The sequence below is a fragment of the Equus quagga genome, unplaced genomic scaffold (genome assembly GCF_021613505.1).
Source record: "Equus quagga isolate Etosha38 unplaced genomic scaffold, UCLA_HA_Equagga_1.0 73442_RagTag, whole genome shotgun sequence".
In the NCBI taxonomy this organism is placed as follows: domain Eukaryota; kingdom Metazoa; phylum Chordata; class Mammalia; order Perissodactyla; family Equidae; genus Equus; species Equus quagga.
In genome coordinates, this window is record NW_025802777.1 from 2,829,527 (window position 1) to 2,973,705 (window position 144,179).

The 144,179-nt window shown below is 46.0% G+C and overlaps 1 protein-coding gene and 1 long non-coding RNA gene across 2 annotated transcripts; one reads left to right on the top strand and one right to left on the bottom strand.

Moving 5' to 3' along the window:
* Window positions 1–8,584: 8,584 nt before the first annotated feature.
* Window positions 8,585–97,033, bottom strand: LOC124234270 (beta-secretase 2-like). Its single transcript, XM_046651519.1, has 9 exons — window positions 96,230–97,033; window positions 61,017–61,105; window positions 51,574–51,790; window positions 47,561–47,689; window positions 46,263–46,397; window positions 43,951–44,052; window positions 39,225–39,374; window positions 33,065–33,233; window positions 8,585–15,532 (listed from the first exon to the last, which is right to left on the bottom strand). Exons 1-9 carry the CDS (start codon window positions 97,016–97,018, stop codon window positions 15,279–15,281), a joined length of 2,034 nt encoding a protein of 677 aa, XP_046507475.1. The 5' UTR covers window positions 97,019–97,033; the 3' UTR covers window positions 8,585–15,278.
* A 14,592-nt stretch (window positions 97,034–111,625) lies between these two features.
* Window positions 111,626–117,176, top strand: LOC124234364 (uncharacterized). Its single transcript, XR_006887290.1, has 3 exons — window positions 111,626–112,529; window positions 115,838–116,012; window positions 116,893–117,176. It is a non-coding gene; the product is annotated as an uncharacterized LOC124234364 (long non-coding RNA).
* Window positions 117,177–144,179: the final 27,003 nt, after the last annotated feature.

Consider the following 144,179-nt stretch of genomic DNA (forward strand, 5'->3'; position numbering starts at 1 on the left):
GGGCTTGCTGTTGGGTGGGGCCAGTCCCTAGGGTAGGGTGCCTGCTCTGGCTGATTAAATTGGTGCTCTAGTGGGTGGGGCAAACCCATTGGCTAAGAGGCCAGGGGAGGAACTCCAATGGCATCTGCCAGTGTCTGTGTCAGCATCCCCGCACTAGGTCAAAGTAATGGCTGCCACTGTCTCAGTCCCTGGGGAGGTCTCACCTCTCACTGAGATGCACCCAGAGTGTATCCAGTGAGTCTCTTTTCACCAAAGGACTGTGTACCTTTCTTTCTGGTGATTTTAGCTTGTTTTCTGAGATGAGTGAATTTGTACATGGGCCCTTAAGAGCAGGCTTTTTTTACCCTCTTATGTCTGATAGCTTTTCTGGGACAATTCCCTGGTTTTGTTAACAGCCATGAAAGCCAGGTATTATGACACTCATCTCGGTTGTGCTGAGTCCAAAAGCTGCTTATTGCGGTAATGCTCCCCGACTCAGAGCCTCTCCTTCAGAGAAGGCTTTGTACTTTAAGGTTGTGCCTGGCTGGCTATGAAGCTATGTGCTAGAAGGTGGCTTTTCCCTCTCCAGAAAGGATTTCTGCCTTGTCTACCTCTGTCAGCACTGTCCCTTGTTGTCGGGGTTCCTTTTTATCTAGGTTTCAGTTCTCTCTCAGGGGTAATTATTCCAAGAGTAGTTGTAAATTTGTTGTGTCTGTGGGAGGAGGTGAGTTCAGAGTCCACCTCCACTGCACCTGCACACCTTCTCTCTAAAATTGCTCCTCTCACTGCATTGACAGTTTATATTACTTTTTCTCTTAATATAATATAATCATTTCCTGACCTTGAAATTGTTAAGATTTGGAATGGTTGCGAGTATTCCACCCTATAGACGTGTGACAATCACTCTTTTTCTTTACTGTTGGACATTTAGATTGCTTCCATTCTTTTCCACCGTGAATAACACAGCAATGAATATGTTTGCGACAAATCTTGATTTGAGTTTTAACAAAAAGTTAAAAAAATTTAGATAGCCAGACTAAAATATTCCCATAATAAAAACCAAACAAAAAAAAAACCCTTAAAATGATATGAAAATATATACAATCAAAACTGAAGGCCAGACTTTCAGAATGAACATGGCCATATAAGTCAGTGACTTTCTCCTTTTTCTCTTTGAAATCATAGAAGAGAAACAAGAAAAATGAAACCAAAAAGCAAACTACAAACGAAAAAAGCGAACTAAACTACAGTTTCGTACAAACTACTAAAAACCTTGCATTTTTAGTGAAATGAGGAGAGAGAACGGCAGACTACAAGTCTGTGCAGAAGCTTCCAAAAGCAGCTGAGGTCAGGCAGAGGTCATGGGGAAGAAATGAAGAGACAAAGGATGGCAAGTGAGTTAGGGTTCAGCAGCATCCAGTCTCAGAAGGCACTGGAAAACATTCATTTCCCTGAATGAGTGGCTCCCCCTGCAGTGTAAAAGGCTTATTCCTTCTTTTCAGCAACAGGAAAGGAGAGTGAACAGGGCTGATGGCACTCCTCGGAGAAGCTGTGAAACTATGTACACACAAGTTTCAAATTTCCAGAAAACAGTCTGCTTATGTGGCAGCAGAGAAAGATGTAATATGAGAACTGTGAAACCTGGGAGGCAAGGTGAAACCTACGTTCTCGGTCCCACTGCAACCTCCTGGAAATAGCTGGTCCACAATTTCCGGTGAGTGAACGAATGATTTAAAAAAGGAACTCAAGCAGAATGGATGACCAGATGTTACAAGAAAAAAATGTGGAAAAGAGCGGCAAAACTTAGCATCTAATGAAGAGCACTGACCAGAAAAAAGATCTTCAGAGAGCAGATGAAAAGTGTAAGCATGCATTTTGTGACAATTTAAAAAAAAAGAACGCATTGAAGTAATTCCTTCAACGAAGGAGGCTCAAAAAGAAGAAATGCAACAATTGGGGAAAGGCAGCAAAAGAACAGGAGGAGACGAAACTCAAGCTGACCGAACTCAAGAAAGACATAAATATACTAGAAGAAAATACGTTTGTGTTTCCTTACACACTTGGAGTTGAAATGGCTGTTCTAATGCTGAAGTGCAGAACACCTGTTAGAAAACACTTAGTAAATTTGAATGTGTGTATACACCTTTCTCAAAGGCAAAAAGAGACAAAAAAAAAAAAAAAACCAACAACAAAAAACCCCAACACAAGCTAAGTCAAAAGACAGGAAAAACCGGAAAAAAATATTTGCAACTGATAATCTCCCTTGTTTTTTTTTTTTAAATTCAGCCATCGCACATGGTGCTTTCTATGTGGCAGGCATTATACTGAGCTCATTGCAAAGATTAGCTCAGTTAATTTGTGCACCAACTCTGAGATGCAGTGTTGTTAGTAACCCCATTTCACAGTTGGGAAAGTGGAGCAGGAAGGGTTAAGTAATTTGCCAGGATGACACAGCTAGTATGAAGCTAATATGTAGGCACCTCCGCATATAAAGTCTATAATCTGTATACCAATATTTACATGAGTCTCTTGAAACTGACCAACAGCCCAGTAGAAAAATGGATAAAAGATCTGAAGAGTTCATAGAAAAAAAACTGTAGTTGGCTCTTAAATAAATGAAAAGATGTCCAAAGTCTTTCATGATAAAAGATATGCAAATTAGAACTACACTGAAATATCATTTTCACCTATCAGCTTTGCAAAAATCCCCCAATTTTCTTAGGCTTGTTTTTTAAAATTGAGGTATAATCGATATATAACAATATATTAATTTCAGACGTACAATATACTGATTGGATATTTGTATAGATTGTGAAATGATCACCACAATATGTGTAGTTAACATCCGTCACCGTGCAGTTACAAATTTTTTTTTTCTTGTGATGAGAACTTTTAAGATCTCTCTTAGCAGCTTTCAAATATGCAATACAGTATTATCAACTGCAGTCAGTCGCCATGCTGTACATTACAAAAGTTCTTGATGAGAGACAGGGAACCAGGCACATTCATATATTACTTGTAGGAGTGTAAATTGGAATAATTCCTTTTTTTTTTTAAGGTATACTTTCTGACGAGAAGGATTGGCCCTGAGCTAATGTCTGTTGCCAATCTCCCTCTTGTTTTTTTTTTTTTCTCCCCAAAGCCCCAGGACATAGTTGTATATACTAGTTGTAGGTTATTCCAGTTCTTCTATGTGGGATGCTGCCACAGTGTGGCTTGACTAGTGGTGTGTAGGTCCATGCCCAGGATCTGAACCCGTGAACCCCCGACCGCTGAAGTGGAGCACATGAACTTAACCACTTGGCCACAGGGCCGGCCCCCTGGAATAGTTCTTGTAAAAGGCAATTTGACAGGGCTTGTGAGGATTGTAAATGTAGGTGTCCTTTGACCCAGCAATTCCCCTACTGGAAATGAATCCTCCACGTGGACTTGCCCACACAGTGATGTTTGTATAAGCTTACTCATTGCAACAACCTTTTAAAGACAAATGGGAAGGCTACATGGCAAACTCCTAGCAGATTCCCTTGGCAGAGGTTAGGGGTGGTGGGGAAGGGGTTGAAACGAGGCAGATGAGGCGTCAGGAGTGGGAAGGAGATTTTTCACCAAAGATTGTTTTGACTTTTGAACCTTGCGAACGTATAACCTATCAAAAGTTAAATGAAAAAAGGCTTAAACGTAAATAAGGCATAAAAAAGAAACAACAGAAATAAAAGACAAATATTAGGAAGAAGATAAAGTTATCATCATTTGCAGATGATATAATTTTCTTCTCGGCAAACCTCAGAAAATCAAAGCAGGAAAAAAACTTGTTTGAAACAATAAGTTTACTAATGTGGTCAATTACAGGATGAAAACATCAAAGTAGGTACATTCAGATACATAAGCAATAACCAATTTTAAAATGTCATAAAAAAGTCCCATTTATGACAACACAAAATCCGCAGTCCTTGGGGATTAACTCATCAAGAAATAGGCATTCACCTCCCACATGAAGTGAACTCTTCTGAGGGATGTGATAAATGACCTAATAAAGACACAACTATGCCATTCGATTGAATTCAAAGGCTTAGTTTTGTAACAATGTAAATTCTCCCGAATTTCATCTACAAATTTAGCATGACTTCTAAACAAATCTCAAGAGGACAATGTTAGAAACACCATCCAATATTTCTAAAGGATATCCAGGAGAATAAATACATGCTAATCGTACATCAGAGGACTAACCAGGGGGAATTGCCTCCCTATATATTAAAATCACATGAATAAGTGACAGTAACTGAGACAGTGGACTCGAAGCAGACGCACACATGGGTCAGAAGAGTCCTGAAGGGGCCCCCAGGAAATGCAGGGATTTACAAACACTCAGGGTAGCGTTTACTCAACCAACAGGATCTAGCCTATTGGCTGAGCGTGTAGCAAACATCACATGAATACATTGTTTAGAAATATGGAAGTAGCAGGGAAACAGGACTGGGAGGGGGCTGCCTCTGCTCAGCGGGACCTCAAGGTGGGTAGAGGTGAGGCAGCAGCCTGCCCTGTTTTTTTGTGATAAGCTTTTTGAGATAATTTGAATTTTTAATAATGATATCAATGTATTACTTGAATTAAAAAAATTAATTCAAAAATCCCTAAACCATCCCTTTCCTCCTTGACTCCCACTTCTTGGGGTAACACGTTAGGCTGAGTTTCATGGACTCACCAGACTCTTATTTTTTGTACTCTCACATTCATATCAACATATTTCTCTTTAAAAATGGATGTAATATTGGCATATTATGCAGCAAGTGCTTTTCTCACTCTATATATTTCCTGGTTTGTCCACATTTCTGTTTCTTGAGGATAGATTCCCAAAAGAAGGATTAATTCAGAGGTGACCTGGGTATTTTCGGGGATCTCCGGCATGATGTTTCCGAAGCATACTTCCCATTGGCAACCTAAGACACTGCTCACCTGTTAGGTAGCTATTCATCGTTAAGAACTTTGTTCATTTGGGGCTGGCCCCGTGGCCGAGTGGTTAAGTTCGCGCGCTCCACTGCAGGCAGCCCAGTGTTTCGTTGGTTCGTAATCCTGGGCGGGGACATAGCACTGCTCATCAAACCACGCTGAGGCGGCATCCCACATGCCACAACTAGAAGGACCCACAACAAAGAATATACAACTATGTAACGGGGGGCTTTGGGGAGAAAAAGGAAAAAAAAATTTAAAAAAAAAGAACTTTGTTCATTTGACTTTTAACCATAGTCATGCATCACATGGTGACGTTTCCATCAACGACGGACCACACAGACGACAGTGGTCCTATAAGATTAGCGCCGCGGAGCCCAGGTGTGTAGTAAGCCGCAACATCTGGGTTTGTGTAAGTGCACTCTATGATGTTCATGTAACCGAAACTTCAGTTTCTGAACCCGGCGCCAATCCAAACAGCAAGAACAGAGTCTTGGGTGAAAAGGAAAAACAGCTTGACTTTCTTTGCCAGGCAGTGAAAGCAAAGCAACGGGCTAGTGCCTTAAGAATTGCTAGCTCCCCATTAAAAAGCGGGTAGGGGTTTTGTGTAGGGGAGGGGGGAGCATGAGGCCGTTCTGGTGGGCTCCTCCCCACCAGCCTGTTCGGCCTTGAAGCCTGAATTTCTTTTTGCTTGACTATCTAGACTTTTCTGATCAGGTTTCATCTTCAGTCTGTGTTTGGCCTTGTGAGGCTGAATCTTGATGTCTGGATCTTGACTTCCTGGGAAAGACAGCTCACTCATATACTAAGGAGGGACAGAAAGACCTGGTTAGTTTTATTTATTTATTTTTTTGAGGAAGATTAGCCCTGAGCTAACATCTGCTGCCAATCCTCCTTTTTTTTGCTGAGGAAGACTGGCCCTGAGCTAACATCCGTGCCCGTCTTCCTCTACTTTATCTGTGGGACGCCTTCCAAAGCATGGTGTGCCAAGCAGTGCCATATCCGCACCCGGGATCCGAACCGGCGAACCCCAGGCCACCAAAGCGGAACACGCGAACTTAACTGCTGCACCACTGGGACGGCCCCAAGACCTGGTTAGTTTTAAACAGCAGTTGATGATGCTGAATATGCACAGCTGTAGTTAGCAAAGCTTATCTCAAAGTTTTTTTTCTCTTCTTCTAGCCCAGGGAAGATTTTTTTTAACCTCTTCCTCCTGGGTTTCATTCATCCAACAATGAAATCGCCTGATGATGTTTCTCAGAATGTATCCATTTGATAGTCCCACTTCTGGCAGCTTTTGTTCACTGCCTTTGCCTGTTTTTCTATGGGGCTCTCATGTTCTTCTTTGGTGTTTTAAGGGTACCTGGGGTTTGTTTTAATGAGGTATGGTAAGACATGCAGAAGCAGAGATGACTGTTATGAAGGAAGACCATTAGAAACAGGATGGACGCATGGACATGCCACGCAGGGTGGAACGGGGAGCATCAAGGTCGGCCAGGAGGCAGAGAGAGGAGGGGGAGAAAATGAGCCTTTATTTTGGTTTCCCAGGAAGGAACAGGTGAGGCAGGGTAGATAGGTTTAGGATGGGCTAGACTGAGTAATTTCAGCAGGCTCTGGGGCACAGGCGCTGTCTGTAATCACCTGGTATCTCACCCTGGGGTGATTAGTGGCCCAGGGTGTGACAGCCGATAAAGGATGAGTTTGAGGGTGGGCTCCAAACTGGTTGGTTTGCCTTTGAAAGGCACGCATCTAGGTGTGTTGGCTCCCAGGTGAGCTGCTTGCTGTCTCTAGGAATCGGCTAACCCGGGAGTCCAGTCTCTCCAGGGTCAGCCAGGTCCCAGATGTCAAAGCGTCAGCATACAAAAAATAAAAGACGTGGTTAACACATTTGGCTTATTTGTATGAGATTTTTATATGTGAAGAACAGAGGGCCTTTTGGTTTTATTTATTTTTTTTACCATGCTGACACACTTAAGACCTTGGCCTGTGGGGTCTCATCCTGTGGGGTGAGATCTCCCTTGCCCCGTACTCCTCAACTTCTCTGAATCTGTCCTCTCTGTGCCCCATGCCGTCCACCCCAGGGTTTAAGAATATTATTAGTAACAATGTGTACCAGATAGGGCTGATCTGAGGATGAAATGTCATAAAGCATCTAATATGCATGTCCAGAATTTGCCGTTCAATAAATGTTAGCTTCAGTCCTTATATGTGTTAAAAATGTTTTCCCTTGTAGCATTTTGACTTTAGCAGACATCATGTCCAATTTTTAAAAGCATAATTTTCCCTTCAATTTCCAGTTTTTAACCTTATCAAGACAGTAGCAGAATGGTTGAGATTGTGGGTCTGGTCATCAGACAAGCTGGCTTTTTGAATCTGGACTCTGCCACGGACAGGAAGAACCTGGAGACATTACAGCCCCTCTCTGTGACTCAGTTTCCTTCCCTGTGCAGCAGCCAAGGGGCTGGAGATGTGTATTTGGGGATTGTCGCTAAGATTTATGACACATCTGGGCACCCTATTTTGCAGATTCTATTTTGGAGAAGAATGGAGGAGCAGACATCCTTGGATAGTTGCTGGGGTATAGTTTAGCTACATACACATGCTTGATGAAAGTAGCCCGTGAAAGCGAGCAGAATGAAAAAAATAAAACCACAAACGTCATACCGCAAAGTTTCACAACAGCACCACCTAGTGACAAGCACACAAAATCACACCTGCAGTGCCATCCACCGCTTAGGATGGCAACATGGGATAAACCAGCACAGAAAACAAAAGTGCAATGAAATCAAATTCTCTCCTTCGTTATTAGAAAGCAAACATCCTATTCTGTTTCTCCAGTAACTCATGCTTCACTTCCTAATGGTTTGACATTCTCTCCCCGCCCCTTTCTTTTTGTCTGGGTATCGTCAAGCAAGAAGTGTCTAGTCCTTGAAAGAAGCATATTTTTCAAGGATTGGTGTAACAGCCAGATCACGGCTCACAGACGAGGTCTGCCTCCATTAATTAAGTACCGTTACTCCTTTGCGAGAGTTGGTACACACCCCTCTCTAGACTGACCCACTCAGCTGGATCCTTAATGCCCAAATGATACAGCACACTTCTGGAAGGTGTGGCTCTGCATCCCACCTGGGCGAGAGCGTGGTGTAGAGAAAGAGCTCGGCTTTTGCAGGTGGACAGAGCTGGGTCCACCCCCAGGATAAACACTTTCCTGACTGTGTTTTCCTCGGCACGTGAGTTGGAGCTGGCTTCTGAGTTGGAGCTGGCTTCTCATCTGCAGAATGGGGAGAACACCATGTCCTTGAGGGGTGACTGTGGCAGGGGGACGGCCAGCCATTCCCAGGCGGGCATATTTGGTCCCCAAGACTAGGCTGAGCACCCTAATCCTTACCACCACTTACGTGCGCTCATTGTTGTCTTTTGTGTAGGCGGTTTCTCTCCACTCCGGGGATGACTGTCGCATCTAAAGGACTTTATTCCTCTCCCATTTTCAGCATACTTTACATCTTAACCATTGGGCCTGGACCCTCCCTCCGTTCAGTTTTACCTTTGATGCTTTACGGGACTCTGTGTGAAAGCAGAGGAGGTTAGCAGACCGGGACACGCCGCCAACAGCAATTTCAGGAGTGTGACTTGCACTAAGAATTAAAAAATTCCAAACCCAGCAAGTTGGAAGTATTATTTATTCAAACAAACCAAACTCTTTTATTTCCTTTTCAATGGTATACATCTTAAATTGTTGGTACATACAAGTATAAAAATAGGATTATTTTAGAAAACTCCAGTTTTGAAGTGCACAACGATTCGGACATTGGTCAGTAGCCGCAGGGCCACTTCTAAGATGGAACGAATACTTCTTTGCTCCAACTCCTGGTCCTATCACACCTTTAATTTAAGTCGATATACTAAAAATAGAGGGAAATTCCAAAAGGGAAATATAAAATAACCTTAAGCATTTTCAGAAATACAAGTTACACTGAAGAATTGTGTATTAAAGGACATTAATCTGAGATGTACACATAAATACATTTCGTAAAGCACTACTTTTAGCATCCATTTTAGCAGACAAGGCTTGTAGCTCTTTGGCCCAAAAAGAAACGCCACTAGTGCAGCAGAAAAGTCACCCTTTTTAAGAAAAAATGAGTGCCTCCTTTAAGTGACTGAACATAGAGATTTTAAACTTTAAGTATATTTAACTGTGCGAATTAACAGAAATGGTAGGAAATGCATCATTTTAGATGACAAACATTCAGCTTTTATTAGCACATGACAAATCTCATTCATTCTCTTTCCTCTCCTCGTACTAAGTAATGCCAACACTAAGTACAATTCCAAAACTCACAGCTAAGAATGTAAAATAGTACATCCACAATTCGGAAAATGAGAGAAAGCAATTCCAGGTTGTTACCACCAGCAACAGAGAACATAAAACTGGATAAAAAGCTGGAGTCAAGGGAGTTTATTTTGGGTGATTTTTGTTATAGATCAGTAGGTCCTTAATTAGCTTTGTTCACATTTTCTTTATCTCAAAAAGATAATCTTTGAACGTTTTCTTAATTTTCATTCAGGAGTGTTAACTGCAAAAATGGGAAATTTTACCTCAATAGGTAACGAGACAAGCTGAAATCTTAGTTATATCAGGTCTTTTTCAACAACCTCTACATGTAGCACTTAGAGGAAAAAATAAGCCCTGCCTTTTGGTCACACCTGCCTTCTCACAATATTCTGATCCATGCGTGCATCGTGAGTACAAACACATATGTTCCAACCTAAATTAAGGAAATTCTGTAGAAAAACATCATTGCTACAGGACGCGAGGTTTCAAAGAGGCTCAAGGTTTCAAGTCTCCTTTTAGTAACATCATTAAGATGGCAGCTGTGCTCAACTTATTTGAAATCTATTTTATAAACCTATAATCTGTATATAATTATAAATCTATATTGGTAAAATATTCTACTCCGATGGATATGTGTGGGGTATACCTGTGTGCTACGTACAATTTAGACTTTTCCCATTGGGTCCGGTAGAGGTCATTCTCCATCTGTAAAGGGAACTGCCTACTTCTCATGACTGCCGGGTAGGCGGGGGCAAACCCCGGCCCGTGGATATCTAGAGGTGAGACAGATCGTCCACCATCACACCCTCTCCTGTAACCTGAGATGCTAACTGGTACCCAAAGGCTGTATGGGACACGTGGAGGCCCTTGACCATCAAACATCAAGTGCCCTGGAGTCACTGTCACTGTGGGCTGGATCCGAATTTATCAGGAACCTTGATGTGCCTCTTGACTCAGCCTTGAGCTACCGGGCGCTCGCTCTTTAAGAGCAAGTGTGCTATAAAATTACACAGTACAGTGCAGTTTAGAAACACCAGACATCTATGTGCAGTATCTGATTATAAAAACCTCAGCGAAGGTTCAGGGGTAGGGGAGAAAACACTGTATGGATTGGTTGAAGCTGTGTGTCCTCAAGTAACTAATGTGCCCAGAGGTTTTGCAGACACACTGACGTCACTATGAGGCCTGGCTCTGCTCTCACTTCCCCATTCCACAAATATGACTAATGACAGGCTGTGTCAGGCTGTCCTCACCCGCCCCCCGGAGGACATTCTCAGCAACCCAGGGCGCTTGCCCAAGGCTGAGAGCCATGGGTGGCCTTCACTGGAGTCTCCTGGGGAGACTAATGAAGTGCTCTGACTGAACTGGACCAGGGTGAGCTCCGGGATGTCACGGGCCTGCAAGGGATGCTGGTTGCCCGTGAGCCACACTGATGCACAGGGGCTCAGAGGCTGACAGCAGTGACATGAAGGAGCCTCCTGCTTCCTCTCCAGCTGTTCTTTCTGGAAGTATCTCTGACAGAAGGTATTCTCAGAGGAGTGTGGTTGGGAACCTGTAGGACTCTGAATCACGGCCGGCCTGGCAGGGTTGCATAGAAATGGCTGCGTCGGACTTGCTCTGGCTTTCAATGAGACAGTCAGGGCAGCGGCTGCCAGGAGCCCTTCCCAGATGCTCAGATCCCAAGCTTTGCCAGCTCCCCTTTGGCCCCAGCCTCTTGACCCTGCCCTATGAACTTCCTAGCGCACAACCTTGAACCTGCAGCCTGAGGACCGTGTCCGTCTTGGGAGTTTGGGTACCATAACTTTTAGTAGAACACAGGTGATCTAAAAATGGCTGCAAAAAAGTTTCTCTTTCACAAATTATAAATCCTGAGGGGTCCCTTTGGATAATTCCTAAAAAGAAAGCTGTGCCAAAAACGTGGGTGAAATGAGCTGCCTGTGACACCCTGGGGTGTTCTCAGCTCCTCTAGATCTTTGCTTTCATCTGCTGGTCAAGGGTTATGACTTCTTACCCGACCTTCTTTCCCAGATGCTAGAATTTTCCAGGTCCCAAACATCCTCTACTCTCTATTCCTTGAATGAACCAATCTTCACTTGGCTTGGTCAACACAAAGTGGAAGGGGCCACAGTTTTTCACTTTGTCCGTGCTGACATCTGACACACAACTCCAGCTCTAACATTCTTGAAGTTTGGGGTTTGTGGCTGTGTAAGATAAACCACATCTCCAATTGATTTAGCAACTTTAAGGTTAAAAGAAATCTCAGGATTCCTGCAGTTAAAGCTACTTTTCCAAAGGAGCACATTCTGCTTATTTTGTCAGCATACTTTTGCTTATATTTTTATTTCCCTTCCCCAGTTTCAAATGTATTTTTCCAGCTTGCTATTTAATTGGTAAACTGCCAGAGGTTCAAATCCGAAATCCTTAAAACCCACTAGAAATGTACACAATAACTTCTGTGGTGTGGAGTTTTCTTGGCACTAAAAAATCTCGTCCCTCTCTTGGAGAAACCTGTAATTTTACATTTTAGGGTGTTTAGTTGTTTTCCCCCAAAAAGAAAAATTCTTAGTAGCAAGCTTTTCCTCTGAACAGTTCTGTAATCAATTCTAATAAGTCTGTGCAAGAGAAAACGCACTGGGATTCCACCCAATTATTTGGTCTCCACTAAAAAGGAAAAAGTCCGTGAAACTCAATTATTGTTGTTTATGGAACAGGATGTTTGGCAGTGACTCTTCCAAAAGACATCAAGTGGCACCAGGCCAGGGCTTAGAACTGAACCATGCTGGGCAAATCCACCACGTGGGGATGCGGTAAGAGGAATTGAACAAATTTTCATTCACATAGAGAACCTATTAAATAGTGAAATAATCCTTCGTCACCTCTTAAATGAGTTCATGGAATCTCCAAATCACAGCTGCTCTGCAAATTCTATTACCTGACGCTCTGCAGAGCTGTGAATGCTGCATTGCTGGGAATGACTTCCGTCATTTCAAACCAGAATGGACCCCACATTTATCTCCCACCAAAACCTCTGCATTTCACAATGAATCAGGTAAAACATCCTTCCAAACACTTGGGAGTGGACTGTGTTTAGGGAAACATTCCCCGCTGTCACACGCAAGGAAATCTGTTTCTTTAATGCCAAGTACTTGTTTTTGATTCTAAGAAATACAAAATAGTGTACGGTAAATGCCAGGTGATCTGACACCAGTCACGTGTGGTTCTTTTAAATTCCGGAGGAAAAAAAATAGAATCAATCCTCATCTCATTTCCTTGCTATTTTCCATAAACAGTTTCAGTTGCTGAAGACAGGATTTCATTTCAGGCTTCTGAACAGCTTATCAAGACTATAAAGCCTCACCCTATTTAAAAAAAGTATTGTTCATGTAGAAGCATCTATTTCCCATCAGAGAGTTGACAAGGTTTTGACAACAACCTAATGCTAGGTTGAACCTTTCAGGAAAGGACCATCTTCCAGCATTTTCCACAGTGTGTTACAAGGTAAAAATGATACCCTCAAATGGTTGCTACTTCCTTTCCTGTTCAAAGCCAGCCTTCTTGAAGCTTTTCCAAGCTAAGTATCAATTTACATAACTCGAGGAGGTGGGTGTCACTAACAGGGTTTTGACTCAAAGTCCAATTTTCTGCAGCAAGGCACGCCAGGAAAATGTCTCACATTCAATTGTCTATTTCATCCGTGTTGCTAAGTTATGCTTTTGTAATTTAAGTATTTCCATTAAAATGTCACATCCAATGACATCTGAGATGAAAAGGTAGCGAAATTTGATATGAAATACAGAGCATTATAGCAAACTTCATTCAAATACCCTAGCTTGAAATCTGACTTGGTATTATCACGTATTCTGGGAACAGTGCCTGCTAATCTACTTCAATAGAAATGTTCCCCAGCTCAGAAACCTAACACGAGAAAATGGAACAGAAGACGCCTGTGTGAAGAAACACGGAGCAAAACTAAGCGGGTCATCCCAGCCATTCTATCCTTTCATTTCAGGGCTTCAGATTTTTCATAGCAAGGGGAAGACACAGTCCAGGGGCATTGCCTTCACTTCTATGCAAAGTGGCCCACAAAACAGGAACCAATGAAAAAGCCAACTGGGCAAGCAGAGAATTGGACTTCCAGAGACTTCTAACTCTGAAATGTATTTTGAGACCAGAAATGATGATGAGCATCTGACAACAGAATCCCCTTCTACCATCCCATTCCAAGATGGCATTGTGCCCGCCATGCTTGAACTATATCTTGAAGAACACAGAAGACTCACGCTCTTTCTAAGATGCAACTTAAACCTTCTCCACAAGAATCTCACAGATTCTTCTGGCTGTGGAGTCTGCGAGGACACTGTGACATGTATAAGTGGCCCCACGTCTCTTTGGCACTGTCAAATATTTCTAAATATGGAGGTGACCTGGGGAGCCAGTGAGGAGAGAGGGCTGAAACATGCACATGTAGCCTATTTTGAACACAACGCTCCAGCTGGAGGAGATGCTCCATAGTCAGCCCTTCCAGTGCAATTTTATTATGTGCCCAACTCATTCCAATAGCAATGCAGAGTGAACATTGAACATGGCACACGAACGAGAGAGAAGGAATATTACCTTTGAACTCTTCTCCTAATTACATCAGATCATATAAAGCTGACTACATTGAGTTAAAGGCTTCCACTTTTCTTTGGCAAAGGCCTAAATAAATGACAGCGAGTGGAAATTTCCTCAAATAAGGATACCACTGCACATCCAACTCGTCACCCAAGATTGAACACACCAAAGGGAAGAAGGATGTGAGTCAACCGCTCAACGGATTTGTTTAAGCTGACTCAGATGAATGTGCTTGAGTCTAGGGGATTCTGCAAACAGAAACACATAGTTTCAAAGCACAGGAGGAATTGGGTGTTCCCTTCACGTCCTTTGCAGGTCTTGGATCTTCCTTCCCCGCGACGTGCTCAGAAGTACGGGCATTTAGCCATTTCCCTATTTCCCCAAAGGGTAATAATCAACTTACCTTCAGAGAGTTGGAAGAGAAACAACTAAGCTAGGGAAAAAGAATTTGTGTTTCTCATTAAAACACTGTTTGTTCATTTTAAGTAAGAGTAAGCATGGCGATAGTGACCAGCTTGGTGACAGACCTTCTCCAGGTTGATGTGAGCTCAGCACCTGTTACATCTCACCTGTTGGAATGAGGGTTCTTTTAGGTGAGGTCAGCAGCTGGGACCAGGCTGCCTGCACTCCCACCCAGGCACAGGACCCTAGGCAAAGTCTCAACAGAGGTAGTTTTTCACTTTTACACCAACAATACTATGCAAAGCAGTGAGTACAAAAGAGTAGGTTTCCTTCCTACTCTATCACGATGGACGGAAGGTCTTCCATCTTCAGAAGAGGCTGGTGAAGGCTGCTGGGTGACGATCTTCTCCTTGAGGATTCAGCTCCCAATCAGAGCACAGAGACCCAGAAAAGGGGCCTGCTGCTCTGTTTCCGACTCAGAAGGGGGCAGGATGGTTATATCATCAGGCCCCAGGCTGCTTCTCCTGCCATCATATTGCAAGCCTTCTTGTATCACTCTGACCTGGGTTGAGGCTTAGTGCAAAATACTCTTAAGTGAAATAGAAAAAGCTTCCCATTAGCTAAGAGGAGTTATAAACTATATGCACTCACTTCTCCAGAGATGGGAGGGAGAGAACTAGCCAAGGCTTGCTTTTTTTTTTTTTGGTGGTCTACCTAGACAGTTTGGTATAATCAGTCACATAAAGGCTGCAGCCCAATTCACTCTGTTTTGGTTTAGAAGGAGGTGTTTTTTATTATCATTTTTCTTGGAAGTAGGAGAGAAGGAGGAAGCTTTAAAATCAAGAATCAAAATACAGTGAGTCTCGAAGGCATCTGGGAGCAGAACAGAGATTTAAGACTAATGGACATAGGAAGAAACCTTGCCTTAGAACCCCTGCTTACTGCACTTGAAATTTATTTCTCTTAATAGTTGAGTTCAAGGTTGCCCGAGTTCAGGCTTTGCTCTTCATTTCCAGCGATGCCGGACGAGAGAGGACTCATCATTGACAACCTCAGGATCGCGGGGGCCATGCCGACACCGGAACGGAACTAGCAGCAGGATGATTAAGATAAGAAGGATGATTCCGCACACGCTCATAAGAGTATAGGAGACAATCCACAAAATGGGCTCATTCAAAGGCAGGGCAGGGACACAGTTGCTGGCTACATCGTCTGTGGAGAAAGGCCCAGAAATTTCAGACACCGGAGCACCTGCAATTTCTGAGGAGACAGAAGGGGGAAAATCCACAGCTATGAAATGAGCAGTCCATCTCTAACATATGACAAAAGAGATAACCCCTTGCTTTATCAAACCACAGTCACATCGGCACTCAGGTTCCAGGGGCTCAGGCATCTGAGCACGCACTGAGCAAAGTCTTGGTGGCTGCGTGCCTTCAGAGGGTCCAGTCCCTTGAATCTGGAACGACAGCATGTTTCAAGGTCTACAGGTGCTGAACCTATGTGATGGAGAGCGATGTGCATAAGGGCATACACAGAAGCATCAGGTGCTCCGTGGAGGGCTAGCAATGGCTGGAGCGCTATGCAGGTCAGAGAGTACCGGTCAGTGCCCGGTAGGGACATCTGCGTTGCTTGTGCTTCCTCAGTGGAGACCAGCAAGGAAGCGTAAGTAGGAAAAGCAGTAGCATCTGAAGCAGAAAGCTCAACTGAACCTGTCTGAATCATGGGGATGTCCCCTGGTGGTTTCTATAACAGTGTCTCTTAATGGGTTCCAAGACCACCTGGGTCAGACTGGGCCAGGACACCCTTCCATGCCCTAAACTTGTCCCATGTCACATCTACAGTGTATAGAGGACCCAGAATCAAGAGTGGTAAAGGGGTGCACCACCAAATCCATGACATCACTGGCAAGAAAGACAAACAGAGCTAAAACTCATGGGTGACTTTTGCTAGCAGACTCTGGGATAACACTTTCACTGGGAAGGACGTCTTAGATGATTTCTTACAGCAGGTTTGGGGATTATCAGTATCTCCTTTACCGACTCTCCACTTATCTGCTCCTTTCAGGGCTACAGATTTGTTTGACACCTTAAGCTTTACTTGGAAAAATAAATAGGCCTTGTTACCCATTTCACTCATAATTAAGAAATGAGTATTTAGGCACTAGAAAGCAACATTCTAAGCATTTAATTTTTCTGTAACTAAAGTCTCAAGATTCTAAGGCCTGCCAAGTAAGATCATTTTTTATTGAGGAAAGAAAAAGTCAAACTAACAATGGAATAATGCCCTTAAAAATGAGGGACAAAACAAACTTGACTAATACATTTTCTTGCTAAGGTGGATTCTGTTCATGTGGATTCACGGCTTTTACTAAGTGTACTGGAAGAGAAAAGGAATGAACAAGAGCCTGCAAATACCTAAGAACAGAGATGCTAGCCTGTGGTTAATCTAGACCCCCAAGTGTCTACAGCTGTGGTCAGCAAAGGACATCCCACAGACCAAATCCGGCTTGCCAGCTCTCTCTCTTTGAAAATCGAGTTTTGTTGGAACATAGTACATCCATTTATTTACATATTGGCTAAGGTCACTTTTTTCTTCTTCTTCTTCTCCCCAAAGCCCCTGAGTACATAGTTGTATATTCTAGTTGTAGGTCCTTCTGGCTGTGGTATGTGGGACGCCGCCTCAACATGGCCTGATGAGCGGTGCCATGTCCACACCCAGGACCTGAACCAGCGAAACCCTGGACCACTGAAGTGGAGCGCGTGAACCCAACCACTCAGCCATGAGGCTAGACCCATCGGCTGTGGTTACTTTCATCCTATAACAGCGGTGGAGCAATTGTGACAAGACCACTTGGCCCACAGACCTTCAGAATCTACTACCTGGCCCTTTATGGAAAAAGTTTGCCAACCCCCAGCCTATAGCATGAAAATGAAACATTTAACAAATATTTTAAATAACTAAAAACAACCCTACTCTTCTTGTTACAAAGGCAATACATATATATGGTAGAAAACTTGAAAATATGAGTAAATAAAAATAAGGAAATAACATTCATAAATTCACCACTCAAAAATAATTAATATTCATATTTTAGAGTATAATCTTTTTCTATGCATCAACTTTTGAACAAAGATGGGCCCATGTCTACATGCTGTTTTGTAAATTATATTTTCACTTTACATGTCATAAAAATCTCTCCGTATCACTTAATTTTCAACCATGCTATTTTTTATGACTACACAAAAACCATATTCCAGATGTATCAAATTTGTTGACCAATGCTTCTTTGTGACCATTTACGTGGTTTTCAATATTTCTACCATCATAAACACTCACGTATGAAACATCTTAGACATAAGTCTTTGCTCATTTTCTTAATTTCTTCAGAGTGAGTTACTGAAAGTAAAATTATGGGTTAAGATGTGCTCACTTTTATGCATCCAGATATACGCTGGCAAAATGTCGCCAAGAAAGACAGAGCCAGTACACATGCCCACCACCATGGTATGGGAGTGTCCACTTCCCATTCTTACCACACTGCCAAGCAGAAAGAGGAATGATGGTCTTCAATCCAAGATCATAATGTTCACAAGGTTTTTTTTTTTTTTATTACTAGTTGGGGAAATCATTTAAAAAACACACTTTTTGGCCATTTATATTTCTGTTATAATTTCTATCTTTTTCTCATCAATTTGTAAGAATCCTTTATATGGTAAAAGCTTTATGCTACAAATGTCTTTCCACAGTAGGCCATTTGTGTATTTTTACGTATTTACTTTATAATAGAGAAGCTTTAACAAATACAATTATGAGAGTGAAATACACTTAGTGGAAACCATGCTTAGCTCAACACCCTGACACAGGAAAGCATATAGAAATTGAAAGTCCCTTGAAACCACGTCTGCTTCCAGACAAGATGGAGTAAGAAGGACCAGATTTACCTTCCTACCTGAAACAACAAAAAACATTGGATGTAATATATGAAAAAAAAGGGCTCTCAAGATGTTGGAATTTGGGTGAGGAGAGAGAGCCAATCCTGAGGGGGGAGGGCAGCTGCAGCGGGCCCCACAGTTGCCCCAGCTCACCACCTTGAGAAAGTGGCTGGGTTGTGGCACAGAGGAGGGCACACAGGCAGAGGCTGGCAGAGTTAGACTTTGCAGGGAGAGTGATGGAGAGCTCCACATCTCTCTAGAGAGCCTCCCTTTTTTTTTTCTTTTTTGAGGAAGATTAGCCCCGAGCAAACTACTGCCAGTCCTCCTCTTTTTTGCTGGGGAAGACTGGCCCTGAGCTCACATCCGTGCCCGTCTTCCTCTACTTTATACATGGGACGCCTACCACAGCATGGCTTTTGCCAAGTGGTGCCATGTCCGCACCCGGGATCTGAACTGCCGAATCCCGGGCCACTGAGAAGTAGAATGTGCGAACTTAACCCCTGGACCACCAGGCCACCCCAGAGAGGGCCTCCCTTGAGCCTTCAGCTGAGTGCTCACCAAAAAATGAGTGAAAGCCCCTGGAAGAACCACTTGAAAGGATTAAAAGGAATAGCGCTTGGGGCTCACAGACAGGGCTGAGAATAGCGCCTGTTACCAATTGTTCCCTGTTTACTCTCTTTTCCAGAGTGAAAAAAATCCCAAATCCCATCCACAGGGCATCAATTAGATACTAAGGGTCTTTCTCTGTAACGGGAAGAATTAACCTTGGCCTAAGCACTGCTCTGATCCCATCCAATGAAGCTTAAACGAAAGACAAGAAAGGACCAGACTCTTTCCACGTACCTTAACTATAACCCAGAACAGACGTCAAGAATATCTGTAAGAACACAAAAGTACTCAGCACTCAACAAGGTAAAATTTGCAACGTCTGGCATCCAATAAAAAATTACCAAGTACGCAAAGAAGCAGGAAAGCAACTTATAATGAGGGGAAAGAACAATCAACTGAGCTTAGCAAGAAATGACAGATGATAGAATTAGTAGAGGAAACTAAGACAGCTATTATGACTGCCTTCCACCCCAGATGCTAGAAGAAATATTAGACACGTTAAATAGAGACAAACAAGCCACAAAAAAGACCCAAGTCAAACTTCTAGAGATAAAACTTGCAACATGTGAGTTGAAAATAGGCTGTTGGGTATTAATAGCAGATTATATAATGGCAGAGAAAAAGACTAGTGAACTTAAAAACATAACAATAGAAATTATCCAAAATAAAATGCAGAGAGAGGAAAGTACAAAAAAGAGAGAGAGAGAACGTCAATAAACAACGGGACCACTTGTAATCAGAGCACCCAAATGAGGGGAGGGGAGGGGAGACAGAAAAAGTATTTCAAGAAATAATAACCAAAAATTTTCCGAATCTGATGGAAACCATAAGCCCACAGATCCGAGAGGCTCAAAGAACTCCAAGCATAAAAAACACAAAATAGACTACCCCAGTGTATTGCTGAAAACCAGTGATAAAGAGAAAACCTTGAAAGAAAAAAGAAATATTATGTACAAAGGAACAAAGAAAAGGATTACAGAAGATTTCATGTCAGAAATAATGCAAGCTGTAAGACAACGGAGCAACATCTTTAAAGTACTAGGAGGGGGAAACCCTGTCAACCTAGAATTCTATACCAAAATATCTTTCCAAAAATGGAGACAAAATAAAGATGTTTTCAGAGACACATAGCTGAAAGAATTCATCACAAGTGGATACACACACACATACACACACACAGTGGAATATTATTCAGCCTTAAAAAAAAAAAGGAAATTTTATCATCTGCAACAACATGGAAGGCCCTGGAGGGCATTACGCTAAGTGTAATAAGCTACATACAGAAAGACAACTACTGCATTATCTCATTTATACGTGGAATCTAAAAAAGTCAAACTCATAGTAGCAGAGAGCAGGATGGTGGTTGCCAGGGGCTGGGAGAGGGGGACAGAGGCAGATGTTAGTCAAAGGATACAAAGTTTCAGTTATGCAAGACGAGTAAATTCTAGAGATCTAGCACACAGCACGGTGGCTACAGTTAACAACATTGAACTGCGTACTTGCAATTCACTGAAAGGGTAGATCTCAAGTGTTCTCACCACCACGAGAAGAAAAGAAAGAAAATGATAACTACATGAGGTGATGGGTATGTTAATTAGCTTGACTGTGGTGATCATTTTACAGTGTATACATATACCAAAACATCGAGTTATATCCCTTAAATACACATAACTTTTATTTGCCAAATATACCTCAATAAAGCTGAAAATGGAAAAAACCATCACAGCAGCTCTGCCCTATACAATACACTAAAGGAAATCCTTCAAGCAGAAGAAAAATGGTATCAGATAGAAATTTGGATCTACACAAAGGAACGACAAACATCAGAAACGGTAACTACGTAGGCAATTATAACATCTTCACTTTTAATTTAAAATATTTCAGAAGATAATTGACTGAATAACGCAAAAATAATAACAATGTTCTGGGTGGTGTATAACATGTGCATAAGTAAAATGCATGACCACAATAGCACAAAGGACAGAAGAGAAGAAATGGAGTGCCCTCTTGTGGGTTCTTATTCTATACGAAGTAGTAGGCTGTGATAAATTAAAGGTGTGTACTAGAAACCCTAAGGCAACGGCTAAAATGACACAACAGAGAGTTACAGCTAATAAACTAGAAGGAGACAAAAGACATAAAAATACTCCATCCAAAAGAAGGCAGAAAAAGAGGAAAAAGGGAAAAAAGAACAGATGACACAGAGAAAACAAAGAGCAACATGATGGACTTAAACGCAACCGTATCAATCATCACATTAAATAAAAATAGTCTAAATCGGAAGTTGGAAAACTTTTTCTGCAAAGGATCAGATAGGAAATACATTAGGCTTTTTTGGGGCACAGATGATTTCCGTCACAGATTCTTTTTGAATTTTTTTTTTTACATAATCCTTTAAAAATGTAGTTCACTGGCCATACAAAAACAGGCTCCACACCAGATTTGGCCCACAGGCTGCTGTTCATTGAACTCCATTCTAAATATACCAATTAAAAAGCAGAGATCGTCAAATTAGATAAAAAGCAAGACCTCACTCTATGCTGCCTACAAGAAACCCACTTCAAATGTAAATACTCGAACATGTTAAAGTCAAAGGATGGAAAAAGATGTATCAAGCTAACACTAATCAAAAGAAACCCAGAGTGGCTATACTGATACAGAGTAGATTCAGAACAAAGCGTACAGCCAGGAATAAAGATGGGGATTTCATAATGATACAATGTTCAATTCATAAATAGGACACAACAATACTAAACATTCATGCACCTAATAAAAATCTCAAAATACAGGAAACAAGAATGATGAAACTGCAAGGAGAAATGGACAAATCTATAAACAGAGTGAGAGATTTCAACATCCCTTTCTCGATAATAGTCAGAGCCACTAGACAGAAAATAAGTGAGGATACAGACTATCTGAACAATGCCACCAACCAACTTGACCTAATTGACAATTATAGACTACGCCACCCACACAGCAGCATCTACATTGTTTTCAAGAGCATATTTATCAATATAGACTATAGTCTGGGGCATAAAACAAGTTTCAATAAATTTAAAAGGATTCAGTTTATACTAACTATGGTTTCTGACCACAGTGGAGTTAAATTAGAATAACAAAGATATCTGAAAAATCCCTAAATATTTGGAAACTAAATAATACACTTCTCAAACTATAAAACTTCTAGAAGAAAACACAGGAGGAAATCTTTGTGTCCTTGGGTTAGGCAAAAATATCTTAGCTACAACATCAAACAGATCAATCTATAAAGGAAAAAAATTTGATAAATTTTATTTTATCAAAATTAAGAAATTCTCCTCTTTGAAAGAATATATCAAGAGATTGAAGACTGGGAGAAAATATTCGCAAGTCACATTTCTGATAAAGGATTTGTACTCTGAATATAAAGAACTCTGAAAACTCAATAGTAAGAAATCAAACAATTCAATACAAAAATGGGTAAGAAAATTTGAAAATACACTTTACCAAAGAAGATATGTAAGTGGCAAATTAGCACATGAAAAGATGCTGAAATTATCAGTCATTATTAGGGAAAAGCAAATTAAAACCACAATGAGATACCACTTAACACCTATTAAAATTAAAAGGACTGACCATATCAAATGTTGGTGAGGATGTCGAGGTGAAATAACTCTCATACACCGCTGGTGGGAATCTTAAAAAATATAGCCCACCTTGAAAACAATTTGGCAGTTTCTTAGGAAGTGAGACATAACCCTATTATGTGACTGAGCCATTCCACTCCTTTCTATTCACCCAGGAGAAATGAAAATATATGTCCAAGGACTTCTGCACAATGTTCACAGCAGCTTTATTTATAACAGCCAAAAAACCTGGAAACAACGCAAAAGTTCAATAGGTGAATGGGGGTAAACAAATTGTGGTATATCTATACAATTGAGCATTGCTCAGCAATAAAAATGAACTATTGATACATGAAACAACGTGGATAAAGCTGAAAATAAGTATGTTGAGCGAAAGAAGTCAGACAAAAAGGAATGTATGCTGATTCCATTTTTATGAAATTCTAAAAAGCGAAAACTAATCTAGAGTGACAGAAGGCAGAGCAGTGGTTACCTGGGGGTGGGGTGTGGTCAGCAAGGGCTGGGGGGCAGGCAGAACGAAACAGGGCAAGGAAACTTTGCGGCTCGATGGCAATGTTCATCAGCTTGTTTGGGGTGATGGTTTCAAGGGTGCGTACATATGCGAAAACTTATCAAGCTGTACCCTATAACACGAACTTTTCACTTTAGACCCATTTTATCTCAATAAAGCCGTTAAAAAACTCAAAAGTACAAGATAGTCAAAAACGTAGTTAAAGAATAACATGTGATATGATCACATTTAGGTTAAAAAAGAAAAACGAAACCAACCTCAGCTATGCTAGGTGCATGGGGATTGATTTTAGTATTGTTCTACAATGCCCAAGATTATACACATTTTTTCATGTATTACGTCTATATATACGCACAATAAAAATATAAAAAAACCCAACAAAATAAAATTTTCTTCAACGTACATGTATTACTTTTATAATCAAAAAAGTTGTATACTTTTTTTTAAGTTTTTGAAAAATAGCACCAATTGAAGATTGTCAGACATAATGCATAATGCAGGAAACAACTGCATTCTCACATTTGCTAACCAGCTCCTCAACGTTAAAGGAAAGTTGATTTAAAATTACTTCTGGAGGATATTTTCTAGAAATGCCATTCACCGGACATTTATTACATATACCACTAATTCCACGGTCATAGAACAGATTTTCATTTTTTATGTTGGATTTATTTATGAGAGGTCATACTAGGCAGTGATGAAGAGCACAGACCCCAGGGCCAGACCCTTGGGGTTTAGATCCTAGCTCCCATTTATGAGCTGTGTCATCTTGGCCAAGTTACTTCTTTGCCCCTCAGTTTCCTTATCTGTAAAACGGGTATAATAATAGCATCTACAAGTCACCAGCTCATATGGATAACCAAGTTAAGAGAAGTTAAGCACTTAGCATGGTGCCTGCAAGGAGGTCAGTGCTTCCTAAGTGTCAGCTGTCAACATACTGTTATTTTAAATTCTTTCATCCATGCCTTGGGTTAAAATTTTAATTACACATTTTCTCTGCCCCCCAGAGAGTCCAGACCCAGTTGATAATGAATACCTGAGGAAGAGATATCAATTCACCAACTATAAATATTATAATGGAGGCCGGCCCGGTGGTGTAGTGGTTAAGTTCTTGCACTCTGCTTTGGCAGCCTGGGGTTTGCAGGTTCAGATCCCAGGTGTGGACCTAGCACCACTGGTCAAGCCATGCTGTGGCAGCATCCCACATATAAAATAGAGGAAGATGGGCACAGGTGTTAGGGAGGGAAGGAGGGAGGGAGGGAGGGAGGGAGGAAGATTATAACGATAGGGTCTTTTTGGCCATAGCTTACAACATAAAGTGCACTGTCCCTTCAGATGAGTTAGTAGGCACTGAGATGCTTTCTGAGTAGACATGGTTTACTTGGAAGAGTGTTCTGGAGTTACAGGACAGGTTTTCTGGACCCAGAGCCATTTTGCTCTGCATACACATGAAAGCCACTTAATATCTGGGACCTCAGCGTTCTCTTCTTTAAAATGAGGAAGGACGGCTGCCTGATCTATGTCTTTGGGGGCCCCTGCCTTTGGCATCTTTTGACTGTATTCTAAGTAGATGGCAGAGCATATCTCTGAAACCCTGTTCTTAACAGCTAACTTTCCTATTTTAAACACGAACATGCACCAGATGATCCACTTTCAGACTGCAGCACGGAAAATTCAGTGAAGTGACTGCCACAATCCATGATATGCCTCAAGTTGTATAAGCTGAAATCTATACAGCTCTTGGGTGCTAAATGTCTCAATCTATAAAAAGAGATGGGTGGTATTTCAGAAGCTTTGGATCCATGAAGAGAGAGCTGTCAATTTTCACACTCTATTATTTTCCTAGCTATAGGAATCTTGGCCTGGGCAACAAAGAGATCTGGTCCAGGGATACGAGACTCTATGCTGAAGACTCAGGTTGGCCAGCTCTGTGGCACATCATGACCACTGCTGCCTTATTAATCTGGCTCTGATCTGAGACTAGATAGAGACTCTCCGTGGGGATGCTGGGTGAGCTGAGGAGAGGCAGGGGCGGCAGAAGAGAAGCATCTGAAGATCTTTTTCCAAAATATCCATCACCCCCCTACCCACCACCATTCTGATATCCCCTGGCTGCAAAAGTAGGTGAGGAGGTAGACCATGTGGCGTTTAAAAAGCTCCCCTGGGGATGCTAATCAAAGAGCTCCCACTTACTGCTCTTCCCACCCTGCCTCAGCCCTTACAGACAAGCCTAATGAAGGGCACCTCCCAAAGATTTTGGTTCCATCAACTGCTCGTTGGTGCAAAGATGGAACTTCCTCCTACTATAACACATAGAACTGAGGATAAAATATAACCCCCAACTTAAAAATATGGAGCTGAGCCCAGAAAGAGGCCCCAGGGCTGTGGTTCCAATGACCAGGGCGGGGCAGAAGACTTGACCCCAGCACTAAGGCGACAGATTTTAGAGCCGAGATGCCAGTGAAAGCCTCGCCCATTGGTGGAAGGAGCTTCTACCAACAAGACGGGCTGACTCTTTCTGAGGTCTAAGGAGGAGCGAGTGAGGAGGGCAAGAAACAATCTCCTATGGGAAATGGAGCCTCCACAGCTCTACCCCAAGCATGACTGGGATCTAACTTTACACAGCTTGGTGTCGAAATCCGAAAGGTCTCACGGTCTGAGGACACTCAGCTGAAACAAACGTAAAATTGCTTTACAGCAAAATTTTTACAACCCAAGGCACACTGAACTCTCTCAGAAGGAAAACAAGCACTCCCACTAAAGATAAGCTCACAAAAAAAATTGCCAAGCAAGTGAGAAAAAAATCCACGGTGAGAGAACAGTCAGCAGACACAAAAACAAGGAGACGCGCTCTCCATAAATGATAGAAAAATAGAAGAATTCGTTTGAGATTACACAACAGCTGTGTTTAAAGTGATTAAAAACTCACTAAAAATACCAATAAGATTTTTTTTTAACTAAACAAGCTGACTCAAAAGTTCATAAAGGAAAAGAAAATGAAGAAAGAACAGTAGGGAAGTTTTGAAAAAAGAAGAAGAAATGGAAACTAATACTATGAGACATATCAATGCAACAGAATAGAAAATCCCCAAATAAATATACATCTCCCAAATATTTGCTAGAATTTGGTATGTAATAGTGGGATTTCAAATTAGTGAAGAAAATATAGATTATTCAATAAATGTTATAGGAACAATAGGGTAGTTGTCTTGAGGAAAAAGAGGCTTCACCCACACATTCTGTGCGAAGGCAAACCAAACACAAAAGTACTTGAACAAATTACAAAAGAATTTTAGTGAGAAAGGCCATTTAAAATGTGACATTAAGTCCAAGGGCCTTAAAGCAAAACACTGATATATTTAAACATATACAAGTAAACATTTTTACACTAAAATTCATCCTAAGCAAAGATTAAAAATAATTGACAATCGAGAGATGAATTATAGTTGTTTTCTCCAGACAAATGGTTAATTACTCCATTACGCAAAGAGCTCCTACAAATCAATACCAGAAACTAAAAACCCAACGGAAAAAATGGGAAAGAGATATGAGTGGATAGTTCACAGAAAAGGAAAAACAAATACCCTTAAACATCTGAAAAGAAACTCCAGCTCACTCACGTACAGTAATACAAATTAAAACCACACTGAGATAGTCTTTTTCATCTATGAGATTGGCAAAATTCCCCAACATGTGACAACACCATGTTGGTGACGCTGACTGGAGAAACAGGCCACCATATACGTTGCTAGAGAACTGGGATAGCCAGGGATAAACGAGTATTACCTCTTGGAAGGCAGTGTGGCAACTTTCATCAAGATTACAAATATTTATCCCCTTTAACCCAGAAATTCTCCTTCTAGCAATCTAGCTTCGAGGTATACTTTCATATAGTGATAGACATTTATGAATGGTATCCATTATAGCACTGTTTGTAATAACAAGAGACCGGAAACAACCTAAATGTCTATCAATAAGGAATTGGTTAAATAAATTAGAGAACATCCATATAAGGAAGATCATCATGCTCAAAAACAAATCATTAAAAACATAACTTTACAGACTTATATGATTTCATATGACTACCTCTGAGGGAGTGGGGCACTATGTAATTCATTGTATCTTTTGAATATTACCTAGCCAGTTTTTTTAATTAAATAAAAATGACAAGAGATAAAGGAAATACAAGCCATAAGAAAATTATTACAGAACACCGCAGAAAAGTGAACTAGTATATTTGAAAAAGTACAAAATAGAATCTCTAAAATGAAAAGTACAGTCAATGTAACTAAAAACTCACTGAATAGGCTAAATAGTAGATCGAACATAGCTGAAGACAGAACTAGGCCAATATAAAATGCACCTGAGGAAAGCACACAGAACGCAGTAGAGATATAGAGAGGAAAATATGAATGAAAGATCAAGGGACACGGAGGAAATAATGAGAAGTCCCAAAGTTTATCTCACAGGAGATCCAGAACAAAGGATGAAGAATGGGTGTGAGGCAACAGTGGAGAGGTAACAGCGAAGAACTGATGATGAAAACCAGGAATGATCAGATTTAAGAGGGCACAATGAGTCTCAAGAAGATGAAAAAAATAACCTGTGTCTAGATACATCATGGTAAAACTTCAGAACACTAGAAGTTTAAAATAAAAGAAGTAGCAATAGCAGCCAGAGAGAAGAAACAGATTACCCTTGAAGGCATAATCATTGAAACTAACTGGGGTCTTTTCATCAGCAATAACGATGGCCAGAGAACAACAAAATAGCATCTTCAAAACAGGAAGGCAAAATGGTGGACCTAGAATTCCACAGGCAGCTGAATTATGATTCAAGAGTTGGGGCAAAATGAAAGCTACCTTTCAGACTTTTATAAAAGAAATCTTAAAGCACATTCTTCAGCAGAAAGGAAATGGCTGTGTAGTGTTCCATGGAACAGATAGATGACGATTTGTTTATCCATTCACCTTTGTTGGACTTCGGGCTGTTTTTAGTTTGATGAAAATGACAGTTTTATGTAATTAATGTAATTATTAAATGAAGTACTACTTCATTTAGTTTTATGAATAAAGCTGTTTCTGGTCAAGTCTTTGGGTGGACATACACATTCATTTCTCCTTTGCATATACCTAAGAGTGAAATTGCTGAGTTATCGACTAGGAGTATGTTTAACATTAGTAGAAACTGTCAATCAGTTTTTCTATGCATACTAAAGAATTTCAGCAAACTGGGAATCCCTTAGGGATTAAAAAGGAATTCCCAAAACCTACCCCGTGCATCATGCTCAATGGTGAAATATGATAAGCATTCCCAATAAAAAGACAAAAATGTCCATTATCATCATTTGTATTCAATATTGTCTCTAAAGGCATCACAAAAATAAATAAAGAAATAAATAAAAGATATAAAGGCTAGAAATGATAAAAAGTGTATCATTTGCTGATTATATTACAGCTTTCATAGAAAATCCAAGTGACTCTAACAGCTATTAAAAAAAGGAGAATCCAACAAGATGGCTGGATAGAAGATTAATATACAAAAAAATTGCATGCCTATATATCAGGTCTTATTACAACTACAGAAATTGAAACCATATGTTATAGCACAGGGATAGACAACTACACCAATGGGACAGAATAGGATGCTCAGAAACAAACCCACGTATATTATGGGTCTTGGTACATGACAAAGATGTTATTAAAATTCAGTAGGTACAATATTTAATCTGAATTAAAGAATTCAATCTGAATCTAATCAAGCTTCCAGACCAAAGTTCAAGTGTACATAATATATGATATTAAATAAATATGTTAAATGATACCATGAGGAAATACTCAAGCAAATCTGAATACGATACCTTCTACAAAACAACTGGCCTTCCAATTAAAGCTAAGAAAAACATTTTTGGAACAACTTGGGAAATTTTAGTATGATGTAAACATTACATGATATGAGACAAATATTGTTCATTTTTTAGGTGTCATAATGGTATTATGGTTATGTAAGAGATTGTTCTTATTTTTAAGAGAGACACAATGAAATATTTAGGGGTGAAATGTCATGATATCTGCAGCTTATGTGCAAATGGTTCAGCAAAAACTACATACACACATATACACTTACACCGATATATGGCAAAATGTTAAAAATTGTTAAATCTAGATGGTTGGCATGCAGGGCATCCTTGTATTCTTTAAGTCTTTTCTGTATATTAAATTTTTTCTTAATGAAATATTGAAAAACTCAGAGAGGAAACATATATTCAATAAATGATGCTGAGAAAGTTGAACGTCCCTATAAAAATTAGATTCCTACTTCACATTTTAGAAGAAAATGAAAAAAAGTATACAGCATCTTTAGAAGAAAAAGTCTCTACTTTCTTAGATTAAAGAAGAATTTCTTAAGGTACAAAGTAAAAGTGATAAGGAAGAGATTGGTAAATTTTATTTCACTAAATTAAAATAAAATGCAAATGAAAGACACCAAAAGCAAGTCAAAAAAAGCCAAAGGGATTACAAGAAGATATTTGCCATGCACATAACCCAGAAAAATTAATATCTCAAATACGTAAAGAACTCATACACAGCAATAAAAAAAGATAAGTAGAAAAATGTGCACAAGCTGTTAATAGAAAAATTCACCATCAGAGAAAAAGCTCAAACTTCCCATAAACATATTAAAAGTTGCATAGGAAGTAATCATATGAAGTAATCAGTTACAACGTGACACACCTAGATAGGCAAAAAACAAAAAAATATGATAATACGTTGAGGGAATGGAAATTTTTATATAATTCTGGTGGTCTGGCTGTTTTGAAGACAACTTTGACAGTAGCCAATAGCATTGAGGACTGGCATACCAAATCATCTAGGAATTCCGCTTCCAGAAGATCTTATTGACATGCACAAAGATGTTCACTGCAACACTATTTATAATTGCAAATATTAGAAAAAATGTTAATCAAAGAGGGCCTGGGTAAATAACTGGGTACATTTCTACAATGGGATACCACACAGCAGTCAGAATGAATGACCTAGTATTCCTATCAATATGGAAAATCCAGAAAACGTAATGTTGAACAATCAAAGCAAGCTGACAAAAGATACGCACAGTACCATTGCATTTGTATAAATTAAAAATACCAAAAACTCGAAAGAACCTGTGTTTTAAGTACTTATTTACGGGTTTATGACAGGCAGTTTCTAAAATGACTCCTGCTGATCTCTGCTTCCTGGTATTTACTCTTGTACCAGGGCTGCTCTGGGCGACCAATAGAATAAGGCAGAGTGATAGCGTGTCACTTCCAATATTAGGTCATAAAAAGACTGTAGCTTCTGTCTTGGGTGCTCTGTTGCATGCTCTCTCTCTCTGGGATCAGTTGCTCTGGAGTGACCAGGTGCCCTGTCTTGAGGACATTCAGGCAGGCTTATGTGGAATCCATATGGCAAGGAATGGAGGGCTCTGCTCACGACCACGTGAGCTAGCTTGGAAGCAGACCCTCCAGCCTTCAGATGGCTGCAGCCTCATGAGAAACCCTGGACCAGCATCATCCAACCAAGCCTCTCCTCAGTTCCTCAGCCGCAGCAAATGTGAAGGTCATAAAGTGCTGCTAAATTTGGGGCAAGTTGTTATCCACCAATAGATAATGAATCCAAGGTACTTAAAACAATGTAGTGAAGTTATAAGTGTGTGGTAACTATGAAAAACCATACACACCCATTTCAGGCTGAAGGGTAACTCTGGAGAAGGAGGTGAGTTGGGGCTTTAGCTACACTTATTTTTTATTTCTATGACAAATTTTTGAAGAAAATATGACAAAAGGGTAGGATTTGTTAACTCTGGGGGTTCCATAAGGGTGTACCCAGAACATGATTTCCTGCAATTTAAAACACGTTATAAATTAAAAATAAACTCTTTTAAAAAAGAACAAAAGGCTGGCTATCTATCCCATTTATTATGGTGCTACAGACCACCGTCTGGCTCCTAACTGCAGCCCTGAGGGAAGTAATTACTCTAATGGTTACAGAATTTGCACTGAAGGGAGGGACACAGCTGGGTATATTCCCATCACTGGTAAAATCTGTTTAAGAACCAAAACCTTAAATATATTTTTAAAAATAGCAACCAAAAAACTTACACAAGAGCACCTAACAAAGAATTCACGATGAAATGCAGGAAAACAATGTTGCTCTGCCTAGAGATGCTTAATATTAAACCATTTCCCACAGTGATCCACTTAGGAAACGTACGGTAATTACGCTGTCCGTGGTGCTAAGCAAAGCGGCCCGTGTGACGGCTGTTGCCATAGTAGCCCCTGCTTTAATGGTATTTAACAAGAGAACAGAAATTGTGGGGAAAATTGCTTTCGTTCTTAGATTCTCTGGGTTAAGAGAAGTAAAACGTTCACAGCTGGGAGCGACAGTAGCGTTTCCGGTTGTATGGCCCCAGCTAACACCGCAGAGAAAGTCCTTCCTCGATGACGACCTGATGAGCTGCAAGTTAATGCACATCTGAGAGGTACACATTTATTTACTCACCACTAAGATAAAAAAATGACACGTCCCAAGAATTCTGAGTCTATTCACTAATACAAAGTTAAAGAAGTCTGCATTGCTATTTAAGACGCTATATTGCAACGTACAAATGCGTATATGGGGTTAGTGATTTTATTTATATGGAATACGAACTGGCCTCATAGTCCAGACATCATTTTTTCCTTTTACTATTTCTCTTTTTCCTGTCTCCAAACTGTTATTTTACTTTTCAGGAATGACAGTATGTCGAAACCAGGATAGGAAGCATCACTTACTTGCTTTCTTGACCGGAATTCCCATTTTAAGACCATGATTTAGGGCGTGAGACATAACTGAAATCTCTTTCTCCTGAAGAAGTCAGCTGTGACCATTTAGCACTTTGCCTTCACACCCTCATCTCCGTGGCTCTCCTCCGAACTCTTCAGCTGGTTCTAAACCACAGCAAGGTCTGGTCAGAGCTGAGGCCACCAGCATGACCAGTGAGTATTCCTGCCTGTCCTACAACTTGATCTAAGGTTTAAGGCTTTTTTCATCAAACGAATTTCTGTTCCTTCGTACATGGTGATCTTGTATTTTACGACGACCCCGCCCCTGCAAGTTTTCTTCTGCTCCACCTCCTTGTCATCAGTTCTTTTGCTTCCTTGCATTTGCTTATTTTTTCTCTGCCTTAGCATGTTACCAGCACAACTTTGGGATTTCTGTTACTGACCCCAAACTGAATGTACCAGAACTTTTTTCAATCCTGCAAAGTCCTGGTTTGAAGCGCCGCAGCCCTCACAGCCACTTCCTCCTCGCACACTCTATCTCTGCTCGTCTCCACAACTCAATCTCGTGCTCCCTTCTATGATTTTCCTTTTCCTCGCTAGCCTGGGCTATTAGTCAGAACTGCCTGATCCTCCTACTAAACCGTGTGCTGTGGGAACGCTCCATTTCAAGCAAACTGTTAAATCTGAGGACATTCTCAAGTTTCAGTGGTTTAAGCATACTGTCAAATTTGTCATGCTCTCCTGGTTTCTCTGAACACCTGCTCAATCCTCAAGCTAGACTCTGCAGAATAATGCTGCTGTGTCATCCTCATATCATCTCTTCCAAGGAATTCTACGAGAAAAATGGGCTCCTTGGTCTCATTATTTTAGGATTTTGAGAAATAGCAATGACAGGTCTTTACTTCTTATTTCATAACGAAGATTTCTTCGAGGAAAAAAAAATACACACAGCTCACAGCTTACCTATGAATTGTCTTCTTTATTCATTTTGCTTTCACTGTAAAAAACTATAATTCATCCCTAAGGCCCCACAGTTTTAAGTTCAATATGAGAGAGAACTTTAATGACTCACATTTCTTGAGCATTGCCATGTGCCAAGCACCGGACTGAAAGTTTGACCATGGATTTTCTCACTTATTGCTCTCAGCAATTCCACAATACATGTTATTGAGAAGACTTTGATCATTGACAATGGGCAGGAGTGAAAACAATTCAACGGGAACAGACTTGTCACCAAGAAATGCTTCCAAGTTAGTTAAGTGACAAAAAGGACTCTAGGTAGGGCTCCCTGCCCACAGAAGGATCGCTTACCTGCACAGGGGCTTGCTGCAAAGCCTACCCTCTTCCGAGCTCTGTCAAAGACCACGTAGAAACCCTCCATCACGGTAGCACCAATCACCAGCGCATTCGTGGAAGGGGAAATGCCGAATCGGTAACATTCATAATTCAGGCCAGGCCCCATCATGGGCTGAATGTAAAGCTGTTTGTTTCAGAGGAAAAAGCAAACAAACAAGAAAAGCACAAATCAGGCGACATCACGGAATCGTGGAGGTCACAGCATGCTCAGAACCCTACGAGGTGCTGGGGGCAGCTAGAGGAAGAAAGAGGAGGAAATCCGCCCTGCCGTCCAGGAGTTGAGATCATAAGCATGGTGATAAACATCTCTGAAAGTGATAGAAACACGTACACCACCTGTAACTGTACACGGGTACACCCACACAGACGATGTCCATCTGTCTGTCCATTCGTCCATCCACCCAGCAGTTTTTTATTGAGCACTTTATATAGCCTAAATATTGTCCTCAGTGCCAGCAATGCAAGGATGAATAACACATAGATACTTCCCATCTATTGGGGAGCAGGTAGGTAAATTCAGAGTGGAAGTGCCCCAATAGGCCCCATCTGCTGGTAATGTTGACCAGCTAACTGTTCCCTCTTAAAACTCTTTCTTCACTTGCCCTCTAAGAGAAGGCACTCTCTTCTTCTTCCTAACTTATTGGCTGTTCCTTCTCAGCCATCTGTATTGGGTTTGCTTCATCTTCCTCACCTGTAAGCATCAGAGACCTCCTGTGCTCTGGCCTGCTCTCTGTCTTCCCTCCCTGGGTGACCTATGGTCCTGGGTGATCCATGATGCTAAGTACAATGCCTTTGCTCTGTGCTGAGACTCCCAAATCTTTATCTTTAGCCCAGGTCTTTGCTGTCATTGTCACAGTCTTACATCCACCTGCCCACTTGCCACTCAACTGGCATCTCAAATATAATATTTTAAAAACTGAACTTTGCATATTGTCCCCAATCTGCTCTTCTCTCAAGTTTCTGTCTCAGTAAATCAATGACACAACCAGTTACTCAGGCCCTAGACCGCTTACCCTACATCCAAACCATAACCTGAACCTGCAGGCCTTCCTCTGAATCTGAATCTGATCACTTCTCCCATCTCCATCGCTACCACCCTGGCCCAGGTCATTAGCATTCTCTTCTCTCATAGGCTACTGCAATGGTTCCAAACTGGCTGCCAAATGCCATCTTTCCAAAGTGCTGGTGTTATCCTCTGTCAAAGAGAACTTCCGAGGAGGCAGCTTGGCAGATGTAGGATGACTTCCTCAGCATGAGAGAGAAAAGCCCTCCCACTCAGAGAGAAGACACAGCACCCACAGAGAAGCCGTCTGACAAGTGTGAAGACCATGTCATGCAGATGCTGTGCTGCGTTCAATAAACACCAGATGTGGCCCTTGAGATGCCCTGCAGGCGAGAGTCTGCGGCAGGGTAGGGGGGGAGGGTGTAGTCAAAACTTCAAATGATTAGTGAGCAAGTCAGCATCATGTCAGTAATGACAACCCCTCTGCTTTTTAATGGCGAAAAGAAAAGGGTGGCTCAATATGACAAAATGCTGAGTATTTGAAAGAAAGCAATAAAGTGCGAAATGAGTGAGAAAAAGGACCTTGTGGTGAGTAATGATTAGCCCTAAAGGGCAAAAGCAGGAAGAAAAACTTGGAGGAAAAAGGTCTGACTGATGATAGACTGAGGCCTGGGCCTGGGGCTGGAGGGAGGGTGAGAGGGCTCGGGAGGTGGTGATTTTGGAGGGAGCAGGAAAGACTGAAGGGAGCCCAGCAGGGAGGGGCTGTGGTATGAGGACTCTGAAGGGGAGGATGCCAGGTGGGAGGCAGACTGAAGATTATCACAGCGTGGCGGAGCACTGGTCACTATGTCCAGGAAGCACACAAACACTATTTAAAATTTGAACAGAAAAGGAAACCAAAAGTCGTGCTGGGGAAAACCTGTGAAATAAAACCGACGCCTGAAGAAGATGAATGCCATTGCGTTTGCCACGTGCAGAGAAGACCAGAGGGAGAGGAGTCTCAAGGCAGGGAGGCAAGCAAGGACCCAGCCAGACAGCCAGCAGCTGCTGTGTCCGGGGAACTGCTCCCGCAGTCACAGCCCTACACTGATGTCTGTAAACCCTCTTCAAGGCACGGAATCATCCCAGCCTTCACTATATTTTTGGCACCGAGGCATCTAGTGTATGCGAGGCTCCTGGGAGAGCCTCCACACACGTGTGTCACATGAATGAGTGGTGCTAAGCTTGATCTGTGTTAAATGAAATACCCAACTTCTCAGGATCAACTGAAATTAGGAAAAGGTGGGGGACACTCAGCTGCCACCGAAACACTTTGATTTGAGGTTCCATAAGCAGGACCTAGGAACAGCCACGAACACACACACATCTACACACCCCTACCTTCGAATGAACTCTTCCATAATAAACCCCAAACCACAACCAAATACGATGCAACCAATGATCCTGATGCAAACACGATGCAAACCGAATTTGTATCTTTTACTCTGCCCTCCCTGTGTGCGTCTCCGCTGACTTCCAACCAAAGTTCCAGGCTGTAAATTCTGTAACATGTTGGGAAAGCTGCAGTATTGCTGGAGCTCGGAATAAACTGTCTGCCTTAAACCGAAATAGCACAAATTGACGAATCCATGGTATTTAGACTGAAACTATTTACATTTTTAGGGTTATGTGAAAAAAAAAATCCGAATTTGCCTGTGGGCTGGGGTTGGGGGCTGCTTTTGTAAACAGGCCAAATAGGATTCAGTCCATGTGTTTTCTGAAAAGTGTTGGGGACAGACAAAAGTTAAGATAATTGCCTTTCGTTTTTTTAAAGATTGGCACCTGAGCTAACTACTCTTGCCAATCTTCATTTTTTTTTTCCCTTCTTCTCCCCAAAGTCCCCCCTAGTACGTAGTTGTATATCCTAGCTGCAGGTCCTTCTGGCTCTGCTCTGTGGGACGCCACCTCAGCATAGTCTGATGAGCAGTGCTATGTCTGTGCCCAGAATCTGAAGAGGCAAAACCCTGGGCCACCAAAGTGGAATGTGTGAACTTAACCACTCAGCCATGGGGCCGGCCCCAAGATAACTGCCTTTATGTGATCTTTTTGCACTAGTAATCCTTTGCCCATCTACTACTCCTGATGCCTGAAAGGTCCTGGGTAGGGACCCCATTCTAAACCTTTGGTGACAAGGAGCCCTGAGGACAGCCCTAAAGGGATCAGGAAGGGGGCTGGGCAGGCAGAGCTGGGGTGTTAGGAGAGGACCCCTCAGTGCTCACCCTGAGGGGTGTGTCACCGGCAGATGGAGCTTGGACGTTGTCATCAGGAGATCATTCACAACTGCCTGGCTAAGTCCTTTCCAACACGGCAATGGAAAGCCAATGGGACGGCGACGTGGAATAAATCAAGACAACAGCAGGGAAAGCAGGTTTTTAAAAATTGAAAATGTGAACATGTCAAAGACAACCAAAACACATCTACAGGGGCCGGCCCCGTGGCCAAGTGGCTAAGTTCGCACGCTCCGCTTCCACAGCCCAGGGTTTGGCTGGTTCGGATCTTGGGCACAGACATGGCACCACTCATCAGGCCATGCTGAGGTGGCGTCCCACATGCCACAACCAGAGGCACTCACAACTAGAATATACAACTATGTACTGGGGGGCTTTGGGAGGATGAAGAAGGGAAAAAAAGAAGATTGGCAACAGTTGTTAGCCCAGGAGCCAGTCTTTAAAAAAAAACAAAAAAAGATGCTGGGATGTAAACCATTGTAGCTAAATATTAAAAAAAAAAATCTACAACCTCACAAGTGAGAATAATGCTCACCTCTTATGTAGAGAGATGCAAATTAAATGCAACACTCCCAACCCCTTCAATATACTCCTGCGCTCGCCCGGCTCGGTCCTAAAAGCAGTTCCGATCCCCATGAAGCTTCAGCTCTGACAGCTATTACCTGCCGGGCCTTAGATTGACCCCTGAATGCCTGCTTCTTTCTCCTGCTTCTTCTGAGTCTCTGACTGTGCCAACCAAGCTACATGCCCCTTATTTACCAGTCTCATTCACCTTTGTCTCCAAGGTAGATTTCACTTTTAGTTTAGTTTGGTTTGTCGAACAGCAGGATGTGGACATGACGAAATGATGTCCACATCTTGCTGTTCGACAAACCAAAATTTAATCATCAAGAGCATATTATTTCAAAGATGCTGAAAACATAACGTTCTAACATCACTCTATGCCATGCCACTCATCCAAGGATACCTCCGTCTTCTGAAAACATCATTGGCAAGTATGATCATTTCTCCTTTACCGTCACAGAGACAGACACAGAAAGGGCCAAGTGACTTGTTCAAAGTGACAGTGTGAGTCAAGGGCAGGGCTGAGGGTGTAACTCCAGCCTCTCGCGCTCAGCCTATGAGGCCTCTGTTGGGCTGTATTTCTCTTGAAGCATCCAATCCTTTCCCCAATGACTCTCCATTTCTCTAATGCACATCCCCACGTAGAAAATTGGAAATGGGGAAAAGGATTATCATTTCCTCTTTTTCCTCTGAAATCATTCCTCCTTCCTTATCCTCCAATCCCACCCCTTTCTGCCAATTTCACCAAAATACGACAAAGACGCCCTGATTTATTGGTCCAACAAATGCTTATCACCCACCATCCTCTACTGCATGGCAGTGTTAGGGAAGGAAGGACGATCTTTAAAACTCATGGTTCTCATCTTGGAGGAATTAACAATTTAACTGAGGAAGGAATATAAGTGCGTGTGTGTCTGAAGAAAACAGAAGTCAGATGAGAAAGGCAACAGCATAAAATATCCCCCGGAAGATATGATCTCACGCAGGATGAGCAGACTAGAAAACACGCGCTGGGAGTTTGAAGGGCAGCTCACAAATGGCTTATTCTGCTCAGCAGAGGTTCAACAAAAGAGGAGTTGTTTGAGTCGGGTCTTGAAGGATGGGAAGAATTGGAGCACGGGCGGACTGGGGAGGAGATGGCCTTTCAAGGCAGGGGCTGGGGTGGGGGGTGGTTGGTGGAAGCAAAGGTTAGGAGACAGGAGCAGGCACGAAGCACTGGAGGACGGTGGCTGACGGGTAGAGGGTCCAGAGCAGCAGGAAAAGGCTGGAGAACAAGGAGGGGTCCAGGGAGGGGCCCCTGGAAAGGCAGTGGGGGAGGCCTCCAGCGTTTAAATAGTGGGACTCACAGAGAGCCCTCAGCAGGGAGGCTGGGCTCAGAGCTGTGGCTCAGGAAGACTAATCTGTCAATAGTTTTAAAAGGGAGAGAGAGTGGGGACTCGGGATGCAAGGAGGGCACTCTGGAAGTTCCTGAGTGGTGGAGAGGGGACGTGAGTGACGTGAGGGCTACGGGAACGGGGGGAGAGGAGGAGGCGAGAAACGTGACTCAGGAAGGCAGAACTTGGTCTGTTTAACTAGATGCTTAGAATGAAGAAGGAGCCAATGATTCACTGAATATGGAAAAAAAATGTTCTCATCTCTGAGAATCCAGTTTTATTCTTTTTTTATAAGTAAATAGGGAGAAACATATGTATTGGCGTTATGGGAGATGTTGCGGACAGAAATGTCCTCGATTCTTGACCTTTCCTTGCAGCCACGCCCTTGTTATGTGACTCTGCAGCTCCTCCCATTGGGAAGTGGCGCCTACTTCCCCACCCGGGGGATCAGGGCTGGCCTTGGCCTTGTATGGGCAGCACTGGGCAAGAGGTGGTGGCTGGCTCTGGGCCTCGACTTCAGGAGCCCCTGTGTGTTTCTTCTCTTTCTCTCAGAACCCTGCCACCACCGTGTGAGTCGGGCACTGGACAGTGAGAGACATGGCCCCATCACTCCATCGACTTAGCTGCCAGACAGGTGAGTGAGGCCAACCTAGACCCAGCCTACCATCAGCTGATCAGAGACACATGAGCACACCTGGCAGAGACCAGCAGACCTGCCCAGACTCATGAGCAGGAATAAATGCTCCTTGATTAAAGCTACTGGGTTTTGTGCGCGGTTGTTACACAGCATTATTGTGGCAATCGATATCTAATCCAGGGGTGCTATCTGAAGACACACATCATGCACAAAGTGCTTTCCTTGGCGTGGTCCATGTTACAAAGAGAAAAGCACACAGCCAAGTTCGTACCTGAGGCAGGATAGTTATCCGGAACGACCTGCTGGAGTTCTCGGCTCTCAGGTAGATGGAGATTTTAGGGAAGTAAGACCAAGGTGTCTCCGAATTCGTCCAACATGCCAGCTGGGACCCAGTCCAGAAACCATCAGAGAATTCTGGAATCTAGACAAAACAGGATCGTGTGAGAAACAACGACTAGTCTGGCACATCAACAGGAACCAGCTACCAGCTCTCCGAGTCACCTCGCCAGATACCCACAGGGAGAAACAACGTTTAATTTGGACAGCATGGTGGAGACATCAGCCCCTGGGAAGAGTAATGGGGATGACAAAATGACAATTACTCACATTACCGAGCCACGTGGAGCACTTACTGGTGTTAGGCTCTGTTATAAGCCCTTTGCAGCAATAATTATTTAATCCTCAAACATTTCCATCAGTGCAGTAACACTGTCCCCCCTGTTTTACAGATGAGGAAACCAAAGCACAGACAGGTGAAGTAACTTGCCCAAGCCAAGGTCACACAGTAGTGGGCAACAACCCTTTAGAAGAAAGACCAGATCCTAAGTGTGGCCGTCAAGGCTCCGTCCAGCATCACTTCTCTGAATTCTGTGGGCCCAGCAAGTTTTCTTCTGACACAGAGCCCTCTGTGGGCTCCCTGTTCTTCTGGAACATCTTTCTCCTCCTCCAGATCTCAGCTCAGAGGTCACTTCGTCCAGGAAGCCCTCCCTGGCTGCCCCACGTAATGCTGGTATCCCACCACGTATCTCTCCTTGGCCTTTCTGCTTATAGCAGCTATAGTTTTACCTTTATGGGAGTGATTGGTTAACTTCTGTGTCCTGCTGGGATCTGAGCCCTCTAAGGACAGGGGTCTGTTGTCTACTGCCCCTCGTAGTCCTAACACCCAGCCCATAGGAGACACTCAGGAAATACTTGTAGGAGACCACGATTGGCCAAAAGCATGAGACATCCACCTGCGCCTCCCATCAGGGGACTGGAAGGGCGATGCCACCCGCGCGTGTCCACTAGTTGCTGAATCTGCACGTTTATTACAACTGCACCCACGCCATCTCACAGACCCAGCAACGGTTTCTGAGCAGAGGCTGCCCTGAGCCTGCAGCTCCAGAGGGAAGGCCTGTGCCGGCTGTGCCTCCTGTAACACCTCCAGCCCAGGGCCCCGCTCAGGTCAGAGCCAGAGGAGCATGTGACGGGGGCGGACGTATGCTGACCGGGAGGAAGCGGGTGTCTGTCAAGGGAGCAGCCTTGAGGAAGAAAGAGACATGGGAGGCAAGTTGAGGGGTTGGTGGGATTGCTTATGAGGGAGTGCAGGGAGCAGAGAGGGGCCTAGGACCCACCCTGAGAAACGGGCCAGCAAAGGAGATCCGGGAAGGGGGCCCTGGATGGGAAGATGGCCAGGGAGGAGGGTGTGTGGGAGCCAAGAGAACCTCCTGGAGGCAGACAGGTGAGCGGGATGCTACAGAGAGGAAGCAGGACAGGACCCGGGGACACCGTGGATGTCACTGAATGAATACCGAGTGAGCGCTGCCTGCTCCACAACCACACACGGCAGGTGCCGACCCCCCTCCCAGGGCAGACAATGCGGGAAAGATGCCCTGAGGGCTCTTCCTCTAGCATAGGTGGACCAAGAGAGCACAGGGCACACCAATGCTGGCGTTAATATATTTTCACCTTTTACAAAAGCGAGGTCAATTTGAAATATGCATCATAGGAATGAAGCCCTTGCCAGACGAGTTGATAAGGGATAGGGCAGACCTTTTGCTGGCTTCTAGGAAGACCTAAGGGTGGGTGGGCCTGCACCAAGGGCACCGAGCTCTGAGGTCAGGACTATGACCAGGTCCATCTGCAGATGATGAATGAGGCTCACGGGGCCAAGTAACTCAGCCAAGGGGCACGGTGCAGAACTGGATATGGGATCTGCTGCCTCCATGGAGGCGCCCGTAAGTCTGGAAGGCCTCCCCGGGGGCTAAGCCATGTGTCCTTGGAGGGCAGTTCCTACTCTCAGATTGCAGTTTTCAAGTCAGAAGTGATCTTAAAGCGGGTGTCATGTGCTTCTGCATTTTACAGATGCAGAAGTGCTGGGCTCTGGCCATGTGGGCACCGCGGCTGCACAGGAAGGGAGACCAGGTCTCCACCATGCCCAAAACTCCCCACCAGGCTCGTTTCAAAATAGAGACTTACAAACCCTTCATTTCTAAAATCCTATCTGAACGCTCAGGCCAGGAGAGAGAGCCCGGCCTCTGTCCTGTGTCTACCTCTTCAAAGCCAGCCCTTTCCTTAACCAGCAAGAAAACTCGAGCCAAGAGAGCTGGCTGAGAGGAACCTAGCAGATAAGAAGAACAAACGCATCTTTGGTCCCCACACAATGGGACAGTGACACCATCCATCTTGTTGAGCTTTCCCTGCCCAAGACAAACAGCCTTCCCGGATTTCTCCTTCCTGACGCAGGCACTGAAATCAGAGGATAATTTTAGAGAAAGCAAACAGATTTCGTAAGCTCGTTCCTTCTACCTCGTGGTTGTCTTACAGTGGCTACTGAACACATGCTGCAATGACCTCAGGAGTGCTAAGGTCTGTGGGTCATTGCCCGCTCTCTCAGACACGGAGAAGGGCTGAGTTCACAGCCTTCAAGGCCCGGCTGGTTAAGGGCTTGCTGGACTCACACGCCGATGCTGGAGGCAAGTCCTTGGGACAGTTGAAGACACTGATCGCTCAGAATATCAAATTTGAAGATGCTCATGTTAATTCTGCTGAGCACATTTTTACTCCTGAAGAAAACCAGCATCCTGCTCCTTATTTCCAGCACGGTCTGATTTTCGGCCAGCGTTCTCAACGCAAGGCACTAAAGCTTTACCTGCCGACTTCTCTGATTCAGCAGACGTGAGACACGACACAGGAGGGGCTTTGCGCTGGCTCTCGATGCAGCTGCTCCAGGCTGCTGCCTTGAAGATTTTAGTTCAGAAAGGGCCTCCGAGTTATTTCTGTTTTATTTCCGCCTGGCGTTCCTTTGGTTTACCTGCTGCTATGCCACCGCGGTTCTAGACTTTTGAAGTTTTGGTTCAGGACAACCCAAAGCCCTCTTCCTTCCATGTTTCTGCTGTCACCTGGAACAAAGCAGCTGCTGTGTGCTTTCCTATCAACTGTCCTTTGAATTCGGCCGTCCCAACAGAGCGGTGGCACAGTCAGTGCCGAGTTTGCACCAGGATAAAGGGTTTATGCAGGAAACACTCCTTGTTGGGGAACTGGCGAGGGTGGTCCTGCGTGGACAGATGCTTTTGAAAGCACCCAAGGAGCCGAGACGAATGTTTATCCCACGTCCAAACAAATAGTAGTTGTGCCGTGGTTTGGACACTAAATAGAAGCCCCTCTTTACCTCACACCCACTGTTCCCGGCACTTCACCCCAAACCCTCACGACAACCCCACAGACGAACGTGGAGGCTCCCAGAGGGCACAGTGCCCTTGCCCCAGGCACTTGGCTAATAAGTGGCAGAAAGTGCGCTAAATTCATCTCCGTCTGACCTCTGAAGCTGTGTTCGTTCTCATCAGTGCCTTCTGGTCCATGCCGTTACCCTGAACTAACTGGGAAGTTGGGGTCACACTGGGAATACCGACAGCCAGGTCCCCCACAGGTATGTTGTCCTCGCCCATGATTTTTTTTTTTAAAGATTTTATTTTTTCCTTTTTCTCCCCAAAGCCCCCCGGTACATAGTTGTGTATTCTTCGTTGTGGGTCCTTCTAGTTGTGGCATGTGGGGCGCTGCCTCAGCGTGGTCTGATGAGCAGTGCCATGTCCGCGCCCAGGATTCGAACTAACGAAACACTGGGCCGCCTGCAGCGGAGCGCACGAACTTAACCACTCGGCCACGGGGCCAGCCCCTCGCCCATGATTTTAACTGTATTTCAGCATAACCGTAAGATAATTATGGAATCTGTCTGACTGACCTTTGTCTTCTGGGCATCATCTTCTTTTACAGAAGTTAAGAATTAAAATCTCAGCATGGCTTGGATGCAGGCCAGAAAGGAGGAAGATTTTTGGTTTATCTGTTTCGTGTTAAAGGCTACAAACATACACCTGGTTTACTATTTACTTTAGTCCACAGTCATCCCTCAGCATCCACGGGGATTGGTTCCAGGACCCCCGCGGATACCAAAAGCCAGGGATGCTCACGTCTCTTATGTAAAACGGTGTAGTATTTGCATATAACCTAAGCACAGCCTCCTGTATACTTTAAATCATCTCTAGATTACTTACAATTCCTAATACAATGCAAATGCGGAGGAAATAGTGGTTATACTGTATTGTTTAGGGAATAACAACAAGAAAAAAAGTCTGTACACGTTCAGTACAGATGCAGCATCACAGGCCTTTTTATCCACAGTTGGTTGAATCCACAGAGAGGGAACCTGCGGCCATGGAGGGCCGAGTGAAGTACATTGCCAAGTGTTTCTTTTCTTAGATTAGAAAGAAAGTGCTACACCCACTATACTATTATTTGAAATACTCAAAAGCACCGCGTGGTCAGATCCAAGTCCTCTGAGGTTAAAGTGAAAGAATTATTTGCTGGTTAATGTCAAAGAATAAGACTGTGAACTTAATAAGTAATTGTTTAAAAAAAACCCCGATAGTCAGATGGAGACTATTTGGATAACACATGGTAACACTCCCCAGCGTGTGGTCAGGACTTGCTGTTCTCCAAGATTCAGCATCCTGAGGACTCACCAGAGATGTGCGGGCCACAGCTTCGACCACTGCGTTAAACACCTTCTGGGGCAGGCGCAGCAGTGTGGTGCCACTGTCCACGATGGCCTTGTCCGCATTATACTACAATGAGGGAGGGATGGGGGAGAAGGCACATGAGTGACATGGCATTTCATATCAACGCATGGCTCTAGCCTGCTGTCTCTGTGCATCTGTTACATACAAATTTGGACAGCCCCAGTACCTCGTTGGTGGCTACAATTCATCTCACATTCTCGGAACTTGGGAACCAAGGATCTGCTGGCCCAACATCCTCATTTCACAGATAAGGAAGCTGAGGCCAGGAAGGGAAGTGGCATGACCAAAACTAACTGCCCTCCCAAAGCAGAGCTCTTCTCTTATTTTGAGGTACCCAAACTTTCCCATCAAGGAACCCCCAAGGGCAAAGAGAGAAGACCCATTTGTCTTTAGAAGTTGAAATGACACATTCAATGTCATTGACGCAAATCATACAAACTCAACTCTCCGTTATCCCACTCAAGGAGAAAGAGAAGAAAGAAGGGCAGTTTTTGCATACCCCATATTTGCATTTGGAACAGAACCAGAGCTCCATCCAGTAAGAGAATCTCACAAACACACACACACAAGCTCGCCAGCCCTGTTCCCACCTCCACCATTCTTTATGGGGCCAAGTGAGGAAAATGGAGGTCAGTGGGCCAACACCAGACAAGCCACTCCACCACCAGAGACATAACGGTACGAGCAAGGCCACCCAGGGATCGGCTGAATCATGGCAACTTAATTCCCCCTCTTTTAAAGCAAATCTTTAAAGTCATTTGACTGAATACATCAATCAGGTCAAAAGGAAATAAGATTTTGTCAGGGAGCAGGTGGGAGGAGTGAAGAATCTTGAGAAATTGAAATACGTCAATTTACTCATATTATTTTCAGATTTTATTTTTTTTCCTTTTTCTCCCCAAAGCCCCCCGGTACATAGTTGCATATTCTTTGTTGTGGGTCCTTCTAATCGTGGCATGTGGGATGCCGCCTCAGTGTGGCTGGATGAGCAGTGCCATGTCCGCGCCCAGGATTCGAACCAACGAAACACTGGGCCGCCTACAGCGGAGCGCACGAACTTAACCACTCGGCCGCGGGGCCAGCCCCTCATATTATTTTCAAATGTAAAGTTATTTTCAGTTCAGAAGCAAATTTAACTACAGTCTAGTTTGTTCAAAGAAATTATCACTTTAAAATATCTGAAAGGGCTGTAGCCGCTAAAACGTTGTGGTGGGACGTTCTGGGTTTTGTTTGGTCTCTTGTGGCGTGGGTGGTATATTTGGTGGCAGGAAAGAATCAAGAATCTAAGCATCAAACCTCCAAATATATGCTTATACTCCCTAATACACACACTCACACACACATACGAAGAGTTTGTGTTTTATTATAGGCCCTCATATTTGACGCTACCACTGGATTCTTTATTAGCAAATGAGTGCCTTTTGACCATCAACACAGATCTGTGGACGGAGGACTGAAGCATCCTCACAGTGGAAGGGACCATCACTTTAGCAAACTTTGGTTTCTCAGAGGCATCTGTGCGTATGAGCATTTATGGTGGAATGTGATGGTTAACATGAAAGGAAGTGAGGACAGGTAGAAGCATAATGAAATGCTGGTGGTTTTTGAAATCCACTCTGAAAATGCTGTAGAAGACCGAGGCTGCCACAAGTCCTCATCATCGTCGTGTCGTTATGTGCCACAAATAAGCCGAAATGCAGCGAGAGGGTGCTGACAAGTTTAATAAGAGGTCTGGTTTCGCGGCTCTGCACATCTGCCCCCTCTCAGCACCGTGAAGCCACGCACATCTTTAGCCACACACGTAATTTTTGTTCGAGTAAGAACTGTGTGCTGGAGGGAAGGGGGGCGTTAGCTAAGAATGGAGGACAAAGCTGATGATTTATTTTTGGTTTCATTTTGCTTACTTTTTGTCCCCCTCTGTCTCCTTGCACTGATGAAAACTTGCTTATTCATCCTCTTAGAGTTCAGGACCATTGGTCCAAGATGAAGGGTAAAACGTGCAGCTCCAGACAATTCGTACCATTTTATGCTGATTTCCTCTGTGAAGCCAAGTGGCCAGAAGAAAGCCATTTTTTGGGTGGGGAGGTGGGTCACTATTTAATTTACACAAAAAGGCCCTATAACCTTTGATGACAAATCTTTGACTTGCCTTGTAAGTAATGTACCTTCTGACTTCATATTCAGGTCCAAGCTGTAATGTTTAAGCACCCCAGGCACACAGACAGGTAGACACAAAGGGATCACAGCGTAAATACCTCTCTGCAGTCCAGATTAAGGCTCTGGCCTCCGATTTCCAATTTCAGAATTTCTATCTGATAATACCACTCCTCCTTAATAGGGGTATACCAGATGTCTCCTCTGTACAGACTCGGTTCAATTCCACCCAGGACCTGGGAAGGAACATATTCACAAGTGTAAGAGAAAAAATATGCGGGCATGTAACAAGTTACACAAAGAAGCACGCACTTAGAAGGTGAAACGTCACTGAATCAGTACTTTCCCTTTATTGTGATGTTATAAAACACATATATATGCTTGAAAATTAAACACGGAATGTTTTGGGGCCATGCATCCAAAGGTCAAATAACTTTATGCGCTAGTCTAATCAAGATGCTTTGGTGGTCCCCCTTATCTAAAGGAAGTCCACGCAATTCTAGCTTTACAATATTGAGATTCCACCCCCTATCCCGCAAAGAAATGCAATAAAATGGTTAACCACCTAGACTGACCATCATTCAGTTCCTCACAAGACAGAGGATGACTTCCTGTCCACACACCTGCATGGAAAGCAGAACAAAAACGCTTCCCTGATTCAAACTTCATTCTGCAAAACTATGTAATGTTACCCCGCAAAATTCCAGGCTACCCTCTAATCTGAAAGGGGGTAAGAAGGGCATGAAGAGCCGGTGGACTGTTAGCAAATGAAAGTGGCTGAGCCTGCTTCTCACGGTCAGAGAGCAAAGGGTTGGCAGCACCCACCCCGAGAGGGCCCTTCCGTGCATCCTCCTTGTCACGTCCCACTTTAGACATCTGGGTGCAGGGTCTCTCAAGGGGATGCTTGGGCGACAGCACATCTAGTGCTGATGGCCTTCATTCTGTTTCAATAGAAAACTTTGTGTACGTGTGTGTGTGTTGTGAGAGAGGGGAGAGAGATATACAGGTGTCCCTGTCTCCCCACCAAATTTTCAAAATCCCTTTGCCGCCTCTACCCAGAGTAAAGCCACCTACCACCCCCCCCCGCCTTGTTTCTCACTTGCCCCTCTACCATCCACCAAAACCAGTTACCTTTCAAAAGAAAATTTTAAAAAGCTTTAATAGAATCTGGGGAAGTGATGAGAATCATCTTTTTAGATGGTAGGATGATCAGGAAAGATCAAAAATAATACCTAATTTTATCCATTTTTGCAAAGGTTCTGTAACAAGGATTATCACAATTTTACAGTACTTATGTATGCCTACATGTTGAATATTTCTATCAGGGTCTTAATAAAACAGAGAAAACAGCCCCATTGATTTGTGATATTTCGCCCCTTGAAGACTAAAAGATACCCACAAGACTACCTCCGTTGGTACCAGGTCCAGCTACTGGCAATCCTGCCCCACACATCTGCATGGAGAAAACGTTGGGGATTTTTGCTTGTGTCACCAGGGAATCAAAAAATGTCTCCAGGGAACTTGATGGCTGGAGGAGGATGAAAAAGAAGGACAACAGCTTCATGACTCATAATGAGGACAGGGAGGGATCCCATGTGGACACCAGGCATGATAATTTGATATTACTTTATGCTTAATTTTTTTATGGCTAAACAATAAACAAGCTTATGATTAAGTACAATAACTTGGAAACCTCCCACAGAACTTCCTACTCCTTGGTATTTTTCCTTTTGGTATGACTTTGTTGTAAGAATAAGAGAGGAAGTGGGTGACCAAAGTACATGGTGGATCCTAATCTTAGACACCTCAGAGTAGAGAGAGAAGAGTGTCTCTAGGAGCTGCCTTTGCAGCTTCAGAAAAAGTCTGTATTCCCCTCTTTCAGCCACAGTAGTCCACCACACAAATGAGATGTTCTGACCCAAGAGGACAGCTCATCTAGGATCACAGACCCTGGACATGGCGTAGCACTGCCAGCTGTCTACTGAACTCTGATGATCAGGAAGGTGGCAGGAAGGGAACGGTGCTATGCTCCTGAACATTGAGAGCCCTATTATTCCTCATTGCCATATTTTGGTAGCCCTAATTTGATCTGCACCTCCCTTACAAGCAGCCTTACGTTCAGAGGACACCCCCATTTCCCCAGGTCTCAAAAGGAAGAGGGATGGTCTGTAAACAGTTCTGAGTTGGGATGATGAGGATTATTTTAGGCTGGTTACTTTTAAAACTGCAGATGAGAAGGGGGCTGGTTACCTTTAATAAAAGCAACTCTGAGGAGCGGGAGTTTGCTTGCCCTTTGTTGGGAAACATTTACATTTGTAAGGGAAACCTCCATCTGTAAAGATGCCTCCTCTCTGTGCCAGGAAGAAGGGGGATGACCTTATCTCTAGAAACTCTTAATCAATGCCAAAGGCAAGAACTTAAGTTGTTTACTGTCTGGCAACCTCATGTAACTGACCACCCCCCCAACATCCTCCTTTGTCTTTAGCTGAAGATAATGTTTAAGCGGTGGCTTCTGCCGGGTTTGATTCTTATCTAAAAGTTATAGGACCACCCTACCGGCACTGACACCATTTTAACAACTTTTTACATATTCTTTCCTTCGTCTTGTAAAGACATAACTCACATACCTATGCCTTAAATTTAGCCTTACTCTCCACCCAGGTTTGCAGCAGCAGCAGCGACAGCAGCAGCTCTGACTGCCCATGGGTCCTGTCCCCATGCTATTCCACACTATTCTCTAAATAAAAGAGCACTACTGCCAGACCTTGAGAGTCCGAGAAATCTTTCTTTAGACTCCTCAGCTCACCGACCCCGCATCGGGTGGGGAGGGGGGCTCGGGTGCTGGTGGTCATGAAGGAAGGAAAGTACTCGACTCACATTCAGAATTTGGCTTTGACGACTGGGAGATAGGAGTTAGTCCCTAGGAGGTGTTAGTTCTTGATGAACACTTAATTGCAGTAGCATAGATGCTGTAGGCATAGTCTGACCACCTACGGTTAACATAAGGAACAATTACTTATTATCTGTAGGAACTAAGACTGTCATTCTAGAGGGAGTGAGAATAGAGCCCCATTATCAAATAGATATAAATCTTCCCATTTGTTTGGTTCATTTGTATGGGGCCTCCTTCTTGCTTCCTTCTCAGACTCTGTGGAATCTCGGGCAGAATTCAGCACCGTCTCTATGTGTAATCTTTGTTGAAACACTTTGTGTTTGGGTCACTGAGTGAGACGAAGCCCTGTCTTGGAGTGGGCTGGGTCTGCCGGTGACCCAGTCTGGTGCTCTCAGCCCCCCTGCTTGAGAGGCAGCAAAGTCAACACTGCCTGGAATTGGCTCCTGGCTCCGCCACCTGATAATGGAGTGACCTGTTCCTTTGTTTCCTTATCTGTAAAATGGGGATAATAATACCCCCCTAGAGCTGTTCTGGGGCGTAAATGGGTCAATACACAGAAAGCACTTGGAGCAGTGCCTGGCACCTGGTTAGGGATCTATTACTATTCTGTCAAGTCATTCCTCAGCAGGCCTGTGCCTCAGGATCCCTTAAGAGCTTTAAAAGCACACAGTTGCCCAGGACCAACCCAAGAGAACCCGATTCAGCAGGTGTGCAGCTGGACCCGGGCATCTCTAGTGTAAGAGACCCTGTGGTTGGTTCTGACACATATCCTTGGTGGGAAGCTTCTGGGATGGACCAGAGGCCACCACGCACTATGACCACCACTGAGCACTCGGCTAAGCTACTCAGAAGCAGCTTTGGACCACCAACCCAGGCTGCCCTGCCAGTCCCGTTCCAGCCATGCTTCCTCCAAACCCCGTTATTGTCTCCTCAAACCTGGGCACTTGAAGCCAATGGTTGGCAATCTTGGAATTTCATAGATGAAAAGATAAAAGGTCACGTGGGGAATCTGGACACCCCAAAGAACTCTGAAGTAGTTTATTCTCAAGGAAGTTTTACATATTATTAATTCCAGACCATTTAGCTTTACTCTCCCATCTTCCAAATAATCAGCACAAAATCTTCTCATACTCACATCTTTCATTTTCAAAGTCACATGAAAGTGAAACACTTTGCCCAAGGTCACATTGTCAGTGAAAACATATTTAGGAATGTAGGTCATCACCAGCCTGAAAATCTCCTATTAAGCTCGCCCTACCGTACTAAGGAAAAAGGGGATCCAGAACCCATTTGGGCTCTGTAGACAGAGTGAGAAGTACCCCCGGGGCTCTGTGTTCTGGCTACCTCTCTGACCCTCAGTCTGCACATCTCTAAAATGGGGATCATATGGCCTTACAAAGTCTGCCTCATGGGGAAGAGGTGAGAACCAAGTGGACCAACATCTTGTAATGTTCTCAGCCTAGTGCCTCATGGGCTTTTCTTTCACCCTGAGAAGCCACGGGGTTGGGGAACTCCCCTTGCTTGATGCCCCCCCCACCCCACTCCCTCACCTCACCCCCCGTACCATCTGCTAGGAAACTTGAGTTGGAACAAATATCTTCAGGGAGAGAGAAAACAGGCCTTCCCTTTGGGATCCTCGTGGACCAATGCGGGCTCTTTTGTCACTGGGCCCACTGCTCTGCAACCATCTAGCTTCTCTCTTGTTTCACGCTTGGCTCTGCCTCAAAGCCTGACACTGAGCAGTGAGAGGCCAAGGTGTGGAGTCTGGTTACAGGCAGGAGAGGTGACCTCCTTCTGCTTTGCTCAAGTGCATGCAAACCTAGCCAGGTCACCCAGAGCCCATGGGTACACCCTGCCGTCTAATCTCCCTGCCTCGGAACCCTTCCAGTGGAAATTCCCAGCACAGAGGCGAGCCTGCCTCACTCCTCCTGCACACCAACACTATTTCCGTTAGGTTGGCCTGAGTACAGATATCTGGAGAACATTCAATTGTGTCTTTCCCCATTTTGTGATGGTTCTGATGTTCACGTGAGCAAGGGTTCCCCACTTCCTCCTTGGCACATTGCTACTTCTTGTGGCTGGAGATCCCCAGGGCACACTTTCAAGTGGCCCTCATTCTGGCTCCAGGTGTCTCCTCAGAGGGCTTCTGGAGTGACAGAAAGGTGGCAGGACGCTCTTGCCCTGGTGGGGGAAGGCTCCATCTTCATGTGAACATACGAATTTAATAAATGTGTTTTCTTTTAACCCTACCCGAAGAAAAACTCCTAAACAAACACCATGATCAAAGTGATTCAGATTCTGTTAACATTCTTAAGCTATACAACTAAAACAAACAAAGACAAATGAAAAAAAGGAAAAATGCTTAGAAATACAACTAATTGTGTGCCCACAGGTCTGTTTCAACCGTGTGATTCTCACTGTCTCCAACAGCCTGGACCCATCTGTGGGCCCCTCCAACGACAGGCTGTCAGAATCTCATCCGATCACTTGATTACCGTGGCTCCGTGCATTCTCCTTACCTTCGCCAGGGTTGCATAGGCAAGTCCAAGGATCCCGTTCCATTTAATGCCAGGCAAAAAGAAATTCTCAGACTCAAAAATAGTGGCAATGTTGACAAGAAAAGAACTATTGAAGCCTTTTGGGATGGTGACAAGGTCCTCCCCAACGAAGCCAGTCCAGCTCCCCTGTGTGTATTTCACGGTGACATCAAAGCCCTTGGAGCGGTACGTGCTGGACCTGGAGAAAGAAGGAAAAAGGCATCGTACTCTGTCCACATACCCATGTCCGACTCAATGGCTGGTCATGGTGGCAAAGACAGCTCTCCCAAACACAGAAAGTCTCCCGTAAGCAATTCCTAATATTAACAGTGCTCACGTTCACGGAGTGACAGTTCCCACAAAACATAGTCACTAACGTTGCACAGTGTTTCTGCGCCCCGTCGAAGGGAAGTACTGGGGTTGACATGTGGCCCCCGAGTTTAACCCTTCTCTCTGCCCAAGTCGAGCCTCTAAGTCCAGTGCTTTCCTTAACTGCAGTAGCCTTTCACAGCACAGCCCAATCTGGGCACCTGCATGGCCCTCTGGCTTTGCAGGGACCCTGCAATGCTGCTCTGTGACACAGGGAGGGCCTGCAGACTAGAGGGAGATGCCACCAGCTTGTGCCAGTAGTGACCTGGGGTTCAGATTTATACAAACAACCAATGTGACGAATAAAGACCAAGCCATACCCGCCAACACCAACACCGCAGGCCGTCCTCCTCAGGGCCCACGTAACCTCCTGATGGCACAGGTTACTTCTCAAGGCCACCCGCCCATGCCCCAAGGCTGATTATACTCATACCAAAATACAGGGGATGAAGCTAATGACATGGCTGTGACATAAATTGCTGTGACACCATCTACACCCCCACATGCATATAGCCCTAAGGGTAAGAGTTACAGACACAGAATAACATTAACAAGATCAGACAATGGACAGGGCAGAGAAAATCCTGCCCTCGGGATTTCAGAGACAGACAATAAACAAGTGAATACATAAAATTCCAGGCGGTGATAAGGAAAGATAAGAGCTATCCAGGAAATAAAGCAGGGTGAAGAGAGGGCAAGTGACATTTCTGTGAGACCTGCATGAAGACAATGAGCCATGTGGGACATGGGGAAGGGACATCCTGGAGAAAGGACAGCAGGTGTCAAGGCCTGGGGTGTCCAATCCTGTAAGGTAATTCTCACATCCATTATCCATTTGAATCAGAAAATTCTGCTGGATTCTGCGAAGGAACCCGGGGAACATCTCTAGGCAAATATCTGGGCATTCAGACCACCCTCCCCCTAGGAAAATGATCAAGTTCCCAAGAGAAATGTCAGATTGGCAAACAGATAATTATAAAGTGTTGCTGTTTGCCTGTTTCCATGTACTCTGTTTTAATATCTAGTCTCTGAACACTACTATGTGTTAATGAGTCTTTGTTGCAGGATTGCATGAACTAGCCCAGTCTTGTTTGGGTTCAGGGAAGAAATTAAGCCAGAGACGATATGAGCTTTTTTTTTTTTTGGTACATCTTATAAGCTTTAAAAATGTTAACAGCCTTGGGGCCAGCTTGGTGGCATCGTGGTTAAGTTCGCGTGCTCTGCTTCAGTGGCCCGGGGTTCACAGGTTCGGATCCTGGGCCTGGACCCACACGTAGCTCATGAAGCCATGCTGTGGCGGCATCCCACATACAAAATAGAGGAAGATTGGCACAGACGTTAGTGCAGCAACACTCTTCCCCAAGCAAAGAGAGGAAGATTGGCAACAGATGTTAGCCAGGGCCAATCTTCCTCACACACAAAAAAACGTTAACAGTCTTTAATTCCGTAATTGTACTTCTGAGAATTTGATCCAGAGAAACATCCATGATGCAGACAGAGGTTCAGGTACAAAGAGAGTCGTTATGTTTTATTGATAACAGAGAACAGTTGGAAAACACCTAAATGCCCAGTAAAAAGGAAATAGTTTAGTAAATGACAGTACATCCATATGATGAAATTATGTAGCACTGAAAAATGCTATTTACTGAGACATTTTCAATGACAAAAAAAATTAAAAGAAAAAATCGTGTATTGGCAGAATCTTCTTCAAAACAATTTATTACACTCAGATATTTATAGTGCTACCTCTAGATGGTGGGGTTTGTGGAAGAGATTCTCATTCTTGTGGGTAGGTCCTTCTACATTTTCTGCATATATCACTTTTATAATCAGGGGAAAAAAGTTATTTTTAAAATGTCTGGCAGACAAATTTTTGAGAAATTTAATTTATTCTAACTTCATAATGGAATATAAAATATGAAAAATGTTTAATTTTAGTATTTTCTTACATTTTAGCTCATTCCACCATAATCTTAAAGTGAGAGCAGCATTAAGTGAACACTTTGTGTGCACGCATCTCCTGACAAGGCCAGGCACAGATGGAAAAGTGACAGTGGATGGACCCTGGGCACCCACGGAGCACTGAGGAACCCACCACAAATTACACAGGTAAAGTGCACAGTCAGGTCATGGAAACGTGGGCACTGGAGGATTGGCGGAATGTCAAGTTTTAGTGTCAGAGTCAATTCAGCAGTGCCTGGCACACAGCAGGGGCCACACACATTTACACTGAACAGCAATGAAAACACTGCATCATTTAGTCCCTTTTGACAATTAGCGGTCATTCCTCAAGTTGGAGAATACGCTCTTGCTAACGGGAGAGGCTATCTATCTTGAGGTGCTTGGAGAACACCATCTAGTGTAGGGTCAGCAAACTTTTTCTGTAAAGGGCCAGAAAATAAACGTTTTAGCTTTTGTGGGTCACATGATTTCCATTGCAACTAGTCAGCTCTGCCAGTATAAGGAGGAAGCAGACACAGGCGATGCATAAACAAACACGCATGGCTGCGTTCCAATAAAACTTTATTTACAAAAAGAGGCAGCAGGTCAGACATAGCCTATGGGCCCAAGTTTGCAGTCCCCCAGTCTAAAATGTCATGCCTTTCTTGTGTGAAGCTGTTTTCTTTTGACTCCGTCCAAGCTACAGAAAGCTCCTTAGAATCTGCTAATGTTAACAAAAAGAGTCTGAACACCTAGTTGGCATATGTCTTCTATAGTTTCCTGACCAGGTTGCTATTTCCCTCATGGGGGGAACGTTCTGGATATTTCAGTGCCATGTGCAGAGAGATGAGAGGTAACTGGAGTTACACTGCCTGGCTTCAAATGGGAGATCAACCACTTATTAGCTGTGTGTGACCCACCCGGGCCAAGTTATTTAACTTCTCTGTGTCTCAGTGTCCTCAACTAAAAAATGGGGCTAACACAGTATCATAGCTCATGGGGTTAATTCTGAGGATGAAAAGAGTTAATTCTGTAAAGCATTTAGAACAAAGTCTGGAACAAAAATAGCTGCTATTATTATAACTATCTAATCACATCCTACCTTTATTCAATCTATGAACTACAAAGAAAGGGTAAGAATTGTTTTTTCTAGAAAATGCTCTGATAGCTACTTTTACGGAATATCCAGAATTGTCTCATATTGAAGTCCAACCACCCCCATGACAAAGGGGCATGTCTTGGGGGGATGACGTGGTTAAGGTGGTCGGGGACGTGGGGGAGCCTTCCAGCGTTCTAAAAAGTAGAGCTCTTCTGTCTTCCAGACCAGTGCTGACCAAGAGAGCTTGCTGCCATGAAAAAAACATTCTGTCTCTACGCCGGCCAATATGGTAGCCACAGGTGGCTACTGAGCCCTTGAAATGTGATGACAATGTGACTGAAGAACTGAACTTTTCTTTAACGTTGATTAATTTAGATTTAAATAGCCACATGTGGCTAGAGGCTACCTTTGTAGAAAGCATCGTCCTAGATAATGTGAGAAAAAAGTCATTCTAAGCTTATATTCCCTGAGCTCCTTAAACTAAGCCTCGAAGGGCAAAATCCCCAGAGATGAACCGTAAGCAGCTCTAAGGATGATTAATGTATAGTTTCCAGCACTAAATTAAAAAAAAAAAAATGCATTCCTCCATCTTCGTGTTCTAACATCCTACCTCTTGGCACTAAAATGCTTTGGCTCTCAATTGCTCTGCACACTAATTAACTATATTGAGAGGGAACCCTAGATTGGCTTCTCCTTTGTAGTGTCCATCCTGGGTGCTCAGGAACAGCAATCAATCAAGGATGTGGGTAGCCAGGAAAAAGTCAGCTCACAGCAATAAAGTCACTTTGAATCCAATTCAGGAGACACTCTGCCTCTGATTAAGAGTGTCAGGGAACGCAGGATGGACAGTGAAATTAACTGAACTGAGGAGGAAACAGTTGCAGAATATTTTATTATTTTAAAAGAAACCCATTATCATTTTCAGAGAACATAAAAAGAGAAAGTTTGGAAGGGCAGAATTCAGAAGAGTTAAATTCTTGGGCCCACGGCTTTGCTTCTCCTAAGCCATCCCACCCAGGGAATGTCCTAAAGAACTCTGCCCAAGACTTCCCTGGGGCTCTTCAGAGTTTGGAACCTACCTTCGGGGTTGTTGGTCCAGCCTAGGTGGTCAGATACCTTTCTTGCTCTTGCCCTATTCTGGAAGTGACCAGACCAGAGTGGATGGGGCCACTGACAGGCCATGGGCTGCTCAGTTAGCCTGTCCACACTGGAGCTTGATCAACATCCTCAGCAAAGGCAAATGCTCAAGGGCTCCAACAGGGAAAGTCCCCTCCTGGACAGGCAAACAATGCTGGCTTGAGAAATTATCTAAATAATCAAGCAAATATGTCTGTCATCATCACATGGACAGATGAGGCGTTTGGTCTCGAGGGTCCGGTTCAGCCTCCTTAAGGAGGTCACCAGGTAATTCTCTAATATCCTAATTCTACTTACAAGCACCTCTTGAGGAAAAGAAATGGCTCCCTTGCCACAACCACACTCTGTGGGCTTCACCCCAGGTGGAGTACAGGAGGAGGAGACATCTTCAAAGGAGACAGACAATTTCCCAAATAGATTAGGAGAAGGTCAGATGGATAAGTATACTGGACCTCTCATCAAGCCAACTGGCTGGATGCTATTTTATTGGCTAAACAAGAAGTACATCTAAAAAAACCACACCATTTTCTTTTTGCTATATAGTAATTCACTGGAACATCCACCGCCATGAAAAGCGGGCATCTGATGGGAACAAGCTACACAGATGACTAACGGTAGCCTGATGTCTCATTCCATAAATCAAAGAGATCTTGTCAAAGAACCCCAAGCCAAATCTCCAATTACTGGGAGATGTTTCAGGAAGCATTAAACCTGAATATCCAAAGTCTGGGGTACTTGAATCAGAGGCTGACAAACCCAACCAGAAACCTTATTTTAACTAAGGGAGATCAGAGGGACAGCGAATACAGAAACATCACAGGGCAGGGAGCCACATCTCTGAAAAGGAAGCTTTGTTAAAAATTGAGAAAGGAAGTAAGAACATTCTCTTGGCTTCCATCAAATACGATGATGGGAAGAGTACCTTCCGCCAACTCTAAAGTTAGCTGAAAGCATCAGACAAATTAATCATACATAATTTACAAAATAAATTACGTTCCTAGTTCATATCTTTAAAATAACAAATCTGTGTTAACATAAGTCTATGAGAAGCATGGGGGGAAAAAAGAGGAAAAGAGAGCAAAGAAGTTTATCACAAATCTAAGCAAGTACTGAACGTGCAAAATATGCAAGTTTAGCAGGGGTGCAGTTGATAGAAGGGAACTTGCCTAAAATTAAAAAATGGTACGCTTCACATCTGATTCAGCTAGAAGAAGCCTGACAGGTCTGTTGAAGAACGGTTCTCTCTCAAAGACAGGCAGTATCGGGGCTAGAGGCCCAAAATGGGGGTGACGTTTTATAGGTAACAGGTAAATTTCAGCAACGCTTGCAAATGAGGAAGGCTGGCTGAAGTTTGAATGATGGAAGTGCCAGTGGATAAAACTGACGATGGAGGGGACATCTGGGACTTTCCCTGCACATTGGTGGGTTCCATTATTTCTTTTTATTTGTCCACAAAAGGAGAGACGGATGAGAACCTTGAGGGCCCAGAAAGCTGAGAGGGAGCCCTAAATTCTCCTGTGGGGTTAGCAGGAGAGAAAGCCTAGCCACCACAGGAGCTATTGCACCCCACCCCCCCTTTCCCTTAAGGTTCTTATGGCTGGCCAAATAATTAAAAAGCAGGTTAGCAGTAGAAAATCAAAGTTTAACGACATGTACACATGGGAGGAACTCAGGCAAAACTGAGCAACTCGCCACAATGGCCAAGTTGCCCCCTTACATATCATCTCAACTAAAGACAAAGGAGGATGTTGGGGTAGTGGTTTGGGCCTTCAAAGGGGAGAAAGGCAATTCACATTAGACAAGTGTTTACCCCATGGGCCACCTAGAGAGAATGTGGCCAGAGAGACAGGATTTCAAATAAGATGTGCTTGTGGGTGCCTTTCCCATCACACCTATTTCACGTTGTACTATAGTCTCGTGGTATAAGCCCCTTCCTGGATCAGGCCTTCTATCTTAAACTCTTTTAGGCAATTTGGGGGAAAGCCAAATGTTCTTCCTGAGTCTTCTGAGCCTCTATTGTCTCCAGCTCCAAATAATTCACACACCGGAGTGGCGCATCTTGGGGCGGCCTGCCCCGAACCCCACCAGGATGTTCCCAGGAGTTTTCACATTAAGTCAGGTGCAAAGGAGCCAGAGAAGTTCAATATCTAAGTATCAAAAACAAGGACATCTGCCACCTGAACACAAACCTGGCCAGCAAGGTCGGCAGGTAAGTTAGAAAGATGTGTTCTCCTGAAGCCTGAAAGAGAACCACGGTTCAACCAAACAGTGAACAAAGTGGAAGGTAAATGAGAAAGACGCCAGTTGTCCACAGTCAGTTAAATACAGTACAGGTATTAAATGGCATCGTACACAGTGTTTGTAATGCTGACTATTATTTATCCTTGAATGTTTCAATAGCTGTATCTGCATGGCAAATGGGTCTCTGGCTTGAAAAGCACACTTTGACCTTTAATTGAACCCTGGCTATGAGCAGCTGCCAAAGAACTACCATTTACCTACCAGGAAGGAAGTAACCATCCATGGTGGCAAATTTGCATATTTCAATCTATAAAGGAACTATACCCTTCACCCTAATTTTGGCTTTACGATGCACTACTGTTTTTTTTTTTTCTATTGTACCATGTGTCTACAGATGTGTGATGAAAATAAAAATTACTCCAGGAGGTGGAAAACTGATAGGCATGGCACAGAGCTCAGCTCCAAGTCTGGAAGTTCTGAGTCCTGCGGTAGGTGTGGGGGAACCGGCTGAAAGTATAGACTACAGCCTTGTAGCAGAAAAGATGTAGGGCTGGGATTGCTTTGCCACCAAGATAAACATTTTTTGCATAGTTCTAATATACATTGCATTTTCCGGGAATGCAAATACTGTATAAACTGGGGGAAGGTGATATTTTCGGGGGGTAATTTTACCAGGATTCTTCACCTACTTGGAAAACCATATCATCAACTCAAGCTGCTCTGGGTGTCTGAGTCTGTTTCAATCCACTTTTATCAGTCTACGCTGGGTGCTGCACGCCCACGGGGAGGGGCTCACATCCTCCTACTGCACCAGTCTCCACTGTAGTTGACCCAGATGTTCCACACTGAGGTACTGACCACCTTTTATAAATTACTGCTTACTCCCCCTATATTACACTGGGGCAGTGAGTTATAAGACCTTTGCATTTCATTTCAGGGCATCACAACTCACTAGTTATAGAAAGGGCATGCTGGGGCTCAAGGTTTGGGAACTGCTGACCTAGAAACTCCAACTTGGGCAACTTCTTGGCATCTTGAACCTCCTGTGCTACATGAGGAACAAGAGGTCTGGACCAACTTGAAGTTCTGTTCCACGACCAAGCAGTCCAGTGTGGGCAGTGGGGGGTGGGCGCTGTTCAGGGCAGAGGATTTGGAAGAACCACCAATCTGAACAGGAGAGGGCAAAGGGTGGCCAGTGCATCATGAGCCTACCCCTCCCCCACCTGTACTCACCCAGAAATACCCCTTCCCCCACATCACACATATTTGCAATTACAGCAATAGCTTCAAGGCACAAAGCAACCACTGGCCAGGAGTTTCATCCTGGAATAGCAACCACGAAAGGTTATCAATACAGAGTCATGGACAAAGCTATGGGTTCCCTGAAGGAGGGGCCAACCAGTTATCTCTGTATAGCACCAGCCCCCACTCCCCTCCAGCTGTACATACAGGAGACACACCTCTTTGTGCCACCAGAACGGAGACCACAATGTGGTGCCGGCAGAAAGCAGGTGGGCACTTCGTTCACACTCGGCAAGGCCTCCTGCCTTATTAAAACAGCCCGGTATTTTCAGAAACTTCTCAGCTATTCTTGCCCTCCTCCATCTCTCCCTTCTTTTTCTCCCCAGCTGGGTTGATTCCCTGGAACCAAAGACCGTGGCTGAGGGAAGCAAGAACTGGAAGACACAAGGAGGATTTACGGGAGGGAAATCTGATGGACAGCTGAGGCTTTTGACAGTACGAGACCCTAAAAGTCAGCCAGATGTCAGCTTACTTGCTGTATCTGTGGAGTTTAAATTTTAAGGTCACAAAAATAGATGTGAGATCAAAATGTGCACAGCCTTGGAGCAGCTGCAGGACCCCACGGGCTCCTCTGGAGCTGAACACTGACAGCCTCCCAGTACCCCTCTGCAGCCCAGAGTCCCAGGCTGGACCGCGCAGAGCTGGCTTTATTCCGGAGACCTCCACCCGGCTCTGCTCTTTCCCACAACCCGACTCCACAGCGGCCAGCTGGGAGCCCTGGTCTCAGGCCAAGGGCCTCGTGCTCACACTTACCCTTTCCTAACAAGGCATGGATTTCTCTCACCTGGAAACACCTCCCTGAACAGGAATGGCTTAACCTCTCCTGACCTTCGGGGTCATGCAAGGTGGCTTTCCAAGCGACCCCAGGGTCTTGCCCAGACCAGCCTCACGCTCACATCCAACGCTCCTCTGTGCTCAAGGCCACCTCCACTTTAGGACAAGAGAGCCGGAACAAAGAAAGGATCAGAGCTCCCTGCCACTCACGTATGACCACAAAACTTGCGTGTGACTTGAATTATTATAAAGTGAACCTCATGAGAATGCACCAAGGCTATTAGGAGAATCTTCCTATGGATTCCCCTGGAATGAACACATACATGTATGTATACATTACACACAAATATACTCACAAAGGTAGACACATCCTGACAAACATATACTACACATGTGCACAAATATCTACACACACAAAATTATCCCCATACATACAAATATATACCTACACATATCCCCCTTAAAATGAAACACACGTCTGGTGTTTTGTTCCAGCATGTTTTGAAGCATTTGTGTGATGCCCCCAAACCTGGCCACACCCAGCCATGGACCCATCACTCACCTCTCGGCATCAAAGTAGGAGTCTATGTACGCATGCGGGGCACCTGCCACGGCGAAGTTGCTGCTCCCAGTGTCAACCAGAATCTGCAGCTTTTATTTTTAAGGGGAAAAAATAGAAACCATCAGGTTACTTGAATAAGGCAACATTCTTGAATAATTCTTTTAAAAGCTAAGTACTGAGAACAGTTTATTAATTGGAAAAAATGTACATCGATCAGAAATTTTTAAAAAGCTGTGATAAAATGGAAATCTGGACACAGGCCATGAAGAAGTTGCAGCAGGAAGGGGAAAACAGTTTTGTCCAAGATACACACACGCCTGAAAAAAAATGAATTTAGCAAAATAGCTGGAATTTCCTTTTTAAGCCATTGGTACTTGCTAAAAAGCTGGCGCCCTTTCTCTCCCTGGGCTGTTGGCCAGGTGGGTCACCTGGCTGGGACAGCCCTCTTCCCGCCTTTCCAATCTCACTTGGAAATACCGATGCAGGGGTTCTCCTCTCCGAGGATGCCTCCCCAGCCTCCTCCTAGCAGTTGAGATGCCCTCATCTCTGCTGCATAGCACCTGGGAACACCTGTCACCGGTGTCGGTTTTCAAGTTTTAATGAGGTATAATTTACATACAATAAAAATGCAAGATCTTAAGACTTTTGACTGGTATTCTTTGACAAGGTGTGCACCCAAACCAAGATACAGAAATGTCTATTATCTCTGAAAGGTCCCTTTATGCCACTTTCCAGTCATTCCCTCCTGTTCCTCAGAGGCAACCACTTTCTGACTTCTGCTACCAGGGATTGGTTTCACCAGTTCCTGGACATTCGATAAATGTGATCACGTGGGGTTTTCTTGAGTCTGGCTTCCTCTGCTCAACCGGTTTGCGAGCTTCTCTCATGTTGGTGTGTGTATCGGTACTTTGCTTCTTTTTACTGTTGAGTGGTACTCCTTTGCATGCATATATCACAACTTATCTATCTTCCTCTTGATGGACATTTGAGTTGCTTCCGGTTTTAGGCTATTACAAAGAAGGCTGCTATGGACATTCTTGTATAAGTCGTTCTGGGACCTGTTTCCATTGTCTTGGGTAAAGACCTAGGAATGAAACTTGCTGGGTCATAGGATAGATTATTTTTAATGTTTTTTAAAAAACAGCCGAATAATTCTTCAAAGTAGATAAACCAAGTTACACTCCCACAAAGCAATATACCAGTGCTCCATCTGCTTCATTTGCTCCATGTCCTCCCCAAATTTGGTGGTGTTGGTCTTTTTTATTACAGCCATTCTAGTGGGTGTGGAATGGTATCTCATTGTGGTTTGAATCTGCAGGTCCCCAGTGAGGAGGGTACTGAGCTGCTGTACTGAATTTTAGTTGCTTTACCATCTCCCCAGGAGACAATGATATTCAAGGGTAGGAAGTGTGTGGTATCCATCTTTTTATGCCCAGAGTTTACCCCAAGTCCAGACACATAGCCAACTCTTTACAATGAAGACATCTTTTAGAAGTAAAGAGAATGTGTAGATATAACCCCAAAGATTGAAATTGAGTTTAAAAAACTACAGATACGGAAATCCAAGTTGGTAAGTTTTTACCTTGGATCATCTTGTCACCAATTAAACTGCTGCTTTTGTCAACACATGCAGTTTTGCCCAAGCCAGTGGTTTTCGTCCTCCTCTTATTTGACCCATTGGCAGAATTTGACTCATGCCCTTCCTCCTGGAAACATGTTCTTCATTTTGGATTCCAGGACACCACACTCTCCGAGTGCTGATGACTCCCTCTGAGCTCCAGGCTTTACCTACTCTGCACCCCCACTCTGATGTCTAATAGCCATCTGTTAGGGGTTGAATAGTGTCCCCCAAATAGATACACTGAAGTCTTAACCCCTCCTACCCGCAAATGTGACCTTATTTGGAAATAGGGTCTTTGTAGACGTAATCGAGTTAAGATGAGGTCATTAGTGTGGTCCTAGTCCAATATGTCTGGTGTCCTTGTAAGAAGAGGAAAATGCCACTTGATGAGAGACTCACAGGGAGAAGGTCGTGTGACGAAGGAGGCAGAGATTAGAGTGATGCAGCTACAAGCCAAGGATTGCCAGCCCCCTCCAGAAGCCAGAAGAGGCAAGGAAGGATTCTAATCAGCATCTCAGAGTGATCATGGACCTGCTGACACCTTGATTTCAGGCTCCTGGCCTCTAGAACTGGGAGAGAAGAAATTTCTATTGTTTTAGACCACCTAATATGTGGTACTTTGTTATGACAGCCCCAGGAAACAAATACACCATCTCAAGTTGGTCTTGACATGTCCAGAACTGAACTCCCAGCTTGCCCCAAATCTTCTGCACCCACAGACTTTGCCATATCAGTCAATGGTGGCTCTGTCCCGTCGGCTCAGGCCATTCAGCTCAGAGTCATCTTCCCCTCATGTCCCATGTCCAGCTGTGCCAGGAAATGGTGTCTGCTCTACCTTAAGGTGATACCAGGTGCCTGCCCGCTTCTTATCACCTCCACTAGGACCAGTGTGGTCAATGGCACCATCAATCTCCCACTTATCCCTAACCAGCCTCCCAGCAGCCACCGTGACCTTATTAAAGTCTAATTCAGAGCTTGCCAATCCTCTGCCTTCCCATGGCCCTCGATGTCTCTCAGTGTAACAGCTCAAGTCCTTATACGACTGCTAAATCCGTCACCTGTCCCCTGACCTCATTCCATCCCCGCCATGCTGTTGGGTGAACACTCCAGATGCTCTCCCCTGGGGCCTTTCCACTGGCTGCCTTTGCTGATGTGGAACATTCTTCCCGAATATCCATATGGCGCACTCCATCACTTCCTTCAAGGCTTTAATCAGTGGGCACTTCTCAGTGAAGCTAGCCCTGATCATCCCTTTTGAATTGCAGTTCCAAGCCCCTGCCAGCACCCCTTCCCCTCCTTTGCTCCCATAACCCTCATCACCTTCTGGCACAGTTTCAGCAATGGCAGCCATTTAACAGCACCTACTATGTGCCAGGGACTCTTGGAAGTGCTTCATATATATTAACTTGCTTAATCCTCACAACAGGGCAAGAGCATCATGGACTCATTTCACCCATGGGGAAACTGAGGTGCAAAGAGGCTGACCCGCCTGCCCATGCAGGGGTGCGTGGCAGAGCTGGGGCTCGAACCCTAGGTGTCCTACTCCAAATGCATTCTCTGAACTGCTGTAACCAGTTCCTGGGTTCTGTGAGCTAGCCTACAATTCACTTGTTCATCACCTTCCCCGCCTGCCCTCCGCGCCACCAGCATGAACACTCCAGAGGGCAGGCACTGTTGCCATTTTGTTCACCACCCTGTCCCCAGTGCCTGGAACAGGGTACAAAGAAAAAATAGATTCAGGAAAAAACAAAAAAGGAGATGGAGTCCATGCAGCTGAACCTGCTGTGTGTGGGTTCGCAGAGGCACGGTGTTTGGGCTGCTGGGCAAATCCCATGCCAGGGTCTGCTCTGTCTGGACAGAGCCTCCTTCATCTGCTAACTTGATGGTCTTTCCCTCACAGGAAGCTCCGGAAATAGTGAATAACAAACAATTATCCTGCGAGAACCTGCCGGGGGTTGTGGACACAACACATGCGATGCCCGATGCCCATGTTTTCTCAAACCAGAATCTACTTGGTGACTTTAGAGAATTCCCTCCCAATGCTGAAGGTCACATCCATGACAGTTCTGCAGGACTGGGGCCTGTAGGAGCGGAACAACAATTACCCCTTTACCCTTCTAGGTTCTTGGCTGAGACCCTGTAATCAAAGACAGATTAACAGGAGAAAAACAAACAGAAGTTTAAAAATATGGGTACCTCTTGTATACATAGGAGGTACCCAGGAAAACTGAGTAACTGCCTGAAATGACCCAAGCCATCACCTAAAAAGGTTCATCAGCTAAAGACAAAAGACAGGCGTTGGGGGTGAGGAGTCAATCACGCGAGGTGACCGGGAAAATCACAGTGAACAACGCTAAGGTCGTTACGCAGGTTTAAGTTGGGTCTTGTCCATTGATAAGAGTTTCCAGAGATTGAGTCACCCCCCTCTTCCTGGTACAGTGAGAGAGACACCATGACAAATAGGGATTTCCCTTATGCACGTTAATTTTTCTTACAAAAGAGTAACCTCGATTTTCAGAGTTTCTCCTGTGTCTGTAGTTTCTTAAAAATAATCAGGTGAAAATAATCTGATGCCAAGGAGGCATATTTTAGGGTGGCAAATTCTGCTCCCCTTCAGGACTCAGGCCTGAAGTATATCTAAAAGATGGTGACGACATACATAGGGACCACAAATGCCACTGAATGCATCTCTGCTTTAGGAAGCGAATCCTCTTCCCTTCATTTTCATTGACCAACACACAGTTGCTAGAACATTTGCAGGGTCTCGCTCCCCCATAGACACATTGGATTGGTTTTAGATAGAATGCAATTTAAAGAAATATATTCTCTGGTTCTCCATTCAAATATTTGAGGTGCAACAGCCCAAGCACCGAGTCCTACAACTGGGATTGGATTTTATCTGAATTTATCATGCATGTGCAACGGGGCCAAGTTTATCTGCATGTTCTTGGATTTTACTGGAGAGGACTGGTGACGCTGAGAAACTCTCACATGCATCTGTGAAAGATGCCATGAGTGGAGCCATATTAAAATAGAACCAGAAGTCATTCCAGAGGAACAGCCTTGCATATCTTGTTTTCTTTATCTTCCAAACTAGACCAAACCACCAATATTCCAAGAAGTCAGTAGGACAAGAATATCCTGTTTGTAAAGACTGATAAAACTGGACTTTGCTGATGACTGAATCGCTAACAGATCTATGGAGTACAAACCCAGCCTCACCTCCTCCAGCACCAACGAACTCTTCCTTAATACAACTCACCTCATCTTCCTCCCTTTTTCCCATAAAAGTCCTAAGCCGCTCTCCTGTAATCGGAACACGTTTGGGGTTTCTATTGAATCTGTGCTCCCTGAATTGCAATTCTAACTACCCAAATAAATATCGCTGTTTAAACTGTAGTGATGGAAAGGTTGCCAACAGGTAAAAACAGGAGGAGGGGACGGTCTGTCAGTCAGTCCTGCTGGGCTAGATAGTCCTACAGGAATACAGATAGAGTTGTCTCTCTCTTTCTGCTCCTAAATACTCTCACTTTCAGTGGCTCACCACAACATGATGCTCAAAGGGGGCAGGCATATCAGAATCTCTGATTTTGGTTTTGGTTTTTTTTTTTTTCTAAATCCCTCAACTTCAATTCTTTCACGAGATGAGTTTAGACCATTTGCATCCAATTATATACATTTTTCTTAATCCTATCACTTCTGGTGACGTATTTTCTGTTTTAATCCCATGGTTTAGGATTTTTATGGAGGCCTTTTTACTCGGCCTGATTGATTACATCACTGGCCATTGGTGGTTGATTCAACCCCCAGCCCCTCTCCCCTCCCCACAGGTGAGGCTGAAAGTTCCAACCCTCTAATCACAGGGCTGGTTCCCCATCCTGAGGGGCTTGTCCAGGGCCAGCTCATTAACAGAACCCAGCAGCTGAAGGGCACTTGTGATGAATAACAAAAGACACCTTTGTCCCTTTAACCACTTAGGAACTTCCAAGGGTTTCAGGAACTCTGTGCTGGGAACCGGGACAAAGACCAAATTGGGGTGAAGACCAAATGTATATTTCTTCTTATAAATCACAGTATCACAGACGGTCAAAATAAAAACGGCCAGGCTCGGGACCTTGCCCATCACTGGAATGAAGTTCTAAAATGTGACTCGTCAAGCAGCAAGGCTATCATCCTAACAGCAGACTCCAGTCCAAGCTGACACACTAATCTAGGTAACCTGGGGGTCCTGAGTCCCCATCACTGTCTCCACGTGGCAGATGCAAATGGCTCCTGGAGGCAAGATGAGCCTTAAAGTTGCTTGGGTGAAAGCAGTAGAGGTGAAGGAGAAAGAAAAAAACAAAAAGGATTCCTTTAGGAGGCAAATCAGGGAATCTCAGGCCTTTAAAAGGAGTTGGAGCTGTTGGGCAAGACACTTCAACCACCTTAAAATTAAAAAAATCTAAAAAAAATTGCATAACAGTGAGAAATACTTTTTCTCCGTCATTAAAAGGTACGAATAATAAAGGCTATAGATTCCTGCCCAGGAACACCCTTCCTCTCCATGCTAGGGGTCAGTCAGGAAAGCCTGCCATTTTTACAAGTCTTTCCTGGGTCTTGCTGGCAAACACACACCCAACCCAGTAGCCCAGCGGGACACCTGTGGTAAGACCCGGCGTCCAGCAGTTCTGGTTCTCAGGCTGGCATTCCACATCCACACCCAACAGGCCTGCAAAACTAGGTGGCGTCAAAGCAGACACAAGACTATTGTCCTTGGCATAATGGCCCCAGTGATGAGGGACTTTCTCAGTTGACATTTCACTCTTATTTCCTTGGTGTGGAATTCCACCCACAGCCTCCACGTCATAGCAGAACCGAGTCCTTTTACCACCCCCATCCTCACTTCTGCCACACTGCACATCGTGCCCCCTTTGCAGAGGCAGGGGACACAAAAGCAGAGAAAGTTACACCAAAACATACAGTGCATTCTTCCACACACTGACTTCTTCTAATTTCCCAGGCATTTGGTATGACCGTATCTTCCCCAGCTATTTCAACGGAAGCCAGCTTTCCAGAAAACTCAATTCTGAGTCACGGCTTTAAAAAGCTGTTTGCCACCTTGGTTGCTCCTAGAGTATATGATTTGAGGAGAGAAATCACCCCAATAAATGAGGAAGGGATGGCTGGGGGAGCAGTAAATGCTCTGGGTTGTTCTTCAAGTAATGCTTCTGAGTGGCAAACAGGCCAACATGTTTTCTTGTGAGACGACCCTGAAAATGGACATTTATCATGGTGGCTTCTCACCAGGGCCATGACTTCCTTTTCACAAGTAGTCTCAACCACAAAAGAAGAAAAATAGTACCACCTGCCCTGTAAATTATACATGATCCACTCTGAAACGACCGACGCTCAAAGGCTGGGGGAGCAGGTTTCTCTGACACCTCCCCCGACCCCTCACACCAGCAGTGTCATCTGTTGCTTCCTTTATCCCGGGAATTTCCAAAATCATTTCCCGCCTCCTTGGGTTCAACTCCTCGCACACACAACAGTCTAACCCCGGACACGTCATTCAGCCCCATAAATGGACATGGAAAATACACAGGCAGTCTCAAATTCAGAGAATGTTTTGACCTTTCAAAGCACAACAGAAAGTGACTCAGAAGCACATAAGGAAGACATTATCCTGGCTTTACAACGAGGAATGCAGAAACGCTGCCGAGAGAGACAGATCCTGGGAGTCACCCCTTCCTTCCCAACACTGAGCAGCCTCCTGAAGAACTCACATTCCATTTATTCCAAGAAATAGTAAGGAGTGCCAAAAATATGCCTCCACGAGGAGCTGTGGGCTTGTATTCTGATGGTCATTAGCTTTTCCCGATTCAGATCGCCTTACCAGCATCAGGGTCTCAAGGGCCCTTGCACGGCAGGAGCAAGTCCTCACTGTGCCAGGCTCAGGGCAGTGACAAGAGCAGCAGAGATGACAGACACATGATCCTGCCCCCCCCCCCCCCCCCATAGTTTAGAATCCATCAGGGAAGAACAAAGTGTCCACAGGTCTGCCTTTGAAAGCTGCCTGTGATCCAAGTTGTGAGACCTAGGAAGGCTTGGAACTGTGGCAGTTGACAAGGCAAATTTTTCGTCCACTTCTTAAAGACAGCAAAACCCAAAACACATTTCCTGGCGCTCCTGCCTTTCAGTTGCTTCACAGCCAAGCATCAGTGGGTTAGCTCCTGTCTCAATTCTTCACTTCCCTTTCTTTCCACAACCTACCGAAATGGGGTTTCTGCCTCAGCGCTCCAGTGCTGGCCAAGCTACCCAATGACCTCCGCACTCCACACCCATGGGCACCTCCTAGCTCTCCACTCACTAGTCCAGCCTACAAGCAGCACTGGCCACTACTGGCCAGTCCCTCCAAGCTTTGGAAACACCACCTCCTGGTTTTCCCACCACGGCCCTCCCTTCTCAGTCTCGGTTGCAGATACTTCCTTGTGCTCTTGGAAACACCTTACACGTTGTTCCTGAGAAGTCTGTGTCCCCAGCCCCCAATGCATCATTTTCACCCTGGAGTCTGTCTGTCTTCTCCAGATAGCATCCCCAGCACAGGGCACTCTCCGTGAGAGGGGGGCTCACGTGCAGGCCATCTCTTTATCCTCAGTACCTTGGACAGTGCCCAGGGCTCAGTAGATGCTCAGTCAACAGCTGTCGCATAAATGAACAAGAGTCAGGACAGAGACTTTTGTTGAGTGGAGACTAAGTAGGAGAGATGGATATTCCAGGCAACAGGACTGTGTTTATTCATTTATAAAACAAATCTGCATTGCACGCCTACCAATTATACACAAAATGTTGAGAGGGCGAAAGGTCTTAGATGATCTATTCCAGAAAAAAGAAGACGTGAAAATTCTATCACTCCCAAATGAAAACTTCCTTCTTCTGCTTCTTTGACAATATTCTCCAGTTCTAGCAGTCCCACCCAAATTTTCACAATGAAATTTTACTACATAATCATGAAATAAGGACAACCATTACCCACAAATTACCAGAGAGGGAGAACTGGAGACATTTCTAATGTGAACAGTTTTTTCTCCCCCGTGGAGAGGGCAGTCCTATCTTCATGTCAACATGGCCCTTCACTTAGCTGAGCAGTGACACAGCACAAGGGCATGGAAGTCGGCAGCCGGGGTCAAGTGGCCCTCCGCCACTCACACACCTGTGCCTGAGCGGCTCCTTCTTCGGTTCCCTCATCTGGGAAAGGGGCAATTGACCGCTCTCCTGGGCACTTGTGAGGAGTAAATGCATCATGCAGGTTAATTGCTCACACAGTGCAGGCTCTCGAGAGTGAGCAATAAACGCTAGCTTTGATTACATGCACAATTTTTGGCAGGACGTAGAAAGACTGAGGTCAGTCACTGGAGGCCATCAACACAAACTCCATGATGTCCCAAGGCACCTCTAGCCAAGGTCTGGTTCCAGAGCGATTTCAATCTAACAGATTCTTCTGGAAGATTCCTTTAGGAACATTCTTAGGGACTATCAGGACTTTATCAGCACACCTTGCTGTGCTGGGACAAAGCTTGTATTTAAAATGGCACATTTTGTGGGATTTTGTTTTCCTCTTTTGATTCACTTATAAGCCACCCCTTACCCTCTCTGCCAGCCAGCCAAGAGCTAATTACTAACCACACTCAGGTGGTGTCTCTGAGACCCAGGCTGCCCCACACCCTCTAAAAGACCTCCCAAATGAGACATGATTCATTCCTCTCTCCCCTGACAGCCCCTGTCCCTGATTTTGGCCCCTTGGCTATCTGCATCTTTTACTGGCCTCTCTTGAGCTTCTAAGTTGCTTGAGGGCAAAGCCCTTTTTCTTAGTCTCCAGAATGGTTACAACTAATAGGGGTTCCTTGATCACCTGATCCATAAGGTAAGGAAGAAATACGTGCCAGCTCCACCTGGGAGCCGAGGGAAAGCAGATGAAGATGGCAAATCTGCCAAGAAGCTGGAAAGAGTTCTCCAGGCCAAACTCCTGAGACATTTGTGCAAAGTATTTAGATTTTCTAGAATTGGCTAGAGCAGCTAACTTAACTTCCCAGCTGCTCTATAAAATAATCATGCACTCCCCTCTGAAGTATCCAAGGATCACCAAAGTTAGAAATGAGGAGATAGCAGAGGCTGTCGGTGCCCACCGTGTGCCCTGGCACTCATTCCAGCTTCTGGGGCTTTCTCCAGCTGCAAGAGCAGCCCGTCCCCTCTCCCCAGGGTCCAGGGCCGGGCTGAACGCTCCTAGGAGGAGCCCTTAACCCAAATTACACAACAGCTGATGGACTGAGACCTCCACTCGTTCACTCCTCGGGGGGACAGATCCAGGTCTGCCCTGGGCCAGCTCCCAGAAGTCCTGGTAGGGTTGAGCCCAGGTGCCCACGGCTATAACCTGCCCATCCGTGTGCCCTGTACTCCCTTGACCTCCTTCTTCCCCCTCACTTCCCTGTCCGCCACCACTGTCTCAGGGCAGGGAAAACAAGGGAAGGTTACTCATGCTAACCCTGCCTCCTGGACCCCAAATACCAAATACCCTTTAATTCAGAGACCCTAAACAAGAAAAAAAACCCAGAGAGGTGAGGAGAGCTAAGAGCTCTCCAGGGCAAAGAACCATCTGATGGTTCTACCACCTGGCAGAAACCTACACACAGACTGTGCGTGTCTCCACTGTCCCTCTTTGATCTGCTGATGCATGAGGCAATCACCTACAGAAAGCCATTTGCCAATTGCTGCAATAAGGTAAATAAAATGTTGCACTGAAGGGAAAAACTGGGTTATGCATCTAGATGGTGATCAGCAGCCGGAGGAGATTTCCCAGAGATCACTGTGTCTTTTTCAGCAGGTTAACAGATAGGAAAATTAGCAGATAATTTAAATAATGGCTCATTTAACACAACGATTCCTAATTACATTAGCAGCCCATCTGCCGAAGTCTGCCAGGGAGCGGAACCCATAGCCCGGCTTCCTTCCCGGCCCAGCTCCGCGGGGCTGTTTGCCCACAGTCATTCTGTGTGATTGCAGGCGCTGATCTTGTTAATCAGGTTCTTTCGGCACTTCAATTCTAGAAATGAGTCTCATTTACTCAAACACGTCTTGTTGAAGAAAGCAAAAATAATTGCCACAAGCCGTTTCTCCACAATCTAAAATTAAAGTTGTTTTTATAAAGGGAAAAAATCATTTTCAAAGGGCTCCCCTTAACACAAACAGATGTTACAGAACTTATCTAAGGGGAGCCTGATTATACAGTTTATTCCGGCTGTGTTTGTGTGGTGTGTGTATGTATGTATGTGTGTGTATGTGTGTGTGTGTGAACACTTTCACATTGCAGCACGGGCTCCTTCTCCATGCTGGTTCCCTGGCTCTTTCTGGGAAAATCACAACTGCCAAAGGGATGGTGGCAGGGACACGGGCTTGCCCACTTGACGTGGGCACATCGTGAGTTTTCCATAGGATGCTTAGGGCACGGCAGGTTCAGACTGGCCGTGGAAGTAGAGGCTAAGGGAGCAGAATCTAGTGCTGGTGTGGAACTCCCTGTTTTATGAACCTAAGAGTCATCCCCGAATCAGAATCCTTCTGGACACAGGAGCTGTTGCTACTTCTGCAGCTGAACCCTGTCCCTGGGGCAGTGAGTGGTTATTGGAGGGAGGCGGGAGCACCCTGACTCAGTTTTGAAACTTTTCAAACAACCCATCCCTGCTAGGAAGAGTGAGACGGCTGGATTTCTGAGGTGGGGGGAGATTTTATCACGCACCCATGGCGGATGCCCTTCAATGTGCTGGCAGCTATGTCCATTCACAGGATGCTGGTTTCAAGTTCCTTTTCTACCTATGGTTCCAGGACACAACTTGCACTCAGTACGGAGCAGCATGAAAAAATACCAGTTTTAGGGTCTGTTAGACCTGCATTTGAGCCCTAGCTTAGCCTCCTTTTGGTTGTGGAACCTAAGGTAAATTACACACCCTCTCTGAGCCTCAGTGTCCTCATCTATAAGGTGGGATGATAAAGAGTGTTGACCTGACGAGACAAGAGATAACATATGGGTGAAGCACCCAGAATAGGGCCAGGCACATTGGGATGCTTTAATTTCTCAAAAAGAGCTGGTGTGGCTTTGTTTTCCCTCTTGTCACAGGGCTGCTGACTTCTATTACTGTGCGGATATGACTGCATCAAATTACCCAGAGCCTGTCACTCAGAGTCTCTGCACTGTGTCTGGTCTAGACGCAGATGGGAAGGGGCGTGCAAAAGCCCCAGCACTGGCACAAGTGTATTCAGCCGTCCTTCCCCGGACCACAGCGGCTGGTCCTGCAGCAAGTGCTGCTGACATGGACCTGAGCACAGATGAAGCATCTGAGAGCAACCCGTACGTCCGGAGCACCTGCACTTGGCTGGAACAAGGCAGAGTGCCATCTAGGAACACCCCGACCCCAGGGCCACAAATACTGCTTTCACTCTGCCTGCCTCTGCTTCCTGCCCTGTTGAGCAGCACCTGTCGCCCGGGTGCCCAAGCTCTTCCATTCGCTTTCCCTCTGCTCCACTTCCACAGCCCATGTGTCCTGTCTCTTCCACTTTGGGAATCTTTCCTGAAGCCGTTCATTTTCCTCTTCCTCCCCTTCCACCTCCTTGGGTCACCCCGGGGGCTGCGTGTCCCTAGCTCCAAGCACAGTGCCCGGCACCCAGTTAGTGCTCAGTAAAGGTTTGCTGAAGGAATGAATGTTGCCCAAACGTCACTGAGGCCATCCCATCCCAAGAGACCCAAGTCCAGTTAGTTTGCGCTCTCTGGATGGGTTTTCCCAGGGTCCGATGCCCTCCTGGGGTTTTGGTGAGTTCTGGGGCATCCCAATGGCAGTGACTCTTCTGGCTCCAGGGTTCGGCTTCCACTGAGCTGATTTCTCTCGCACGGCGCCTCCAGGGGCTGTTCCTTTCCCTCCAGGGCCACCTCAGCGTGGCACTCACATTCTTTCAGTGATGGACGACCCAGGCAGAGACTGGGAGTGGTGGGTGGGGTACTGTGGCAGGACCACCTAGGGCGATGCCCCTGTCCTTAGCAGCCTGCCAGCCGTGGCCTCGCCACCATCCTCTCCCCGCCCCGCCTCTCAGCTCCCTCACACTGCAGTAACTCCGCAACCTCCTCCTGTCTCTGCTGAGCAAACATGGGACGATTTGGGGCCTCTCTCAGTGAACAGCCTGGACAACTCCAAAGTTTTAAGTTTTTCCCTCCTCACAACTCCTCTCAACCAGCTCCTGGGAGAGCAGGAGAGTGGGAGAAGGATATATTTTCCCACTGATGGGAATTACACAAACCCTGCCCCAAGCCCCAGAAGGCAAGAGAGCCATCTGGGCATCGAGACTGTAGGTGCCCTTTTCACTTCTGTGGAAGATATCATGGGGGCAGATCCTGCAGGCACTGCCCAGATCCCCCTTCGGCGCAGGCTGAGCTGCCCAGCCGCGGGAGAGAGGTCAGCTGGCCTCGTTATCCAAAGTCATGCCCTTTCTGGGGACAGCCACATGTAATGACTGGTCAATAATGGAGAATAAAGGCCTGGCCATCTCCACCTAGCTTGGGACAATTCTGCAGGGCCCTGCTAGCTCCCGAGCACCCCATGGGGCAGCCGAAGCTGTCTTTGGGCTTCATCACAGCTTGACGCCCCTCTGCCCACTCCTCCTTCCTCCCCACCTTTTACGGGTGTGGGTCCCAAGAGAACTCCGTGGACATCCTGCAGCTACGCTCTGCTCAGAGCTGCTCCCGGGGAGCCCAACCCATGACTCCCCTCTCTATAGAGCAAATGCTGGATGCCTACTTCTCAAAGCACTTCTCTCCGAGCACAGCCTTACCAGATGCCTACGCCTGGTTCTTAAATGGTCCATCTCCAAAGGAGAGGGTGGAGCCTGTCTCCCACAGTGGACCAGCCGGTCCACCCACCCATCAAAGGCCAGGGATGGAGGCCTCACAGCACAGCAGGCAGACCTGCTCTCCACTCTGCCACCAGCTGGCTGGACAGTCATCTTTTGACCTCGGTTTGCTTATCTAAAAGTGGAGAGAATCATTTCAGCCTTCAAAATCAGTGTGTCTAAGTTTAGTTGCTGTCCAAAGAATTCAGACAAGGAAGCCATCTGGATTGTGGGTCTCCCCAAGTATGCCGGGACAGCCCACAAGCCTGGGCAGACTTCCTCGGGACAGACTTGGCATAATGATCAGCCCCTGGCGGCCTGGACTGGGCGGTGGCCTCCCAGGCTCCAAGGACAATTTTTAACGGCATATAGCAATAGCATTAGTGTACACTTGGAAAGGCAGAGAAAACGATCCTTCCAATCCACTGTCCTAATGAAGCTGTGTCTGTGGGATTTCCAGCTCTCGGGCTCATGCTCACATGTGAGTCTTGACTCCTGGCTTATTTCATTTAATATTCTCAGGCTCCATCCATCTTTTAGGCTGCTGAGACTTGAAGACATCCACATGCACATCCTAGGGGTCTGCTCAAGCATCCAGGCTGCCCTGGGACCTGTGACTGGCAGAGCCAGGGCCGGAATCAGGGGCCGATTCACCACTGGGCTCAGAGCTCATGGAGCAGCAGGCATAACACCTGAGGGCAGACGGCGTCACATATGAAGGCGTTGGCCTCTTGGCTGTTGGCCAAGAGGCTGCACATGGCGGCATTATCTCCATGCATCATGACAGTCCAGGGCCTGCTTCCCTGCACCTGGGATGCAGAAGCCAAGCATGGACTAAGAAGGGAGCTACTGTCAGCAGTTTACCTCAACCAAGCTTCTGGAAGTAAGAGCTGGAAGCCAGAATGAGCTTATTTGTTTGCAAGGAGAAATTGAGTGACAGGTGGGCTGGAAGCTTCCATCTGCTTGACCAGCTCTCCCTCTCTGGAGAGAAACTGGGGAAGGAGGTGGAGAAAGAGCACAAGTGGTGTCCTTTCTATGAAGGATGTCACAGCCTCCGGGATCTCCCTGGACTGTGGAGTTTCACAGCCTCTGAAGTTACACTACCTGCGGGCAGGATGCAAGCCCACTGATTGAGGAATGAAGGCGGACATTCAAACAGTCATGTGTGAAAGTCATAAGGCTGGACCTCATTCACTGATGCCAATAAAAATAATGATCTTTTTTCACACAGAAAAGAAAATTCACGCTAAACTGCTTTTAAGAAAGCACTATGTAAAAGGACAAAAGAAGGTTTGTCTCCATATTTTGGAGCTCATCGGGGGAGGGGATCTGGGCAGGAAGCTTCTACAAACAGAGGGGAAGTTGGCCTTTTCCTTCCCAAAAAGACAACTAAAACCACTCCCCCAAACCCAGGACCCGCTTCCAGGAATTTTAGGAGATGTCATTTTTGCTAAAAATCAGCTTTCTGCACATTTTCCAAAGGAGTTTAAAGAGATTCTCATCAAAAATGTAATGTCTTAACTCTCAGGATATTTCTGGAGTTTCACTAAATATTCCTTTTTGCTCAAGAGTTGGTAACAGTGATTGCAAAAGCATTTCAGATCTGAACTTTCAGAAAAAGGACATGGGATTAACTTCACCCTGGTACCTCACGTTCAAATACTGTCAGTTTTTAGTAAATTAAGAAAAAAAGAAAAAGAAAGCATATACACTAGCTGCAGCAACAGGCAAATTTTCAAGTTACTATTATTATAAAATGGTTCCTCCTCACTATTATTCTAGGTATTAAGATTTGTTTTTTAAAAATTGTGGTAAAATACACATAATATAAAGTGTACCATCGTCACCATTTTTTAAGTGTACAGTTTCATCGGTGTTGGGTACATTCACATTGTTGTGCAACCATCACTATCACCCAGCTCCTAACTTTTTCATCTTGAAAAACTGAAACTCTGTCCCCATTAAACTAACTCCGCATCCTCCCCCTACAAGCCCCTGGCACCCGCCAGTCCACTTTCTGTCTCTACGAATTTGACTACTCTAGGCATGTCATACAAGTGGAATCATACAGTATTTGTCTTTTGCGACTAGCTTATTTCACTCAGCATACTGTCCTCAAGGATCATCCATGCTGTAGCAGGTGTCAGAATGTCCTTCCTTTTTAACGCTGAATAATAATCCACTGTATGTATACACTACATTTTTTTAATCCATTAATTCATCAATGGACCCTTGGGTTGCTTCCACCTTTTGGTTCTTGTGAAGAACGCTGCTATGAACACGGGTATACAAATATCTCTTGGAAATCCGGGTTCAAGTCTTTTAGGAAGATCAATTCTTTTCAGTAAATATTTAGTGAGGAGCTACCACGTGCCCAGGCCATGGAGACAAAGAAGATAGAGACGATGCCCCTTATGGAATTCACCACCTAATGTTCAGACAAAAGACCAGCCTTCTCTTTTACAACGGTTTCCAGTCTCTGTCGAATTGACTATAGGACTGGTGAGGAACAAAGCATAAGTAACAAGAGATGATTGATTTGAGGTTTATCCCCCGAATTAAAAGTTTAATTTCTAAGCCCTTTCCCCTACCACTCAAGACACTTAAAAAAAATTAGCTCCCTCTGTTTATTATGATGTGTGTCAAGGTACTACAACCAATTTTAACAGTGTAAAACAAAAGAGAATTAGGCAAGTAAATTTCCTAATAAGAAAATGGAACGCCAATCACACAATCCATTATTCTGAGTTGTGCATACAGATGACTAAATCATGACCGCACATATTTAGGCCTGGCACGCCAAGTGGCCTTGCTAGGGTAGTCTACTAGAGTTTATCTATGAAAACACATGTAAGATACTATCATTAAGTTCTTCGAAAACAGAAAACGTGATTCAAGTTCTAAGTGTCACAAAGATACAAAAGCCTTCTACCAACGCTGACGATTACACATGAGTATGTTAGCAGTAATGACTGATAATCTAAGATTCCCCATCTTCATGTCAGTGTGCGATGCTGTGACCTAGTCTTCACCAATGACACCTTCTTAAAGACTAAAACCTTATCTCCATTTTACATAACCTCTTTGCATCCTGATCTGATCAGCCCGAACTTGGAATGTGTAACACAAAAAGGTTGTTTTCAGGTTTGCTACCCTTTGCTAATTTCAGGCCAGCCGTTTAAGAAACAGGCTATTATTATGTGGTTTAGAAAAGCCTTTGAAGTTTTTTTCTTGTAAAACCCATGAGAAAAAAAAAGGCATTTTAATAGGCATATGGTGATCAAAGATATCATTTTCTGCTAAAAAGATTTTTTAAAGCCCTTCCAAGTAAATTCCTCTTAGGAAAGACATTAAATCTCCATTGAGCCACATTTTTACGGTGTCCAGATATTTTGCAAGAATGCTAACCCTGAAAAGAAATGACGGATGCATCCCTCTTCAGCTTCTATGCCAACGAAATGCAGATGTTTTCCTAATTAGGTCATAGAACAGTCACACAGAAACCTTTCAGAACATTCTGGAGATGGGAGAAACTAAGACTTCCCAAAAACATTGCAACATATTAACTTTGGCAAAATATCCAACATACATGTGAGAGCTCTTGCATAACATCATCAAATTCATCCAATGCAGCAAAAGTAGAGACAGATACCATCCACGTCCTCCTAACTCCAGCGTCTTGCCATGGGCACTGGACCCACCCCACCCCCCACTCAGGACAGCATGCCCCCAACTCCCCCATCTCTCTTCTCCTCTGATGTGGAAATAGCTCTTATCCACATCAACCACAACCCTCATGGGCCAAAGCTAACCATCTGATCTTCTCTCTGTGGGTCCGTCATGGGATTTGGCACTGTTTCTGACCTTCTGCTTCCCTCAGCTTCCGAGACATTACCATCTCCAGATCTCCCGTCTCTCTGGCTGCTCCTTCTCAGAGCCTTCAGCTGATTCCTCCGCACCTCCCCAACCTCTAAGTTTTGAGGTGACTCAGGGTCCTTTCTTGGTGCTTACTCCTCTGTCTAGACTCATTCCATGGGGTAGTGCATCTGATCTCATGGCTTTACATGTCTCCTCTGCAGTTGACTGTCAAATTTAGGTCTCTATCTGGGACTTCTTGCTTGAACACCAAATGCATATTCAGCTGCTACTGGACCATTCATCTTGGATGGTATCAAAGGCATGACAATTTGGCGTTTCCAAAACTAAACTCCTAATTTACCTTTTCAGCCATGTAACTCTCATCAACAGCAGTCCCACCTTCCTTTTCTCTCACCTCCTCTCCCACAACGCACCCACTGTGCTCCTGACCAGGGCCTCCTTGGAGCTCCTCCAACATGCAAGCACATGACCTCCTCAGGGCCTTTGAACTGGCTCTTCCTCCTGCCTGGAACACCCTTCCCGATGTACCCTACTCACTCTTTCTTCAGGTTTTTGCTCCAATGCTCCCTCATTAGAGACACTTTCCCTGGCCTTCTTACCTAAATTACTAGCACTTCCCCACTCCCTGCATGCCTTTGCCCACGTTTTAATGTTTTTCATAGCATCTTCCACCTTCCAAATACAACATATTTACTTGATTTTCTCTCTCTTCCCACTAAAATGTAAGATCCAGGAAGGTCAGTTGTTTTTGCTACTGTGGCTCACTGCTGTATCCTCTGGGCCCAGAATGGGGCCAGGGAAGTGTTAAGTGCACATCAAATATTTGTTGGATGTGTTTAGTCTATGTAAATTACAGTAACTGCCTTAACAAAATAATAACCAAACTCAGCCATTAGACTAGATTTCATTAAGAGACATGAAAATTGAAGAACTGAAATGAATCTTAGGGGTCATTGTTTTGTCCATTGGAATCACTCCAGGAATTAAAAAAATACATATGGAATCTCCAACCCAGAGAACAGAGCCTAGAATCTGTACTTTTAACAAGGTCTCAGGTGGCTGACGACCAGCCAAGTGTGGGGACCACTTATTCAGCCCGACCTTCTGGTAATGCAGAGCTGCCGTCTAGAACCACCCCGACAGGTGGTCACATTTCTGCAGGATGCCTCAGTGACAGGAAGCTCATTACTACATCCTAACTTGTTACAAGTTCAGGGCATCTGTTTTAGATTGTTCTTTCTTCTTGGTTTAATCAACATATATTTACAGTGGACCTACCCTGTGCCGGGCACAATGCTCCATCCTGGGATGAATGGTTAGCAAGAAGGACTCAGTGCCTGTCCTTAGGGAGCCTCCCAATGGCTAAATATTTCACAGCCCCACCACGTCCCAGCAGACCTATGCCGGCCCTCTGCAGAATACCCTCTTCCACGAGGCAGCTCAGGGACTACTTGAAATGAGACAGAAGGCCCTCCCAAGAGCCCACGGTGGCCCTCCTCGGGGTGTTGGGCAGATGCACATCTCCCTGGAGTCCTCCACGGAATGGTCATGTGACATGATTCCTGCTCCTTCCGATCATGGGAGCTTCTCAGGGTTCCATTTAAGTCAACATCCAGCCTTCGTATCACCTTCCAGCGATCCATTCATCAAACATCTAATTATCAATTTCCCTATATGTCAACTAAACATTATCCATTCCACGATATACACAACAACCTGCTCATTTAGCACAAAGACCTGTGAAAATAATTCATAGTAAAAATTGTATTACATGATTTCGCAATTCCCTAAAACACTAAAAGTGATAGAAAAGCCGACATCAGACAAAGATGAGATTTGCACTCGATAAAGATTTTTTAGAGCTCCGTTAGACCCTGCCCCGTGCAATCAGGGCCTCTAGCTGTCAGCATCCAGCTGAAGTTTGAAAACAATCAAGTTTTAATCATTGACAACGATCCCAAAAAATGCTCGGTTTGCTGGTTTGGCAAATATTGATTACTGTTTGAAACTGCCAGAATTAACTCAAACTTTATCTCTTCCACTGCCAAAATAGATTTCCTTCAGAAATGAGTCTAAGTGCAGACTTTAAAAAAACATGTCACCACACAATTTCCTGAACTCTGATTTATAGAGAAGAGTCTTGTAGCCTTGCTACAGAGCGTTAATATGCTCCTAACCAGCCCGCCTGCCCCACCTCTTGGTTCCTGGACCAAATGGAGATTTGAGCTGGCTGCTCAGCCCTAAATCTTTTCTCCCCGGAGGAGGCTGCCAGGTTTGGAGATCAATGAACTGCCGAGACGGAGACGAGACCATAAGAGTCACGGCTGAAAGCTTCATAGTCTTAAGTGCCAGGTTTTGTACAAAACATTCCAATCTTTTTTGTTTCAAGTGTTCAGAAGGGCGGGCAGCTAGACGGTCTTGGCCCTTGGATAACTGGCTATAAAAGAAACCATAATTTTCTGATTCACCTGAATGTCACGATTTTGCCCCAAGTGGATGTGTCTTGATTTGTGAAAAACAAATAAACTTAACTCTATTAAATGTGTTTCTCCCAAGTCTATCTTTAGTGTGGTAAGAGCGGAGGGCTTTCTGGCACATAGTCCCTGTTCAGTATGTTTCTATTGTATTAACATTCATTCATTGAAGAATGAAAGACTTAATAAGACAAATATTTTGTATGGTTCAGAAAATAAGGCCAGGAGGGATATTATAGCACAGGGACAATTCTATCCCAGAAGGTCCCCCACCCCGGCCTCCTTCCTGCCATCAAGGAATGGTCATGATGAAGGCGAGCGATGATGGGAGGGTGAGGCACCTGGGGTGGCAGCTGTGGAAACTGAGTGAGGGGCGGGAGGCCAGAGCTGGACCAGTCATGTACATTAGGACCTGATCAGGAGCTGGGAGGCAAGCCAGCTGTATTAGTTAGCTGGGGCTGCCGTAACCAAATACCATAGACTCGGGTGGCTGAAAAAACAGGAAATCATCTTCTCCCAGTTCTGGAGGCTGGAGGTCCAAGATGGCAGCAGGGTTGGCTTCTCCTGTGGCCTCTCTCTGTGGCTTGCAGACATCGGCTCTCCTGCTGCCTCTTCATGGGGTCATCGCTTTGTGCACACGTGCCCCTGGTGCCTCTCTGGGCATCCCCATCTCCTCCTTTTACAAGGACTCAAGTCAGACAGGATTAGGGCCCACCCTGGCCAACTCATTTTAACCTAATTACTCTTCAAAGGTCCCATCTTCGGATACAGTCACATTCTGAGGCGCTGGGGGTTAGGGGTTCAACATATGAATTTTAGGGGAACTCAATTCAGCCCATGATGGGGGCGGGCCAGAGGAGACCCTATAGATCACACGGTTTCATTCCAGGAGCCTGTGGGCATGCAAACACTCACGTCAAGTCCAGAGGAAGAGAAGACGGCGAAGATGATGGATTTGACGGTTACCTTGGCTTCTCTGAGCTTCTGCCGCTCAGTATATTTTTAATATTTTTATAATGAATATGAAATAAAACATAATTGTATTTTATAATAAAATTATAAAACTAAAATATATTTTATATATTTATATATAACTTTATATTTATCTTTAATATTTTAATATATTTTATATATTATATTTACATATTCATAATTTCTATAGTTAATGAAGTTAAAACCTATAAATCTTAAAATAAAATTCTATTTTAACTATTAAATAAAATATAAATTTCATCATAAAATATATGTCTAATATCAATTTTATGTTTATAAAAATATTTTTATGTTTTTACTTTTACAAATGAGATCAGCAGAGGCCTGAAATTAAACACTCAAAAGATTTGGACACACTCAAACTAAACACGGTTTCACTCCTTGTCACCATCGCCAGCCGCATTAAGCAGGGCCCAGCAAAGAAGGGATTCTGCTCTGGAGTTCACCATGGAGGTGTGATGGGGGGCTGCCCCGGAGGTGTGGGCAGCAGTAGGGACGGCTCCGGCCGAGGCGCCCAGGGCCGCAGTGTGGGAACCTTCCCATCCTGGCTCCAGGGGCAGCGTGCGGCCCGGGACCCGAAGCTGCAGCTGTGGAGGGAAACGCTGCCCCGTGAAAAGCAGACGTCCGAAGTCTTGTCCTAATGAGTCCAATCCGAAGCCAAGAGAAAAGGGAGCCTGTGCAGTACCGTTCATGGAAGTCGGCGCCCTGATGCAGGATAGAAGGGCCTGTCTCATTTTCATCGGGCACCCAGATCAGAGGCCTCTTGCTGGGCGCTGGCACGGCCCGGCTGCCACCCACAGAGGCATCCCCAGCACTTTGCTCCTGGTGCCTCCCCCTCCTCCTCCTCCTCCCTGTGGCTTCTACCAGAAGAAGGTGGGGAAGAGGGCACTGCCGGCAGCAGGAGGGAGTTGGAAGCTGGGGCAGCCAACCTGCCTGCCCAGGTACACAGGCGGAGAAAGATGAGAAGATTCCAAGATGAATCCTGACTTCTGAGATTGTTCCCATAAAAAACGTGGGCAGTGCTAAAACTCAAAGGGGGTGTGATTCCCATCGGCTGATCGGACAGAGGGGTGAAGCACCCACACATGGGCTCTGCATGGCCATCTCTGTCGGGAGTTGATAGTTAACGGTTTAGAGAAATCTTTCAACTGTTCAGTTCTATTCTGGGGCTGCTTTGGCCAGGGAGCTTGTTAAAGAAGGTGGCAGCGTATTCCACAGAAGCCGAGTGTCAGCAGCAGACAGGAAACGGAACACATGGATGACTTTACTGACCAAGAACTGGCCTGAGTACCAAGACACGCCGACTCAGTCCAGCAATGGGCAGTTTCTCTCCAATCGAACCAGGCCCACCATTCCTTACAAGCCTCCTGAATTCTCGCAGTAACTCTGCCAATTTTTGGATAAACTGCCCCATGGAGAAAAATCTTTATGTGTATATATCTATAACTTAGGAACCAAGAGGCCGCTCAGCCCAGTAGCCCAGAGCACACGGTCTGGGACCAGCCCGCCTATTTTCAAACCCTGGCTCTGCCTTCACGAGTCGTGTTGCCTCAGCAATGTCACCATCTGTGCCTCAGTTTCCTCGTCTGTAGAATGGGGATAGTGAATGGTAAACTTCCATCTTCCCTAACGTCAACCAGTAGCTTTAGCAATCTAACCAGAAAGTACTGCTTATCTCTAGTTTTTTTTTTCTTAAACAACTGAAATTCTATGGAAGATTTTTCACAGGTAGTAAATTCTGTTACCAGGTTAAGAGTTCAAAAAATGTTTTTGTACGTAGCAAACATATCATTTTTAGTAGTAGAAATCAAATAATGATGGAAACGTTTAAAGATAGCATCTTCAAAAAGACTCTCCATAGCAGGAGTTTCTTTTGAAAAAGCACTTTCTAACTCAGTGTAAAATATCACCTTAAAGGGACATGTTTTAATTGTTTTTATTATTTATTTCAATTGGTGATAAATATCACCTGAAAGGGACATGTTTGTTTATTATTTTTTTCAACATCTACTGGGTGGCATACCACTGCCAGCCACTTATCATCGCGGTACAAGCCAGCAAATCTGGAACTGTGGCTTTCTGGGAAATAAACACATGTAACTCACATTTAGAGGTCTTGGTTTTTGAAACAAACCAGACCGATGACGTCCTGGAGCCTGCAAACCTCTGTGACAGGCTGTTCGCAAAGGAAGGCGTGAGAGAGCAGAGGGCGTGCTCGCTGAGCTGCAGAACCATCCCAACGTCAGAGAAGTCTGTCCTGCACAATCTCGAGACAGGCGCCTACATGGGCTGTATCTGCTTCCTTAGACACACTCATCCTCTCTGTTCTCCACCTCGCTTTCCTCACTTGAAGTTGTTAAAGATAGCCCTGGTTCACTTACGGCAGCATCGTGTTCCACGGTGTAGATGGACCACAGTTTACTCAATCAGCCCCCTTCCAGTGAACATTTGGGTCGTTCCCAATCGTTTCTACTACAAAGAATAGCCTTGTGAGTTGCTTTTCCTATTTTTGCCCAAGGTAACTTTTGTGTAAACTCCTAGAAGTGGATTTCTGAGTCAAAGGATGAATGCATACGTAACGTGCCTAGACATTTCCCAACACCCAGAAAGTTGTGATGGTGCATGATTTGGAATGTTTTTGGCTGCAAATAAACAGAAAACTATAGATTTAGAGTGGCTCAAACAAGTAGGGATTTATTTTTCTCTGTATCAAGGAGTCAGTCTCTAGAGATAGTTGCCAAGAAAATCGCTGACCTCTTGCTGGAGGTCAGAAGCTGGCTGTCCCTGTTGAAGGCTTTGCATTTTCATCAAAGGCAGGAAGGAGAAGAAATTATAATCCCAGCAACACCTGCCACTTTTTATCAGGAAAACAGGCTTTCCCTGAAACCCCCTAGGAGATCTCATTTAGGTCCCATTGTCCACAGCTGAGGAGCCACAAAGCTTCAGGCCAGAGAGTTGGGAAGGTGTCTGAGTTTGATCAGGTAACAGATTCACCATCATTGCCGTGTTTCAAAAACTCGACACGGACATAAAAGATGAAACTATACTCCATACCCGGCCTACGCGCAGCCCTGGACTTCCAATCAGCCTTTACAGCTTCTCTTGTAAATAGGAACAGACAGCCAGGAATCACCAGACATTTGAGGAAAGCCACTAGCGTGGCACAGAAACCATGACAAATGCCCTGACAAAAGGAATTCAGTGGAAACAGAGAAAAGGCAGGAAGCAGAAAGAAAACTTCAAAAAAAAAAAATCATAATTAACATCCTCAAAGAAATAGAAGATGCGCAACTTTGAAACAAGAATAAGATGCAAGAAAAAAGGGAACATTCGGAGAAAAAGAAAGTGCTCTTGAAAAATTAACATCTGGATGACAGGCGGTCCAAAGAGAGAAAGAACAATTACTAGAAAAGTTCTCAGAACCTAAGGTCATGAGCTTCTAGACTGAAAAGGCTCACCAAGCTCCCAGCGTAAAAACAAAAGACCCATGCCAAGACACACCGGCATGAAGTTTCAGCATACAGGTCTAAGAATATCGCATATACAATATCTCATGTATCTCAGCGTCTTGTATATAGTCAAAGTTCATATTCAAAGAACCAGAAATCACAATTGCATTGGGCTTACGCACAGCATCAATGGAAAAGATCGTGTAAACAGAGCTTCAAGACTCTGGGAGGTACGTGGAGATGCTGGTTTGGCCAGAGGAGCCAGGACTGCCGGGCCCCCACGGCTCCACCCACTCACGGGGGTGGGGATCCAAGGTGTTACAGATAGAAGGGAAAGGGTGCACGGGTGCACCATTGGCTGTGCTCACCCCCGGGAGCCCCATGCAAAGCTCTGGTGAAGCTGGGTAGGAGCCTGAGGCTTAGAGTTGAGGTTTAGCAGGTCTTGCCTCACCCAAGGTTTGAATACGAATATTGGAATTTTTCAATTCTCCAGCCAGCCTCATGATTCAAACCCAAGACAACAAGGAGTGTGTCCATACAGACTGAGATAAACAGGCACAGCTCAGACTTGGAGGGGAAGGCAAGCATCCTCCACAGCCACACGGGGACTCCACCCTCTGTAAACAGCCCAACACATGGCCTGCCACATGACCAGCCCCCTGGGCTACAGTCACTCCCATTTGGGTGGAGTGAACAAAAAGCTGGGGTAACAGAAGTTGCCCATTTCCTACAGGGTTAACGAGCCAAACTGTATATACATTTACTGATTGAAGGATGATAAAAAATATTTTATATTTTTGAAATTTGTGTATCCTTAAGAACTGATGTCATATAGAATATAAGCAAACAGATAATAAATTCTTACGCATACAAAAGCTGTGGGAGCCGCACTTTGGTAAACCTAGTTATGGATTACACGTAAGTGTCAGCGGATCAGGAACAGGGCAGTGTTTCGCAACCTTTCCTGCATGGCTATTTGACATCGCAAGGTGCCAGCCATTCGAAAGGTTTTGAAAGTCCTATGTTCAGAGCACTCAGTCTTCAAAAAAAGGTTCTGTGGTTGCTTTTAGCCTCAAACATCATCTCTCTTTGCCCCCTCACCATTTTCTCTTACTCAATGCCTACACATCACATCTTCCTCTTCTGGAAAAAAGTTCAAAGGACACACCACAATAAGAGGTCCCATCCAGACTGACTCACAAAGGCTTTGTGAGTTCGATTCTAGATCACTTTAGGAAGTCGGGATTTTAAAGGAGGGCTTGAAAACTCTGTTTTGTGATTCCTGGGCCAAAATGATGCTCTCCGATATATTCAGCGGTAGAGTCTTCATTTTCTTATTCCTCAAATGTTAGCCTAACCCGTGTCAGTCCCAGTTCCAGGCAGGAGGGATGCAACAGACGCAGCAGACTGTGCTGGCCCCAACGATTCTTCGCACCTGACCCTGAAGCCTCGCCATATATGCACCTGATGGCTTTCTCTGGCCAGCTGAAGGACCACAAATGCTGAAGAGTTAGTACCCCTGGGAGCAGCCCTCAGCCCATGACTGACAGGAGTGGGTGACTGATGCCCAGCTCCCTTGCCCCTCCACAGGACAGCTGAGTCTATCGGACATTCTCAGAGATCCCCAGGATGGAGCCCCATTGCCCACACCTGTAACTGCTCCATCACACACACTTCCCCACCCCCGACCCATGATTCCTGGGATCGCCTCCCAAATAAACTGTCCACACTCACATCCTTCTCTCAGTCTGTTTCTGGGAGAACTCAACTGAAGACACTGCTAGGAGACATCAGTAATAGTCTAAGAGGTCTCCTGCACCCCACCAGCCCCAGGCTCTGAGTTTCATTTTCCTTTGTAATTCAGAAACTCTCCTGACCAACCATATTTGACTCCTCCTCCCCCAACCCCTCACTCCCTACACACACACTGCCTGTAAGCGGGGTAGTATGATGTTTTCACACTCTTTGTAAGCCCTTTTTCTCATCAAATCAAATCCCAAAGCACAATTTCAAAACAGATGAAAGGAGAGCTGCTCCGGAAGCCGGGCACATGGGAGGTGCCCTCCCAGGTAGAGCCCTCAAGTGCCTGGCCTCACCTGGAACACGGCTCCCCCAGCTTCTCAAGGCTGGGTCCTCCGATCCTGCTGGTCACAGCCTAGACTGCGCCTCCTCTGAGATGTCTTCTGGGGCCGCCCTCTCTAAAGCAGCCTTATTTCACCCATGCCCGTTACCAGGCTGTATTATCTCACGGTACTTACTTAAACTTCCCTTTACTTTCTTTACAAGCTGCCTTCCCAAAAAGCACATAGGTTCTACAAAAGCAAGGACCATCTGTGTCTTGTGGACTGTTGCGTCCCAGAGCTTAGTACAGGGCCTGGTGTACAGTAGGCACTTCATAAATATGCTGGATGAAGGATTAAAGCATGTGCATCCTTCAGGTCTAGTTCAAAATTCTTCCATCTCTTTAACCCCCAATCACTCCAGTTAGAGGCGATTTTTAACTCAATGCCTTATGGCATCTGGCAAGAAAAATCATGATGTTAGGAACAAGACAGGACTGTAAAGATCAGGGGACACCAACAGGTGTCAGCATGCTGCCACTCCTGGCTCGTGCCCCTGGCAGATACTTCAGATGGACATGCTCCCCTCACCTCTCCGGGCAGCTGCTCCCAGGCCAGCTGAGTTGACGTGTTGAGTTGCCAGGATTTCTCCCCCTCGGCACTGTTGACCTTTGGAGGCATGTAATCTTTTGCTGGGGGCTGAGGGGGAGGCAGGCTGTCCTGCGTGTTGTAGGATGCTGAGCAGCATCCCTGGGCTCCATCTACTAGATGCCAGTGGGACCACCCAAGTTGTAACAATCAAAAATGTCTCCAGACAGTGCCAAATATCCCCTGGAAGGCACAATTTCGCAGGGTTGAGAACCCCTGAGGTAGACCTATTTGCCACCCCTGGGGTGGGCTCTATTCCCACCCTCTCTTCAGAGGGCTAGGAAGCAGAGAAGCCAAAGCCATCACATTGCCTCTTTGCTTTAGCAAAAATAACCACTGTCCGGTAAAGGGACGAGGCGGCAAAACAAATTTGTCACTGGAACCACTGTAACAACTTCTAATTTGCCCTACCTCTGATTGAACAAGCATACTTTTTAGAGTGGTAACCACAGGTTGAGCGGAAGCTCCAGACTTTGAGATCAGCGTAACGGAGAAATGGGATGTCTGCTGAATCTAATAATTTAAAAAGTGGTGCTTGTCCTTGTCTTTTTTTCATTTTGATTGTCTAGTAATTCATTTTTATTGATTTACAAATTATTGCTCCATGACAGACTGGAAATTTAAAAAGGATGCAATCAGCACGGAGACTTCGAATAGCCCTGCTTTAGAGGGCTTTCCCTGGAGGCAACGCTCCACGTTTCCAACCTGCCAAACACAGGGATGCTCTTGGAACGCAATCTGCTTGAGGTAGAGATTTGCTAAACGGGCAGAGGAAACACATAACCAAACAGCAGCATTTAGGAAGATGAAAGAACCTACGCATTCTGCACAGGAAACCACTGAGCAGAGGAGCACCTGGCCTCTGAACCGCATCCAAGGGCTAGGGCCGGGCTGGCTGCTTAAGGGAGACTTGGAGGACGTGATAAAGTGCAGTTTCAAAGGCCCTGGTGCAGCGAGCCTCACCCAGTAATTCTGGACTGGATCACGGGAATCTGTGTTTTTTAACCGAGTCTACAAGGCATTCTTAGTCCTTCCCGGGGCCAGCTGGGTTTGAGAAGCAAGGACTCCAGCTGTGGCTTGCAAGCCAGCAGCATCCACCCTCCCCTCTCCCTGGCGCTGAACCAGATTCTGCATTTTAGCGGATCCCCAGATGGCTTACCTGCATCCACCTGATGAAAATGAGAGCTATTTAAAGCTCTCACAAACAAAATAGATTATAATCACTGAGAGTTAGAGCTTCTAGAAGGGCTCTCAGGTCACCCGGTCAAATCCCCTCATTTCCAGACTTGGAGAGGTGGAGGAATTTTCTGTCCCGCATCAAGCATTTGGCAAGCAGCACAGCTGGGCTCCGGCATCCAAACTGCCTAACTCCCCAATGACTGTGCAAACCACACACTTTTGCCTGCTTCCCAGGGGCTTGTCCGATTGGAAAACGCTTCTGAATTTCCCCAGGAGGCAGCCTGATGCAGCGGAAAGGGCTCTGGATTCCCCGCTGAGGCTTCTGGAATCCACACCCACCTCCCCTAAACAGCAGCTTTTGTTCTGGCCTTGCCCCGGAAACAGGTCAGACCAGATTATCCCGACCTCTCTGCCACCTGGAAAACTTTTTGTCTCAGTACTTTCCACTTTTTTCCCCCACGGTACCGCCTTCTGAGGGGGCTGCTTTGCGGGTGGTTTTCTTTGGCTTCTCCGGGGGTGGGGGGCAGCGGGGGGGGGGGGGGGAGGTGCTGCAAGTAGGTCCCTGCCCACTGCCAATTAGGCCATTTATCCAGCGCTTTTCTTGGAGGGGCTGGAGATCTGCAGAGGGAGGCAAAAGGCTGTCCTTTGCAAGGCTGGTTATAAATTCCCCTTTGCCATTCCCAGTCTGGAGTGAAATGGAAGGAGCAAGGTCTGCCCCTGTCCTTTACGGCTCCCTGGAATGATGAAGCCGGCCCAGGGCATCACGCGCTGTCCCGTCTTCAGACAGTCCTCTTCATCTTCCTAAAATGGCAGGGCCAAGAATGTGTATTTCTAGGTACCGGTATACGATGTGCTGTGTAATAAAAGTCCAACAACATCCAACCTGAGACCTGTGTTGGGCAGCAGGCATTACCTCAAAAACCAACCTGCTAGTTCTGTTTCCTTAACGTGGCTATGTCAGCACTCCAAGAGTATTTTCTTTCCCGTTTGAGAATCCCAAGAGTTAAAAAAGCAACCATTTTTTATTGAGAAGCAATAGGCAAAAAGAACCAAATCATTCATATGGGCTAGGATGGGACAAAGGGGAGCCAAGTGACAGCCAATCCAACTGTGTGTCACACACTGATTCTCCACAGCCTGGGAAGCTAGCCCAGAATACGGGACTCACACCTTTACTCATATTCCGCCCCGAAACAAGCATGCAGGAGGCGGGCCGTCCACCTGCCTCACAGGTGTGTGCTGTTCTCCAGGTAGTATCTGTTGTCACTGACGTACAATGAGCCCCAGTGTCAACTTCTAGCTCAGGCTGGGCAAGCGGAACAGAGTGACAGGTTGGAGGAATAAGTGACAGACGGCAGTGGAGCCAAGTATAAGCAGAGGGCCCATTGTGAGGCATAAAAGGAGGCTGGCACTTGGGTTGAAGGGAGAAGCAGCTGGATCACACAGGACCCACCACCTCCTCCTGCTGCACTCTGCGTGGAGCTGGGGCAAGAGAGAGTCAGCAGCCACCCGCTGCCTAGGTGGACCCTGAATCCAGGGACCAAGGGCTTGACCTGCTCCATTCAGTGTCTGAGACATAAAGTAAATCCCATAACATGCTGCTGGACACCAGGGGGAGGGGAAACCATCACCCCCAAATTCCTCTCCGCAGGTCCCACACAGCCATGCCCTAGCAGAAGGAGACATCACTCACGGCAAGAGCTAACCACCGTAAGTAACCTTTCCCTTTTGACTTTCAGTTAGAGGGGTCATTCTCGGGGGAAATAGGAAGCCCCGAAGTTAAGCCCACTTACCTACAGCAAAGGAAATCAGAGAGAAGCCGAGAAAGGGCTGGGCACGGCCAGAGAGGTACTTGAGGCGAAAAGGTGGGCATTCTCTAACAAATATATCCAATTAAAGAGGGGGAGACAGAGGCCTCACAAGGTTTTTTAAACATGAAATCCAAGCTGTGAAGCCGTCCGTCCACATCTGAATTGTTCCCAACCTGAGCATTTGTGAGTCATGGGCATTTAAATACCGGTGATCTGAGCTTGCACAAGTGGGCTTTTCCCATGTTACGCAAGAATTCCAGCAATTCTAGCACTGGTGCAACGTGACAAGAGGTATTTTAAAATTCTAAGTAATTATTCTCTAGTGAGGAAACTGACACAGACATACAGAAAAGGATATGAAACCCTCCCCTCCCCTCCTTCCACCCCGTCCCCAAGTGCACAATCCTGTCCCAGGCTCCATGTTCATACAACACCCTAGCCACCATTTGCTACTGCCTTTAATGAAAATTATAGTTGAACTCCCAATAAAAATTATTGGCAATTAAAAAAAGGGATAGAGTGAAAGAAAAAAAGATCCACAGAACAATAAACTTAGGATGAACTCATTGTGGGTTAAATTGTGTCCCTCCAAAGAGATATGTTAAAATCCTACACTCTTGTACCGGTCTTGATCGAGGTAATCAGTCTAAGATGAGGTCAGACTGGATCGGGGTGGGCCCTAATCCAACAACTGGTGTCCTCAGAAGAAGAGGCAAAATTGGACAGAGAGACACACACAGGAGAGAATGTCATATGAAGTTGGAGGCAGAGGTTGCAGCGATGCACCCACAAGACAAGGAAGGCCAAGGGGCACAGGCCCCCACCAGGAGCTGGAAGAGGCAGGAGGGAGCCTCTCCTAGAGCCTTTGGAGGAACCATGGCCCGCCCACATTTTCATTTTGGACTTCTAGCCTCCAGAACGGTGAGGGGACACATTTCTGTTGTTTTCAGTCACCTTGTTCATGGTAATGTATGACAGCAGCCACAGGAAACTAAGAACTTCAATGATCACCTGCTGATGAGGAAAGGGAAGCACAGGGAGGCTGACGACTCGTCCACGGTCACGTGTGTACTCAGGCCCGGATGCTTTCTACCACACCCAAGTCATTCACAGATCCACAAAGATGGCTGTTGTTCAGAAAGCCTTGGGCACAGGCAGAGCAGTGGGAAAGTGCTCAGACTGTGGAACTGGGCAGACCAACTGATATCCCGGCTTTGTCACCCACTAGCGTGGCCTTGGACATATTACTTGGCATCTCTGAGTCTCAGTCTCCCCATCTGAAAATTAAGTCACATAACTGTCCATACTTCAAAGGACTGTTGCGAGGATTAAGTGAGGTGACGTGTAAAATATTCAGCATGGCGGCCAACACCCAATAGGCCTGACATAAAGGTTAGCTGTTAATACTACAGTTGTTAATGATTTCTTAAACTGCCCCTCCAGGCTGTTTGGAGCAGAGGCCTTGGCTTGGCCTTGCACAGTCCTCTGTCATAGGACCTTTGATGGGGAATTCTTTCTCCAAAGCCTAGGAGCTGCCACCTTTTCCTCAGAGGAGTTAGTGAGAACGTAGCTTTGCCTTCCCTGTTCTTTTAATCTCAGTAATCACTCCTTTTCTCATTGTTCATAACAGTTTACCATCTTGTTCCATCAAATGTCTTCCTGCTGGCCTTCCTTTTCTCCACCTCCCCTGCAGTGAGCTTAATGTAATTTGGGGACACTGGATGGCTTATTCTGAAAAAGACAAACTCCTAAACCACATATGTTTGGTACATATTTTCAATCCAAGGTCTTCCAAAAAATTGTGTATTGAGAAGCGATCATCGAGCCAACGTGCCATGATTAAAATGCGAGTCCCCAAAATAATCTTAGCTCTTTACATTCAATGTTTAAATAGGAAAATCGTTTTGCTGTCTGTTTTATCCATATGAGTAGAGATAATCTCTCATCAGAAACCCCAAAAACCTTTTTGAAGCCATTACAAGGTACATACAACAGACCTTTAGCATCTTCCATGTATTTATTGCGTTAGGATGAAAGTCTTTTTTTAAAAAAAAAAAAAAGGAAATTGCTATAATTATAATCACTTTTGAACACCATTATTATTATTATTATTAATAAGACCAAATTGCAAGGTTCAAGCAGATGCTGGTTCTCTACTGTTAGAAAGAAGTCACATAATGCTATCAAACACCCGGCAGTCATCTCCATGCCAACGTGGCTGGGCGCTCACACCGGCTTCTGGGCAGATGACTGTGATGTCTTAAAGAGTGTCAGACAGAACAAGGGCCCTCTGCTCTTGATTAGAGCGTTCAGGGAACGAGCACATTTCCAATGGGTGGCTTTCCCACGGGAGAGCGGGATCTGTGCGGCTCTGGGTCCTGCTGAATCTTCTCTCTCACTTTGTTTCCCGTGCACACCTGGATCCAACTATGTATTCATTATGCCATGCCTTAAACATTGCCCTGAAGGAAGGGGAGGAGACAGGGGGAGTGTAGGGGGTGGGACAGCCCAGTTAGGGTCTTACATTAAGTCCCTAACACCTTGGGGTGTAAGGTTCAGAGATCTCTGGCTGGAAAGTGTAGTATGAGGCCAAAAACCAAAGAAAAGAAATCAGGAGGCAGGAATAGAAGGGAGCAGGCACCTGCCTGGTGGTTCAGAATTTGGGTTCGATTGCTGGCTCTCCTTTCTTTTCTTGCCCTGTTGCCCTGGGCAAGTCATTCAACCTCTCCAAGCTTCAGTTTTCCCATCTGCTAAATGGGTATAAGAACTGTGAAGATCCCCAGGGAGCGCACACACAAAACACACAGCACAGCGCCTGCTGCGAGGGGAGTCCTCCACACCATCTATGACTAGTACTTAATTCTCAAAAAATTCTTGGTTATTTACTGCTTGAATTTATAATTCCACTTTTCTCTCCACCTAAGCAAATTTTATTTTAGGCTTTGGAGAATCAGCAGAGAATAAAAGCATGACTCTTGGCCATTAATAGAGCAGAAAAACTCACTCCAGGTTCAGAAGTCGCCCCACAGCTGCCCGCTCCGGCCCACTGCAAACACCCTGCTGGTGCTCAGAGACATTTCAGGGAGGGACAGAGAAGAAAGAACTCCTGATGCACTTGTCGCTAACACCAAGAGTTTACAAGAGGCATTCGGAAAGCTCGTACTCATGGATTTTGCTATAAAGCAGCTTATTACTAAATCAGGCCAGGAAGGAAGCACAGAATATTTCATTCCCCGCCAAATGTAAAAATTAAATCTGGATTGTTAAAAGCAGCCCTCCCTGGAAACATGAAAATGTTTCACTGAGAAATAACCTTGAATGAACTACTTCCCTGGCCAAGGTAAATATATAAGCAAAGGAACTCAATACATTTCTATTAATCAATTAAACATCATCATTTTAAAGTAAAAGTCATTGGATTAATTAATAAAGACAAGCTATTATTTAGGAAAGCTTTCTCTTCTTTTGCTGTTTTTGAGACCCAAGAGAAATATTTTTAATTCTTCTTGAGGCTTTTTTCCCTTCCCTTCTTCTCTGCAGGGAGATGGGCATCCTTTTGTCACAGCACCCAGGCTGCCCAAATCTACTTTACTTTAGCAGAGAGAATTCCTTTCCACTCCAAAATCTACCCAAGCCTTTTTTTCATCAAGGCACACATTTCCCAGCTGGAGAGTCATTTAGAGCTTGTTCCAAAAGATTACCCTTAGGCTACAAAAGAACTTCATCCTCAACATCTTGTGAAATCTTGTGAAAGGAATCTTGTGAAAGGCGAATCCCACGAGGTTCTCACCACCAACACGTTTCCACGTGGTGGCTTTTCCCAGCACCAAGATCTTGTGGTCCAGATAAGCTTTCTCAGCTGACTCCTTCTCAGTTCCCCCCTCTGCCCTCCAGCCACAGCCACCTTGGGAGATGGCAAAGACAACACTCACACAAGAGCAACTGGAATACACGTTTTGAGCAGAATAAATTTTTGAAGGTTTTTTTTTCCCTAAACCAATTACACAAGTATAGAAGTTATTCAGTAGTTTCTTTTTTTAAAAGAATTAGCATGGCGTGTCCCTCTTAAGAGAGTCTTGAGTAATTTAATTAGAATTACAAAGTCATGAGTCTGTTCTATTTATGGGGCAATCGAAGCAGAACTAAAACCCAAACGACAATGTTAAAAACAAAAATAAACTATCTTCAGGCAGAGTATTCCACTGATAAGAAAAACCTGACTTCGAATCCCACTCGGATCAGCTAGTTTGGAAGGAGGACGAGGGCCAAATCAACTCCTGGGCTTTGTTTTTCTTAAGATTAAGAAGCCTGAGAGCATTTGTTTCTTGCCACAAAAAGTGCTAATAAATGAAAATCAGAATAAGAGGAAAAGAAAGCTGTTTGACTTTATTTTCATTTTGTCATTGTGAGGCCACTTGGTCCCCGGAAGCCTAGCTCAGCCCCTATTTTTTCCCAGGATCTTTACAGCACTTGATGCTTTCCCCACACACGTGTGCAGACGCTTGGCTCCGTGCAGAGGGGCTGGGCAGCGGGACCGCCAAGAGGCTGTCAAGGCGGCTCAGAGCGAGGGAAGCGGCGCCGGGAAACCGGGCAGCCTGGGCGGGCAGCGAGCGAGCCTCCACGGACAGGGTCGCTCTGAGCTGAGCTCCCGCATAAATCGCTTTTCAAAGGTGCTGCACCGGTGGAGGCCGGCCAAGAGCCTCTTGAGCAATGAGACAGCATGGGGGCGGGGGGTGAAGGGAGAATATCAACCCAAAGTGATTCCCCAGTAACAACAGCATCGCGCCCCAGGCCCACCGCCACCTCGCTGGAAGGTGTGGGGCACCGGAAGGAAATCCTATCTTAGAGGCAAGTACAGGTCTTCTCAGCCGCCAGCCCACGGAGGGGGAGAGCTAACAAGTTCTGAAACACTTGCACACACCCCTCGGCGGGGCCCCGGGCAGGGCTGCCTGCGCTCGGCGTCCCGAGTGTGCGCGTCCCCGCTCCCGGCGCACCGGAGCCCCTCTGCGTGTCCCCGATCTGCTCTCCGGGGACTGGGGACAGCTACTGCTTTGGGGACGACGCCAAGCCGCGCCGAGGTATCGCTGGGCGCCCCCACGAGTCCCCGAAAAGCCCGCGGCTGCAGCCGGGGGGAATGGCAGGGGCGGCAGGGCGCCGGGTCTGGTGTGCGGGCGAGCGGACTCCCACTGACCTACCTTCTGCGGGGGGGTCCCGATCAGCATCTCCAGGTAGTAGCCGCGGCCAGAGTCCCCTTGCAGGTTGTCCACCATGGCCAAGAAGTTGGCCGCGCCCCCGGCGGGCTCCAGGGCAAGCGCCAGGCCGTCGGCGCGGGGCACGGCGCGGGGCTCGGAGGGGGTCCCGGGCCTGGGGGTGGACGCAGCTCCACGGCTAGTGGCCACGGCCACCCGGAGGGGCAGCGTGAAGGGCGCGGGGGCCAGCGCCGGGGCCGCGCGCAGGAGCCACTGGGCCAGCAGCGGCAGCAGCAGCGCCCGGGCCAGCGCGCCCATGCCCGCGGCGGGGCCCGGAGAGCGCGCCCGGCCCGGCCCGTCCTGTCCCGTCCGGCGGCGGCGGCTCAGCGACTCGGCGGCGCGCGGGGCTGTGGGGCAGGGCTGGGCGCGCAGCGGGGCCGGCGGCGGCGGCGGCGGATGCGAGGAGGACCGGGGGAGGAGGAGGCTCGGGGGAAGAGGAGGAGGAGGAGGAGGAGGAGGAGGCGGAGGCGCCGGAGCCGCCCCAGCCCGCGCCGCCAAGTTGAGCAAGTTGGTCGCCGCTGCCCCCTCTGGCGGGCGGCGGCTGCCCCGCAAGGGCTGGGCCCCTCCCCCGCCGCCAAGGTCAAAGACAGGCGCGGGGGCCGCCGGGGTCCACTCGGACCCGCCCTGTCCACTCTCGCTCGTCTCGGGCCGCGCCTCTTCCCGGGGAAACTCGAGTCCCGAATTTCCTCGGAACGCGCCCCAGCGGCCCCGGCCAACGGATGTGACGAGGCTCATCCGATACCAGGCGAAAGTTTCGGGAACCCTTAAAGGGGCAGCGAAGGCCTGAACTGGCCCCCCGGCGCGGCGCGCAAGGGGCCCCCGTGGGTGTCTCCTCGCCCCGCAGCAGCGGGGGCTGGCAGGAGTGACTTGGAGTCAGAGAGGAGAGCAGGGAATCGTAAAAGAGCCGTGAGCATCTCGAGGAGTCAACGAGTCTGCGCCTCTCCTCGCCAAGTTCATCCCTCCTTTCTTCAGCCCACCCGGGTCTGGCTGCTTCCCCCTCCCCCGCCCCCATTCCTGCCCATTTCCCCTTCCTCAGCTCCCTTCCCAGACTGAGTGATTTTGATGAGGTCTGAGTGGAAGCTGAGAGGGTCCAGGGTTGAGGGAGGCAGGCGAGGACGGCAGAGGTTTAGAGACTTCTCCCTAGAAATCCTAGGCAGGGGTGTGGGGTGGGGTAGCTGCTGTTGCAGCCTGCCTGAGCCCCGTGTTTCCCGCTGAGGAGGTGGCGTCTGCAGTGGCCTCTGAGCCTGGGCTTCTCCGCCCCACGCTGGTCCGTAATGCAGATACGACGCAGCTGGAGCTGTTCCCTCAGCTCCCCCAGGACTCCCTCAGGCTACCTAGCAAGTTGCTGTCAGGATCCCAGATCGGGGCCGCCAAGTCTGCACCGCTGCCTTCCATCCCTCCCCTTCCTCCCCCAGCCAGCTCCTGGCGGATTATCTAATTAATACTTGTTTAGCCATAGACACCAAGCCCGCAGAAATGCGTTTAGTAATGCAAGCAATGAGGGCTATTTTATTTTAGGTGCTAAACGCAGGGGGAACAATTATACACGCTAACGTCCATCGATTGCTACTGAAATAGGGAGTAGAAAAATCTTTCTACCTCCTCCAGCTGAATTATGTTGGCTGTTTTAAAAACATGCAAGCCCATCTTCAAACAGTGGGGAGGTCGCTGCAAAGCTTCCCTCCTCCGTGCAATTTCCAGCTACTTCTGCTCAAGATTTGATTTTTATTTCTGTCTTCTCAATTTTAAAACCAGCTCTGGCTCTGCAAGGGACCCTTTTGTGAGAGATCTTCACCTGTATTGATTTTTTGATGACTTTAACTATAAATCACATTTTCCCCAAACTATATCCCAACTTTAACAAATCCTCAGCCACACAAAGAAAGGCAAGTTGGGTCCCATGATATAATCTAAATTGATATTCCCCATAAATCTGCATAGTTCTTTCAGAACCATTACATTCATATATTCACATTCAAATTCAAGGTTGTAGAGGAAGTGTAATTTTTAAAAAATGATTATTTATACTCCTCAGTGTTCAGTCTTGGGGGGTTCAAAAAGACATTCAGACAGCTCCCTGAAGAATGTAACCTTGTAAAAAGCACATGGAATTTATTAAGGACATTGACATAGGGGCTACGTGATGTATAAGTTCAACATTAGGGACATTTGCTCTCTCTAATAATTAAAAACCACAAGGGAAATTTTAAAAAATCAAGTCTAATAAAGGTTTGTCCTTCATGAAACTCCTGACTCCTTCTAGTGTGAGTATTCATGAGCTTTTCATTTTGAGAGGGTTAGTTTAAGTTTGCGGGTAAACAGATGCATTAAGATATAGTCGCAGAGGAGCTCATGCAGTTTTAATGGATGGCAGAGCTGTCTCATCAGAAAATAATGCAGGCTGAAGTGACAGCATCTGACCGTCCCCTTGGTCATCTCTATTTTTATAAGTGGTCCTAGAGTTCTTAATCTCTACTCAGAACTGTGGGGCTGGCTGGATTTGAGAAACAATAATTTTATCATCCAGGTGTTTTAATTGAAATCATAGGTGGCAGTCCTCTGATGGGGTAGCATCCATTTTGTTTAATATCATCCTTGAAGCACTTCTTCAAGAAAGAAGCCACTTCCCGCAGTATTGGTGAGCAATGCAGAGGAGGAGGGGGGAGACAGTGAACACCTCACTTCCCCATAGCACCCCCACAACGTCTTCAGACTGCCCATGCTCCCTCACTGCACCCCTAGCTTCCACCCTTCCTTCTCTCCCCGCCCCTACCTCCGTCCAGCATCAGTGAATGCCGCCATTTTCTGCCACACACTTCCTTGGTCCACAAAGCCCCACAAGTGGGATGGGCCCTTCCTTCTTTCGAAGGGTGGATGTCATTGTTAGCATGTCCTTGGACAGCCAAAATTGAGGAGGAGTCTCACCCCCCAGCCCAAGGAGCTAACCGGGAACTCCTTCCTGGAATACGTGGCACTTGGCCAGAAAGATTGTCATCAATGTGTTTGCTGATGTTGACTGCTCTTGCTGCTACTTCTGACTTCCTTTGACACCAGCGGATGTCAAACCTTTTGGTCTCAGCACCCCATTCCACTCTTAAAAATTGAGGACCCCAAAGAGCTTTTGTTTATGTAAATCATTTCTATCAATAGTTATCAAATTAGGAAATAAAACTGAGAAATTTTACCAGTAGGTAATAATTTATTTGAAAATTACAATAATAAACTGATTACACAGCAACATAAATAACATTTTAATGAAAACTAACTGCACTTTTCAAAAAATTAGTGAAAAGAATGATGTTATTTTCCATTTTTGCAGACCCATCTCACTTAACGCAAGGCTGCTGATTCTCACATCTGCTTCTGCATTCAGTGTGTTAGGAAGCCTCTGGAAAATTCTACCCAAGGCGCAGGAAGGCATGAATGAGAAAAGGGAAAATAACACTTTAGTTTTAACATAAAAATATTTTTGAGCTAAAGGACCCCCTGAAAGGGTAAAACCGCACTTTCCTAACCGCTGTTTTCCTACCATCTGTCTTTGGTTTCTACATTTGCATCTTAAGTCATTTTCAACATATAAGGAGTCTTATGTGTCAGGCACTGTGTCAACGACTGGGAAGAAAAGACGCAGTAAGAGCTGGTCCTTAAGTTTGCAGACTATATCAAGGAGCAGCTTTCCTCTCTGTCTATCCCAGCGCCTCCCAGACTTAGCAAGAAGGGGACAGCAGCCACCTGCAGCCCGGGGGAAGCTTATCAGTTCAGCTCTTCCCTGTCCTGCAGCTTCATTTTCTGCCTGCCTCCTGGCTCTTTCATAGCAGCTTACGAACATGCTTAAAGCTCCCACTTCTCTCTCTTTTTTAAGAAACTGTCTTGATCCTACCCCTCTGCAGGTTACTGCCACATATCTCCCTCCCCTTATAGCCCCACTTCTTGAAAGTGCCACCTGCGCCCCTTATCTCAACTTCCTGCTCCTTCCCTCACTCCTCACCATACAAAGTTCCACTCACATATTGACGGCCGTGTATACATTTCTCCATCTTTATGCTTAGCTACCCACTCCGCCCATTCCACACTGGTTTTCCACTCTAATGATTTTATGGGTCTAGGTGTTGAGCATACGTAGCTGATAACATCCGACCCAAAAAAGAGGGAGACCACCCAACATTCTGTGCCTCCTGATGGAAGTCCCCAATAGTGCCTGTGAAATGTTCTTGCTGAAAAATCAAACCTGAATCTGACGGAGCCTCTGCATCACAGGTTGGCAAACCACATCCTGGGGGCCAAATCTGGCCTGCTGCTCATTTTTGTAAATAAACCTTTATCGACACACAGACACACCCATTTGTTTAAGGAGTTGCAACAAAGATGCGTGGCTCTCAAAACCTAAAATATTTACAAAGTTTGCCAACTCCTGCTCTAGATCAAAAGAGTCCCGAGACCCTTACCAACCAATTGCAATATAGAGACCTTATTTGGATCCTAATTTGAACAAAATGAAAATGTTATTTATGAGACAATCAGAGAAATTTGAACACTGGTTGGATGATGTTCTGGAATTATTACTATTTTTAGATATGATAATGGTATGGAATGTGTGTAAGAGTTCTTATCTAGTGGGACACGTGTTGCAATGTTTATGAATGAAATGAGATGTGTTTCAAAATAATATGGGTTGGTGGGGAATATGCCAGTGTTCTCAGCAAAATGTGTAATCCTAATAATGACCCCATCAGCAGGCACCGTTATTATTCCCATTTTACAGAGGAGAAACCGAGGCACAGAGTCGATACTTGACTGCTGAGTGGTGAGAACCGGATTCAAATTCTGGGGTCTGGTTTCAGAGCCTATGCTCTTCACCATGGGGCTAGGGCCACCCCTTTGATGGGGCCTTTCTGAAGATCACAGAATGGTCACACTGAAGATGCCCTTCAGAAGTGCACCTGCCTGGGGAGCGTGGAGAAGGTGCAACGGGCCAGGGTGGCCCTACAGACAGTATCCACATTGCTCGTTTAACAGACATATGTCGAGCTCTCCTCTGTGCCATGTACCACATCAGAGCTGGAGCCACATGGCGAATAACACCAGACAGCCCCTTCCAACAGAAATCACAGTTTAGCGGGAGACAGACTGTAAATACATTTCCTTTTTGGAAACACCCCTCCACCTTCTGAGTGGAAGAGAGTTGGGGGATGGCAAGCCCAGAGAAAGGGAGACCAACTGGGAGCCCACTGCCAGAATCCACGAGGATGGTGGCAACGGGCACAGGGAGGGAGAAGTTAACATTTAGTGTCGAGAGATTAGATCTTCACAACATAGCTGCATGATAATTCTTTCTGTTTGCGTGGTGCCAGTGCTGTTGAGTTTTTGGAGCAGTGACACAAATCCTGGCTCATCTTGATCCTCAAACAGTGGGAGGGAGAGATGGCAGATATTTCCATTTATGAGGGACAGGAGCACTGAGCTCCCACCACACCCTGGATGCTAATTGCTTCACATCCTCTACCGCTTATCCTCTAACACTCCCAGGTGGATGGGCATCGTGTGCCCATGTCACAGGGGAGAACACTGAGGCACAGAGAGCTTGAAGATCTGCCTAAAATCACAGCAAGTAACCAGATTTGAACCCAGTCCATCAGCTGCGAAAGCCTATGTTCTACTTTCTAAGCCGTGTTGCCTTCTTAAAATGACTAACGAGGCACATTTTGGGACAGAGGGAAGTAAGGATTCACCTCAGACTTCCTTTAAATACCAACTTGCCCTCATGCATTTAAAATAGGTCCCCATCTGCAAAAAGCCATGCACACTTTCAGGAACACATTGGTTGGATAAATAAGGCCCATCTGTGTTATATGACATCAGCAGGGCCCACTAGGCAAGGCTCTACCTAGAGAGGGGCCACCATAATCATGGTGGTTTCTAAATGTCTGTCCACCACCAACCCTGCTCTTTCAGTGAATGCAGAGGTGACAGCCGATGGAAGGCACATGGGCTATGAGCCCTGAGACCTGGGACCAACTTCTGATTCTGTCTCAGACCAGTGAGTGTCCCCAGGTGACTTTCTTCTGCTCTCTGAGCCTTGGTTTCCTTACTTGTGTGTCTACTGCCCAGCTCCAGGGGCCTGTTCTCTAGGACTCAGCATGAATGGTGCCTCCTGAAGTTGTGTATCAGTCTGGCTTATTTACTTGCTTTAGTAAACTCCTTGTTAGGATTAAGTTATATTCCATAGTCCCTTGATTCTATTTGTTTACACATTAACCACTCTAAAGCCAGGACACAGATGTAGTTGCCCATATAGCTGTGTGTTTGGTGTTATTCCTGGTCCCAGGATGAGAAACCAGTCGCCTCGACATTTCAGTTAGCAAACCATTTAAGGATCATTTGAGAAAGATGTGTGATCCTTGAGGATTGTCTAAAACATTCTGTTGATACTTTCAGGGAGTGTCAAGAAAACCCAGCATAAATGCTTGCAAGAAGGTGACAGGGGCTGGGACAACACTTGGAGACGACACTAGGAATCTACTTGTGTTAGGTAGGAAAATGGTCTCCTAAAGATGCCCATATCTGAACCCCCAGAACTTGTGAGTAAGTTACCTTCTATGGCAGAAGGAATTTTGCAGATGGGATTAAATCAAAGCCCTTGAGGTGGGAGATTATCCCAGATTATCTGGGTGGGCCGGATCTAATCATATGCATCCTTAAAATCAGAGAGCCTTTCTCAGCTGAGGTCAGAGGGAGCCGTGATTACAGAAGAACAGTCAGAGATGCAATGTTGCTGATTTTGAGAAGGGAGGAAGAGACCACAAGCCAAGGAATACAGGTGGTCTGAGCAACGTGTGAAGGCAAGGAAACTGCCTCTCCTCAGAGCCCCAGAAAGGAAAGCAATCCTGCCAGCACCTCGATTTTAGCCCTATGAGACCCAAGTCAGACTTCTGACCTATAGAAGTGTAAGATAATAAAATTTGTGCTGTTTTCAGCCTCTGAGTTTGTGGTAATTTGTTACAGCAGCAACAAGAAACTCATACACCACTCAGAGGAAACTGTATCACCTCTTACCCTAATGGCACAGAGGATGATATTGTATGGGAAAGCATGGATATCGATGGCCCTGAGTCCGAAAAGGATTTGAAGAGTTGGGGAATGTGAAAATTTTAGGAATAACTTACCAGTTTATTTAATCTATAAAGGAATGTCAAATTGGGCTAACAACCACTTTCATAGATATAAAACAAAAATCCCAAGTGATAAGAAAGTATCATGTCATGGCTTAAGGGTAGCATTTTTCTTCTTAGTGGCACACGAAGTAATGGGTCTTTTTGCTGAGGTGTGTGTCTTACTTTGATCAGAGTCGGTGAAACAGGGCAACCCGTGTGGAAGGATTCGTTACATAGCAGCCGCTCAATAGATGTAGTTTACCATCCCTGAAAATGTTGTGCTGGATTTTAAGACTTGACCCCTTGGCTATGTCTCCTGGGATTTTTGGGGTGTCTATCTCCACTGTTGTCTTTCCTTGTTACTCACTTCTAGGGCTTCGTCTGAAATCGCTTTTTTCCACTCTATGGCTTGGCTCTTCCACCTTCTCATTGCAGTAGGAACAGCTTCCATTTCTCCTTCTAGAGACCAGTAGTATTTGGTTATGATCCCACAGATGAGAGAGTGGAATCCTCTTTACATAGTTAGCTTCCTTCTGGAGTTCACAGTTTTCTCATTCAGAGACTCTTACATCATCATAATTAATTAATATTCATGCACAGAATTCATGCATTCAATGCAGGCAGAGTCCTTGAGTGGCAAAGTCAGAAGTGGGTTGCTGGCTGCAGACTGACTCATTCAGCCGCACAAATGTCTTCTTTAATGGGCTGTATTTATTTTGGTCACCTTCTGAAAGGCTTAATCGCTTCCCTTTCCTGGTGAAAGTCTGGAAGACAGATTCAAGCTAGTGCCTCCAAAAGCATCTGTTTTGACAGGGGCCATTTAGAGAATGGGACTGTCTTTTGTGTGGATTTATGAGTTTGTTGGAGGAAAAAAGTAAACAGTGAAGAAGGGAGGGCATGAAGGAGAAAAAATAGGGAAGAGAGGGCAGGAGAAAATGCAAGTCAACCTGCAGTGGGGGACAGCTGGGGACCTGCACTGGCCCACCCCCTCCCAGGAGATTCCTGTGCCCAGTGGAGTCTTAGAGCCCCTGGCTGGTCCAGTTTAAATCAGATCAGATTCATCTCCCAGTGGAGAGAGAAGCAATGTGGCCCTAGAAGCCCCCTCCCCCTCAAGCTCAGAATGTTGCAGCCCATAGTGGATCTTCTGGATGTGGGTTAAATGAGGGGAAGGTCAAGGACCTCAAGAGACAAATAAGCAGTCAGGGCCCTCCCCATACTTACATACGGCTCCCCATAAAGCAGCCAACCAAGGTATTTGACCTCAGATTGCCCCTATGGGCTGCCTGCTGAGTGATGTGGGACATCTGGTCTGGCAAGGTTCTTAGCAAACAGCAGGAACCCCGAGGGGAGAGGGCAGGGCTGCAGTTAACTTTAGGATGGCATTATAAAAAAGTTGCGGAGGAGGGCTCCAAGCAGCAGTGAAAGCATGCCCGGCCCCCACTCTGAGCTTCCTCAGCCTTCTGATGACCACTCAGAGACAGAAGAGAGGCTGAAAGGGTGGGTGGGTGAATGTGGAGCAGTTGTGGGAGAACTCATTAAAAATCTCAGAAATTCCACCAAAGTGTCACACACACAGTGACTGTCAGCTTTTGCCTGCAGACTCAAGGGTCCATAGGCAACCACCTGACTCAAAATGGCAGCCACTCCCTGTGAGCTGCTTCTTAGCCCTTGCCCACCTGCCCCTAATCCTGCCTCTGCACCATCCCCAAAAGGAAGCATGTCAGCTGACCCTGGTCCCTAATTCCATTCTCTTGACTCTCTCCCAAAGACTCCTGCTAAACCAGTTACAGAGAGAGCCCACAGTAACTACCAAATTCATCAGTTTTAGCTTTTACTTATAAATATGTGCAGGCAATGAAAAGTTCCCAGACACATGAGGAGAATCAGCAGCTGAAGGAGGGCCACTGAGCTGGGATGGCAGGGGAAGACTTAAAATATAATTTAAAAAAATTTTTCCCCATGGAAATTTCAGAAGCTATTAAATGAAGGAAATAAGAGCTTTTACTGTTAGAAAAAATTGAGCAATTGGAGCTCAAAAAAGAATTCCTAGAGATAAAACCATAATTTTTCAGAATAAAAGAAAAACTCAGTGGAGGCGGTAAATGGCAGAAAGGACAGAGCTCAGATCTGATGTGATGAATTAGCAGCTCAATATGGTTTAAGGAATTGCTGCAGCTCCAGAGCAGACAGACAAAGAGATAAGAACTATGAAAGGCACTATCTATGACGAAGGGAAATCCAGGAGATATTTTTTTCATGTCACAGGTCCCAGGAAGGGAGAATGGAAGTGGTGGAGGAGAATCAATGATCAAAGAAACAAGAAGTGAGCTGAAGATGTCGGATCTAATGATGCTCCCCAAATGCTGGGTGGAATTATTGAAAAAGACACTTAGGAATTCCAAGATAAAGCAAAAATTGTTTAAACTGTGTGTCTGGCTGGCATGGGAGTGTCTTTAGAAGACTAAATGGCAGAAGACAGTAGAACAACTGACCCGAGGTCCCAGAATTCTGTCTCTTTTGTGGGAGGGAATAGAAGAAAGTATGGTACACCTTCACGTGCCATTTCTGAAAAAGGTCTTACTCATGAAATACTACAACCAAATGAAAAAAAAGAATCACAAGAGGAATTCAAGAAAAAGGAAGATGCATTCTGTAAGAAACAGTGAGCAATGATGCAAATAAAACTTAGAATTGAATCTAGACAGTTGTTGATAATATGACTGAAAAACTTCATGCAATTGATAAGAAAGGATTCTCAAATACTCCATGCAAAGGGGAATGAAAAGAAAGCTGGGGTAGCAATACTCACATCAGACAAAATAGACTTTCAAAAAAAAACTCTGACAAGAGACAAAGAGGGGCACTACGTAATGCTAAAGGGAACAATCCAACAAGAGGATATAACACTGGTAAATATCTATGCACCCAACATAGGAACACCAAAATATATAAAGCAAATATTAACAGACAAAAAAGGAAAAATAGTAGCATAATAATAGTAGGGGACTTTAACACTCCACTTATACCAATGGGTAGATCATCCAAACAAAGATCAATAAGGAAACATCGGCCTTAAATGATACATTAGACCACTTGGACTTAGTAGATGTATACAGAACATTCCATCCAAAAACCACAGAATATACATTCTGTTCAAATGCACATGGAACATTCTCCGGGACAGATCACATATTAGGCCACTAAACAAGTCTCAAAAATTTAAGAAGATTGAAATAATAACAAGCATCTTTTCTGACCCCAACAGTATGAAACTAGAAATCAACTACAGGAAAAAAATCACAACAGCCACAAATATGTGGAGATTAAACAAAATGCTACTGAACAATGATTGGGTCAATGAAGAAATCAAAAGAGCAATCAAAAAATACCTGGAGACAAATGAAAATGAACATACAATATGCCAAAATCTATGGGATACAGCAAAAGTGGTTCTAAGAGGGAAGTTTATAGCAATACAGGCCTACCTCAACAAACAAGAAAAATCTCAAATAAATAATCTAACAGTGCACCTAAAGGAACTGAAAAAAGAAGAACAAATGAAGTCCAAAATCAGTAGAAGGAAAGAAATAATAAAAATCAGAGCAGAAATAAATGAAATAGAAACTAAAAAAAAAGAAGAAGAAAATTAATGAAACCAAGAGATGGTTCTTCGAAAAATAAGCAAAATTGAGAAGCCTTTAGCTAGACTCAGCAAGGAAAAAAGAGAGAAGGCTCAAATAAATAAAATCAGAAAGGAAAGGGAAGAAATAACAATGGACATCTTAGAAATACAAAAGATTCTATGAGAATACTATGCAAAGGTATATGCCAACAAATTGGATAATCTAGAAGAAATGGATAAATTCTTAGAACCACACAACCTTCCAAAACTGAATCAAGAAGAAATAGAGAATTTGAATAGACCAATCACTAGTAAGGAGATTGAAACAGCAATCAAAAACCTCCTCAAAAATAAAAGTCCAGGACCAGACGGCTTCCCTGGTGAATTCTACCAAACATGCAGAGAAGACTTAACACCTATCCTTCTCAAACTCTTCCAAAAAATTGAAGAGGAGGGGAGGCTTCCTAACTCCTTCTACAAAGCCAACATTACCCTGATACCACAACCAGACAAAGACAACACAAAAAAACAAAATTACAGGCCAATATGACTGATGAACATTGATGCAAAAAATCCTCAGCAAATCAAATACAACAATACATTAAAAAGATCATACATCATGTTCGAGTGGGATTTATTCCAGGGATGCAGGGATGGTTCAACGTCGGCAAATCTATCAATGTGGTACACCACGTTAACAAAATGAAGAATAAAAATCACATGATCATCTCAATAGATGGAGAGAAAGCATTGGACAAGATACAGCATCCATTTATGATAAAAACTCTAAATAAAATGGGTATAGAAGGAAAACATCTCAACATAATGAAGGCCAGATATGACAGACCCACAGCAAATATTCTCAATGGAGAAAAACTGAAAGCTATCCCTCTAAGAACAGGAACCAGACAAGGACGCCCACTTTCAGCATTCATATTTAACATAGTATTGGAAGTCCTAGCCAGGACAATCAGTCAAGAAAAAGAAACAAAAAGGATCCAAATTGGAGAGGAAGAAGTGAAACTGTCACTATTTGCAGATGACATGATTTTATATGTAGAAAACTCTAAAGAATTCACCAAAAAACTTTTAGAAATAATAAATGAATACGGTAAAGTTTCAGTATACAAAATCAATGTACAAAAATCAGTTGCATTTCTATACACTAACAATGAAGTAGCAGAAAGAGAAATTAAGAATACAATTCCATTTACAATTGCAACAAAAAGATTAAGATACCTAGGAATAAACTTAGCCAAAGAGGTGAAAGAATCTGTGCCCTGAACACTATAAAGCATTGTTGAAAGAAATTGAAGAAGACACAAAGAAATGGAAAGATATTCCATGCTCTTGAATTGGAAGAATTAGCATAGTTAAAGTGTCCATACTTCCTAAAGCAATCTACAGATTCAATGCAACCCCTATCAAAGTTCCACTGACATTTTTCACAGAAATAGAACAAAGAATCCTAAAATTTATATGGAACAACAAAAGACCCTGAATAGCCAAAAGACCACTGAGAAAAAAGAACAAAGCTGGAGGTGTTACATTCTCTGATTTCAAATTATACTACAAAGCCATAGTAATCAAAACAGCATGGTACTGGCACAAAAACAGACAAACAGATCATTGGAACAGAATCAAGAGCCCAGAAATAAACCCACACAACTATGGACAGCTAATATTCAACAAGGGAGCCAAGAACATACAATGGAGAATGGAAAGTCTCTTCAATAAATGGTATTGGGAAAATCAGACAGCCACATGCAAAAGAATGAAAGTAGACCATTATCTTATATCAGACATAAAAAGATAACTCAAAATCGATTAGAGACTTGAATGTAAGACCTGAAACCATGAAACTTCTGGAAGAAAACATGGCAGTATGTTCAACATTGGTCTTAGCAGCATATTTTCAAGTACCCAGTCTGACTGGGCAAGAGAAACAACAGAAAAAATAAACAAATGGGACTCCATCAAACTAAAGAGCTTCTGCATAGCAAAGGAAATCATCGACAAAACAAAAAGACAACCTAACAATTGGGAGAAGATATTTGCAAACCATATATGTGATAAGGAGTTAATATCCAAAATATTTAAAGTACTCATAAATCTCAACAAAAAAAGTAACAACCCAGTTAAAAAATGGGCAAAAGATCTGGATAGACATTTCTCCAAAGAAGATACACAGATGGCCAACAGGCACAGGAAAAGATGTTCAACATCCCTAGCTATCAGGGAAATGCAAATCAAAACTACAATAAGATATCATCCCACTCTGGTTAGAATGCCTATAATTAACAAGACAGGAAACAATAAGTGCTGGAGAGGATGTGGAGAGAAGGGAACCCTCATACACTGCTGGTGGTAGTGCAAACTGGTGTAGCCACTATGGAAAACAGTATAGAGATTCCTCAAAAAATTAAGAATAGAGGGGCTGGCCAGAATTAAGAATAGAGGTGCAGCAGCTAAGTTCACATGTTCCACTTCAGCAGCCCAGGGTTCGCCAGTTCAGATCCCGGGTGCGGACATGGCACCGCTCATCAAGCCAAGCTGTCTCAGGCATCCTACATATAAAGCAGAGGAAGATGGGCATAGATGTTAGCTCAGGGCCAGTATTCCTCAGCAATAAAGAGGAGAATTGGTGGCAGATGTTAGTTCAGGGCTAATCTTCCTCAAAAAAAAAAAAAAAAGAGAACAACAACAAAAATTAAGAATAGAGCTACCATACAATCCAGCTATTCCACTGCTGGGTAGAACATGAAAACAGGAATGCGTAAAGATACGTGCACACCCCTATGTTCGTCACAGCCTTACTCACAACAGCCAAGACTTGGAAGCAACCTAGGTGCCCATCAAGGGATGAATAGATAAAGAAGAGTGGAATATATACACAGTGAAATACTCCTCAGCCATAAGAAACGATGAAATCTGGCCATTTGTGACAACAGGGATGGAGCTTGAGGGTATTATGCTAAGCGGAAATGTCAGAGGGAGAAAGTGAAATGCTGTATGAACCGTATGATCTCACTCATAAGTAGAAGATAAAAACAACTACAAACCAACACACAGACACAGTGATTGGATTGGTGGTTACCAGAGGGGAAGCGGGGAGGGAGGAGGGTGAAAGGGGTGATGAGGCTCACGTGTGTGGGGACGGATGGTAATCAGTCTTTAGGTGCTGAACATGATGTAATCTACACAGCAACTGAAATATAATGATGTACACCTGAAATTTATATAATGTTATAAATACGAAACCAAAACCAGTTAACAATGGAGAACCACAATTCCAGATTATTTCACCAAGCTCTTTCAGTCTGGCTGGGAGGGGCTGGGCGGGAAGAAGGAGAAAGGAACAGGAGAGCCCATGCAACACTCCCCTGGGTGAGAGTGAGGCTGGATCAGGAGGGTGGGAGCCAGGTGGGTTCATGGAAGGGTTATTTGAAAAGAGAGAGGAGACATCGCAGGGCCCAGACACAGGATTTTCCTCCTGTTTCACCTCCTCACACTGCCTCAGCTCTGTTGTGTATAAAATGGGAGATAAATCCTACTTCATTGGCTACTGTGAAGTTAAGACATCATACATGCCAATCACCCCATACAGAGCTGGCACGTTTGAAGTGCTTAATAGTCACTAGTTATTATTTTAATTAATAACAATTATCATTATTGTTGATGGTGATAGGAAAATATAAGTTCAACCATATTTTAATTAAAAAAACTAGGACTTCAGGGGCTGGCCCAGGGGCGCGGTGGTTAAATTCATGCTTTCTGTTTTGGTGGCCTGCGGTTCGCTGGTTCAGATCTTGGTGCAGGCCTATGCACCACTTGTCCAGCCATGCTGTGGCAGGCGTCCCACATATAAAGTAGAGGAAGATGGGCATGGATGTTAGCTCAGGGCCAGTCTTCCTCAGGAAAAAGAGGAGGATTGGTGGCAGATGTTAGCTCAGGGCTAATCTTCAAAACAAAACAAAACAAAACAAAACCCTAGGACTTCAGTTAAGCCTTTATAAAAACTTATAATGCACTATAAAATATAGAATATAAATTTATAAAAATTATAAAATTATAAATTTTATATAAAATATAAACACCTTTCAATGCACTATTCTGGGTTTGCAATAGTGACATTCCACGCCCCAGTGACAAACCTGTACCCCTGTGGAGTCCTGTGGAGGGAAAAACCTTTGTAAAGACCCAGGGGAGGAGGTGGGTGTGTCCTGTCCCTGAGTGAGCTATACAAATGGAACCTGCTGACCTGGGTTGGGTTGGGTTGGGAGGGTGGAGTTTATTTGCTGTTTCTAGGAGGTTGGGGCTTCACTCCCTCGGGTGGGTGGGGACCTAGTCCAGAGCTAACAGGAAACCACGTGAAAATTCTCCCTCGGGGCAAAGAGCAGGTTGTAGGCCTGTGTACACAGTGGGGTGGCAGCTGTTAGCTTTGCAACCGCTGGCATGGGATTTGAGTCACAAGCCTACACTGTACTTTGGAGCTCCCTTCTGCCCTCAGAACTCCTGCAAAGGGCTGTGCTTCCTTGTACGACGACGAAGAGAAAAGGTCCCCAGAAGTCTCTTACAGACAGGTGCTCTCCTGGGGGAAACCCTCCCTTAAGAGTCACTAGGGGCAGTTGGGGTTTGGGTCAGAGAGGGCAGATGGGCGCTGTCAGGACTGGCCTTTGGGACTTTCTGGGGGTTGAGGGAGGAGGACCTCTGATAGAAACTTATCTTCTCCTGAAGTTTATTTAAAGCCAGACAATCACCTTTATAATGGTTGCTATTTATCAGCTGCCATATGCCAGGCCCTCAAACACTTTATCTCATTTAATCCTTAAGGAACTGTGGGCAGGGGGCATTATCATCCCTAATTGACACGTGAGGCCGCTGAGACCTGGAGAAGCTAAGGAACCTGCCCCATCGTAGGTGGAGGAGATGCTGGACCCCTGGGCTGGAGGAATGGACCCACCCCATAACTTTAGGAAGAATTTGGGACAACATATTTCTTTAGGCTTTTCCTTCATCGATATTTTTAGGTGACTTCCATTTAGGTGAGGCTTTAATTTGGTTTTGAAAGGAAATACTCTAATGTATCCGTCCTTGGTGCAGAACAGTAACACTGCCCCCCTGAAATGGAAACAATCTTGCCTTCTCCCTGCGCTCTTGCAGCCTGCCGCTTTCTGTTTATGAACGTGGCAACCCGCCTTTCCTTCTGCCTGGGAATGTGATGGCTCCAGTGTTTTTATTTTTCTAACTCCTTGTGATAACCTTGGGCTGGGGCATTATGTACTCGAAGCTCGAGGCTAAATAAATCAGCTCACATCCTTGAGTCCCTGTTGTCACCACATTGGACATTGAACTTGATGGAGTCCCTTGATGGAAACCAAGTGTGAACCCTGGGGATGGGCTTGCACAACCCAAGGAAGGACAGCCAAGGACATGAAAATAATCTTTGGCTCGGAGCCCCGGAATGGAGTCGGTGAGTCCTCGGTTGCGTGTGACCTGAGCCCTCAGCCGCACTCGATCCAGGGCTGGCTGCTCACTTTTTTTCTCTTTTCTCCTGATTTCTTCGCCACCTCTCTCTCCTGGTTTTCCTCTGTCCTCTTGAGTCTCTACTTCTCAGGTTCTGGTTCCTCCCTCCTCGACCCCTTAGTGTCAGAAATGCCCAGGAGCAGTCCTTGGTGGTTTCCTGTGCCCTGTGGGGTCTCATCCAGAATCACGGCTTGAAATATCCTGCCAGTTTGTAGTACCAGCGCAGCGCTCTTCTCATCGACCCGCACTATGACTGTATGTTCTGCGTCCTTGATAATCCGCTGGGATTTCTAATGGATATCTCAAATTCAACATGATCAAAATGGAACTTCGGCTTTATTACCCTCACTCTCCCCCCAAATCTTCTACCTGCCGTCTCCCCCGCCTCAATGAATATCCCACCTTTCCTTCTAGTTGTTCAGGCCACAAATTCAGGAGGCATCCTCTACTCTTCTTTCCATCACACCCTGCGTCTAATTGTCGGGAGTCATCCGGCACTACCTTCAAAATTAGCCAGAAGCTGACCACCCACTTCTTACTCCTCCACTGCCACCTGGTCCGAATCACCATCATCTCCCACCTGCCGTAGCCTCCTCGCTGGTCTCCTGGCCACCACTCCTGTCCTCACTGTCTGGTTCTCTGCCCAGTTGCCACAGTGGTCCTGTTAAAATATGTCAAACTGTCACTCCTCTGTTCAAATCTTGCAATGGTTCCCATAGGAACCATGTCTAACAGGGACCTGCCAGGCCCTCTGTGATCCCTACAGCGCCCCTCCACCCTCTCAGGCGCGCAGCCTCGATGCTGTTCCAGGGGATGCGCAAGTGTGCTGCGCCCTTAGGGCCTCCTGGCTGCCTGTTCCCTCCGGAATGCTCTGCCTCTGGACAGAAGTGCACTCCCTCACTTCCTGCGAGCCTTGCTCAGCGTCTCCATTTCTAATTGCAGCCAGCTCCCTTTCTCCCCACTCTGGCCCTGGGCATTTTCTTCCCCGCCCTTACCCTCCTCTGCTTTGTCTTCTTCCAGCCTTCCTTCCTTCCTTCCTCCGCCCTCCCAGCCTCCATCCTTCCCTTTCTTCTTCCTTTTTATCCTTCGCACTGTCTGAGGTTCACTGCCGTGGATGTCTTCTATCAACCAGGCCTACTGACTCCAGAACCTCAGGCCCAAGCATCTCAGGGGGAGCAGAGAACCTGCCCAGGGCCCAGCGGAGACCAGCTGGGGAGGCTGGCTTACACTTATTGGGCGCTCCCTGTATACACACGTTTAGACGCTTTACCTTTGTTACGACATTCCTAAACCATCCACCCCATTTCACAGAAGAGGAAACTGGGGAGCAAAGGGTTAGGAAGCAGCCTGGAGAGGAAGTGGTGGGTAGGTAACAGGTGTGAGCTGACTTTGTATCTGAGAGTATTAGACATGATATAGAATCCTCTACAGGCTTAAAGCCTCAGGGCTTTCTTACTGTGCATCTCTAGAGGATAGGAAGAATAGACTATTCCAACACCTGAGTAAAATATTTACTGCATGAAATTGTACAAGATTAAAATCGCAGTAATGTAGGGCACGATTAACAATATCATCACAGGCTTCACTACAACTCTCTGGAGCTCTGCCAGAGTGACAGGAGCTTTGCGTGTATCCCAGCTCCCACTGCAGCGAGGGTCCCTTCCTCATTGCTGCCTCGCAGGCTGGTGCTTCTGCAGGGCCGGCCTCGGCTCCTGCTGGCCTGCTCCCACCCTCCTTGGGTTGCCAGAAGGGACCGGACTGTTTCCCCTACAGAGTGCCAGGGGGGCTCGGTCTGTCCTCCTGTCTGAGAAGTGCTCCCATGTCCTAACGCACGTGGGGCTCCCCACCACCCTGAACACGGGCACCCCTGCCCTCCTCCCTCACACACACACACACATCACTCCACACCACACACACCACACATACCACACACACCATATCACACACCACACACACCACACCACAAACACCACACACACCATGTCATACACACACACACCATACTGCACACATCATGTCACACACACGCCACACCACACACTCATACCCACCACACCCACACCATACACACACCATACACACCACACACACACACTCATACCCCTCATACCCACACACCACACACTCATGCCCACTACACACACCATATCACACACACCCGCCCCCCCACACACACTTATACCCACCACACCACACACCATACACACACACATCACACAGGCACACACACATGCACACAAGCCGACAGTCCATTGATGGGTTATAGGCGATGCTCTCAGAGTGCTGGCGCAGGTTTTCCCTTGGCTCCACCCAGTACTCTGACCGGCAGGCGCCTGCAGAATAAAAAGAAAGACGGTTCTGCCGAGAGCATCAGTGGGGACGGTTGCTCTGACCTCCTCTGGGCACTTGGGGTTGTGGTTTGGAACACGAATCTCCCTGGGGATGAGAACCTACGGAGAAGCCGCCCCATTTGCCCTGCAGAGGAGAGGTCCAGTCCTGCCCCCCAATCTGCAGCCCGCTCCCAGTCCCGTTTCAGCAATAGCAGCTCTGCCATTGAACTTGCGTGAAATCCCTTGCGTACACGGGAAATGAACAGTGTTTGTTTGTCCAAGATGAATCTACCCCCGATAAGAATGTATAAACCTTGGGCCACGTTTTGTCTGCAAATGCTTCTCTCCCTTTCCCAAACACTGGGTGGACAAGGGCCTTGGAAGGGCCAGCCAGTTGGGCAGTTCTGGAACTGTCTCTTTAGCTTGCAGGTTTGGTCTCCATGGCTGAATGCTCTCCAGGTTCTTGTCTGCAATCCACCTTCAGAATGGCAAAAACAGTTGAAAATAGCTTAAGTGACACCTGGGCCAGTTTATGAGCAGGTCCATCCTGGGAAATCCCTTTTGTGGCAAATGTTCTCTTTCTGCAGGGTCCCCAGCTTCCCTGGGCGGGGGGATTATGCTTGGGGGTCCTTCTTAAATATGGATGCGCAGAGCAGATCAGTTTGGATAAGTTCAGTCCCCGACTGATTTTGGCTCCCCCTGAATTAAACTTTTTTTTTTTTTTCTGGCTGGAATATTCTGAAAAAGAAAAAAAATGCGTACGTTGGTTTGTCTGCTGTGTGCATTTCTTTCAGTAGAGTCAATGAATCCAGCTTTGTTCGCTACTACAAGCCCCGGCTTTTATCCCCCCTTCCTTGTGTCCCTGTGTAGCACTGTACCAGGTAATGAAAGGATTTTCCTTATATTACTGTTCTTTGTTTTCAAGGAACAACAGAGAGCGAGTATTTCCAGACAAGTGAGGAAATTCCCAGAAGCTAGCGGCCAGGGAGCGTGAATCCTGGAGAACAGGCTTGAGATGAAGAAAGGATTCCACATCTCCTACGAAGCTGCTGATTTTCCTTCCTCCCTCAGCAGCGACCCCCCAAACTTCCCACTCACAGGTGTGCACAGGGTCATTCTCCATTCCCAGCCACCTGAGCCTATAGGAGCCGAACTTCCAGACCCAGCTCAGGATGGAGCCTGTTGGGATTGGACAGCTCTAGGGGGTGCCATTCCTAGCACAGTCCGCAAGGACCCTAGGGTTGTGCAGTCCACACTGAGTTCTGGGAAGGCCTCATCTGCTTTGTTTAACTCCTGGCTCAGAGCCCTATCGAAATACCAGTCTTATCATGCTGATTAATAACGATCCATTGACCTTTTGGAGTGAGCAGCTTTGACCTCCCAGCCCAGCAGGACCCTGAGGGAGAGTAAGGGCTCTTGCAGAAGAGACAGCCCCTGGGGAAGCCCAGCAGCTCATCCTGCCCCCGCCCTCAGGAATAGTCCAAGTCACCAGCTCCTGGGGACCGAGTCGGCTGGCCCCACAGCTCTCTCTGGTGTCACTTGCTTCATTATCCTCTCCTGGCAGGGTGTTCCAGAATATAAAGGTGACACTGTAATTGCATTCATCTAGCAGAGTCGGATCCATTGAAAATAGCGAGAGGGCTGACAAGTTTTGGCAGCTGCAGGCTCACAGATCACGAAGTGAGGAGGACAAAGACCAAGTTTTAGGATTTTGACCTAATGGCTTGATAGTGTTTTCTGAGGTAGGCCGGGTGTCTCAAAACTCCTTCTGTTTCATGACCTTTGCTGGGCCAGGGGCTCCTGGGGCTCCTGTCCTCTGCCCAGGGAGGTCCCCTACTCAGCTAGTGGTATCCATCAGGGTCCAGGGAGGGCCCCTCTCCTGTCTGCGGAACCTCTGTGCACTCTGTCCCCCTTCATTCTTTTCCACCTTCCTCCCTCTCATGATTGTCACCCCATCTCCCCATCTTCATCTTTCCTCAGCCTCCAGTGGGGTTATTAATCCCCTTCTGGTGGCACTCAACCCGCCACAATGCTGCCTCCCAGCTGACACCACCAATGACAGCAATGACAACCGCTACAGGAATTGCTTTCCAGGGTTCCAAGAAGGTTTCAGCTGCACGACGCCCTTCACTCCTCACAATAGACACGGGAAAATGGGAAGATTCTAGGTTATTTTTCTAAAGATGCATGTATTAGGTTATGGTATACATTTGGCTGTTTTGAGACATCACATATTTGAAAAAAAGATTTTTGCTGTTGTTGACCAATATACAATAAAGCTTTTTAGGGGGTTATATAATCTACACTACTTCTTTACCATCAGAAAACCTGGGAGTCGAATGTGAATATAATAACACCATTTACTTTCATTTTCTCTCTACCGCAGGGTAAGAATAAATACCTTGCATTTTTACTGTGTTCTCTGTTTTTAAAAAGCCCACATTCGATTCACAATGTAACTGGATTGTCTCTGCAATCTTTCGAGGTAGGAGGGGCAAGGGTTATTACCTCTAGTTTATGTACTGAGGAAACCGAGGCTTACGAAGCTAAACGATTTGTTTGGAGTCACAAATAACTAGTACAGAGCACAGCTAGAATTGGAGTTTAGATTTTCTGACTTTTTCTACTGCAGACATCAATTTCTTTCCTAAAATTGTGGTTTCTGGATGTAGATACAAAAACCAAGAGTGCACATTTGTATATTCTCCCACCGCCAAATGCAGCCATCCCAAGACGCCCCCTTCAATGCTCGTTTTTCAGATGTCCTGCAGGACTCAATCCCTTCTCTGACCCTCAGCACACACCTTCCACTAGTATTTCACACTCTTTTCTCCAGTTTGTGCCACGGAAGCTGATAGATTGACAGGCACAGTCTTAGGTGGTTCCATTGTCCCTGGCGTGGCCCTGGGGACAAGGCTGGTGGCAGAATGCGGCCTGGCTGGACTCACCTCATGACCTGGAGAAAGAGGCTTTCTGGACAACTTTTCTGAAGGATAAATGAGAGCAGCCACATAATTTGATGATTTGAGCCTAAAGGAGGGAATCATTGTGACTGGTTTTCCTACTTGAAGCCCCGGTGGGGGAATTGTCTCAGCAATACGGCCCCTTTTACTGGACAGTGACCTTGATGTCCTGTCCACCCAGAGTGTCACAGAGCCCCGTGTGCTGTGAGCTCCCGGCGGAGGGACGGGGCCCTCGGGGTGGGCTTGTCCGCTGTAGGCTCAGCAGATGAGGACCCCCAGCAAGCCCAGGAACCCCTGTGGGGCCCTGAAGAGCCGTGCCTGTGCTCAGGAGCCCAGCAGATTAGCTCAGGGAGGAAGCCAAGGTAAAACCAGGAGTGATGGCTGCTGGATCCCAGACACACCCGGGATTGGGGAAGGAATGAGGGAAGATGGTGGAAAATAAGGAGGAGACTTCATCAAGAGTCCTGGGGGAGTCCAGCTGGTGACCTGTGGGGGTCATCTTAACTGGTCCTTGCTGACTTAGGCTGGAGGGCCTGCTTTATCCCCAGGCTCCCGAGCTCACTTTGAGATGTAAGGAAAACCCAGAAAAACCAGTTTTGTGACTGGACATACTTTCTTCTCTGATGTTCCCTCAGTGATCTCTGAGTGCTTTGCTATTGGAAATACCTATGTCACCTCCACCTGCCAGAGCTGCCTGCTCTGCCGACACCAGCAGCAGGCCCTCGCTGTCACCTTTCTCAGTGTCCTCTCTGAAATACCCTTGTCACCTTGTCCTGATCATCAGCCCAGCTTCCTTTATGCCATCAATCTCCAAACTGCAATCACTAGGATTTTTTTTTAAAACTTCAGCTGTCCACTGTTTATTTTCCCACATAATGACCCCGCAGTCACATTTCTCCGGGAAGCATTAACCTGCGTTTCATCGCGATGTCCTGTGTGGGTTTGCTCCCCGTTCCTGCCTAGGTAGATGTGAAGAGTGAACATTGCTTTCTGGAGGCACCGCTGACTTGCTGGGTTCGTTTTTATAAAGGTCTGGAGGAGGGAATGCTTTCAGCATTGAGTTATAAATGGCAGTTTGGTGTCCCAGAAAGGGCACAGACTTGGAAGCCAACAAGCCTCGGAGCCATGCTGGCGCCACCACTTCTGAGCTGAGGGACTTTGGGTCATTTCTTGCCCTCTCTGGCCCTCAGTTTCCTCTTCGGTGCATCTACACGATAGTCCTCCCTACTGTGGAACAGCAAGACACGATGTGCTGTCGCCAGGAAGCATGGCACACAGGCCCAGAATGAGGGCTCCCCCAACCCCACCTCGCTTCCTCCGCCCTGTCTTCCCACCTCATTAGCCTGAGGCCTAAGGACACTCACAAAGGTCACAATCTATTCTGTGACTCAAAAAACTGTCAGTACCAACGTGACTGGTCCACTCTGTGTTTCATTGTGTGCAAAAAGGGAAATTCAGAAAACATTTGCTTTTAGACTGACAGTCCTGGTGCATCAGATGTCATGGTCGTTACTGTGGTTAAATGGAAGGAGAAAGATCTGGATGTTTAACCAAACATCTGATTGAATTCTTCTCCACAGTGCCAAGCTATGTGGGCTGGGAGACTAGGAGATGGAGACGATGCAAGCTGGGGGCTGGAAGGTTCTAGACCTGATTTCAGCACCCACAGACGGAAGCCCTTTGGACAACTGTGTCTCTTCTGCCCATTTATGACGACACTGGAAAGGCATTCGGCCCTCTGTTCTGAAGTCAGGTTTGGCACATGACGGTGGCAGTGCAATTCGCAGTATTGTGATTCGATGAATAATTTTAGGGCAGACATGGTTCCCTCGTGGCCCCAGGCAGTCGATGCACATCCAAACTTTCCTAATTTACACACTGGGGAATGCCTTCCTCGTGACCTGTAAGTGTTTTGCATCACCTGTCAGGCTAGGATATTCGTAGAAGGCATTACTGGCCTCTAAGTCATGCAGTTGGGGCTGACTTGTCAAAAACTAGGCAAAGCCCTTCGGCCAATTACATGGACGAGATCACCAGAAGGACTTGCTCACTCCAGGGCAGGGCGGTGACATTCCTGGCCCAAGTCTTACAGCCCTGGCTGTCCCTGCAGTGTGTCCCTGCGGCTGTCTCCAGGAGTCTGCAGTGGGACTTGGAGTGAAGGTCATGAAGAGGGAAGCTGTGCTGTGGCTCCAGGGCAGCCCAGGATGGGTGGGGGCATCGATGGAGTCAGGCCTGCCTCTGTTGAAGCAACGCCCTCCACCCCTGGAGGAGCCCCATGAAGCCCTCCAGACTCCGGCAGCAGGTAGCCAGACTCTCTGTGAGGGCCCGACACTGATGCTTCAACTAGAGGGACCTTACAGACAATGAAGCCCACCTTTGCCTCCAGGGGCCCTGGGAAGTTGGCAGAGGGCTGGCGTGGGAGGCGTGGGGATTATTCTACAATGAAATTCTCCACTGCCCCCTCCCTCCTTCTCCAGGAACCTCCCCCTTTTATCAGTTTCCCACATTGGGCTTTTAAAGGAAGACCCTTGGCCAAATTCTCCTGGAAGTCTTGGAGAGCCTCCCAAGCGTGCCATCATTTCACTTTCACTGAGGAAGGAGGTGTAGTTATCAGGCTGTGACAGTGACTATTGTTCTCAATGAAGCTCCCGTGAAAGTCTGTGTGTTCCATTCCCAGCCACGGGGAACAGAGGGGCTCCCTATTTATCTAGAAACTAAGCTTCTTGCTTTTTAACATGTATATTAAGGAAGAGGAAAAGAAGCCTTTGTCCCTTGGCTCCTGAAATGCAGTACGAAAGTTGGGCTGCATTGCCTTGGTTAGACCTGCCCTAAAGTTAAGGAAGAACTGTTAGGGGTTGTACTGTGTCTCCTGGAAAATCTCTATGTTGAAGGCCTAACCCCCAGGACCTGTGAATGTGACCTTATTTGGCAATAGGGTGGCTACAGATGTAATTAGTTAGATGGGGTCATTAGGATGGCACCTGATCCAGTATAACTGGTGTCCTTATAAAAGGGTAAATCGGACACTGACACACACACACAGGGAGAACGCCATGTGAAGATGGAGGCAGAGATTAGGATGATGTGTCTACAAGCCAAGGAGCATCAAAGATTGCCAGTGAATCCAGAGGCTGGGAGACAGGATGGAACAGCTTCTCCCTCACGGCCCTAGAAAGGATGAGCCCTACCCACAGCTTGACCTTGGACTTCCGGCCCCCGGAACTGTGAAACAGGACATTTCTGTAGTTTAAGCCGCTCAATTTGTGGCGCTTTGTTCTCACAGCTCTAGAACATTCATACAAGAACCCTGACTTGGGGGGCAGTTCTGGGCCCCCACGTCTGTCCCGGGGAAAGTGTAAAAGGTGTGAGAATCTGTACTGCCTTGAAGCAGGGCCAGCCTGGCCAATGTCTCAGGCCCCAAACACTAGTGCCAGAGGTGTGTAACACGCTCCTGCCCCTTTGACCAACCGACCCCAGCATCTGGGCGAGGCAGGGGTTCCTGGGTTTGTGGGAAAGAAAAGACCCCGTATGGCAGAGGCTGAAATGTTGTCTGGTGGCTTCTGGTCCTGAAACTTCTGCATCAGTGAGGGCAATCTCTCCTCATGCTGGCAGGTGTAGGTAGGCTTCTGAGTAAGATTTCTTTGGAAGAGGAGACTCTGTGGTGGAAAAAATTTGCACACAATTGATCCAAAGCCACCCACGTCACGTGACTCTCTGTCTTTTGGTTTGTTGTCCAGGGCTCTCTCCTTACATCCTGGGCCACTTGTCCTGGCAGAGGTCTGCCCCACTGGGCAGAGGTTGTACTGGACAGCTCCCAGCCCTTCTGAGCATGAGGCCATGCTTATTTTCCAGACTTGGAGCTCTCTCCCATCCCTCTTTGTTTCCAGAAGTGCCTTGGATACATCTGGACTATAGGTTCCTCTTCTCTTTTCTCTGAATGAAACCACAGCCAACCATCTCCCTTGGTTTGCTTTTCCACATCAAGTTTCTAAGGTCACAATGCCCTGGGGCTGACAGCTAGCTATTTGGGAAACAGGCGGGCATTTATAACCAAATAAATATCGAAATTATCCACAAAGCAAATGTTAGTGGTGACCAACAGCACTAAGACCAAGGTCGTTGGAGACTGTGCCTTCCTGATGTTCTGTACATGACCTACTGCCAGCCTTTAGGGTTTAAAGTGCGCTGGGAAAACCTTGCTGGCTCCCAGACACGCAGATCCCACTCTAGGCTAGTCTGTCAAACGGTCCTCAGAACAAAGCAAGGAGAGGAGCATCGACTCGGACTTCTTAGAATGACTAGCGTGGTAGAACCTGGCACACAGCACCTCCTTGACACATGTGTCTTGGTTTAAAGTAGCCAGAAAAATCTCCTTCTGGGATCCCTGCCCCCCAGTTTAAAGGACAAATAGGAGAGACTTGGTTCTGAAAGGCGCTGGGTGCAGAAGGTTCTGGAGACTTAGCTTCTAATTCCTTTCCATCAGCAGAAGGGTGACCAGACCAGCTCCTTGGCCACCTTGGGCTCTGGAGCGATGAGATGCAGGCTGGTCCCCCACCTCAAGGTCAAAAGAGCTCCATGTGTGGGTGGAGCACGTGGATGGATCTGGAGCAGAGGTCTCGCTAGGAATCCTGGCTCAGCCGTCTGTCTGCCAGCTGTGTGGCCTTGGGCGAATTCCTTAACTTGAGCCTCAGACTCCTTATCTGTGAAATGGACATAGTAATAATGTCAGCCTTCCAGACTGTATATGTGTTCATATACACGAGGCACTTAGAATAGTGCCAGGCTCACCATAAGCCCTAAACACGTGAGTTTGTAAAATGGGTATACGGAGCAAGCAGCTGGCTGTAGGCAGCGTGGGGCTGAGAGGCAGCTGCCCGGATGACTGGGTGACAAGAGGACAGGTGTTTGGGGCGGAAACGCCTTGCAAAGAGAACACTAGGTGAGCCCTACCTGTTTCTCAGTGTTTGTTTCCCATGCCGTTGTCTCCATCAGAACGGGAATGTCACGTCAGACTCACACCGTGGATTCCTTTTCCTGCCAAAACGCCTCTTCTAAGCAATGAGCAAGAAAGCAGCAAGAGGATGAAGCCAAAAGCCCATTTGGCAAGAACGCTGTTTTGGAAAATGATCAGCAGTGTGGGTTGGGATGAAGTTTTCTGCGCTTTTCCATTATTTCTTCGGCTTCGCATACCCTGACTGAGCAACGTTCGGCTGACTGAAGGCCGGGTGGCAGACGGACACAGATTTTTCTCAAATTTCTTTCTGAGCCAACTTCACACTATATAGAGGGAAAAAAAACCCCTTGTTTTCTCTTTTCACTCTTGAGAGGTTTCATATGCAGACACAATTTTAAATTTCTTTTTTCCCCCATGAGCTGTTTGGAGGGGGAGGCTGGGGGACGGGAAGGAATCTGCGTTTCTGGAGGGATTTCTCACCCCATGCCCATGCCCTTTCCTGCACTTTCCCCGCCTGTAATTCAAGAAGTGGCTGCATAGGGCTTTTGCGAAAGAGTGCGTGTGTGTGTGTGTGTGTGTGCGCGTGCAAGACATAATACGTAGGGATGTTCAAAATGACTACACTGAAAGCCAGGTTTGGATTAATTCTGTGAGAGTAACTAGGCGGAGTCAGGAGTTTTTGGTCTGCTCAGTTTTTAGCTTGTCTAGGTCAGCCAGCCCATTGATTGATTGATTGACTCATTCGAGTACTCACCGAATGCCCATTGTAGGCATACACAGGTCTAGGCACTGGGAATTCAGCAATAAACAAAGCAGAGGAAGAAGGGTGCCCTTGTGGACCTGACCTTCTTGGGCAGGTGGTGGGGAGGAGTGGTACAAGGAGATGCCACATCGCAGGCAGCCACGAACACAAGCCATAACCCACAAGGGTGGGTCAGGGGACTAGTGTGGGACTCTCGGCCCCACCCACCCCCACGTGCTTCCAGTTCCCTCACAGTATCTCTGTCTCTGGTTCCACCCTCCTGGCTCCCTGGGCAGATGGAACTGCCACTGCCACCTTCTTTGGGGGAATTAGACACATCCGGATTCAAATCTGGGCTCTGCCACTTACCTGCGGTGGCACTGGGCAAGTATAGTCCCATCTCTGAGACTCAGTTTCCACATATGTGAGTTGGAGCTGACAGCTTTCCATAGAGCTGGCAGGAGAACGAAAAAACAGAGACAGGCGCCTTGATGGGGGCCGGTGCCCAGTTAACGTCCAGTAAGTGCCTGCCACACTTACTGTTCTTCCTGATGTCTCAGACTAGAGGAATCTGGAGAGCTTCTGGCTCCCGGCAGCTGAAAAGACTCTCCTCTCTCCCTCTGCTGGGATGCCGGGCAAGGCGCTTGGAGAACAGGATCTGTCATTTGCCTAGAACACAGGGGTGGATGATGGAGCTGTGGCCGTTGCCCACCCTCTGGGAAGTGTACCAGAACAGCAGTGACAGGGCTGTGCCCACATCCCACAGGCTGCCCCACACCTTCTCCCTGGCCTGGAGAGGTCAGGGGAGGGGGCAGAAAAGTCCATGTCTTTCTCAGCCAGGTGGACGACGGACACCCTGCTTCTGCAGGACGCTTGACTCTCACACTTCTGGTGTCTCTGTCCTCTTATCCAGAGGGTCTCAGCCAGGAGCAGTCCGTAGTCCAGCTGCCCCTACCATAATGGGGAGGACCTAAGACTCCTGGGCTGCTGCTGTTGGAGGCACCGAGATTCACCATCTCTACCCGGGAAAAGCCAGTGTGCAGGGGGCACGGAGTCACACCTGTCAGCACGCAGGCTCAGTTCCTGGCAGCCCTGGGGGTGCTAAGGGGAAAGTCACACAGATGGAAGACCCCGCCAGCCTTTCTGAACTGATTGATTTATTGGGGGACTACAGGCCGAGTTTAAACTGGGTACCCACTTGTCATTGCTCCTCTCCTGAGAACAGGGTGCGGAGACACTCCTGCAGTTATTTCCCAGTGCAAGTGCCCAGCGAGTCAGACCACACCTATCCACAGAATGCTACCAGCTGGACACCAAATGGAGGAGCCAGGGACCCCAGTCCCACACCCCTGACAACAGAGCTCCCAGCCTGGTGCTGGGGGATCCCAAATTCCTGTGACAGGTAGAGTCCATGCCATGCAGAATGGGACAGAGCAGAAGGGCAGGTCAATGGTGCACCCAGCAGGCTGGACCCTGCTTGAGTGGAGGAGTGATGCTTCCTGCGTCAGTTAAGGGATGCCCTGTGGCCCAGGGGTCCTCGCACACGCACCTCCATCATCTTCCTCTCTGCTTTCTTATGGCCTCAGGCACCAGCCACGTAAACAGGCTATTGTGTGCCTGCTAATGCGGCTCATTTGCTTTTAATTTAATGATATTTACTCTTCAGGGACATTGCTCCATCAATCTTTGTTTGCAGTGTGTACGGACACATGACAGGGACCGTGGGAGTTAAGGGGTACAGCAAACTCCGTGTTCTGAGTTCTGGAAGGCTCTGGATCTGAAGAGTTCTGGGTTTTCAGTGATCCCAGGACTTAAACAACAACAGCAACACAACACAACAGCAACACAACAACACATAATCACCACCACCACACAGCAAAAACAACACAACACCACCACTTGCCCACAGCAGGACCTGGCCAAGGAGAGTGAGTGGCCCTGGAGATGAATCCCGGGTGCTGAGTGGCCCACCCCTCTGGAAGGATGAAAGGATGTTGTTGGATTGACAGCCCCCTCAAAAGCCTAAGCTTTCACCAAAACCGCTGAGACGTGGTGACACAAGTCAGTTAGAAAGAAAACAAAGCGGAGGAAGCCGGAGGGCACCCCAGGGGCGATTCGATTTGCATACAAGATGTGTCAAGCACTTCTTGTGCTCCAGTTCAGATCCTCGAGACTTCACTTGTGCCTTCTGCTCTTTTCAGGGTGGGTCTGACTTGTGTCACAGGTGTGCTCCCCAGGTGCCAACTCCTACCCTGGCCTGTGCCTCTCCCCTCTGCCCCCGGGTGTCCCTGCCCACGCCACCTGCAGCACCTCCTCAGAGCCACTCCCACGGGGGCCACCTGCTTAGAGGACTGGGGTGGGGGATCCCCTCCAAGGGATGCTCCTGAGTGAGGTTTATCAGGCTTCTTGGGGCGCCATCCTGGGGGGCGAGCAGTCCCTTGCAGAGACCGGCTGGATAACCCGTCCTCCCGTCAGCTCTCCCTGGCCCCGCCCCCAGTCCCTCACTTCTGCTCCTGGTTTATGCTTACCACCGAGGCCATAGCCATGAGCACTCTGCCTCTGGCTCTGGTTTCCAGTGAGCCCAACTCCCCCCAAAGCTTCCCTACGACACCTGCCCACTGAGCCCTGCCCTGGGAGGTGGGATCCCACGCATCCCAGCAGCGGCCGTCACTCAGGGAGCAGGTGCTTCTGCATCGCAGGGTGTCTTACAAGCGTCTCATTTAATTTGCATTGCAAACACGAAGGAGGTATGATTTTGTCCAATCTAGAGATGAGAAAACCTAGGGAGAGAGTAGTTAAGTTCCCAAAGCTGGTAAATGGAACACAGGACTGAGCGACGTGGCCCTGATGCCACAGCTGCTCTCCGGGGAGTAAAGAGGAAGCTATGGGAGCAGGGGGGAGGGAGGGCAGGAGCTGAGGAGGGACCTCATGGACCCCACAGGCCCTTAATGATCCCTGGTAACAAGCATAAGAAGAAAACCTGCGTGTGTGTGTGTGTGTACGTGCATTATGCATGTGTGTGCACATGTGTGTATTTGCATAAGTCTCTTGAATCTCAGTACCTCTTGAGGCTGTTGTGTCTCATGTGTGGTCACGCCCACCGGTGGAATTCAGTACCACGGGGGCGACGGGGTGGACGCACAGCACATGATGGAAAAGTCCACATGGGGACCGGCTAGGCCCTGGGGCTGCGGATTGTGTGGGTGTGTCGATGAGACGGGGAGAAAGTGCTGGGGACCCGAGCATGCTGAGAATCTCAGGGCCGGCAGCCTCCTTCATGCAGGTGGACACCGCTGTGTCTGCAGGCCGTGTGTGGGGGGTCATCGGGCGTGAAGGTGGGGAGGGGCGAGGGACCCCGCCGTGGCCTGTACCTGGTGCCCACACAGCATCAGATGGGAGGCAGGGCTCCTTCACATGTAGCAGAGGCCACATGAGGATGTCAAACACTGCCGTGCTGCCCTCAAAGAGGCGGTGGGTATCGTAGGCCACTTGGGAGGGGTGCACACAGACATGCCCAGGAGAAGGCCAGCACGGGCCCTGACTTTGTAGCCATCCAGACCGAGAAAGGGTTTCTGATGACACCCTCTCAATTTCCCAACAAAGCAGCATCCAAGGTCCTGAGTGAGAGCCCCTAGACCACTGGTCCTCGCCTTTGAATGTATTTAAGAACCGCATGGGTACCTGGAGGAAATTCAGTCCACAGCCCTGACCCCACAAGCCTGCTTCTGAGGTCCAGGCAGGAGCCCAGTGCTCTGCATTTTGACAATCTCCTCTCAGGCCTCTGCTGCAGGAGGTTCTGGAACACCTTCCAGAAGCCCGCTCCACCCACATAGCATGAGTGATTATGGGGAGAAAGACCAGAGAGTGATAAACAACAGAAAAGTTAATGAGTAAAGGCAAGTGACAGAGCTACATATGTTTTTTGCAGTGTGCCAAGTTTAGGATTTTCTCTTTAAGAAGGTTCTGGAAACGTATAATAAATCTTAAACTCAACCCATCCGCCCTGCACCCCAATCTTGCTGAACTTCCTGTGTTTCCTCAGTTGCCTGAACTAGGGGCCTGGGAATCCTTGACCCTCCCCAACCCAACTGGCCTCTTCAATTCACCCTTACTTACCCTTCAAGTCTCAGCTTAGATGTCACTTCTTCCAGGAAGTCTTCCTTAACAGTCCATAGTCACACACAGTCTGAGTTAGTGACCTCTGTCGTCTCCCAGTGGCACGCTCCATGATCCTTCCACCTTATTCTAATGGTCAGTGGACTCCCCAGGTCCCCACCAAGGGAACGAGTTGGTCTCACTTATCATTTCCATCCTCTGTGCTCAGCCCAGGGCCTGGTATGGGCAGTCATTCCGTGCTTGTCTGTAGCCCAACTGCATGAACAATATTTGCATCCAAACTCGTGAAACAAAGGTGGTTCTCAAATTGGAAATGATCATGTGAAGTGAGCCTGAGAATGACTTATTCAGGGGGACTCAATTTCTGAGGTTCCAGAGAGCCGAGGTTCTGCTATAGGAGTTCTGATCCCTGCTTTCACGGAGTCTATCTGCAGCTACAGAGAAGACACGTCCGTTCACGGCAGTGCGGGCGTCTGTGCGAGTGACGAGGAAATAAGAGCTCCAGGCATTTGGAGGGAGAGATGGGTTGTGGACTAGGGTGTTCAGGGGGCTTGGCTTGGCTCTGGCCTAGAAGTGTAGATCCATTTCGGATGGACCAAGGGACATCAGATGGTAATGACGGCAGTGAAGATGAAACCGGGCTGTGATGCGGGGGGAGGGAGTGAGGGCCGCCGGGTGCTGCATGGTCCTCTGAGGACGCGACTTTTGCTCTGACTCCTGGTGGATGAGCAACCGCCAGTCAGGTGAAGATCTGCCCTAAATATGGTTTTTGGAAGACAGAAGTGTAAATGCCTGAAGTAAGAAGAAGCTTGTAGGTTTGGGGGAAAGGAAGAAGACCAGGGCGGCTGAAGTTCGATGAGAGAGAGCGAGGGTCTTAAGAGCTGAGCTGGCTCCTGAATCTTGTTCCGGGTGTGGCAGGATGCCCCAAGAGGGTGTTAATCAGAGGAGAGACATGACATTCTTTACCTCTTTCTGAGGCTGCCTTGGCTGGTTGGTGGAGTAGGGACTTTCGGGGGCTGAGAATGGAAAGAGATAATCAGGTCAGGAGGCTGCTGTGATGGTAGGAGCTTGTGATACTGGTGGAAGATGGAGAAAGGTGGACAGTTTTGGGGACTATTTTGAAGGGAGAGCTGCTCCATCTTGCTGATGGACTGATGTGGGGGAACAAGGTAAACTGAGAGATTGGGAGTGACTTGAGCAACTGGGTGGCCGGTGGTTCCATTTGTTGAGATGGGAAGACGAGCAGGGAGCAGTGTGGCTAGGGCTGTAGCACGTTCTGGGGCCAATGACAGGCATAACTTAGCTTGAGTTCCCTCCAACAGTAGACCTGCAGCAAGAACATATACGCACACGATTTATTTGAGGAAGTGTTTCAGGGACAAGGAAGAAGTGAAACTGAGGCAGGGGAAAGCCACTCCACGGGTGTGGTCTTGGGGTGATTCCCACTGTGGGCCTCTGGGCTCAGTCCTGCTGGGGAATGGGAAGTGGGGTCATCACCCACCAGCTCCCATACCCCACTCTTAAGGGTCACCCCAGGGCGTGTCCGCCCCCCTGCTCTCCCAGGGTAAGATTGCTCCCACTCGGCTGAGGGAGTGGGCTCCCAGATAGCCAACATTACAGCAGCAGAAGAGGCCCGGGGTGGAGAGCAAGGATGTGCAGGGCCTGGGGGAGGCAGCTGTCAGGAGCAGCTGGCTGCAGAGCAATGGCTGGAATAAAAGGTGGGCTGTGAGGACATGAGGTGGTGCACAAGAGACATCCAGCACAACATCCAAAAGAGAGGGAATGCAAACACCTGGACATATGCGTGTGGAGCTCAGGGAGAGGTCAGGCTGAGCTAAATGCTGGAGTCAGGATGACATGTAGAGCCATAGGCATTGGCCAAGGCAAAGATTAGAGAGGAAACGTGGGCGGGCCTAGGACTGAGGGAAAACAAGGTAAGTGAGTGTCATGGAATCCTAAGAAGTTAAATAAGGACAGAGAAATCACCAGCAGGTCTCTGGGGAGCTTGTCAGGCATGGTTTCAGGGCAGCGGGCAATGGTGGGGAGCATCCTGCTTGGAGGGTGGAAGAAAGGCTGGAGACTGCTTTGAAGAAGTTGGTTGTAAGGGAGGAGACAGGGAGGCAGGAAGGAGAGACCTGGGCACCTGCTGTGAGACTGATGGAGCAGTGAACCCCTACTGTGTGCCAGGAGGTTTGTTCCTCTTGGGACTTTACGTGCCTATTCCCTTTTTATCCTCACTGCGACCTTGTGCATTATCTGTTATTATTCATATTTTCTGGTGCAAGAAAGGGAGACTTAGTAAGATTTTGTTACTTGCCCAGTTCAGATGGGTAAGTGGTGGCAGGATTTGAACCCACTGTCATGGACTTTGAAGTCTAATTTCTTTCTGTGACCACACTCTCGTAGAAGGGGCAAGAGGCTGGGGTGACATTAGCATGGAGTAGTCGACACAGAAGGGCAAGGAGCAGGAGCTCATTCTCCAGATCAGTTTCTCTGCTTAGGAATTGGGGTTCTGGAAGCTCACCTTACAATTCTAAGCTATGTTCTGGAATGACAAATAACAATTTAGTTTTCTGCCGGTGAAGGCTGCTTATTACAACGTTGCAGATGCCGTTGGGGCAGAGCATGATGGGAAGTAAAGACCAGGCATTCGACACACGGTATTCTCAAAACCGTTTCTCCACATCCTCCGTCCTCCCCCTCCCTGTAGATTTGCTCTGCTGAAGGACTAAGAGCTCAGGCTCTGAGAATAATTTGCGGAAATAAGGAAAACAGGAAACAATTTGTACAAGTTTTCTATTTGTCTGCTTTTTCCAGCAGAAATGCTCCCAGGATAGTGTTGAATGATCATAGCTAGTCCAACCAATAGCAAACAGCAACAATGGATGTAATGGGGATCGAAGAAAACAAGGTCCCACCAGTTATCTCTTTGAGTATGGACATAGCTGCCCAGAGAAATTGGTACATGTCTTGATTAAAGCCTTGAAATTGAGTAAAAATTAAGCTCAGCATACTCAGAGAAAACAACTGGGCAAGTCTTTCTCCATCTTGAATAGTTGTTACCAACGATGACCCCGAAATGACCAGCAGATGTCAGTATAATGTAGGTCTAGCCGGACCTTGCATCCAAACAATTAGCGGGGAGAACAGGCTCTCAGACATTGAAGGCCACAACCGCCTAGACTGGCAACATCATCATGCCTCCTATTCTTTCTTTTGACACAGCATGAACAAGACTTTGAGGAAAAATCCATCCTATTTCAAAGAAAATGCAACAGACATTCAAAGGACTGAAGAAAACAGCCAGAAAATATTTACTTACATTAACCTCATTCAAAGGTCCTAAGGTAAATACAGTATAGGCTAGAAAGAAGGCAAAGAAATCTGATGTGATGTGATATTCTAGAACATTCTAGAAATGTGTTTGTGGCTACAAATGGTATCCACAGCACATTTTTAAAAAATAGGCTAACTGAGCGTGGATAATATAGTCCTTTTATAAAACATGCATTCTATACACTTCAATTTTTAAAAATTAAATCAAAATATTTTCTTTTGTAAAAAATAATAAAGTTCTTAAAGAAACAAACAGTGTGGCTTCTCTCACGCAAAGTCACATGCCTGGAAACATTTTTGAGCATTCTGTGTGGTGACGAGAGTTTCAGGTTGGTCATTCTTTCTTGGTAGCCATCTCTTGCTGAAGCTAGAAAAGGGGTAGACCAGTTGCCCCTTTATACTTTTTCTCATATTTCTTGAGCTTAGATTTTTCTAGCCCAGCACAAAAGGAAAAAATGCTTGAGAAAGGTTTGTTGAATGAAAAGACAAACAAGATTTAATCATGTCCCATAGAAATTTGCACCCTGTGGGGAACAAAACACACACACAAATAATTCTAGTAAATATGGTTAATTTGCTCCTTTGTCTAGGATGCTCTGCTCCCTCCTCCTTCTCACCTGACTAACTTACGCACCTGCACTCCAGGTAGCGTTCCTGAGCCCCCCACAATGCCTGAGGGCAACATTCTCTCTTGCACTTGCTTCTTTGTCCCAGGACATTTGCATGGCCAGAACACAGGGCTAACTGAACGTGCCAGGGGTATCTGCATGTCCAGAGCAGCACTTCATCCGTGCTGGGTGGGAGGTGGTGGTAAAAACTCAGCTCCTCACCCCTCACAAGACATCCTGGGCACACAGTCTCCCAGACATCTCCAGTGGGGTTGGGCCAGGTGCTCACAGAGGCAGCCATGTACTGTCTGTGGGCTCCTTCACTTCTAGATCTCATTTCTCCATCCCTCACCAGTGCTTCTCGGGATCACCTCCCGAATAAACTGAGCTCAAGTTCTTGTCTCAAGGTTTGCCTCCGGGGGAATCAAGTCTGGAACAAGCAACAGTCCCCATCCAAGCATGTACCGGACTCTATTAGATTTGCCCTTTTTCTGGTCTGTGTCCCTCCCAGCCTATGAGCTCCATGAGGACAGGAGGCCATGTCTAGGTCCAGCTCTGTCTCCGGACCAGAAATGATGTCTCAATAAATTTTTATTGATCCCTTGAGTCTCTCCAGAATTCATGGTATAATTAGCAGCTTGAAAGAAGGGGAGCTGGCTTGTCCCAGATTTTTCTTTGCCTAACTAAGTAGAGAATAGTTTGCTCAAAGTCTGCTTCTGAGCAGAGGAGGCCAACAGCTAGCCTGGGCCCAGTTGCTCCCCTTGACTCCCCTGGACATTAAGAGAAGAGTTCAAGAGACAGCGACAGGGATTTTCAACCTGTGCATCCCAGCTCTTGCAGAGTCCACAGGCTCCTGGTTGATCATCTACATGGGAGGGTGAATAATTCCCCCTCCCAAAGATGCCCACATCCTAGTCCCCAGGACCCACGAGTATGTTACCTTACGTGGTAAAAAGGACTTTGCAGATGTGATTAAATTAAGGATCTTGAGATGGGGAGATTACCCCGGATTACTTGGGTGTGCCAAAATAATCATAAGGTCCTTATAAGAGGGAGGCAGGAGTGGCAGAGCAGTAAAAGGAGAGGAGACGATGGAACCAGAGGTCACAGGGATGCACTTCGAAAATGGAAGAAGCAGCTCTGAGCCTAGGAATGTGGGCGGCCACTAGATGCTGGAGAGGCAAGGACACAGATTCTGCCCTGACACTTCTAGAAAGAGTGCAGGCCTGCCAACCCCTCGATTTTAGGTTTTTGACTTCCGGAACTGGAAGAGAATAAATTTGTATTGTGTTAAAGCACTTATTTTGTGGTAATCTGTTACAGCACCAATAGGAAATTAACAGAGTGCCTTATAAGTATTTGTTCAGTGGACTAAGCGGAAAACTGGGGAAATCGAAGTGGTCAATATTAATGCCTTGGGGATAATTAGCCAACAATTCTCTCAATTCTTTACAATTTTTGACAAGTTAGATACGGAACAAAATTAGAGCCCTTCAAGAGGTAAAGAGCTGAAAAGAGACAGGAAAAGCTTCCAGAATGTCAATGTTAATTAGGCAACAAGGTCTGGGAGGAGCTCTCTCATCCTCTTGACACAGGGTGAAGCGGAGGAGATATTTATGAGCTCGTTCTGTTGATATGAGAGTCAGACCTTTCCCTCTGTCTGCTAAAATCGTTCTTCTCCAGCATCTGTCTTCTAAATCTTGGCCCAGTTCCTTGGAGTCAGCAAGTCAGGGACCTTTAAGGCATAAGTCCCAGAGCAATTGACTATATTAGTAGGAATAAAAACTATTGTCCAGATACATTATATTTCATAGATAAATTTAAGTGACTTGAGTAAGCTCACACTGAAGGAAGATTCAAACCTGGGTCTTTCTGACCCAAAAGCTCAGGGCCTGAACCACCGTGCAATTTTGCATTAGTAGAGAACAAAGCCCACATGAGTATTTTGGGGACATTGCTCCAGCATCGCCCAGCTTTACCTGACTGGCTGCTGAACGAACAGGTGAGTCCTTGCGTTAATCTCTGAGTCGTTACATCGAGGAATAAACTATTTGCCTATTTTACCCCTCAATTTTCACTACTTGGAAATAAAACCCAGCCCTGTTAACATGAGAAGAACCATTTTATTCATATCACTGAGCTTCTGCCCCCTCCAAAATTCTTCTTTTGGTGTCTACACTTCTGTAAGGAGCTAAAATACTCAGCCCAGCAAGCGAATAAAAGAAAAGAGGCCTTAGGACTCTTTGCTGCCAAGAATAGCTGGTAGTTCATTGCTGACAGCCATGACAGCACAGTTCCCTGTGAAGGCTTGTCCCCTTCTGCGAGGCCACCGCTCTAAGAGCTCTCACCTGTGGTCTGTGGGTGGTGAGGGCTGCTTGGCCATAAGAGGCAGCTGCCCCTTCATGATGCTTCATCTGAGTCCCAATCCCTGAGCTAGAAATTAGTCTGCCTTTGTCCACACTTACTCTATTCCCCAGTCTCAGAGTAATTATAAATACCTTTTCTGTTCTAGGACAAGTAATTCAAGGCTCACACTCCGTTGCCATTTGATTGTAATTATATAATCGCATCTGTGCACGCTGCATGCGTCTTAAAGTGAAGTGATAAATATCAGCTTGCTGACGCTCAAGACTGGCACCTTGGTTAAGGCAGCTGTGTTTCTTCTCATCCCCGGGAAACTGCTGTCAGGCCAGATGTTCACTAGGGAATATTAGACATAAGATTCGAACTGCCACTTGGGAAAAAGTGAGGAAGACCTTCTGGAATGTTGGAAGTTTGATTTTTTTTCTGGCATAGCTGAAAAAAGGAGAGAAAGAAAGAAGAGTAGGGAATATTTCTTGATTAAGTCACATAGACAAAATTAGTGCTAGGTGAGGCACTAACTTTAGAAAACCTGTCATGTGCTTGGATTGTGGATGGCAATTTTAGTACTCCTGTGTGCTTGACTTTTAAATGTCTCACTGAAGATTTTATTAAGGGCATCTCATGGGGACACATATTAATTTAGTGCTTGCTCTAGCAACCAGATGCTGGTCAGGTTCTGGGGCATATTTCGGGCTAGAGTGAAAAATAAACATGGCTATTTCTGAGATTATCGTCTTTGCTTGATTTATGCTAATTTCTCATTAGCATTTAAAATCAATTCCTTATTCTGATTTGGTATTAAATGTTGAGTACCTTCCCTTTCCTCTAAAGGGCAGAAAAACTAATGGGAAAGAGCTTATTTGGGCATCTGATGGGCTCATCCCCAAATTTAATGTAAAGACGAGACAGGTAATGCACATGCTCTTTGGAAGATTTACATTAGAGAGTTGAAAAACGCAAGAGACTTGCCTTAGATGGTGGATTCAGATGCATTTTGCCTTATCCACTGGGACAGCTACCTCCACACTCATTCTCGGAGGATGCTCTTAACCCCAGGTCCTCAACCTCCCCATCTAGTGTGAACTCCCAGGGAGATAATTGACCCTGGTAATTTGTTCACTCATTCAGTAAATACTGAGCATCTGTTGTGTGCCAGGCTGTGTTCTAGACGCGAGACAAAATTCCCTACCCTAGTGGAACTTACATTCTAGTGGCTCTGTTTTTTAGTAGCAGAGGGGTGTCCAGCAAAACTTCATCAAGGTCGGAATGCTCCCTACTACATTTGCTCTGAGTTGTGGTACCTTTTGGCTCTTCTGGTACAGAGAACACCAACACTGTCACCACCATCTTGAACACCATACTGTCTCTGCCCTCTTGAACACCATCACTGTCACTGCCATCTTGAACACCAACATTGTCATCACCATCTTGAGAACCATCACTGTCACTGCCATCTTGAACACCATCACCGTTGCTGCCATCTTGAACCTCATGCATTTGATGTGTACCAACACACACAGGTAGGATTGGGTCGGTCACACTCATGTCTGCATGTATCCTGACTGTACACATCTTTGCAAGCCCCCACTCTTATTTTGTTTTTTATTCATTAAGGTGTTCAGTTATGTCTATCCTCATCCCGTGCTCCCATTCTTCCCTTCTCCATTGGCGATCTCATTATACAGTTTAAGGGGTAGCCTTTAGTTGGAAGGCAATCTTTTAAAAAGATGTATTCTTGTTTTGTGTTTACATCTTTTAATTTTATGTAAATGATGAATGTGGCCTCTTGAGCCAGACAGCTGGATTCAGTTCCAAGCTCTGCCATGTACAATCTGTTGACCTTGATCTAGTTACTTTACTTCTCTGGGTCTCTGTTTTATCATCTATAAAGTGGAGCTAGTAACAGTAACCCATGCCACTGGGTCATTATGAGGATTAAATTAGTTAACATGAGGAAGATGTTCAGAGGAGGGGTCTGGGAGGCAGTCATCCCTCTATAAGGGTTACCTACTGTCATTACTGGTCTATTTTAAAGCCAAGCTGATCTTTTGCATTCCTCCACCAAATGGTAGAGAAAGAGACACTGATTAGTTTAGCTGATTAACATTTGTTAATGAAGCACCTCATTGTCTTTCGTGAGCTGATGTGTGGGCCACCATGGGTCAGTTTCTCAGCCCCATGGCCAAATCAGTGGCCTCCTCTGGGCAGAGAACCACTTAATGATGCTCCCTCAGCAGGGCTTTCATGCAGGACCATTGTGGTTAGAAGTCTGAGTCCGTTGAAGAGACAGAAGTCAAACAGTGGGCGAAACAGAGGAAGAATAACATAAAGAACTCCCCGCTATGACAAAAGACTAACTGTGAGATGTGAGGAGACACCAAGGAAGGACAGACTCAGAAGGACTTCAGATCTCGTGGTGCAGCCACTGGGCAGCAGGACGCTTGCTGGTTTGGCCAGGCCAGAGCTGGTTTGGAGCTGCTGGGCAAGCCAAAGGACACTGCAAGAGCATATGTGATGTGAGTGTGGGGGACAGGCCTTCAGAGCACGGGGCTGCAGGAGAAGGCTGCAGAAATGTTGTCACCAGGCCAAGCCTGCAGGACCTCAGAGGAAGCCGTTCTGGGCCCGTGCCTGGGGTACCAGCCCCCCAGGATGTCCTCACACCTACTCCTAGACTCCTTCTACGCTGGAAAGAGCAATATGCCTCTTCCTTCTCTGTGTCCCTCCAGTGCCCTCTACTGAGAAAACTCAGCATAGTGGTTACTTTCAAGGACAAATGCTTAAAGGATTCTGCTGTTGGTTGCGGAGCAAAGTGTGTAGAAAGGTGTGTTCATTGCTGAGAGGCGATAAATTGAGGCGACCCACATGTCCACTCTACACTCCATCTCGCTGCAGAAAACGTTGCCAGGCTAAGTCATGGGGAAGTCACCCATCTGCATCTGACACTTGGCCCGTCTGGAAAATTTCTAGACCATGTCCAATATTTATTGAGCATCTACTGTGTGCCAGGCACTGTTCTGGGTGCTGAGGAGACAGAGCAATAAAGACAGGCAAGGTCTTGTGCTCATGGGGTTCACATCGTAGAGAGGAATTAGATCATTAAACCAATATACCAGAAAATATCAGGTAATGGTCAGTGTCCTGCTGAATAAAACAGGAGGGCCACTGGTTAGGGAAGTCCTCTTGAGGGGTGACATTGAACTGAGATGTAAATGTCAGGAAGGGACCAGCAGGTGACGCTGTGGAGGAATGGCACCCGAGGAGCAGGGGCTCAGCATGAAGTGCTAGAATACACCTCCAAGTTCCAAACATTCATAGTCTACCGGCCATTCCCATTTTATAGATAAGAAAATTATACGTATGAGTTGGTAACTGGACCCACTATTTTATATATGTATATTTGTTATGTATTTTAAAAAACTGCTTAAACCATATTGCTGTTTTTCCTTAGGGATTCTTAGATTTTCTGGGTGAAAATTTATTCGTGGCTCAATTGCTCAGTCTGCTCAAACTAGGGTCCACGGTAAGAAATGAGGATGTGCCCCCTCCTTCACCCCACACTCCTCAGAGACAGCCATTTCTCATCCTTCCTTCCTTCTCCATCACCTTCATTCTCTGCCTTCCTGTGGGAACCTTGGTCTCAGAGGTAATCGTGTCCTTTTTCTCCTTTGACGGAAGTTTCCATTAAGATGCTTTTCTCCTAAGAAGAGCTCCATAATTCAAAACTCCCCCTTATCTTCCCTTCCATCTCTCCCATCAAATTTCGTATCTAATCAATTACCGCTTCTCAGACAGCTGTCACGGAGAACACAGGAGCCGAAGAGGCCTTCTCTGCCAGCCTACTAGAGGACCATATACTTTAATGTGTTACTTAGTCCCGGGTGTATCAGGGAACAGAAAGATAATTTTCTACAGTGATGCCTTTGGCAACAATCACAGGCAGATGGAAGCGATGCTTGTGGATTCAGGGGTTTATGCCTCCACATATGCTCAAGGCTGGTCCAAAATAAAGCTAAATGAGCCCCCCTTTTTTTTTCTTGCATGTGTGTGTGATCCAATAATCTCACTTTATTTTTTGTTCCCATTGGACTTGTTAACACAAAAAATAAACAGCAATGGATCAATGGATAAACAAAATGTGGTCTACACATACAATGGAAAATTATTCAGCCTAAAAAGGGAAGGTGATTCTGATGCATGCTACCACATGGATGAACCTTGAAGACAATGCTAAGCGAAGTAAGCCAGTCACAAAAGGACAGATACTATACGATTCCACTTATATGAGGCACCTAGATTACACAAATTCATAGACACAGAAAGCAGACTGGTGGGTACCAGGGGCTGGCAGGGAGGGGAGAACGGGGGGTTGTTGTTTAATGGGGACAGAGTTTCAGCTGGAGAAGATGAAAAAGTTCTGGAGATGGAGGACAGTCATGATTGTACAACAATGTGAATGGAGTTAATGCCACTGAGCTGCACACTTAGAAATGGTTAAGCAGGTAAATCTTATATTATGTATATTTTACTCAAGTCAAAACAAAATAGGAAGGACAAGTATCCTGAGGCTGCAGACTCTGCTAGTTTCAGCAGAAAGAAGAGGAAAAGAGTAGCATTTATTTATTCCCCAAAGCTGACACTTTACTGGGACAACCCTGAAGTTCTCCGGGGTAGCTCATTATCTAGGGAAGAAGTACCATTTCTTTCTTGGTTACTCTGGGTAACATCAATTTTACAAATGACTTTCTTCATCTCCTAAGTTAGTCTGAGCTCAGAGCTCCTTCTCTGCTGGGAAGAGGCCGTGGCTTTGAAAGTCCTCCCAGCCCAGATTTTGGCAGAGCAGGGGAGCTAGACATTTGACTGGGAATGACCTGCCGGCAGGAGACGAATCCTTGTGCCTCTCATGCTGTTTGTTGTTGTTGAGGATCACAAACCCCACCCCAATTAGTGCAGCATGCATGGGGTACTTCCTTCATTATTCGAGCACTGGAAGAACATTTTGCAAGCACAAATGATGGTTTTCGACAGGTTGAATCTCTTGTTGAATGTGTCTCAGAGCTCTAATTTGGCTGAGCCCTGAGCATATTGCATTATGCCTCCCCCCAAAAGAATTTGCTGGGTTTCTGCCATTTTCCAGAATGTATGTAAAGAGATGGTTATTCCATCTAATGGCATCTTTCTCCAACACATATAAAACACACATTTACCAATTAGCCAGCTATAGATGGGTAGCCAAATCTTAAGTGTCTGATGGATTGAAGCCATTTCAAAGATCAGATTTCGTTAGGCCACTGATTACCATTATGTCCGATATGATAGATATTTCACATTCATTCTATGGGGACATTTGTTTAGTCAGAAGTCTATGTGCTCCTAGAAGGAGTAACAATATTGAAGATTTGGAGTCCTAAACATCTGGAAGAAGGAACAGCCACAAGTCAAAAGTCTTTGATGCTGATGCTGGCCATTGCTATGGCATTTGAAGAAGTCCAACAAACATAAAAAATGTTAATCATTCTGGTTGCATACGATCTCAAGCAGCAGTGTAGACACACTCTAGAAAATTTAGTGCTCAACTGGTGCATTTCATAAATTGCAATTCTCTTTGATTTGAGAGGATATGCACTTGTTATGAGCAACCGGCTTACTATAATTTACCCGCCATGGATTGCACGCACTCTTCTTATCTACTTTTTAAACTTTTTAATAGAACTTATAGAATGAAACAACACTCAAGCCACAGCTCTTGCTCCCTAGGCATCCTGTCAGGCTTGGAGCCAGCCCCTCGGTTTTGTCCGTCAGATCATCAGGTCCACCCCCTACGGATGCTGCGTTAGAACATGGCGACACTGGAACGCTGCCTGCATCACGCCTTTTGCTGGTGGAGTGGGGTCCATAGATCTAGGTTCTGGGACAGCCTGTGTGTCCCGGAATCTATGCTCCTAGGGTTCAGAGGGCCTGGTGGGTGGCAGGGCCCGAGTAGGGTTTGTTCCCTGCAGGGGAGCCACACTCTTCCCATTAGGGCAGCTCAGGATGTGATTTGGTGTGTTGCTCCTCCAAGCCTGCTTTCCTAATCCGAGAGGACAACCTAATATCCTTACACACTTATTTCCTGCTTAAACTAGCCAGAGAGCTTTCTGCTTTGTACAACCGATCCCTGACTGACCCAGTATTGTCTACACAGACATGTATTTGGAGGGTATTAGAAGGTCAATTGGAAAAATACACACCAAATTCCCAACAGTGCTTGCTTTAGGGGAAGAAAAGAAGAGAATGGAGTCAAATTTGGGTAAGAAATGGACCTCAACTCTATCTGTACTATTTTATTCATCTTCCTAAACATCAAAACAAATATGATAAATATTGTTTGATTCTCAGGAGTAGAGTATGGGGCATTTGCTATATTATATATTTTTTACTATAAATTTAAAAATATCCATGGAATCACAAAATAATTAAAAAATTCAACAACTAAAGCCTGGAAGGAGAAAGGTGTAAAGCATGCTTGGTGGCAGTGGGTGGTGGCGGGAGGGGAGTGAAGAGTGAATACATGTCAGTGCGTGCCTCGTAGAGTCTACCATATGTGAACAGCAACCCTAGATGCAGTGCGAAACCTGCACAGCGGCATGCTGTAGCCCTGAGTTAGCTAGTTGGCTGCAGGAAAGGATTCTTGTGCACAAGTTGTGGAAGATAAAGTTGAAACATGAGATTGTTACTGGATGATGGAGTTATGAACACCAACAATGTCAAGATGGTGAAGATTTTCGCAGGGAGGAATGAGTTGGTCTAAAAGTACATGTTTGGAGAATGAATCAGGAATCTGCATATGGGATGAATTGGGGCAGAGGGAATGGAAGCTGGGATACAAGTTAGACGATGGAGGGAGGGCCTGGGGAGCTGCATCACCCTGACTGGTATTTAGAGCCTTACATTTGAGCTGAGTGATGGTGGCAGTCAAACAAGAAAGCTGTGTCCCCAGCCAGTAGCTCCTCTTCTGCTCTGTCTCTGAGGAGGCCCCTCCGTCACACCTACAGACCTGGTAGCTGCTTCTGGAACATCACACACTGAGTGAATGCTTGCTCTGAACGTTGTGGACCAGGCTTTTTTCTAAAGGCCAGTTCCTCTGCCATCTCTCAGATGAGGCCAGACACAAAGCATTTGTTCCAAAGACTCCTTCTGATGGCTCGCATAATGGCTCTTAAGGCACTAATATCCTGGGAGGTTAGTGGTATGTTACTTTCCATTTCACTGATGAGGAAATTAAATCCAAAAAGGATAATGGCTGCGGAGAGGACGCATCTTGAAGCAATAATGAAACCGGCACAGAAATGTGAGATAACTGGCCCCAGTGGATGACTTTTAAATCACGTGGTGTCAACACAAAGAGTGACTCTCACCTGGTAACCCCTCAAGTCTGGGCTCCTCTTAGCTCATGTCATCTCCTAAGTTCATGTGGAATGTACTTCCTCTCGATGGTCTCTGGTAGTTACAATGCCAATCCTACGATCAATTACTTTATTACAGAATCTGGATGTCATCTGGGTCTGACAGTAGCTCCCAGGATTGCGAAGCCACCAGAAACCAGGAGAGAGACATGGAACGAATTCTTCCCTGGATCCACCAGCAGGAACCAATCCTACTGACACCTTGACCTTGGCCTTCAGAACTGTGAGAGAATACAGCTCTGTGTCTTAAGCCACCCAGTGTGTGGTAAGTTTTTGCAGCAGCCCTAGGACACTGACACAAAGCAAGATGCAAGATTCTCACGTGATTTTGTGATAAAACCTAAGTCCTCAAAGAAAATCTTGGCTAGGGCACTCTCTCGCTACGGAGACTTCTCCATGGAAAGTGTGGAAATCCTTGTTCTTATCCCACCTGTGCCCTTAGCAAAGGAAATTCAGAAGGTTCCTCAGAGTTCATTGCCCTGGGCTTCTCCCTGTGCTTCCCGTTGCTCTCCTCCCTCACACACCTGTCCACCCGGCCCTCAGGAACCAAGTTTATGGGTACACAAACCAGCTAACTACTCATTGTGAAAACTCTCCATTGGTCTTCCCCCTCTTTGCTCTAGCTGAAACCTCCTTCTGCCTGAGGACAAGTTCCCCACAGCCCTCTCAGGGGCAGGCTCTTCCTTCACCTGCACTCCCAGACCACAGGACCACCAAAGTGGGTTCCTTGGGCTTCACTCCTCACTGGGAATCCCATTCTGTCATGTCTTGATTCTTAGCAGGCAGGTACCTCTTGCTTTAGCATCCTTCATCACTTCTCCTGGCTGACCTCCTGTCTTTACCTGGCCATCCCGCTCATTATGGAAGACCTTGGCACCGGACTCATGGTTTTCCTCCACACTCTCAATTCTGATGTCCTCACTAAATGTTCTGGTTTCCTAACCTTCTCCTCCACAGTGGTCTCTATCTCACTCCACTTTCATTCTCACTCTCAGAGTTTGTTATTCCCAGAACCACACCCTGCTTTTCATAGCCAAATTTGGTGAAAAATCGTTTATACTCATGGCTTCCATTTCTCCATCACACTCAACTGTCAGTCCTCTGTCATTGGGCGTCCACCTTACCTTGAAATGGCTTCTAAATGCAACGAATCCTTGCCGGTCCTTATTCACTTACATTCCCTGCGACTGTCCCACTATGGACCACACTCTCCTTAAAAGATGCTCTCCCTAGGTCCTCAGCGCTTACACACTCGCTTGGTCTCACGTCTATATCTCTGCTGGTCCTTCCCCATGCGTTTATGGCTTCATCTTCCTGTCAGTGTTCTTTTGGGGCTGTCCAAGGACTTCTTTTCAATTTGCAGAAACTCCTAAACTATCTCAGGCACATCTATTGTTTCAGTAATAACCCATCTTCATAATTCCCCAAACTGTGCTTACATCCTAGACCTTTCTCCTGAGCTCCTGCTCAAATGAGCCAGGCTTGCCCACGAGACAACTCCATTTGGTTGTTCCTTGGGTTTCTCAAACTCAAATGTGTTCCAACTGAAAATGAATTCCCTGCCTCCTAAACCTACTTTATCTTCTAGAATTTGTATCTCAGAGAATACAGTAACATCTATCAAGTTAGCCAAGCCAGAAACCTAGGTATTTTCCTTGACTGTTCTCTCCCCCACTTCCCACAGCCAATCCTTCACCTCATGTTGTTTCTAGAAGCATCTCTTTCACTCATCCAGTTATCTCCATTTCTACAGAAACTACTCTCTTTCACCATCTTGGATCTGGCTGATTGCAACAGCTCCCAGTTGTGGTTCCAGACACGAATCTTCTCTATGCACTCCGAAATGAAGCCAGAATGGTTATCAAAAATGCAAATGTGATCACGTCTCAAATTGCCTAAACTGTTCAAAGTCTCCTCATGCTCTCATTCATGCTGTAGGACGCCTTCCTCTCCAGCGCCGCCTCTTGCCTCTAGAACTCTAAGCCCTATTGTGGTGGACTGCTCACAGCCCACGGCATGGTGCCCATTCTTGTTCTCATTCTTTTTTTTTTTTTTTTTCCCCTTTTTCTCCCCAAAGCCCCCCAGTACATAGTTGTATATTCTCCGTTGTGGGTCCTTCCAGTTGCGGCATGTGGGACGCCGCCCCAGAGTGGCTCGATGAGCAGTGCCATGTCCGCGCCCAGGACTCGAACCAACGAAACACTGGGCCGCCTGCAGCGGAGCGCGCGAACCCAACCACTCGGCCACGGGGCCAGCCCCTCTTGTTCTCATTCTTGTTCTCTCCCTCCCGTTGTTTCCCTAACTGCTAAGCTAAGCCTTTGTCCTTAGATTTTCCCCTGCCTGGGCAAGCCGGCCCTCCCTCAGCCCCCATCCTTTGTCAAGCAAGCCCACTCTTATCATCCGTCCATCACGACTGACTTCACCCTCTCTCTGAAATAGTCCCCAACCCCACACATGCCATGCTCCCCACTTACCTTGTTGTGACACCTGCGTGCAGGTTACCGATGACTCATCACTTGTCACACACCCTCTAATCTGTCAGCTCTACTCTGTCACCCCTGATTCCTTCACTACTCTGTCCTTGGTGATTAGCACGTCACAGGTGTTTAGTAAGTATTGCTCAGTGAATGAATAAACGGGGGCTTGTGAGAGTTAAACGGGTTACTGCACACGGCTCACACCAGCTGGTACAGGGAGACACTTTGACTAGTTTCAATTCCTCATCTAAGTGGGATTGTGTAG

What these genes read in the sequence shown, in the direction of transcription:
- LOC124234270 (XM_046651519.1), bottom strand. Translation starts at nt 97,018, where the DNA reads ATGAGCCTCGTCACATCCGTTGGCCGGGGCCGCTGGGGCGCGTTCCGA. An exon ending in GTACCAACGGAGGTAGTCTT is followed by an intron (nt 46,398 to 47,560) that starts GTGGGTATCTTT and finishes GTTCCTTCCCAG; the next exon opens with GTCCTGGGTGGAATTGAACC. An exon ending in CTGTGGCCCGCACATCTCTG is followed by an intron (nt 39,375 to 43,950) that starts GTGAGTCCTCAG and finishes TGTTTTGTCTAG; the next exon opens with ATTCCAGAATTCTCTGATGG.